Source organism: Malania oleifera, chromosome 13, assembly GCF_029873635.1.
Source record: "Malania oleifera isolate guangnan ecotype guangnan chromosome 13, ASM2987363v1, whole genome shotgun sequence".
Lineage (NCBI taxonomy): Eukaryota > Viridiplantae > Streptophyta > Magnoliopsida > Santalales > Ximeniaceae > Malania > Malania oleifera.
In genome coordinates, this window is record NC_080429.1 from 21,382,002 (window position 1) to 21,526,180 (window position 144,179).

Below are 144,179 nucleotides of genomic sequence, written 5' to 3' on the forward strand. Positions count from 1 at the left end.
AATATTGTAAATTGGAATGATACTCCTGAAAGTATAAATTAAGAAAAATAAAATAAAATAATATTCCTGAAGAAAATATTTAAGTAACCTGGAAGGGTGAAAATAATATTATATTATTGTCGCAGTTTTATTTTAGTTTTTACATTATGTTTTTACAAATTGCCTTATTATTATTAATTTATTCACATGTTGAACAATAGAAAAGTTGAATTTGTTTTCGTTAACATTGAAGACAATTATTATTTATCATGGATTCTTGATATTGAAATCTATCTAAATACAATGAATTTGAAAAATACTATTTTAGATGGAAATATCGTATCCTTGTAGGATCGCGTAAAAGTCATGATCTTCCTCACACATGTATGTATGATGGTGTGTGGAAGGTGCATGGATTGAGTAGCTTATTAAGAAAATATTATATATTATTATATATATAATCATGCATGAGCTCAAATGTATTTGTCTCTTTTATTTTATATTCAGCTCCTCATCTAATTGATAATTCTTCTCTCTCATAAATGTTATTTGTCTCTAATTGTTTTCTCTCTCATATATTTTCATTATCATTGTTATTATCATTGTATTTATAGCGGAAGAATTAAAAATTGAATACCTCACTGTCAAAGACCTACTTATTCTACGAAAAAATTTTAAAGGATACATTTGACCATTAGATTTTACCAAAAGCTCGATATGAATTGGTTGCACCTAAACTTGTAAGATTTTAAAACAATCAGTAAATATAATTCAATTCTACATAAAATTAGCTCGGAGTTAAAATTATATATGTGGTGAAAAGATTACTGATAAAGACATGCTTGAAAAGACTTTACTACTTTTCATCCCACTAATATGCTCCTGTAGCAGCAATATAGGGATAGGAAATTTAGTAAATTTTATGAATTCATCTCATGTCTTTTTTTTTTTGCTTAACATAATAATGAGCTTTTGATAAAATATTACCAAACTCGTCCAACCGATTCGATCATATTCCCTAAAGTGAATATGAACACATTTCGTGGTCGAAGACGAGGTCAAGAGTTTGGTCGTAGGCATGGTTTTGGCCGTGATTGAAATTATAATTGGCATCAAAACATGAGGATAGGATCCCCCAGAAGAGGGATAAGCTCCAAAAGAGGGATGACCCCCAAAAGTGAGATAATCAATGATATCACATTGAAACTACAAATGAAGGTAATAAATAATTTCTTTACATTACTTCTATTATTTATGGGAACAAACAAATTTTAGAAAAAATGACAACTTTATCTTCTGGATTATATTATGCAAAGATTAAAACAGTTGAATCATATAATGTCTTGCACCAGAAGTGCAATGATCCAAAGTTATTTACACTTTAGCCTGAATATATTATGCAAAGATTAAAACAGTTGAATCATATAATGTCTTGCACCAGAAGTGCAATGATCCAAAGTTATTTACACTTTAGCCTGAATATATTAGATGTCTTGGAAATGTAATGATGCGAAAAATTATTGAAAATTCACATGGTCATCCACTAAAGAACCAGAAGATTTTTTTATCAATTGATTTCATGTGTACTGCTTGTTCTCAAAGGAAATTAACTATCATTTTAATAAAACATTATTCCCTACATTAGGGAGAACAAAATCAGTGCCTGAAGTACAACATGAAATCACATGAAATGCCATGAGTTTAACTTATTTAGATTCTCGCACAAATCATATAGTGAACTTGAAGTTCAAAAGATATATTATACATTTGCAAGGGATTACAAATCAATTACCAGATTTTTTTTGCAAATACCAAGGTCATATTAAAATCTATACGTGCTGCAAATATTTCAACACGTATTGATGTCCCTGAAGGACAACAACCGGCTAATGAACCTAAACCGCAACTTAAGCGTGGAAGGCATATTGATGCAAAAGATAAAACTCACAGAATGAGAAAATTGAAATCTATAAACACTGTAAAACAGGTTATAGAGGTGGATAATCCATTCGATATTCACAAACTCGTTTCTCTAGAAAATGAAATTTCTATTATAAAACCTCCTAAAGAGGAATTTCCTATAAAGAAAACTCCTCCTGAAGAGGAATCTCCTGAAGAGAACTCCTCCTGAAGAGGAAACTCTTGAAGAGACATTCCTTGAAAAGGGACAGGTACCTGAAAATAATAATGAGATCTCAATTCATTACACAAGAGAAATGTGGGATAAAAATAAAATTGTTGTCAATAGCACATTTGAATCTACAGTAGCTACTGACATTACTAGAAGTAATGATGACATTACCAGAAGTGATGACATTATCAGAAGTAATGAGGATCTTGAACTCAAATCTGTTAATGAATGTCAATAAAGAAGTGATTGACCAAAATGGAAAGAGACTATCACATCAAAAATTAAACTCTCTATCTAAAAGAGAAGTTTTTTGACCTGTAGTCTAGACACCAGAAAATGTCCAACCCTTTGGATACAAATGGGCATTTGTGTGTAAGCGAAATGAAAATAATGAAATTACTCGATATAAAGCAAGGCTTGTGACACAAGGTTTCTCGCAGAAATCCTGAATTGATTATGAGGAGACACATTCTCCCATAATGGATGGAATCACTTTCAGATTCCTAATTGAGCTAGTAGTCGTTGAACAATTGAGCATGCGTCATATGGACGTAGTAACAACATGGATCATTGGATAGTGAAATTTATATGAAAAATCCTTGAAGGATTTAAATTGATGGAAGCAAAACTCACAAATTTATATTCAATTAAATTCCAACGATCTTTATATGGATTAAAGCAATATGGACGCATGTGGTACAATTGATTGAGTACCTTGTGAAAGAATGATTCATAAAAGACATAATTTGTCCATGTGTTTTTATCAAAATCCAGATTTGTTATAATTGCTGTTTATGTTGATAATTTGAAATTAGTTAAGACTCCTGAAGAACTCACTAAAATTTCCAATTATTTAATAGTGGAATTTGAGACAAAAGATTTGGGAATGACAAAATAGTCTTGGCCTACAGATTGAACATATAAATGACGGAATTCTTGATCTAAATATATCGAAAAGGTATTAAGACAATTTTATATAGATAAAATTTATCCTTTGGGATCTCCATTGATGGTGTGATTATGTTAAGAAAGATCAATTTTGGTCTCATGATGAGGGATAGGAATTACTTGGTCCTGAAGTACCATATTGAATCCTCATGATGAGGAGAAGGAATTACTTGGTCCTAAAGTACCATATTTAAGTGTGCAAGAACCGACATTGCGTTTGCTGTAAGTCTACTAACAAGATATAGCCCTGCTTGTACTTGGCGACACTGAAATGAAATTAAACACATTCAATGTTATTTGAGAATAAAGCAGACAATTACAACAATATCTTCCAGTCATTCTGAAATACTAACTATACATGAAACTAGTAGACAATGCGTGTAACTCAGATTAATGATTTCTCATATCCAATTAAATTGTGGTAGTATTCCAACAGTTTTATGTGAAGATAACGCCGCATGTATAGTTCAACTAAGAGGATGATACATAAAAGGCAGCAGAACAAATCATATCTCTCCAAAATTCTTCTATACACATGAATTTCAGAAGAATGGTGATATAAATTTTCAGCAGATCCGATCAAGTGATAATCTAGCAGATTTGTTCACCAAAACTTTACCTACTACAACATTCAAGAAATTTGTTCATCTTATCGGAATGAGACATCTTAAAGATCTTAACAGAAGCAGTTAATATATGAGTGACATCCAAGGGGGAGTGTAATGAAATAGTGGATGTCCCCCCATGTCCCTATGATTATGCCCTATATATATACACTAATTCATATCCCTATGAACCTGCCCTATATGTCTGCACTAATTCATTTTCCACCCCTTCATCTTTAACTCCTTGCCCTATAAAAAGGCACCATCTCCCTCTCATTTGTTATATACATATAGCATGCTTATATATACATATTGCATGCTGGAATTGAGAAGCATATAGAAAGGATTAGAGAAGATGAGAGATAGAGAGAAGAGAGATATTTTGGATAAGGCCATATCCAAATCATCTTATAATTTCTCTCGAAATAGTGAAGTTTTAATCCAATCCGCCCGTGGAGTGGGTATATCCGAATCACGTAAAATTTCCGTCTCGTCTTCATTTATTTTCCTGCTCATCTCTATTTATTTTCTGCATCTTTATAACATTTTTATTTTTTAATTTTTATAAATCACACTTTTATGCTTAGGTGACTTTTCATTTTTCTTGGGCAAACCATTTGTATGGGCATCAACACAATATGATCAAATTGTTAGGCTCATCACAATCTCTTTATATTCAAAATAGCTTGGCTGCACTTTAAAGTCTCTACTAAAGTGGCTAACAAATGTTATGGTATCAATTGTGCCTTGTGCGGAGGTTATCAAGTGTCTATACGGTCAATTGTTAAAAATCAAATAAATTTAAAATTTAATTGAAAAAATACAATTGGAACAACAAAAATTAATATAATGCAAATTTAAAACACTATGTAAAAATAACTAATTATATTATTTAATTATTAAATATTTAAACTCACATTAGTGTTTCGAGAGCAATTGTATAAGGTTGAAAAATAGTGAAAAAAATTTTTGGATGGAATTTCTTATAGTTATTCTTAAATTTTACTTAATGATAAATATAATCCATTCTACAATAGCGGCCAGTATAAAATTCTGATCAAAATTTTTGAAAATTAACTCAAACAAATTAAAGTTTAAATGCAAATAGAAACCATAGATCAATTGATATTATTTGTCTATATTTGTAAGCTCAAACACTATTCATGACCACTTGGACAATATATGACTATTTTTCAATATTTTTTTTTAAAAAAATTTTAAACTTGTCACCACAGTTATACTATATTTACAAAGCTAACTCGGCCATAAAACATTGGGACTTATAATTGGTTTGAAATCTATCTTTCATTATTTTTAAAATTCACTTAAAAATTTCTATAAAAAAAAGTGATCTTAAGAAAACTTTTTATAATACGTATTTATTATAGTATAGAATAATATTATTTGTTTATATAAATACTTATTTTAAATAATAAGTATTATGAGATCATTCGGAACTATATGTATAAAAAAGAAGTACTTTTGTAAAAAATTTGTCTTAAAAAGTACTTATTGTTATGAAAAATGGGTTATGGAAAATGTGAATGACACCCCATCCTCCACCACTTCGGTTTTTCCACCCCCATAAATGTCAAGTTATCCATATTGCCCTATAAAAAGGCACCTTACACCTCACAATTGAAACACATATCTTTGCATGCTTAATACACATTGCATGCTTGTATACTCACTTAAATGCTTGAAGTAAGTAGGGTATATAAAAAGAAAATGAGAGATAAAGAGAAGTATAAATATCTTGTATAAGACTGGTTCCGATATTTTGTATAAGGCCAGTTCCATATCATATTGTAATTCCTCCCGTGATAATGAAATTTTTTATCCCATCCGCTCGTGGAATAGGCATAGCCGAAACACATAAATTTCTATCTCATCTCTATTTATTTTCATGCATATTTTATAACACGTTATCCGCACGAGACTCTAACCAACTGAGTTATTTCTTTAATTCTTATTTAATTTATTTATTTCTTGTAAGTTTTACTCCATAATAATATAATATTCTTCAGAAAAGAATATGTCTTTTAAAGTTTAAAGAGTACTAATTTTCAGAAGAGATGGTAAGACAGTCCTCATGAAGAGGTTATATATTTAAATCTTTCGAAGAGATAGTCCTCCTGAAGAAGTTATATATTTAAATCTCTCGAAAAGATAGACCTCTTGAAGAGATAATATATTTAAATTTCTCGTTTACATATTTAATTTTTTGAAAAGATAAACCTCTTGAATAAACTATATATATAAAATCTCCAGACGATATGGTATAAATTTACCTCCCAAAGAGGATATATTTTTAACCTCTCGAAAAGATGTTCAAATCAACTTCCTGAAGAGGTGACACGTTTATCTTCCATATGAGGTAATATATTTAAACTCCGGAAGAGGTGATAAATTATTACCTAATTAAATATTGTAAATTGGAATCATACTCCTGAAGAGTACAAATTGAGAAAATAAAATAATGTTCTTGAAGAAACATATTTAAGTACCCCAAAAACGGTGGAATTAATATTATATTATTATTTTAGTTTTATTTCAACTTTTACATTCTGTAATTATACAAATTGTCTTATTATTGCTAATTTATTCACATGTCGAACATAAGCAAAATTGAATTTGTTTCCCTTGACATCGAAGACAATAATTATTTATCATGGATTCTTAATATTGAAATCAATTTAAATATAATGAAATTGGGAAATGCTATTTTAAATGGAAATACCGTATCCCTGCATGATCGCAAAAAAGTCATGATCTTCCTTACACATACACACACACACACACACACATATATATATGATGATCCGTGGAAGGTGCATGGAGTGGGCGGCTTATTAAGAAAATATTATATATTATTACATATATAATCATGCATGAGTTCATACGTATTTTCCTATTCTATTTTATATTCAGTTTCTCATCTAATTAATCATTCCTCTTTCTCTCTCTCTCATAAATGTTATCTCTCTTTAATGGCTTTCTCTCTCATATATTTTTATTATCATTGTATTTATAGAGAGAATTAAAGACTAAATATCTCGCTATCAAAGACCCACTTATCCTATACAAAATTTATTTGACCATAAAAAAACTGTAATTTTACCAAAAGCTCGATATGAATGGTTACACTTGAAGTTGCAAGACTTTAAAACTGTCGATGAATATATAACTCAGCTCTGCATAAGATTAGCTTGAAACTAAAATTATGTGGTGAAAATATTACTAACGAAGATGTGATTGAAAAAAAAAAAAAAAAACTTTTACTAAATTTCCCGAAAGTGAATATTCTGAACTTATATCATGTTTTCTTGTTACTGAGCAAAATAATGAGTTTTTCATAAAATATCACCAATCTCATCCAACTAGTTCAACCTCATTCCTTGAAGTGAATATGAACACATCTCGTGGTCGAAGATGAGGCCACAGGTATGATCGTGGGCATGGTCATGGCCGTGGTCGAAATAACCACTGGCATTGACATGAGGTTTCAATCCCCCATAAGAGGGATGACCCCAAGAAGAGGGATGAGCCTCAAAAGCAGGATAATGATCAAAATCAATGATCTAGGTATCATGAAAATGAATACTACAGATGCAGAGAAAAAGGTCATTGGTCGCGTACCTGTCGTATGCCTAGGCATTTGGTAGATCTATACCAATCCTCTATAAATGAAAAGGAAAATAGTAAAGAAGTTGAAACAAATTTTGGTGATTTTCTTACAAATCAAAATAATTATGCAATATTTTAAGATATAAAATATGCAATATTATATTTAGATTTATTATCGTATTTATTATTGCTATGCTCAATTATAATAATGAGTTTTAAAAATATGTATTGCACCGTGGATTGTTTTAAGTTTTGATCGATTCTAAGATGTCTTTGGAAGAAATTTGTTTAGATGACAGTGTTATAACGCACACAATTCTTCGAGATAGGAAATATTTCCATTACTTATCATCAACAAATGTTAATACATTATCTAATTTTACAAATTTGATTGAAGGCTCCGAAAGAGCTAATATAAAGTTATCCTATGATATTTTATTACAAATTGATGAAACTTTATATTCTAGTAGATATAGAAGAAATCTGTTAAACTTTAAAGATTTAATGAATATCACATTGAAACTACAAATAAAGGCAGTAAAGAATTTCTTCATATTACTTCTATTGTTTCTCGAAGAAACAAATTTTAGAAAAATTGTCAACTTTATTATTTAGTTTGTATTATATAAAGATTAAAGCAGTTAAATCATAAAATGTCTTGCACCAGAAGTGCAATGACCCAAAGTTCTTTACACTTTAGCCTAATCGCTTTGGACATCCTCGAGATGTAACGAAAGAATTATTGAAAATTCACATGATTATCTACTAAAGAACCAGAAGATTCTTTTATCAACTGATTTCATGTGCACTACTTAATTAATTGTCATTTTAATGAAGCAGTATTCCCTACATTAGTGTAGAAAAATTAGTGCCTGAACCACAACATGAAATAACGTGGAATGCCATGTGTTTATCTTATTTAGATTCTCACACAAATCAATGTGAACTTGAAGTTCAAAAGATTATAAATTTGCAAGGGATTGCAAATCAGTTACTAGATTTTTTTATAGATACCAATGCCATATTAAAATCTCATATACCTGTTTCTAGCACGTATTGATGTCCATGAAGGACAACAATTAGCTAATAAACCTAAGCCGCAAGTTAAACGTGGAAGGCCTTTTTGGTGCAAAAGATAAAACTCCCAGAAGGAGAAAATTGAAATATATAAACACTCCAGAAGAGGTTACAGAGGTGGATAATCTGTAAAAACCCAAAAAAAAAAAAGATATAACAGATTAATGGATTGTTTTCCAAAAAAAAAAAAAATTAATTAATTAATTAATTAATTAATCGGATTTAAAAGAAAAAGAAAAAAAATAATTAAAATTTATTTTTATTTTATTAATAAAATATATTATTATTATTATTATATTAATATATATATATAAATATATATATATATATATATATATATATAAATATATTACATCACCTGAAGCTTAAGGAAGCTTCAGTGATTTTGAATTGGCGCAGCACCCCCCTCCCCCCATCTTCTATCTTCTTCTTCTTTTATTTTTTTTTCTTTTCTCAGCTATTCTCCTGCAACTCTCTGAACTCTCTCTCTCTCCTCACGTTCTCTCTCCCTCTCTCCTCGATTTCGTGACGGATTTTCGCCTGATCGAAAATCCGAAGATACCACTGGACTCCATTTGCCGCTGCCGTCATTTCTCCCGAAGTGGATCGGTGGTAGGAGCGGCGTAAGCGTATTCCCTGGGGTAAGCCATTTCCCCCTTTTTCTTTAATTTCTTGCAAAATATAAGCCTAATTGATGAACGGACACCACCACGAGAATCTAGAAATGATTCTTTACAAGTCTAGTGGGACGGAATTCTTATGGGGGTGTCGGGCCAAAACCCCAAATTTGGGGTGCGACGATTATTAAGGGGCTTATTTTTAATTAATTAGCATTAATTTAGAAATGCTAAAATATTAAGTATCTGAGACTGAAGTAAGATTTCTGAAATTTAGGGCTCGGGTGAGCGCCGCGGGTGTAATTTTGGGACCCGCAAGCAAATTTTGGAAAATTAAATAGGGATATTAAAAAATAGTTTAAATATTAATTTGAGGTATATGGAGCCTAAGGAAGGTTAGATGAGTATTATTTTGGAGAAATAGATTAATTAATCTGGGGAAAAATGTAAATTTTAGGAGTTGAATTTCGGGCGCTAAGGGCGTAAGATTTGGGTCCTAAGGAATTTCTCAATAGCCAGGTAAGGGAATAAACTAAAGCAGTAATTTTTCATACAAATTATTATTAATTATGAGTAAATTTATTTTAAGAAAAGCATATGTTATATTGTGTATTACGAATGAAATGTACAATTGGGAAAATACTGCTATGATGATTAAAATGTATATGTATGTATGAGATGTAAGGAATTCACGATTTTAGAATATGAAATATGACTTTTAACAGCATATGTGTGGCATGAATATTATTTTATGTGAAATGTATTATGATGTGAAAGATTTTACGAACCAAGCATGATTTCAGGTATTATGAAAATATGAGTTATGTTGTGATGGTTTTGACAATTATGTGATAAATGATATATTTTCAGTATATATATACCTGAAACAATTTTGGCGCGAGGCCATATATTTATGTTATCGGCACGAGGCCATATTTATGTTTTTGGCGCGAGGCCATATATTTAAGTTATCGGCACAAGGCCATATTTATGTTATTGGCGCGAGGTCATGTATTTATGTTATCGGCACGAAGCCGTATTTATATTATTGGCGCGAGGCCATATTTACTATGATTTTGGCGCGAGGCCATATGTATGATTTCGGCGCGAGGCTGTATCTATGTTTTTGGCACGAGACTGTAATGATGTTACGTATGATCATGTATTATATGTTTTCACAACCAGGATGTTAGTTTAGTTCAGACCAAGAGCTCGGTACCGTAGCTATGGGTTAATTTTGGCACGAGGCCTTATTAGTGCTACTGTCCCATGAGGGGATGGGAGATGGATAGTCGATGTGGCTTTCAGTAGAATGTGGACGTCCACCTGGCAGTCCGGACCAGGGTGTGGCGGGCTCATCTGACTTACAGACATATTTGATTCGGCAGTGGTCGACCAGCCATTGTCGGGTCCCGCCTTCGAACTATACAACCCGTCATGGGGGGTAATACATGACACCAGCTAGCTATTCATCCTGTGTTTGTTTTCAGTACTACAGTTATAACAAATGATTTTATGTATGATATGAATTATTAATAGATGTGAAAATATATGTTTACCCAGTACGATATGATGATGTTTATGGAATTATGAAATGTACTATATACATATAAATGCATTAAATATTCATGTTGCCACACAGCTGTATTGAGTTTATTTTCCCTTACTGAGAAGTGTCTCACCCCCAAACTTAATTAATTTTTCAGGAGCCCCTAAGAGACCGGCGAGTCAGGGCCGCCGTTGAGTTAGTGAGATTACCCTGTGAGAAGGGTAAGATTTTGTAATAGGGTCAGAGTTATTTTGTATTTGACCCTATAGATATTTTGATGTATGTGAGGATGTATAGAATGCTCTGGTATTATGTTTTATGATTGGATGTTTAAGATTTTATATTTACTGCTGCTAGGTTTTTCGCTGTGTTTGACAGGTGTCCCCGCTACCCACGGGTTCGGGTTGATCATTTTATTTATTATGTGATATTTTATTTAAGAAATTGAGGGACATTACATAATCCATTTGACATTCACAAATTTGTTTCTCCTAAAAATGATATCCCTGTTATATAACCTCCTAAAGAGGAACCTCCTGAAGAGGAATCTCCTGAAGATAAAACTCCTAAAGAGACATCTCTTGAAAAGGGACAGGTACCTGAAAATAATAACGAGATCTCAATTCATTACATAGGAGAAATGTGGGATAAAAATAAAGTTGTTGTCAACAACACATTTGCATATGTAGTCACTACTGGCATTACCAGAAATAATGATGACATTACTTGAAGTAATGACATTACTAGAAGCAATGAGGATCCTGAACCTAAATCTGTTATGAATGTTAATATAGAAGTGATTGACCAAAATGGAAAGAGACTATCACATTAGAATTAAACTCTTTATCAAAAAGAGAAGTTTTTGGACATGTAATCCAAATGCCAGAAGATGTCCAACCCATTGGATACAAATGGGTATTTGTGTGCAAGCGAAATGAAAATAATGAAATTACTTGATGAAAGTGTGGTAATGCTCAGATACCACTCGCCAACCCGAGAGTATATAAAGTCAGAGAGGGGGGTCAATGGACTCTTTTCGTGTATTTTGAATTTCTCTACAAAATAAAATTCTTATCAATATTCAAGCAATTATATCACAATATATGAAAATGTAAATCAAGCACAAGACATAAAATAAAGAGTATAAGGAGAGAAAGCTTAACACTAGTATTTTAACATGGTTAGACACCAAGCTTACATCCACACCTTGAGACCAACTCAAGAATTCCACAATCCACTAAGGAAACTCCTTCATCGGAGGAGAAGCCTTATAACTCGGGAAAAAATCCCTATCGCGCTCACCAAGAGCCACAAGGATCACCAAGATACCTTGCAAGTTGGTTCACCAAGAACCTTCACCAAATGGTTCACAAAGAACCTATTACAAAAAGATGATAGATATAAAGAAATGCTCATTGATTGAGCAAATATAAATTACAAAGCAAGTCTCACACTATTCTCTCAAGGAGTGATTCACACAAGATTAGAGAGTAAGAGAGAATGAGCACTTGTGAATGATAAACAAAGATGCAAAGTGCCCAAGTTTTGTATTCAAAGATATTATTCACTATGAACTTCTATAAATCACCAAAACCATTATTAATCAAATCTATGGACTTGCATTTATAGGCAAAGGGGCGAATTAGCCATTATATGGCCGTTGGGGGGTTTTATTAAAAAACTATTTTGAAAACTAGTTGTTTTTCGCCCGTTGGTGTTTTGTCATTGTATCAAATCGTCAATGGTTTTCAGAAACCGTTGACTATTTTTTCCTGACAGTCTTCAACATGAAAGTTGTGGGTTTTTTTCTTACCTTTCTATAGACACCAAGCTCGCCTTTTTGGAGTTTTCTACCAAAAGTTATGCTCCAAATACCGAAGGATGTTCAAGAAATTTGAGAGATGCATAACTGAGGTTTTAAACCCAACTAGGACTAAGTTTGTAAAGAATATAACACTAATATGATTTAAAATTTGTCCTTGTAAAATTTATTTTGAATCTAAAATATCTTATGCATGAAAACGCATTTGAAAACTTATTTTGATATCTTATAAGCTAGTATGTCCTTTAATAAAAAATATATTTGACTTTCTTGAAGCTCTAGGACAAAAAGCTGGTTTTAACAAAACCAGGACTAAGTATGCAAATGTTCATAATGCCACGATGTTAAAAACTTGTCCCTTATGAAAACATATTTGAGTTTAGGATTCTTTTAACAAACTCTTTGATTTAACTTTGAAAACTATGAATGTTGAGTTTGTGACTTTTAGTGAAATCCTATAAACTCATGTGTCCTAATATGCATGTGCAATTTTACTCAACTCTTGCTTAGAACTTATGCAAGAAACAAAACCGCAAGAGTTACAAAATGTTCCTACCTCACACAATCCTTATTACATATAATTCAACAATTAAGCTTCCTTTGGTTGTGCTTGAGTCCTTTCCAAATGAGTGTCCATTTGATCTTTCTTACTTGACGTCTACTTGGTGTGGGGATCCGAACCCAAAAAATAAAATAAAAATATATAAAATAAAAGAGAAATAGATAAAAAGAAAATAAAAGAGAAGAAAAGAAAAGGAAAGAAAAAAGAAGGAAAAGGGGTTTGGAACAGGCAAACCGTTGACGGTTTCAGAAGGCTCAAGAAAAACTGTTGACGGTTACAACTACCGAGAGCATGTAAACAGGACCACATGGCCAAACCATCGATGGTTTCAGGAAAATCATCGACGGTTTCGTGCAGGCCAACTTCCCTATAAATAGAATTGAGTTCATTTTTTTTAGAAAATTTCTCTCTTCTCTCTCTTAAGCTAGGGTTTCGATTTTTCTTTTCTTTCTCTCTCATTCCTCATGTGTCTCTCCCTCCTCTCTCGACTTGCTAACTCACTTCTCGAGGCGAATTTGAAAAGTTAGGGTTATCTTCTTTTGAGTATAATAGGCATATTTTAAGGAACAAGTATGGGGAATAGATTATGTCAACTTTTTAATAAATTTGAATCGATTAAGCTAAAGTATAAGATTTTGGGGTTAAAGTAAGGGATTTTCTAAACAATTTGATCGGTTGAAATTATTAGTTTGAGTTATTAAACATGTTTTGTTAAAGATTAAAGTGAGTAGGGTTGATCATCTCCGTTCTTCTTTAAATATGAATTCTTAGGTTATTATAAACTGTGGACATGATCATATCCTTATTTCCAAGAATAATGTATTCAAGCCTATTATGGTATATTTTCTACAAGCAGTACATTATAGTATGATTAACACTTAAATAGTGTGGCATGAGATTAATTCTTCATAATAAACCGACTGTGATTATTGTAGTGGATAAACTTATATGTTTGGGTGATGTGTGGTTATTTGTGTATTTTGCAATATAACGTTAGCAGGCCTGAGGAGTTTGTTATATTGTCCTTGATATAAATCGCAATATAATGTTGGCTGGATATAAGGAGTTCGTTATATTGTCATTTATATAAATGGGGTAAAACGTTAGCAGGCTTGAGGAGTTCGTTTTACTAATTTACTATGAATAGGTCATTGTGAAAGTGTAATAGTGGATGTCTGTTGTGAAGTATGTGCTGAGAACGATGGGGATGAATGCTCAGTACGTAGAGGGAACGATGGGGAGGGATGTCCTGAGAACCACGGGAAGTGAAGTGTTTGTGCATTATCCTTTGTGGGTGTGAATAAATGTATTGTGATTGTGGATGTGTTATGGTATTACGTATAATACGTGTACGTAGATTTCTGTGTTATGATTGATGATGTATGTGTAAGTACAGTTTATGAGTATCCTTATAGTTGTAGCTGATTAACAAACTGTTATATTTTGTATACACTAAAACTCATGTTAGCCACACACTGGTAATAATCTATTCAGTCTTACTGAGAAGTGTCTTACCCCATTATACAACTCATTTTTCAGGACTTTCTGGTGATCGAGCTTAGCCAGCTCCAAGGCAGTTGTTGGATAGTTCAGAATAGTGTGAGTGGTTATAAGAACTTGAAGTATTTAAGTTTATATTTTAAATTCCTAGTTATGTAATATGATTGAATGGATATACCTTTTTGGATGCATAGTATAATACTTTGGTATTTTATTTGAGGATGTTTAATTATTTTCCACTACTTGGATGATATTTATGGTATCATAGATCTGTGAATGGAACACATAACACCCCAGGCCCCACTCTTGGGTTTAGGGCGTTACACTTAGTTCGATCTTTACCTTTGATCCAGTACGTCATGTATTTTTCACTTGTACTTGAACTTAACATGATCTGGAAAGATAGGAAACACTTAGAACCACAAATAAGTTAATATCATCAAAACACATTAATTATGATTATGTAGCCTCTAAGGCTAACACTTGATATAAAGCAAGGCTTGTGGCACAAGGTTTCTCGCAGAAACCCATAGTTGATTATGAGGAGACATATTCTCCTGTAATGGATGAAATCACTTTCAGATTCTTAATTACGCTAGAAATCGCTGAACGACTGAACATGCGTCGTATGGACGTGGTAACAACATACCTATATTGATGATTGGATAATGAAATTTATATGAAAATCCTTTAAGGATTTAAATTTCCTGAAGTAAAACCAAGAAATTTTTATTCAATTAAACTCCAACATTCTTTATATGGATTAAAGTAATTTGAATGCATGTGGTACAATCGATTAAGTGAGTACCTTGTGAAATAGGGATTTATAAATGATCCAATTTGTCCATACGTTTTTATTAAAGGATTAGAATCTGGATTTGTTATAATTACTGTTTATGTTGATGATTTGAATTTAGTTGGGTTGAAGAGCTCACAAAAGCTACTAATTATTTAATGGTGGAATTTAAGATGAAAGATTTAGGAAAGACAAAATATTGTCTTGGCCTACACGTTGAACATGTAAATGACGAAATTCTTGTTCATCAATCTAAATATACCGAAAAGGTATTAAGATAATTCTATATGGACAAATTTCATCCTCTCTAATGATGGTGTGATCACTTGATGTTAAGAATAACCCATTTCGACCTCATGATGAGGTAGAGGAATTACTTGGTCCTGAAGTACCTTATTTAAGTAGTATCAGCTCTCTAATGTATCTGACCAATTGTACAAGACCCAACATTGCATTTGCTATAAATCTACTAGCAAGATATAGCTCTGCTCCTACTCGGTGACACTGGAATGGAATTAAGCACATTCTACGCTATTTGAGAGATGCTGGATATCTATTTGATCCTAACAATGCTAAATCTCAAACTGGATATGTATTTCTTTACATAAAAATTGCTTTATCTCTGAAATCAGTAAAACATACAATTACAGCAACATCCTCCAATCATTTTGAAATACTAGTTATCCATGAAGTTAGTAGAGAATGCGTGTGGCTCAAATAAATGATTTCTCATATCCAAGCAAATTGTGGTCTTCAATCAATCAAAGATATTCCAATTGTTTTATATGAAGACAATGCTGTATGTATAGCTCAACCGAGAGTAGGATACATAAAGGGTGACAAAACAAAGCATATTTCTCTAAAATTCTTCTATACACATGATTCTAGAAGAATGATGATATAAATGTTCAGTAGATCCAATCAAGTGATAATCTAACAGATTTGTTTACCAAAACTTTACTTACTACAACATTCAAGAAATTTGTTCATCTCATCGGAATGAGACAGCTTAAAGATTTTAGCATGAAGAGTTAATATTTGGGTGACATCCAAGAGGGAATGTTATGAAAAATAAGTTATGGAAAATGTGAATATCACCCCATTTTTCACCACCCCATCTTCCACCACTTCGATTTTTCCACCCGAATAAATATCAGGTTATCCATATTGCCCTATAAAAGGGCAAGCTACCCCTCACATTTGAAACACATACCTTTGCATGCTTATATACACATTGCATGCTTGTATATTCACTTGCATGCTTAAAGTAAGTAGAGTATATAGAAAGAAGAGGAGAGATAAGGAGAAGATAGAGATATTTTGTATAAGGTCAGTTCCATATCATATTGTAATTCCTCCCGTAATAGTGAAGTTTTTTATCCCATCCGCCAGTGGAGTAGGCATTATGGGTGAGCAAACGGTTGGTTCGACCAAATTTAATTAATTAACATAATTAACCGAAAATTTTGGTTAATAAATTCTATTAACTGAACCGACCATAGAAGGAGAGCTACCCGAACTGAACCTAGCCGAATTCCTTTTCGGGTAATTCGGTTAATTGAATCTAACTGAAATAATTAAAATTAATTATTAAAAAATAGAATATATTGTACCTGAGTCACTGAGTGGCCCCATCCAGCTCAGGGGAGACTGGAAGAGGGATTTGGGATTGGGATCGGGACGGGAACTGATAACTGGGAAGAGGGGCTTAGCCACTAGTACTTAGTGCCTGAGCCTCAAGCAAAGCAACGAAGACTGAAGAGACGATTTGCGAAGAGGGAGAAGGCGAAGTGGAAAAGGACTGAAGGAGAAGGAGAACCGAGGTCGGAGACTGAGAGGGGAGCGGCTGCGGCGCAGAGGAGACTCTGAAGGAGAAGGAAAACTGAGGGTCTGAAACCGAGTCATCGAGAGGCTGCGACGCAGAGGAGAGGACCCTAGCCCTAGCTGCAGTTGGCCTCTACCTTTATTCCTAACATATAATATATATCTATTTTATATTTAAATTTTAATTAATTCTTAATTTGGGTAATTCGGTTAACCGAATTAAATTTTTTCATAACCGACCCAATAACCGATTACTCGAAATTTCGTGAACCCATAACCGAACCAACCGACTCTTATTTGTTAACAGAACCGAACTGAATCGACCGAAATTGGTTGGTTAATTCGGGTTTCCCCGAATTATGCTCACCCCTAGTAGACATAGTTGAATCACGTAAATTTATGTCTCATCTCTATTTATTTTCATACATATTTTATAACACTTATGCAAAAGTAGTCTTAAGTTAAGTAGTTATTTGAAAAAGTACTTATCTAAAACTAGTATGAGATTATTTATTATAAATATTTTTTAGATAAATATTTAAAATATATATATTTTAAATTATTTATTTTCTTAAAAAAATAATTTAAAAATACTTTTTAAAATAAGTGCTTATTCAAATGTAAATCAAACATTATTTATTAACACAAAAATTTATAAAAAAAATACTAACTTTCCAAATGAGACTATAAGCACCTTTTTTTTGTGTGGAAGCACCTCCCTTTTGGAGGCTAACAAGCTCGCTCAAAACTCATGGCTAGTTTTGATTCTTTTAAACACAACAGAAAACAGTGAGGAAGCAAAAGCAAATAAAAAAAAATTTAAAACCAAAAGATTAATAAGAATAGCATGTAACTATGAAGTATAAACTCAAGACACTCAAGCTGAAACCATCCAGAGATTCCAGACAACAGGAGCCAATGGCCCCCAGAGCGCTCTCCGTCTTCCTCTCGCCGCTCCTTCTCCCTCACCAACTCTCAAACCCCAACTCCTCTTCTCTGCAAATTCGCCAAATCAAACTAGCAAAACCCACCACCATACTCTGTAAAGCCACACGCCAGCATACCCATTACAATGCGCCCTCAACTCCCAAGACTCAGAGTCCCTCCCACTCCGGCTGCGAACCCGTGCCGGAGGGAACCGGGGCAGCTGCCCCGACGCCAGGCGAAATCTTCCTTGAGAGTCGCCAAGCCAGGGCTGCGTCGGCTATGGTGCTTTCGGCCAATAAGAAGAAAAAGAAGAAGAGGGATAAGTCCAGCGGGTCTCTGAAGGTTTCTACTGCGGTTTCTTGTTGTTATGGTTGTGGAGCTCCGTTGCAGACGAAGGAAGCCGAGGCTCCGGGTTATGTGGATTTAGAGACGTATGAATTGGTCTGTGTGTTTACTTTTTCTGGGTTTTTGTTATTTGCACTTGGGTCGTTGAGGAATTGAGCTTTGGTTACTTGTTTTTAATTGAGTATATGAAAATTTCGTGTTCATTTGAGTGAAACTGCAATGCCCGCCAAGGGTTTGTGACAAGCTGGTGTTTTTTATTTTGTAATTTTTTTTGTGGGGTTGAGGTGGGTGATTGGAAAATGGAGTTTGGTTCTTGGCATGAGCTAGATTCGTGAAAATATTGAGTTTGATCGAACTAGTTAAGATGAGCGACATGGTGATGCTAGTAGGCGACTGAAAATTTTTAGTATGGCTTTTATTTGAATTGGACGTGGATGTCTATTATTGATTTAAATTATAATCTAATATGACTTGATTCACATATACTTTCAAGACTTGCCCTCATTAAATATCTAAAGTTCAGAATATACAAATAATTATTAAAAATTGGATGAGTTTTAACAATCCAATATGACAGTTCTTCTTGAAGAACATTATACACAGAGCCAGAGACACAGACACACATTTGCTGTTGTACACACGTGGTGCATTTGTAATGTATTTTTCATTTATTTTTTACATAATTAATTATTTTGTATTCTTTAATTTTACATATATTTATAATTTAATTAAGTTATATATATATATATATATATATATTTATATTTCATATCTCTAGCATTTTGTTTCTATCTCACAGTAAATATGGTACGCAATTAATTATATATATTTTTGAATTTATAGAAATAGTTTGAAATGCTAAAGAATAGAAACCAAAGAAAGATTGAATTGTGGGTTTGATATGAAATTATCTATATGTTAGTTATACTTAGATATAGATTAGTTATGGAATACCTAGCATATCTTTTCATATTGCATCAATTTAATTATGCAACCAATATTTATATAGGGGCACATTAGGAAAATGATAAGTGGACTCCAAAGTTGGGGAATTCCCTTCATTTCTCTAATCTCTCTCTCTCTCCCCCTCTCACACACACACACACACACACAAAATTTAAAGGGTGAGCCTTGACCAAAAGAGCGTTGCACTCAAACTAGAAGGTAACTGATTCAATTCACGGAAATGGCATCTTCAAATGTGTATGTAAGGCTGAGTACACACACACTCACAGAGGTAGGACCTTTCTGGGACCTGAAAGCTCAACTAATATCCTGCATGTTGATCAAATTGCAAATTTGGATCACATTCAATAACAAATCCTTTTTTTTTTTTTTAATCAGTAAAGAAATTTTAGTAGAAAAAAGCAGGGCATCAAGATGACACCAATCAGGTACTGAGAAAACAAAGAAATTCAAAACACCAATCACTGAAGTACATGAAAATCTAGAACTACAGAGAAGTGCCTCACAAATATTCCACAATGCCAACTAGAGATCATAGAAATCCAATTATCCTTGACAGCCTTCTGAGAGGAGATTGTTCCTTTGAAAGCTCTTCCATTTCTTTCTTTGCAAACTCCCAAAAAATTGCAAGAGGAATAAGGGCAAGTGTCCTCCTTTTGAGCTTGTTGGAGCGAATCCTTTTCCAAACTCAAATCTCACCATTAACTGAAGCTGCAATGACCTAATTCTGATTAACAATGGAAGTGGCCAAGCTTCAGAGATTCTTGTTCCAGGGTCAGTGGAGGATGTGATCCACAAATTCCACTTCCTCAAGGCACAGGCCCTTTATTTGGAGGTTGTCAAGAGTGAGGATCTTTCCTAGAGTTGCCTCCCAAGTGAAAAAAGCAACCTTTGAAGGGGTTGCTGTTTTCCAGATGGGCTTCCAAGGAAAAGAACTGATGCATTTCATAGGGTAGCTTAGGTGGTTGTAATGAGATTTGACAGTGAAAGTTCCTTCCTTGTTCAGGGGCCATATGGGGGAGTCGTGGCTCTGAACATTGTGAAGGCTGCTTAAAAATTAATGAGATTATCAATTTCCCAGTCAAAAACATTCTTGATGAGGGGAAAGTTCCAAAAGGTCCCACTGATTGAGTGTTCCTGGTGATGGCAAATGAGGGCATTTTTATTGCAGGCAAGTCTGTAATGGATGGGAATGAGGCATTATGTTAGGAGCCACCACGCCATATGTCATGCCAAAAAAACACATCTTCCCCATTTCCAACACTAAAATGGACGTGAGAAAAGAAGTTGTCCCACCCTTTAATGATGAATTTCCAACCACTTGTACCATAGCCATCGGTCGTCTCCCTGGAGGCCCAACCATCGTGGTGAAGGCCATATATAGTAGCAATAACTTCCTACTAGAACAAGTTTTTCTCAGTCATGTACCTCCAGAGCCACTTTCCCAAGAGTGCCTTGTTAAAAGTAAGAAGAGATCTAAGGCCAAGCCCTCCTTTTGCATGGGTTGTTTGACAACCTCCCACCTCACAAGATCATATTTGAATTCCTATTCTGTGTTCCCCTAAAGAATTCTTCTTTGGATGCCCTCCAAACAATTGGCCACAGCACTAGGGATTTGAAAGAGAGACATAAAAATAAATTGGGAGATTGGTTAAGGTGCTTTTGATAAGAGTGAGTCTGGCACCCTTGGAAAGATGATTCCTTTTCCAACCAGCTAGCTTCCTTTCAAAATTGCCAATTATAGGATCTCATACACCCTTGTCTTTGAACTTGGCTCCAAGAGGGAGGCCAAGGTAAGAAATAGGAAAGCTTTCGAGGTTGCAGCCTAGGGTGCTTGCAAGGATTGGGCCACCACCACAAGGCCCTGTAGGAATGATAACACCCTTCCCCAAGTTCAATTTCAGACCCGTGACTACATTAAACCCAAGAAAGATGCATATAAGGTTAAGAATTTGCTCAGGATCGTCCTCGCAGAAGATTTTAGTTTCGTCAGCAAAAAGGAGATAGGAGACTACAAAATTATTTCTGCTCCTTCTGCTGTTAGGGCCCTTAAGCAGACCGCCTTTGTTTGCGTTGGATGTCATATGACTGAGAACGCGCATAACCAAGATAAATAAGAGTTTGGGGGGGGGGGGGGGGGGGAGAGGATCACCTTGCCTAAAGCCGCATGAAGATCGTAAAAAACCCGTATGGCAGCCATTAATCAGCATAGAGAATGAAGGGGTATAACAAATCCTTTTCGGTCAAGGTAATCAAAGTTAGCAAAAATGGAGCACTTAGGTTAGTTGTAGGATTTTAGCTTTGGATGATTTGAGTGGACCCTTTTCGTTAGTGGATCCATGGAGTCCAATTTTGATATGTAGGTAAATTTGATTCTATCATTGGATCCAACAGTGGTGATTCTCCTTTTGTAGTCAGCTGTGGACCCTATAAAATTTTGCTTATTGCAATTTGAACCTTCCTTATATGTGTGTATGCGTGTGTCTGTCTAGAAAGATGAATCCTGACTTTATATGATTTTTTTTTCCCTTATGAAAAATGTGAATTGATGTGTGAAACTTTACAATTAGATTGACTCAAAAATTATGTGCAATAATTTGGTGAGGCTTTTTTGGAAATTGAGTTTGATTATATAAAATAAGGATATGTAGAGCTATGTTCAGTGAAATGATGGGGTATCCGCCCAACATTTATTTTGGCATGCAGAAGAAGAAACACCATCAGCTTAGAACCGTGCTTTGTGGGAGGTGTCGTCTTCTATCTCATGGTCACATGATAACTGCCGTTGGTGGAAATGGAGGTTATTCTGGTGGCAAGCAGTTTGCGTCTGCAGAGGAGCTTCGAGAAAAGCTATCTCACTTGCGTCATGAGAAAGCTTTGATTGTCAAATTGGTGGGTGCTTCTATAAATGGAACTTCTAATCTGAAATTAGCTTACAGAACCATCTTCAAACATGTTAATCAAAAACTTGTGAAAAGTGATACTAGATCCCTTATTGATGTGTAAGTAGCCACATTTTCGGGTTTTGGTATCTTTTAACTAGCTTCTGAAAATTTTATAGCTTTAATGCATGGAGTTTACCTTACAATGATTAATTTTGGAATACAAGCTGTGTAGGGATAATTAGACATGTAGGCATGGTCTCATTGTCCTTTAGACTTAAGAGGGATTTTATTGGGCTTGGGACTGAACTTTCCTTTTATTTGTTTGTTGGGTCATGAGCTGCTTATATTGGTTCTGTTAATTTGTACATGAAGCCACACCTGAGTATAGTTTCTCCATGAGACCTTAATTTCTTTAAATTGTTTTGTTTCGTTTCTTTTCTTTCTTTGGGTGTGTGTCTTGGGGTGGGTGGTTCATCCCCGTAAAATCTTTTCAAAAAAACTTGTTGATGTTCTTTGAAGCAATTGAAAGCCCACTTTTCATTTGAGCTAGTCATCCTTTATATGTCTCGCTCTATGAAATTTCTGTAACAAGGGCTAGAAAATGAGGCATTTAACTGTGGGCTGCATGTCCCAGAGAGGTATTGGAATTGGGAGGGAGGGAGGGAGAGAGAGAGAGAAATTAATTCCCTCATTTATCTGAATAGTATATAACTTTTATTTCTTTAGAATTTTTATTTCTTCTCATGAACGAAGATCAATTCAATTATATCAAAGTCACCATTCTTCTGTTCACAATCAATTCTTTTAAATATATGGCCAGTAGGTTGTTTAGCATTCCATTACTCTATGCCCTTTGACAAAGTACTCCTGCATATGAGGAGAATTTGATCAAGAAGATGTTGAAAACAGCTGTCCTAGTCCTCATTTTTCCAGTGGAAAATTATAGATCTGTAAAATGAGCTTTACTAGGTGATGGGTCTGATTCCCATTGTGTTTCAGATATGGTAATTAAGAATTTGTTGGCTTCCTTTGGGCTGGGGGCAGGTCGGGCTTAATTCATCAATTAATGCTTAAATTTATTCATTTTTTGGCATAATTACTCGTAGGTTGATATTGTGGACTTCAATGGCAGTTTTTTGGCCCGTGTGCGTGATCTTGCTGGTGCAAATCCAATAATATTGGTGGTGACCAAGGTAATATTCTGCATTACGTGATTGTCTGCTCTAAAATATATATGTGGTTTTCAGAATCAAACTGTGCACATAATTTGTGCTTTTCATTATCATCAAGGTTGATCTCCTCCCTAGAGAAACTGATTTTAATTGTATTGGCGACTGGGTTGTGGAGGCCACTATGAAAAAGAAGCTTAAGTAAGTTTAGACTCCTTGCACAAGCCTTATATGTCATACTAGTTTATAAGCCTGCTCTACCTCTTCATGATGACCTTTTAATCTAGAATTCCATATGATAATTGTTTTTTATTCATCCTGCTTATTGCGTGTGTAATGAATTGATGACTGTGGTTGGGCACCTCGAAATGATTTTGGATACTGTAAACAAACGTGCTAAATTCTTTGACCAGTGATCTTCCATTTCCAGAATCTTTGATTTCCTTCAAATCCCCACAGTATATGGAGAAGGAACAAAAAAAGATAATTTTTTACTTGTATAATTTTCTCATAGATCACAGCTACAAATTTAACTGCACGAGTTGATCCAAATCACAAGATTTATCATAACCTGATGCCATTTATTTAATTCTGAATTTCTGATATAGTTGGAGAATGATTTTGAATTTGAATCTTGTGAGTTGAGTCATTAATAGACAATTTATGCTAGTTTGAGAGCAATTTGATGTTAGGTGTGCAACTTAAATATTTTCTTGCCTCTCATTGTAGTGCCTCTTTGAGATAGCATTCAATAAGATTAATTCCATAGTGCAAAATTAGTTTTAGGCTAGTCTTCAATAACTTGATTAGAAAGTTACATTTGTCCTCCTAGAATTACCATGGGAGGAATTTGGCCATTGATGCTTCCTCAATAGCTGATTTGAAATCAATGGTAACTTTCTAATGAAATTGTTTTGTATTCATAGCAGTAATTTTTGCTGGGTTGGTTGTTGGTCTCACTCATGTGGCCTTGAGGCCCAACAATTTTTTACACTTTGAAATCACTTTTGCTCCAAAAATGTCTTCAAATGGCCCCTTATTCTTTTGTATTCTGTGTTGCCTATTGCAAATGGATATAAAAAATTAGTCCTTTCATTGGTCACAGACATGTCAATGCCATGTTTATTCATTGCTTGCATTGTTTTTTGATCTCACATGTTTTATAGATATAAAAAGCATTCAATACTAAGACAGTATGCTCCTCTTGGCAGCGTAATGAGTGTTCACCTGACAAGTTCCAAGTCTTTGGTTGGAATTGCTGGCGTTGTGTCAGAAATACAAAGTGAGAAAAAGGTTTGTCACCTCTGCATCGATAATTTACACCTATTAGTAGCAGGTTTTAAATTGGTGCATTACATGCATAATATACCTTTCAGAGATCATGAACAATTTGGTTTTGTAATCAAAAGAATGTCTCCAAACAAGTACTGCTTGTTGACATTGAATTACAAGTAAATTTTTCTTTAAACAATTAAGTAATTCTGATTTCAACAAAGATTCTGACAGTAGGTCTTATGCAGCAGCAACCACTTCACAAAATCTTAAGCTGTTAGGTTGTGGGCCAACAATTTATGTCAAGCTTTAACATTGCCCCGTGCAGTCTGACTGCTGATAATGATAAGTGACACCCATTGCAGGGAACAAGATAATTTTTAACAATGACGCTATGAATATGGGCAACAAGACTAGAACCTAGGACCTCCTGGCTAACATAGGTCTGGTACCATGTTGGGCAACCATTTTACTAAGAGCTTAAGCTGTTAGATTGTGGGCCAACTGTTAAAATCCTGAGTATATTTGTGTATAATGGGTAAATTAGGAAAGTGTGTAAATGTAGGAGATTACATATTATTCTGTAGGAATTATTTCCTTATTAGATTAGGTGATTGTATTATAAGATTGGGATGACTACAATGTTAATGTATGCAGAGTTGAATTGATTATTTGAATTCTGCTAACATGGTATCAGAGCTAGGGTTTCTCAACCTTAGCTAACTATGGCCAGCGTTATCACCAACGGCACCGACAACAGCAGAGGGTCGACCCCTACTGAAAATATCGACGGTGATTCGGAGATCACATCCGTTGGAGGTTTGAATGGGCTAGATAACACAACTTTTTCACTCGCGGTGGAAAAATTAAACGGAAAAAATTTCCGTGAGTGGGCTCAATCCATAAAATTGGTAATCGAAGGGAAAGGGAGATTAGGTTATCTTACTGGTGAACGGAGGAAACCTAACTCCACCGAAGTTGTAGCCTTGCAAAAATGGAGGTCCGAAAACTCCATGGTCACCGCTTGGCTCGTCAACTCGATGCAACCTTCAATTGGGAAAATCTACTTGTTCTTACCCACGGCGAAGGACGTCTGGGACGCAGTTCGTGAGACGTATTCCGACGTCGAAAGTTACTCACAGATTTTTGAGATCAAGACCCGGTTGTGGCAAACGAGGCAAGGCGAGCAAGGCGTGACTAAGTATTTCATGGAGATGACCCATCTCTGGCAGGAGCTCGACCTGAGCATCGAAGAAGAATGGGAATGCTCCGGCGACAGCGCAAGATATAAAAAACGACTCGAAAACGAACGGGTCTTCGAGTTCTTGGCCGGCCTCAATCGAGATTTGGATGATGTGCGGGGACGAATTCTTGGCCGAAGACCTCTGCCATCAACCCGAGAGGTGTTCGCTGAAGTAAGGAGGGAGGAAAGTCAAAGACGCGTGATGCTAAAGCCACAACTGGATCGCGTTGGGTTTGAAATACCAGCCCCAAATTCGGGTGGGTCGGACGTATCGGCTCTAATTTCAAAAGGCCCGGGAGGATACGGACAGAAACCACAAAGAGGCAAATTATGGTGTGAGCACTGTCGAAAGCCAGGTCATTCAAAAGAAACTTGTTGGGAAATTCATGGAAAGCTTGCAGATTGGAAACCGAGACATTATCAAAAAAATCGTGGGTATCAGGCTACCACTAACAGTTCAACTGGAAAATTACAAGGTGAAAAAAATAATAATATCAGTCCAAGTAGTGCATTCAGCCCTGAACAGTTGGATCAACTGTATAAAATGATTACCTCCATTCAAACATCGGGTCAGTCTTCCACTGGTTCTCTAGCTCACCGAGGTAATTATTTATCAGCCTTAAATACTTTATCCTATCACAAATCACCATGGATAATTGACTCGGGTGCATCTGATCATATGACTGGTTCTTATCAATTGTTTTCATCCTATTCGCCATATGGTGGAAACCTGAGAGTCAAAATTGCAGATGGTTCACTCTCACCAGTTGCCGGTAAAGGAAGTATTCGCATATCTGACTCCGTAACCTTAAAATCTGTCCTACATGTTCCCAAGTTATCTTGCAACTTGTTATCCATTAGCCAGTTAACAAAAGACTCCAATTGCTCTGCTAAATTTGTTTCATCTCATTGTGTTTTTCAGGACCTATCATTAGGGAAGACGATTGGCACTGCTAAAGCGTATGAGGGACTCTACTACTTTGAGGAGGCAAACTTGAGTGAACAATGTAATACTGTAATTTGTGATTCTACATCTACTTTTAGAGATAATGAACTTTTGTTATGGCATTCTAGGATGGGTCACCCAAATTTTCAATATCTAAAGCGCTTGTTTCCGTCTATCTGTTCAAATAAAATGTCTCTTGAGTTTCAATGTGAAGTGTGTGAACTTGCAAAACATCGGCGTGCTTCTTTCCCAACAGCCATATACAAACCATCTAGTCCATTTACTATGATTCACAGTGATTTGTGGGGACCCTCAAGATCCCTCAATTGCACCCATACAAAATGGTTTGTTACTTTTATTGATGACCATACTCGTCTTTGTTGGGTTTACTTGTTGAAAAATAAAACCAAAGTCCGTTCCATTTTTGTTAGTTTTCATTCCATGATTCAAACACAATTCCAGACTCATATTCAAATTTTACGTACTGATAATGGTACGGAATATTTTAATGATGTTCTCGGAACTTATCTTCAAGAAAATGGGATTGTTCATCAGAGTTCTTGTGTGGATACCCCTCAACAAAATGGGGTTGCTGAAAGAAAAAATAGACATTTACTTGAAGTAGCTCGAGCATTGATGTTTACTACAAACATGAGAAACTATTTTTGGGGAGATGCCATCTTAACAGCTACACATCTTATTAATCGAATGCCGAGTCGAGTACTTTCCTTTGCCACTCCTCTCCAGAAATTCCAAGAACATTTTCCTACCTCACAACTCCCCTCCAGTATTCCACTGAAAATCTTTGGCTGTACGGTTTTTGTTCACATTCATGCTCACCATCGCGATAAATTGGATCCTCGTGCCGTTAAATGTGTCTTCATTGGTTACTCCCCTACTCAGAAAGGCTACAAATGCTATGACCCTGTATCAAAGAAAATGTTTGTTAGCCTTGATGTCACATTCTTTGAAACCACTCCTTATTTCCCAAAGCCCTCTCATCAGGGGGAGCAATGGAATGAAGATCGGTTCTTTGACTTCTTTACCACAGAATCTATTGAGTCTCCTATTACCACTGACTTTGTGCCATCTACTGAGTCTCCCGTTGCATCATCATTCCCTGACCCATCCACTGAGTCTCCTGTTGCATCACTTCCTGAACTGTCAAACACAAAAGAGCACTTAACCTTAGGGGGAGACGTAGGGAAGCAAAACAACACAGACATACTAGTTTACTCAAGAAAGCCAAACACAAGGAACAGGGAGAATCTCATACCTGAGGCACCAAGCGCGTTGGAACCGGTGATGGCTCCGAACAACCATGAGTCTCATGAGCCTCCTTCTGATAATCTTGTACCTGATGATATCAATTTACCTATTGCAGTCAGAAAACAACCCAGGTCATGTACCCAATATCCTTGGTCTAAATATATGTCTTATAAAAGCTTGTCTACAGGATATCGTGCCTTCGTCTCTAACCTTGACAGGATGAGAATTCCAAAGAATATTCAGGAAGCTCTGGAAATACCTAAATGGAGGGAGGCTGTCATGGAAGAAATGTGAGCTCTGGAGAAAAATGGGACTTGGGATGTAATTAATTTGCCGAAAGGAAAGAAGCCAGTTGGTTGTAAATGGGTTTTCACAGTGAAATATAAATCTGATGGAACAGTTGAATGATATAAAGCTCGACTCGTTGCAAAAGGATTCACACAGACTTATGGCATTGACTATACAGAGACATTTGCACCAATGGCAAACTTGAATACAGTTCGGGTTCTCGTATCCTTGGCAGCCAACTTAGATTGGCCACTACAACAACTTGACATTAAGAATGCATTTTTAAATTGTGAGTTAGAAGAAGAAGTCTACATGACAATACCACCAGGCTTTAGCAAGAAAGGTGAAGAAAACAAAGTGTGCAAACTCAAGAAGTCCTTGTATGGACTCAAGCAATCTCCCAGGGCATGGTTCGACAGATTTGCAAAAGTAATAAAGAACCAAGGATATCTACAAGGGCAATCTGATCACACCCTATTCTTCCAGTAGTCTGAAAGAGGTAAGCGAACCATTCTAATAGTATATGTTGATGACATAATTTTAACTGGGGATGATACAGTAAAGATGGAAAGATTGAAGAAAGTCCTAGCTATTGAATTTGAAGTTAAAGACTTGGGACAAATGCGGTACTTCTTGGGCATAGAAGTTGCTAGAACGAAAAAGGGTATTAGTGTCTCTCAGCGAAAGTATATCACTGATCTCCTGATTGAAACTGGCATGCTAGGATGCAAACCTAGTGAAACCCCGATCAAAGCAGTAAAGAGGGTTGAAGACTGTGGAATTTCTATTGAAAAGGAGAGGTATCAGAGATTGGTTGGTAAACTAATCTACTTGTCACATACCAGACCAGATATTGCATTTGCCGTTAGTGTGGTAAGTCAACACATGCATTCACCAAAAGAAGCTCATTTAGAAGCTGTATACAAGATTCTTCGATATCTCAAAGGCTCCCTGGGAAAAGGACTCTTCTTCAAGAAATGTGAAAGCAAAGAAGTAGAGATCTTTACAGATGCAGATTGGGCAGGATCAGTTGAAGATAGAAGGTCCACCACCGGTTATTGCACATTTGTTTGGGGAAATCTGGTAACCTGGAGAAGCAAAAAACAGAATGTAGTAGCTCGTAGTAGTGCCGAAGCTGAATTCAGAGCAGTTGCTCAAGGATTATGTGAAGGACTATGGTTACGAAAACTCTTAGATGAACTACAGGTCTCGGTGAAATTTCCTCTCAAACTCTATTGTGACAACAAAGCAGCCATTAGTATCTCTCTCAATCTAGTTCAACATGATAGGACTAAACATGTAGAAGTGGACCGACATTTTATCAAAGAGAAAGTTGAAGAAGGAACTATCTGTATGACCTATGTACCTACCAAGGAACAAACTGCGGATATTTTTACGAAAGGGTTGGCACGGCAGAACTTTGATGATCTTATTAGCAAGTTGGAGATGATTAATATCTATGATCCAACTTGAGGGGGAGTGTTAAAATCCTGAGTATATTTGTGTATAATGGGTAAATTAGGAAAGTGTGTAAATGTAGGAGATTACATATTATTCTGTAGGGATTATTTCCTTATTAGATTAGGTGATTGTATTATAAGATTGGGATGTATACAATGTTAATGTGCGCAGAGTTGAATAGAATATTTGAATTCTGCTAACACCAACAATGCATGTCAAGGTTTAAGATATGACATTGAGGGGATGCTGCTCAAGTACACAACCATGGTCTTAAATTTCTATGAAATTTTATTGAAATTTCCTTTGAAATTTCCATTTTCCATCACCCTCGAAATCGAAATGGCAGTTGATTTCCATCTTACATAATTTCCATTGAAATTTCTACAAATCGTCCGAAATTTATCAAAAACTCGAAATCTTAGCGAAACTTGTCGAAACTTTAACTATAGAATGAAATTTTCTCGGAATTCAGATGAGAGATTTAGGTGCGAAGTGAAATTTATCTCTTAATTTAATTTATTTTTGTTATTGAAACAAAAGATTATTACAAGGGATTTTGAAATTATATGAAAAAATAAACTTACAACATTTTATTTAACCATTCATGTCTAAATTATCATTATTTATACAATAAATAATATTTAAATGATTTATGAATTTCATTTGTATTAAATGAATATGTTTAATGCACATTATCTTACAAATATGTTTGATACACATATTATATTACAACTTTTCCACCTCATACACAACATAGATGTATTTAACTTGTAATATATTAGTCCTAAAACTTACATTATTTTGTCTATTGACCATTTCTAAAGTTTCATAAAATTTTTTTTATGCTTTACTATTGATTTCCGTTATTTTTTTCAAATTGAAATTGAAATTGAAATTTCTGTACTTTTGGAACTTCGAAAGTTGAGTTGAAATTGAAATTTAAGACCTTGCAGACAACAGAAAAAATAAAATAAAAAATCACCCACACTGATGGGTGTCAAAAAAGTCAAGCATCACATGAGTTCCATTCAAAACCAAACCACTGTGCCAACTAGTAACAACAGCAATCCATTGATTTTTAACAACATGAAGGGGTAAATCATAAATGTAACCATTATTTTGAAAGCTCTCTTATTCCTTTCCCTCCACAGAACCCAAACGTTGGTAAGGGGAATGAGGGACAAAGCCTTCCTCCTTTACTTGCTTGGGTAGGTTCCTTTCCAAGCCATAACTCACCTTCAATCAGTACCAGATTAGAATATGGCCAGGTTGCAAAATATCTGGTCCAGGAGCAGTGCTAAAATATGTGCTCGACTTATTCAGAATTATTCAGACACAAATAGCACCTGTTGACAAGCAGCAGACCTCCTTTTTGCAGTTTGTCCATGGTATCTTCCCAAGAGTTGCCTCCCACACAACATTAGTGACCTTTGTTGTGGGCTCTTGTTTTCTGGACAAGCTTCCAAGGAAATTGCTGTTGGTAGCTGTAGGAAGAGTGAGAATTTTGTAGTAAGATCTGACTGTAAATCAACCATTTTTATCTAGTATTCTCCTGGGATCATTAAAAGTATCCTGATATTGGATTTTGTCCAAGCTTCCGTAAAATTCTGTGAGTCTCAAGAGTCCATTTCCCAATCGAAGGCATTTCTAACCAAGGATCATTCCAGGAGAACCCATGATCTGTGTTCTGTAAACTAAAGGGGATTGTTGATTAGGGCTTCTTTGTTGTAGGGCAGACTGAAAATGGAAGGGATTTTAGTGCTGAGATCAGACTGGATACACCAAATATCATGCCAGAATAAAACATCACCCTCATTCCCAACTTGGAAACTGATGTAGGAGAAAAATTTATGCCATCCACCCCTAATGCATGTCCAAACTCCTGGACATAAGCACCTCCCACATCTTTCATGGCCCAACCATAATTGCTAAGCCCATATTTAAAGGCATTGATTTCCCTCTTGTACCTCTCCTTCATGAATCCATAGCCATTCCCCAAGGAGACTTGTTGAAAGTAGAAGGGATTTAAGCCCCAAGCCTCCTTTTTGCATAGGATATTTAGTTTCCATTTAATGAGATGATCTTTGATTCCCTCCCCAATGCTACCCCACAAGAATTTCCTTTGAATCCCTTCCAACCTTTTGGCAATGGAGCAAGGGATGGGGAAGAGGGGCATAAAATAGACTGGTAGGTTAGAGAGTGTGCTCTTGATAAGGGTGACTCTCCTGGCTTTTGCGAGGTAGTTCCTTTTCCAACCAGCCAATTTCCTCTCAAATCTTTCTGTATGGGCCCCAAACTCTTTTTTCTTTGAATTTGGAACCAAAGGGGAGACCAAGGTAGGTAACAGGAAATGCGCCCAGTTTGCATCCTAAAAGCCCTGCAGACACACCTGATTCCTTAATTTCCCATAATCTATTGCAAAGTTCCAGCAAATTCTTCCATTGATTTCCCTTCAACCCTTCAAGAATGAGGACGGATGACTCTTTCCCCTTCAAATTCAAACCTATTTCCAAGGTCTTAAATTTCGATTTCAACTTAAATTTCGAAGCTCCAAAACTATGGGAATTTTGACGAAAATTTCGATTTCGATGTCAATTTCGATTTTGATTTGAAAAAATGACGGAAATTAGTAGTAAAGCATGGAATTTTTTGTGAAACTTTAGAAATGGTTGACAAACATAATAATATAAGTTTTAGGACTAATATATTACAAATTAAATACATTTATGTTTTGTATGAGGTGGAAAAGTTGTAAAATAGTATGTGTATCAAACATATTTGTAAGATAATATACATTAAAAATATTCAGTTAATACAAATAAAATTCATAAATCATTTAAATATTATTTATTATACAAATAATAATAATTTAGACATGAATGGTTAAATAAAATGTTACTGTAAGTTTATTTTTTCATATAGTTTCAAAAGCACTTGTAATAATCTTTTGTTTCAATAAAATAAATAAAATAAATTAAGATAGAAATTTCACTTCACTCCTAAATTTCTCATTTGAATTTTAACAAATTTCATTGTATAGTTAAAATTTCGACAAGTTTTGCTAAAATTTCGGGATTTCGATAAATTTCGGATGATTCGTTGAGATTTCAATGAAAATTATGCAAGACGGAAATCGAATGCCATTTCGATTTCGAGGTTAAAGGAAATTGGAAATTTCAATGGAAATTTCGACAATTTTGTGGAAATTTAAGACCATGCCTATTTCCAAGAAATTCCCCACTTTTGTTGATATGTGCACCACCTAGCATGAGTTCCTCTCAAATTTCTCTCAATGAATGAAATGGTTAAGTGGAATAAAGGTGGAGGAAATGCACTGATAAAACCATTAAGCATCCAACGCTAGCATCCTAATCCATCCATTTCGGCATTTCACTTGGGCTTCATCTCAAATAAGAACATGAATCCCTCAATCCCCTCATAGCTTAAAGGATTCACCTCTGATTTACATTGTTTTCCTGATGATGGCCTCTGGCATCAGGTGCACCGTTCATCGCCATAAGAGGCGATGCACGGGAATGTGGGACGCAGGATAGAGAAACCAATCCTTGAAGTTTTGAGTATTTTAATGAACAACCATAAAGATGCAGAAGTGTTTTGATCCCACAGTATGGTTGTGATTTTTTTTTTTTAATTTTTGATCAGGAGTTCAATCTGAACCTAACACAAAGGAAAATGATGTTCAAACATGATTAATTTTGAAAGTTCTCTAATTATTTTTTCTTCAACTGTTCAACAAATGTTGAACCTAGTTTAAGATAAAACTTCATCAGCTTCTGACTGGAATACGTTCAAATAGTTTTAATTGTTTACAACCTTTTTCGTAGTCCTTGTTATTTTTCAAGTCTCTTTAACAATATTAATCACTAAGGTCAGGGTAATATGAACTTCTAACCCTAATTGCTCTGCTGTTCTGTGAAATACACACACACACAAATGTTCTTGAACTCCTTACATTTTCCTAACTCCTTGATGTTGACACTTGTGGTGCAGGGACGGAACGTGTACATTCTGGTTAGTAAATTTTTGAACTTTTAGAAGTTGAAGTTGTTGAGCAGACTACTCTTTCCAATTTTTTCTTTTTAAAAAGATAACATACTACTCTCTCCATTTTAACTTCCTGATTCGTCATGGTAGTTTTGCTTTTATTGTCACTTTTATTGCTCTCTCTAGTAAGATGAGATATTTGACATAGGAAATCATTTTTTATCCATACTTTGTTTTAAAAGCTCTATTTTGTTTCTTCAAAGTCATCTAATTACCTCTTTTTAAGAACCAATTAAATCCAGGGAAGCAAGCTTTGTTGTATTGTGAACAAAGTAGAATTGTCTCTGTAGTCTATAGCAAGCCAGTTAATTCTCGTAACTATCAACTGTTGCAATTTCAATTCTTTATCAAAAACATTCAAAATAAGTATAGAACTTAAAATGATGATGATCTTTATAACATGTTTCGTGAAATTATAGTTGACTTAGTTTCAAAATGGCAATGCCCAGGCTTACGGATGTTAAATTCTACATTTCCTGTGAATTTCATATACTTCAATGTCATTTGTTTCTACGTTCAGAAGAGTTTCATCCAGCTATTACCCCAATGCCACTTAATGGTTGTGTATCAGTGGGGAATTTTTGGCACAACCTGTCATGCCTGCTGCTGTTTAGGTTGGGTTGCGGTTTCAATCCATTTGAAACATAAGAACAAATCTAGAATACGAACTCCATTAGAATTGTAAACAAACTTGCCCCTCGTCAACCTCGATATTGACATGGGCTCTTGGATGAAAATGCTGAATGTTAGGTTTGAAAACTTGCTATTCAGATATGCTTTTTTTCATCTTTCAAAAGAATGATAAACTTTCCCCATGAATGATTACTGATCTAACCTTTTGAATTTCCTCTCCCCCCTCCCCCCCCTCTCTTAAAAACTAATAGTTGCTTGCTAAACAAACAGTGATAAGAATCATTAGCTATCAAATGCAAGTTTGCTGTAGGAGTATTGGCAGTGGCTGATTCTTGCAAATATGCAGGCTACTCCTTCCAAGAGCATGTTTGGCTCGATGTGCATTGAGCAATGGCCTTTTAAATAATTTACGATGGTAAACTTTATTTTTTCGGGATTAAAATAATTTAGGATTGTGAGGATTAAATTTAGAAAAGTCAGTGTGAGGTTGGTAAATGAAGCAGGAATGGGTGTGGGAAAAAAGCGGGGAGATGCAGAAGAGTTAATTTTAGAAGCTTATGTAACTGTAAGGATAATATTCCTAAAGTTTATGTTAAAACATAAAATAAAAACAAACATAAATTAAAAACAAACATATAATATTCTCAAAAATGTTTAAGTAGCTGGTTTAAGGATCTGGCCTTTTGTTTTCTAGATTCTTGTCAGATAAAGCTTGATTACCTTCTTATCTTGCTGGTTTTGGTTTTTTGGGCAATGGACATATTCTGTACTTGTGTTTTTCATTGCCTTATAACGAAATTTTTTCTTTGAACTCACCTTGTAAAAACCAATCAGAGATATAGTGCATCTTAAGGTCTTTTGTTGACTCTGTTGTTTCTTGCAATAACTTTTTTGTTACTTAACAAAAATAAATAAATAAATAATTTTGACCAGTGTTTAAATTTTCATTGTTGAATGAGAGAATTTAGATCAAAGATAGACCTTAAACTCTTGGGTTGCGTTTGGTTTGCAGAATAGTTATTCCTTGGAATAAGATGGAATGCATTGAGAAATTTGGTAGAGGGAATAGCTATTCCTTTTATATTCCTTATTATTTAATTCAACTTGTAATAAGAAAGGAAAAGACACCCATGGTGAAATTTGGGAATAGTTATTCTTGGTCTATTCCTTGTTATAGATTCATAAAAAGTTTCACTTCGTTATTTGCTTTATGGTAATAACATATTTTTTTTGTATAACTAATTGAAACTAACTTATCATAACTAATCTAGTCCTAGGAATAGGCATTCCACAAACCAAATGGAACTTTAGTGTTTAGTGCTTCGCATTTTTGCACCATACAGGAGGTATTGTTGTGATCACTGATATGCTTACTATTGATTCTTACCCCACCTCAACACACCCACAACCAATCCTCAAGAGCAAGAGCAGATATGCCTACTATCTAACAATTTATCATGGTCTTCTTATCTGGTTTTCTCTTTTTGGATACATATATTTAGATTTTTATTGATGAAAGAGAGATATATGAGGACCAAGCAACTGATATATCATGATCATCTTTGATTTTTCTCTTTTTGGGACCAGTTTTTGAACATACCTATGCAGCTCATATTTTGGTGTGTTTCCAGAAAAGACTGAACCTTTGAGAAACAATTTCTAGCTGTGAGGCTTGGAAGGATAATCTCTGGAGAAGGATAATGAAACATTCTACTGCATAATGAGATGGAAAGACATGAGTTATAGGTTTTAGTACACTGGTGCAAGAACCAACAGATTGAGAATAAAACTTGAAGGCTTGGGTCTTGTAATTGTTTAGAATCTGAGATATGATGCTGCATTTGTAAAAATTTTCTTTCATTCATTTTGATTTTAACCATTTCTTTGTGGGGTCAGTGAATATATCTTTGTGAACTCAATCTTCACAGTTGGTCTCCAGACTCCAGTTAATCAGAAAAATTCAAGTGTGTTCAGAAGCAATGGGTAAACAGTAGCAATCCTCTGATCCTCGGAACATCCATGTCCCTTGTTTAGTATTTAATTTTTTTCGAAGTTTTAAGTTTTGATGTTTTTACCTGTGTAACTGAGTTTGTACATATTCCTCATTTTTTAAACTCAGTCACAAACTCTCTTTGATAATTTTCTATTCCCATATCACATCTGAAAGGGCCTTTGACATTTTTTCTCTTCTATTGAGTCATATTGGGTTCCTTTTACATGTGATTAATTTTGGTTAATAGAGATGTCAAGTGCGAAAATTGATAAAATATCAAACAAGCACATGATATATGCAAGGAATTTGTGGATACATCAGGATTTTCGCTTCGATAACTTTGGTTTATTGCTTTTCCCTCTGTTTCCTATTAATGATATACCTCATGACCAGTTATATTAATGGGAAATTGGTGCTTGATTTACTCTTCATTCCATTTATAATTATATTTTCCAATGAGATTAGATATATGTGTATTGTGTATCTTATTTTTGTAAAATTTGAGTCCAGATCATTAGTGCATAAGAGACTGGTGCCCTTACTAATAGTTTCTAAGAATCTTCATCTTCAAATGATTTGTTTATGATGTTGTCTTCCACATGCTTGCTGATCCTTGCACTAATTTCCTGTTCCAGCTCAATTTTCTTTGAATTCTATTTTCATTTTATCAATTTTTTTTTCTCCTTTGACTTAGGAATGTATAAGTGACTTTTTTTTTTTTCATTTTCATTTTTGTGGTCCCCGGATTCATAAAATATTGATTTCAAATTTCTAGATCTACTTGCCTATATTTCTGCTTTTACAATATAAAATTTTAATTGCTTTATGATAATCATTTATTCAAGTCAAATCAATGTTAGTCCGGCCTTTTATATCATTGGATAGACAGGATATGTGATTATTTTGTTTCATACTCTATACAGGGCTCAGCTAATGTTGGAAAATCTGCATTCATCAGTGCTATCTTGAGTGAGTTAACGCCATTTACATTATCCTATGTGTTTGCTTTGTTTGCGGTGGCATGAAATGCTTTAATGGAATTCCTACATCAGGGGTGTAATGGCCATTTGGGTTATGAATGACACATACAATATAAATTCACAGCTATTTTATATTTTCATAGCTTGAGACATGTTACGTTTTACTAGCATTTTCCATGTAGTTAGGAAATAAGATGTCAAGCTTGGTAGATGGGAAAACCCAAAAAATTAAGTTTTATATGATGGAAAATGAATGTAGATGGTCTTATTGTTGTCATATAGAACTTTAAACAAATTCTTTTAACAAAATACTTAGAAGTATTTTACAACGCACAGCACACCTAAAGAATTTCTCCATTTTACCCAACTTGCTTTAATTTTATGCATTACATCTTCCATGTCACCTTCAACTAGCAGAGTATATCCAAGGTGCATAGAATTTCTTGGCCATCGAGTTTAACATTTTCTCCACTGTTCCTCCTAGAATTAGTAAAACTGCATTTCACATATTATGTCTTACATCTACTTATGTTGAAACCTCTAGACTCTAAAGCTTCTCCCCATAATCCAGCATGAGTTTTTCTCCAACTCTAGTTCGATAAGATAATGTCACATGCAAACAACAGACACAAACACCATGGAACCTCATTTTGAATAATGCCAAACAAGTTCATCCATAAGTAAAATAAAAGGATAAGGACTCAAAATTGGCTCATGATGTACATTTATTGTGGTTGAAATTCTCTTGATTCTCCTCTTGTAATCATTACACCAGTCGTATCCCATCGTACATATCCTTATTGCGACAGTGATATTTGACATTTGTATCTACTACCTAGTTTTTTCCAAGAACCCACCACAGAACTTCCCTACCTATGCTATTCATAGGCTTTCTCTAGGTCTACAAGTACCATATGAATATACTACTTGTTTCTATACAAGATTTCATGGTTCATTCAGTTGAGTTGGTCTATTTCAAGTCAACTTTTTGAATTGACCTGGGCTTCCTGGCTGATGAAAAATAATTGAAAATGAGACTTCCCTTAATATAAATCCATTCCCTAACATATCGGTCGAAGCATTGCCCAAGGAATTCCTTGAAGAGGCCTAAAAGATTTACTGATAGTTTAATGGAAAATCAGTAAACTGCAAGAGAGTAATAGGGTAGCTCTAATTTTTCATGCCAAAGTTAGAGTTTCTTTGGGATGAAACTAGACTGATCAGAATTTGTACCCACTTTAATTCAAATGAAATTTCTTAATTAGAAATGAACAATCATTCTAATTAAATTTACTCAACATGACTTTATGATAAATAGATTATTAATAATTGAAGAATACAATTCGCAAGTTGTGAGCTACCTAGTCCATATTTGATTACCCAATCTGTGTAATTGAAGTAAAATAATGTTATTACTTATAATTACTAGTGCCTCAATATTTTTTTAACTTTCTTTTTCAAACTGTTGTTGATCTGTTGCTGTAAGCTTGCTGCCTCATGGAGAATCATTTTTGAGTTTTCTCACCACCTTTTGTCTTATTTCCTCCGCCCTACACAATAATTTTCCGTATACCTTTTTTGTACAATGGTTTCATAATTTTATAGACCCTCGTATTTTTTTGGGTTATACACTCTACATCATGCTCGCATTTCTGATTTTCTTGTCTTGAATGAGGGTGGCTAATCTTGATATTTTCATTTTGTGGGGAACCTTAATGAGAGGGAGACGAACGAGATGAATGATCTTTACCCTTTGATATATGTGCTTCGTTCTTTTCATATTCATTTTGGGACTTGGGAGTTAATGAGAATTCGGAGATTAGACACTTTTGGATATTTTTCTTGCTATTCTATCTTTTATTATTTGATTCAGGTTCCTAATGTCAATCCTCTTTTACCTTATCCTTTTTCAGAAAGCTAGAGGCCATTCATATGCAAAGGTTTTTGCATGAACTGTGATCCTTAAGAGAAGCAATAGCAATGATTTGCTTCAGAAATGAAGACCTAATAAGGCCATTTCGCCGGATGTTTGTGCTCTTTGCTTTAGGAATGGGGAGACTTGCTCTCATTTGTTCTTCTATTGCCTTTTTTGCTTGGGTGCTTTGGAATAATTTGTTCAGTATTCTTTGCAAGAGTCTGCCCATCATCTTTACAAGATTTCTGCTTTTAATTTTTTATGGGTTTTGGGAGGGGGAAGGAGGGGTATCCTTTTTGGAGATGCACTTCCTTGCTATCTTTTGGTGTATTTGGTTGGAGAGGAATGCCAGAATTTGTAATGGTGTTGCCATGCCTCATAACTTGGTCTGGAGCAGAGTGGTGTTTCTTGCATCACTTCCATGCTGACTGAATGGTTTTGGAATGTTTCTTTCAAAGACTTTCAGCGTGATTGGATTGCTTTGCTTCATTAGAGTGTTTTTTTTTTAATACAATCCTTTATTTATCTAAAAATTATAATAATTTCTTGATCTATATTTAATTTACATATTGTTGGTGGTGATGGTATGTCTCAAAATTTGAGCCATTCTTTATGTGAATGAGTCCATCTGTGGTGACTGGTGAGCAGTCAGTTTGAAAACTATTGCTCTTGAAAGCCCTTTGATTGGAAAAATGAGCCTGTTCCTTGGTTGTCAAATGAGTCAATCAAGGTGAAGGACAAATAGGAATCAGAAAGCAGGGGGCAGAATTGGGTTTTCAGTTTTGTGCTACTTATCTTGCATTCCTTTTCTTTAAAATTTTGAAGCAGAAAAATTCCAGTTATGGCTCTTGTTTCATAGTGATGAAAGTGACGGCATTTATGTCATCTTGCTTTCCAATTAAATGCATGAATTAATCCATCTATTTTGGACCGAAAGTCATTCAGAGAGTTTAAACGGGAAAAAAAAAATATTGCCGCCGGATGAGTTTGATTGTGTTGTTTATTTTTTTTGTACTCTCAAATGATGCATGCATATGCTAAACAAGTTCATGCATCTTTTTCATTTTATGCCTCGCTTTTCATCTTGTAGAATATGAGTTATTTTGCATTTTACATATATGGATTTACAGTCCTAAATAGAAGTCGATTGGTAGTGAAGTTGATGCTTGCACATTGTTTGTGGATTTTGTTCTGCAAGGATGTTGATATGTTATTGCTTACTTCATTGCTTTTATTTCTTCTGTAGAATTTTATTTATTACCTTGTCTCTGCATTCTAAGGGTTTTCTGAGGATTCATATAGCTGGTCCCATTCTGAGGGACTTACAGCTTGGTTGTTGTTGTTGTACTTGTCTCCACTTGACTACCATTATTAACCATGTTTTAAGGTTGTAATGTAATTCTGTTTTCTTTGTCCTCCTGTTTTGACTTAAAATGTTGCAACATCAGAACTAATGGCAGAAAGAGATCCAGTGGCTGAAATGGCACGAAAATACAAACCAATACAGTCTGCTGTTCCTGGGACTACACTAGGCCCAATTCAGATTGATGCTTTTTTTGGGGGAGGGGTATGCCATTTTCCTTCATGCTCTCTCTTTTGGTGTCATCTCCTCAAGAAATCTGTTTGAAGGCATCTTCTTTTTTATTAAATATCTGCTTTACATGTTCCTCTGTTCTACTTTGTGGTGCTTATGTTACTTGTGTATGAATAATTGTTTATCAAGCCTGCCTGTTTTTTTTTTTTTCTCATAGTAGATATAGCTTCAACATTAGTTCAAAGATTGTCAATGGTTTAGGTTAATTGACATATCAGCTCTTTTGTTGTATCACGATATTTGATGGTTAACTTTGTGAAATAATTTTTTGAGAGTTAAAAAAAAAGTAATTTCTCTCTCCTTGCAGAAATTATATGACACTCCTGGGGTTCATCTACACCACAGGCAAACTGTGGTGGTTCATTCAGAAGATCTGCCTGCCCTTGCTCTTCAAAGTCGGCTCAGGGGTCGAACCTTCCCTGTATGTTTTCAAAATTTTCTTTCAGATTTCACTTGTCAGCCTATGTTCACCAAGTTTTGAGAAACACCAAAATGTTCAGGTAGCCTCTGATGAGAAGACAAGTAGTGAAAATGGATCCAATGGATTAAATGGTTTTTCAGTATTTTGGGGAGGTCTTGTCAGAATCGATTTCTTGAAGGTTTCATTCTCTCAAATAATTTTTATTCTGTAATCAGACTGGTTATGGATGCTCTGTAAATTTCTTGTTTCAACTAATTGTCATTCTTAATATTTTCAGGTCCTGCCACAGACACGATTAATATTTTATGGACCCAAAAGATTACAGATTCACATGGTACCCACTGTTATAGCAGATGAATTTTACAAGGTAACATTAATGTTGTTTTAGCAGGTGAATTCTATTTTTTCTTTTCTTTTCTTTTTGGCTAGGATTTGGATCTAACAAACAGCCATAACAAAAGTTTCTTGGTGGCATTTTTATCTCTACACATTTAAAAGAACAGGGTGCTTTTAGCTATGAAGTTTTATCATGTCTTGAACAATTGACACTGTTGATCTTTATATAATTTGCTTTATTTTATTTTTTGAATATTCCATGAAAATTTGGGAAAACTATATTCAAGGGGAATGAGTGTGCCTGAATGTTAATATTACTAGGTAGTCAAGAACATATTATTGTGTCTAGTATAATTCTATTCTAGATTTATGTGGTGGCCTAATGGTTGATAAGAAAATTAGAGAGGTTTGTGGCATATACATGCTTTTGCACCATGATGGAACTTTGGGTTGCCTAAGTAGTTAAAAGTTCTGTCCAATATTCGATAATATAAATTCTTAAATCTCTAAAAATTTTCGAACTGAGGAAAGGAACAGTACTGAAAGGAAGAAAGATGATGGATATTTAACAAACATAAAGTAAGTATAAATCCTGGTATCATGACTGAAAGCACAGATCAGCGTGATGTCCAATTCAGTATAAATTTAGCTAACAGAATGGAACGACGCAGACTGAGGCAAATTTAAGCATGAGGCTATGTGACCTTGATTATCAAATGCCAGGAACTAGTCTCAGTGCAAACATTTGAATGGAATGATAGTGTATATTGATGGGTTAATAAAGAAAATGGGTTTTGAGTGGTTTGATTGCCAAGAAGTAGAGCCAAAAGAAGGAAAGAGAAGGCAAAATGAAGGGTGGGCACAGCTGTCTGCTAAGAAGAGTGAAGCCGAAGGAAAGGAAAGAGGAAGTAAGGGAATAGGAAGAAGAAGAGAGGGGACAACAGTCTGCCAAGCCTCTTGATTGACAAATAGTGAAGAACAAGCTAGTGGACCCCAACTTGTGTCACTAAAGTCAGAAGAAAAGCTTATGGGTTAGAGAATAGGAACTGGAAGAGAGAGTTGGGGGAACAAGAATGGTTCAATCCTAATATTCAAATCTATTCCAAAAAGCATCCTCCCAAAAGTTGTAGCATGAGTAACTAACATGTTTCTCATATCTATAAAGAGCAGGACCTGACTTTCTCCAACAAAATGGAAGAATGATTCAAAACAGGTCTGGGAAGCAGCAACCTAAATAAGGTTTGGAAAGCCACCTTCCTGCCTAATCACCCCTGAACACATACGTATCTATACAATTTGCCCCTTAGCTGTCTCTCCTTCCTCCCTCCAGAAGGGGAAAAATGAAGTAAATTGGGCATTTGATAGAGGAATATAATGCAAATCACACCCCCTATAATTGGCAAAACTTGCACACTGAAAGTCATGCTAGAACCTCCCCCCCCCCCCCCCTCTCTAAACAACACTAAGGTTTCCCTTTAAAATATTACCAAAGATTCAAGTGCCTGAGGACCATGAACTGATTAATACACATCCATTAATGATGATAGTTAAATTGATAAGAGTGATGATAAGACCCTAGGGTTTTATTGTGGAGAAATTGGGGAAATTTTAAAAAAGGGAAAATAGCAAGAGAAAATAGGGTTTGATCCCTTGAAGGGGATCAGCCTCCAAATTAGCCAAAAGGCTATGAATTTTGTTATTGCTTGGATGGAAATACCCTGTACGTTACATATATAGGGTAGGGAAACTTACTCCTATTAGGAATGTAAAATAACCCAATCGAAGTCCTTAATGGACTTGATCCAAATTGATTTTGGGAATCCTCTCACATTAAATAAAAATCCTAACATTAAATAGTCCTAACGTTAAATAGAACTCATTGGGAATCATAATAGATTAATTATAAATCCCAATTGATTTGGGAATCCTAACATTCTCGCCTCCTTCAAATCAGCCTTGTCCTCATGGCTGAGCAGCAATAAACTCTGGGAACTTTTTCTCCAAGGATTGATAAGTTTTCCAAGTTGCATCTTCAAATGGTAAGTGGGACTAGTGTACTAAAACTTCTATGATGTCTCGACTTCTATGTTTGACCACTCGATGATCCAAAATTGCTTGTGGCTACACTTGAACCTCACCCGTGGGTGCAACATCGGGCAAGTGGCGTTGTATAGTAATTTGCATCCCTAACTTATTTTTGATGCAAGAGACATGAAAAACTAAATGTACCTTAGAACTTGTTGGTAAGTCAAGATGATAAGCAATAGGGTCTATATGTTTTAGGATTAGGGGTGACAAAATGGGTCGAAACCCGACGGGTGACCCATGCCCCGCCTGTTTAAATTGGGTTTGGATTTAATTCAAGTTGACACGTTTATTAAACGGGTTAGGTGGGTTTGGGTCGAGTCACCCGCCGGGTGCTCCTCCTAGTGATAGGTGGGAGAGGTTTGGGAATTGGGATATCCCTGAGACAGTGGAAGCCAGCTCTGAAAGTGTTGCTCGCCCACTTCTAACAGTCGCAAATTTTTTATTGCGGCTCCGTCAAATCGAAGCATGCAGATTTCAGCGTGCCTGGCGAAGTCCCTTTCTCTTCCTTCATCACCAGCCACCACTACCACCCTTCAACAACTCACTTCAAATCATCACAAGGGTCTCTCTTTCTCTCTTCTTCTGCTATCAGGTCGTTTGTCTTCGCATTCTTCATAGAAATAAAGGATGATATCTCATTTTTTTTTTTCTCTATTATAATAAAATATTCTCTGCAATTTAGAAGTCCTGTTTGTCGTCGAAAACAAAAGGTTTAAAGGAACTCACTTTTGAAAAAGGTGGGGAAGAATTGTTATTGTATTTTTATTGATAAGATTGCTTGTCTTTCCAATCACATGGTTGTCATTTTTTCAATTTTTTCCTTGGCTGCATCTATCAGTTTATAATAAGACATCATGTACTCTGTATGCTGTATATTTAATATGTGTATTAAATGAAGCCATTTTAGGGCCCCAGACACAGGGCTTTATTTATATATATACTCTGCTCTGGACATTCATTTGTGTTGGCAGGTGCCCATTACCCTCAGTATTGAATAGCCATTAAAGTCCTTCACCCACCCTGACCCAGTTGTGCAGAAACTGCAAAAGTAAAAGCAATCTTTTGAGTTGCAACTACACTAGTAGTGATGGGACACAATTAAAGCTAGCTTGCTTGGACACTACTCTACTGCGAGTGCCATTCTTCAACTGGGGCATGCAACTGCACTCTCTTATTTGGTTCATGAGAAACAAATCAATAAGCAACCATACATTATTCTCCAGTACCAGCAGCCCCTTGTTCTTCATCTCTCTCTCTCTCTCTCTCTCTCTTTCTCGTCACTCTCTTTTCCATCCTTCACTCTCGATTTCTCTCTCTCACGCACAGCCATGAGGTCCTAGCCGCCGCCGCCAGCACACCGCCACCTCCAGTCACGGCCATCCTCGCTCGACGTCGCCACCTTGCTGCCCTCCTTCGCTCTCCCTTTCTCACTATATTGTCTCTCTTTTCCATCTCTCACTTTCCATTTCTCTCTCTCACACACGGCTTGGTGGGGAGCTTCTATTTTGTGGAGTCATGCCTGCTTGCTTTTTTATAAATATGTTCTAAAATGTTTAAAAATTTTTAAAATACATAAATTATATTTTTTAAACGAGTGACCCGTTTATGACCCTTTTAATAAATGGGCAGGTTAGGGTTTGAATAGTAGTGACTCGTTAATAAACGGGTCAACCCAAATCTGATTAACCCCAACTTGTTACGACCCCTCTGAATCTGGCCCGTAAACCCATTTTGCTACCCCTATTTAGGATCTTATAAGGCCCATAGGATCAAGGAGACAACTTCATTGAAGAACAAATGGTCACAAATATCTATCTATAGGGCTGTAGCCTGAGAAATACCCAATCTTCAAGTGATAATTCCCTTCCACTATGGTGCTTATCAACTTGCTGTTTCATACAATCTTGAGCTGCAACAAGATTTTCCTTGAAGCACTTTGGCTTGATCTTGTAACTCCTTGTCAACTTGATCAACAATGGATGATCTAGTTGAATAACTAACAAGAATAGGAGGAGCTCGACCATAGGTCCATAAACAATCTCGAATGGAGTCAACTTGTTGGAGGAATGATAAGTGGTATTATACCACCTATCGCGACGTGCTCCTATGCGGGGCAGAAACACCAAGTGTGTGTTGCCTTGGGGTACACGAACTGGAAAAGGTGGTTTTAAAATGATATTTTCGTTGAAAACATTGTGTGATGAAGTCGTCACTAACCTTTTGAAGTGTGGTTAGAACACTTGATTACTACCCAGTTAAGGGTAGAATCGGTCTGCACTACTAGAGTTGGGTCCGAGAGTACGGTTACGCGAAGAGAAGGTATTAGCACCCCCTACACGCCCATTCTTATGAACAGTACCTAATTAATCAAAAATTATCCCAAAATAAATTTAATAAGCTTTTGAAATTACTCCCTTTCAAAAAGTGTGAGGAAATGCACAAAATAAAATATTATATAAATATTCCCTCAGAACCGGGGCATACCGTACTCCGAAGAGTTCATGCCTCCCTTTTAAATCATTGGGAAATGAAAATTGAGAAAATTCTTTACAAAATACACTCCCAAAATTTTGAAATCTTATAGGATTTTTCTAAGTATGCAAATACTATTTTGGGAGGTTTGGGACTTCAAAGAGTGTCAAAAATGATCCTCATCTTCAAAAATATTTTTCCTGATTTTTCTTCCATTTTTCTAAAATTTTTTTTGATAATTTTCTTGAATTTTTGAAATAACAAAAAGACAATTAAAGCAAAATCATGAAAATCGAGACCAAAATTTTTTTAAAGAATTTTTTCTGATTTTTCTGAATTTTTGTGAGTTTTAAGCCATTAAAAATAACAAAGTAAAAAGGAACAAAAATCGAAACCGATCCAAGACCAGTTCTGGAGACCCAAACCAGTTCAAGAAGGAGCCGGTTCAAGGGGGTCAACCATTTTAGGCCCGGTCAAGGCCAATCAGCCGTGAAAGTGTTTGCGGCTTGATGTGTGTGTTCGAGGGTGTGTTGGAATGTGTGTGTCAGTGTGTTTTAGTGTGTAAAAACGTGCGTGCTGGTGTTAGAAGTAAGTTCAATAGTAGGTAAATGAGTGTGTGTAAATGTGTGCGAGTGTAAACAGTGTGTTTTTTAGTGTGTGCATGAGGTGTGTGTTTTTTTTTAATGTGTGCATGAGTGTAAACAGTTTGTTGTGTCATGCACAAACAGTGTGTTGTGTTCTGTGTGCAGTGTGCGGTGTGTGTGCTGCGTGCGTGCATGGTGCTGTGTGTGTAATGTGTGTGTGCAGTGTGTGAACTGTGTGGGTAAAGGGTGCATGGATTCTCTCCTCCCAACTTTAACCTCCATTACTCTCCTTGCACCCGGAGATTAAATCTCTCTGGCCTCTCATAGACACACCTCTTGCAATATCAACATTTCCCAACTTAGAACACCCATCTACATTTCTATCCAGCATTTTATCAAACAGCCTACGCCCATCCTCAACAACCCTAGGAAACTAGAAGGCTTGAATATGTAGTGACCAATTAAAGAAGACCTGAGATGAGACCACTAATCACCCACCTGCTCGTGTAAGATGCTGCCGTGAGAGATGGCCGGTGCTGCTGGTTTGGGATCACAGGTGAACAAGGGGTGTGTGAGGATGAGAGTAGGGGAGGTGTTGGGTGAGCTTGACGCCGGTGATAGTTCTTTGACTGGATTTGCAGGAGGGTGGTCGTGTGACAACGGCGGCGGCGGCTGCAATAGGGAACACCCGAATGGTGGTGTGTGGCAGGATCTGCAGGAGGGTTATGCATGGCCATGGAGATGGTGGTGCGGTGGTGGTCGCCGGAAGAGTGCATGAGGATACTGCTATAGTGATGCGTGGGTGTTGGGAGGAATGGCCTTTGAATGCACCCGATGACGAAAGCGATGATCGCTAGAGACGACGCCGAGGAGAACTGTTGGAAGTCCCAACCCAGAGTATATAGTTTAGAGGGGGGGTGAATAGACTCTTTTCGCGGAATATGCATTTTTCTAACAAAATAAAAACTCTTGACAAGATACAAGAAATTATATCGCAATATAAATATAAATCATGCACAAGATATAAAATAAAGAGTGTAAGGGAGAGAAAAAACAACACCGGTATTTTTACGCGGTTTAGCACCAAGCCTACGTCCACGCCTTAGCACCAAGCCAAGGATTCTACAATCCACTAAAGATATTCCTTCACTGGTGGAGAAGCCTTACAACTCGAGAACATATCCCTACACTTGGGAACAAACACCTACCGCGCTCACCAAGAGCCTTCGCTTCGGTTCACAAAGAACCTTACAAGAGATTGGAAATACAATTTAATGCTCCTTAAATGAGCCAATATGAAACACAACCAAATCCTCACTCTATTCTCTCAAGGAATGAATCTTACAAGATAAGTGAGCAAGAGAGGATTGAGCACTTGTGAAGAATAACTAAAATGCAAAGTGCAAAGTACTTAGGTTTTGGATAAAATGATATGTTTCACAAATATAATCAACAATGCTCAAAACCATGTTAATACAAGTCTAAAAGCTTGTATTTATAGCCCAAGAACCTTAGGAGCCATTAACTAGCCGTTGGGAGGAAGAAAAAATATTTTATTTGGCAAACTAGCCGTTTTGCGCCTGTTGGAGTGCTTCTGCCCGTTGAATTCGTCGACGAAATCTGAATTTTGTCGACGAGGTCCCTGAATCAGAAAAAGTCACCAAAATGAAAGTTGTAGCATTTTGTCTTAGCTTTCCAGGGACACCAAGATCGTCCCATTTGGACTTTTCTAGAAAAAGTTATGCCCAAAATACCGCAAGGTGTTCAGGACTCAGATGATTACTTTGTTTTTCCTTGTCAAAAAGTGTTTTAATGACTCAAAACATTCTTGGACAAAATTATATGAAATATATTAAGTCTAATGAAGATTAAAACTTGTCCAAATGAGTTTACTTTTGAATATAAGATATTTTAATTAATAAAACACGTTTGAAAACCCATTTTGATATATTATATGCTTAGTATGTCCTTTTGTAAATATACTTGACTTTCTTTGAACCTTTAGGACATTAAACTTGTTTTAACCCAATCGGCACTAAGTATAAAAATGTTTTTAAAACTAGGATGTTAAAAACTTGTCTCTTTGAAAACATATTTGAGTTTTAGTATTCATTTGACAAACTCTTATTTTAACTTAGAAAGCCATGAAAGGTGAGTTTGTATTTATGTCTTTAGTGCAATCCTATAAACTCATGTGTCCTAGTATGCTTATGCAATGGCTCAACTCTTACTCAGAAATCATGCAAGATACACACTGTAAGAGTTATAATACGCACTCACTCACACAACCCTTATTACAATTAATTTATACACAATAAAAACTCCGAAATGTGCTTTGGTGCTTCTGAGTCAATGTCCCGATCTTTGCTTCTGATTTGGTACCTCTGTGTATCTGACACATTGTACCTATACTAGATAAGATCTGCAAAGATGGAAAATATTAGAAACAACAAATAGGTTAACATCATCAAAACATATAAACTAAGATAGTGTAGCTAACAGGGCTAACAGGAACAACTGTGGTGATGATGATGGTGGTGTGTGAGTTTTTGGTGCGTGATTTAGGAGGTGGAGAGGTCGCTGGGTGGCGGAGACGAGGTCTATGAAGCAGGGTGACTATGGCAATGGGATGGCTACGATAGTACGGTGGTGGTGATGATGACTGAGAATTCGGGCTTGTTGCCGCTTGAGTTGGGAGCTGCGTGAAGGACAGCTGCGGTATGTGAAGACGAGGGAGTGTAGGGTGAGTAAGGGACTGGGTATAGCCATGAGTGTGGAGAGATCTGGCTGGTAATACAATAATAAACATAATAATACACCTATAGATATCGCAATGTACAAGATAAAAATAAAAATAATATGAACATGGTAGTAAGCATTATGAAACAGAATACTACAACACCACATAAAATAATTAATAAATAAATAAATAAAATCATGTTGGCATAAATGGATATTAACAGTAAACAGATCAGTTCAGCGAGTCGGAACAGATCCAGTCTCTGCGGGGAACCAAAACGGACCTTTGATTCGAGAGTCTTGCTGTAAGGACTGAAAGCCGAAGCCAGGGGTGCTTGCTGGTAGCCTATTCGAACTCTCCGACGAAGCGCCTGTACCCTACGTCGAAGTAGTTGCCTGCTTGTGGCCGTGAAGCAGTGGGACTGTGCTGGGTTGGCCGTGACGGAGACGGATCGAGTGGCCGTGAATGTGCCGGAGATGGTGGCAACAAGCTTGAGTGTATGGACAACGTAAGTGACGGAGACGAAGAGGATGAGCCAAACGAGGAGCTTAGGCAGGGCTCGGCCCTAAGCTCCGGCAACGGTGATGGTTGAGCGGATGGAGATGTTAAGTTGGGGGTTACGCCAGTGAGAGAGGATTGGGTTGTGAGGTGGCCGGAAATAGGATGGGCGGTGCCATGCTTTTTCAAACAGTTGGGTGGTCGTGAAGTTAGGCTGTGAGATTGCCGGAGAGTGGACAAAGATGGATGATGGAGATGGAGCTGGAGCTGCCGGGATGCTCAGGCTTGCAGAGTGTGAGAGTGAGAGAAGAGAGCTGAGTGAGGTTGCTCTGTGATGGCGAGCGTGAACGGTGAATTTGGAGACCTCCCCCCCTTTGCTCTGTGCAGTAACTCCCTATTTATAGGGAGTTCGGGTGATACCTTGGCGCCCATTTTCTCTAGCGAGGCTCCCTCCAACGGATTTCCCTTTAACATACTGTTGGGGAATATTTCCTCCTCAACAACTTTGTTCTATGCTCACGTGATTGTATTTTTGATTTTTTTAATCTGATGCTTTTTGTGCGCAAGTGAACACGAGAGGCCAGTTGGCAAGCAGGGGGTGGAGGGTTTTTGTTTATTGCATTTTTGTGATTTTCTTTTGCTGTATTTTGATGTACCTCCATTTCATTTGTACCGCAACATTCTTTTGTACAATTCTTTCCCTGTACTTTTCAATTTTTTTGTGCCTTTCCCCCTTTTAATTAAAATGTGACATCATGTATTTTTCAAATTTTGACCTTGCCTAAGAATGCCAAGTAATAAAATTTGACTTTTAAGACTTTAATCAAAATCCCCGGTTTTAAGATTAGAAGAATCGATTTGAAAATTTGAAAGACTCAATTTTAAGATCTAAGAAAAATTAAGAAGCTCGAAAGGAGAAATAAAGGACTCAATTTAAGATTTAAGACTCAATTTCAAGAATTAAGAAATTCAATTTCCAAAAAGAAATAAAGGACTCAATTTATGATCTAAGACTTGAATTTAAGATTTAAGAGACTCATTTTCAAGATTTGGGGAATTTTTCAACTTTTAAAATTAACGCCAAAAGGACGCGATTTTTGGAAACACCGGACCTATTTCACTAAATCTAACCTAATTGCAAGGCTCGACTTTTGAAGAAGACTCAAAATAATCAGGACTCCTATCTAAACTAAAACACTAGGGTTTGATCGGACTTAAAATCAGTTTTATTATACCGGGCTTTCTCAGGGTAGCTTGGTTAAAATTGGGGTGTCTACACCACCGTTCTGCCCATGGGAGCAATCGCACCCAATCCTCTGATTTGTCGCTAGCAAAGCAACGAAGATAAGTCTCCAAGCACTTGTTAACAACTTCAGTTTGCCTATTTGATTGTGGATGATATGCAGTGCTCATATTCAATTGTGTTCCTCGTGAACAAAAAAAGCTTCTTCCAAATATTTCTTTGATTTTGTCACGATCACTGACAATAGGCTGAGGAATTCCATGCAACTTGACAATATTCTCAACAAAAGTATGGGCAAAACTTATAGCAGTATTATGGTGAGTTATGACACAAAAATGAGCATATTTCGTGAAATGGTCCATGGTAGTCCCTCAATGAAATCCAAGAAGATATCCGTCCAAGCTTCTTCTGGAATAGGAAGAGGCTGTAAAAAGCTTGGACTCGCCATGGTTTCCCATTTTTGTCGCCACAAACTTTTTGATTTCACCTTTCATTCCCTTCCAGTGAAATTCCTGAAAAATGCACTTGTAGATTCTAAGAAAATCAGAGTGACCTGCAGCTGATGATGCGTGTAATTCTTGCAGTATGGTTTGCTCATGGGTTGAATTAGGCACTAATAAAATCCTCCCTTTATACAGTAAGTTTAAAGAGTCCCAAAGGTGAGGAGAGACTGAAGTTTTTTTTTTTTTTTTGTAGATTTTGGATAATACCTCTAGTCTAGATTTTCCCACCATTCCTTCTTAATTTGTTCAAGAGTAGTATATTTAGGTACAAAAATAGCTTTAAGTTCAACTTGTTTAGGAATTCAGAGAATGCATCTGCCACCACAATTCTCGATCCTTTTCTTGTAAATAATCTCAGTCATATCCCAACAACTTAGTGACCCACTTTTATTGTTCCATGGAAGAGATTCATTGCTCCGAAAAATAATTTTAGGCTCTTATGATCAGTTGGATTCGGAAACGCCGACCAATTAAATAAAGTCTCCACTTTGTAACTACATGCACTATGGCTAGCATCTCTTTGTCATAAACAGACATGCCAATGTGGATGGAGAAAGAGCCTTACTGTTACTGGTAAAAAATCGGGCATCTGTCTTGCATTAAAATTGCACCAATGCCAACTCCTGATGCATCAAACTTAATAATGAACACCTTGTTGAAATCTGGTAGGGCAAGAACTGGTGTGGTTGATATTGCGTGCTTAAGCTTGACAAAGGCTTGTTAAGCTTCCTCACTTCATTTGAATGCATCCTTTTTCAATATAATGGTCAATTAAGCGCTAATCTTTTTGTAATCCATAACAAACTTGCTGTAATAACATGTTAACCTCAAGAATCTTCATAGCATTTTGATTGTTTGTGAAATAGGCCAGTTTGTCATCACTTGTATTTTAGAAGGGTCAACTGACTACCAAGAACTCATACTGGCCATCATGAGTTCTAAACTCAGTCTTCTGAATGTATTTTTTGTGTACCTGAATCTAGTGATAGTCTGATCTCAAATCAAGTTTGGTGAACTACTGGGCACCTCCCAACTCATCTAACAATTCATCCACAATAGGGATAGAATATCCTTCACAATGTTTTTGTTCAGTGCTCGATAATCAACACATATATGCCAAGAGCCATCCTTCTTCACCTGACACTTGGTTGAATTATGCCTGCATCTAGCATTTCTTTCACTATCTTTTCTATTTCTACTTTCTAAAAATAAGGTTAGTGATAAGGACGAGCATTAGTAGGGACACTACCTGGCAGGAGGAATATGGTGATCATGTGTTCGCTGACGTGGCAATCCCTGTGGCTCTACATATAGGTCAAAAAGTTCTGAAATAATAGAGTGTAGCCTTTCATCCTGACCAGATTGATGTTGTAACTTTGGTGCTCAAAGTTGTACCAAGCAACCATGTTGCTCTTTTTTAAGGAGCTTCTCCGTATGATGGCTTGAAACTGTAGTGACATTACCACAATGTTTGCCTTTAAGAGTCACTCTCTAGCCATTCATGGTTAACCTCATAACCAGTTTAGAGAAATTCCAAGCTATATCACCTAAAGTCCTTAATCATTCTATACCCAAAACCACGCCATAGTCTTCTAGTAGCAGCAAAAAGAAATCAACATAAAAGCCATGGTTTTGCATGGTAAGTTTAACATTTGGACACCTGCTCTAACATGTTAAGGTCCTTCCATCTGCAACCTTCACATCAAACTTTTCACATTGCTCCACAAGATGGGCTAGCCGTTTAACAATTTTAATGTCCATGAAATTATTAGTGCTATATGTGTCAATTAAGATAGTAACATGTTGGCATTTTAGGAAGCCACTAATCTTCATGGTTTGAGGATTAGCATGACCTACTAAAGCATGAACTAAAGAAGGGGGATAGATTCATCATTATCATCAGATTCCATACCTTCCTGATCTGAATAAGGTTGGGGGGGGGTGTTGTCATCTTCAACCTCTTCTAGCTTCTCCACTAGTTCAATCATCAACAATTATCCCATTTCGTATTGGTGCCCTTATGCCCCTTTTCATCACAATGTCAGCACAAACCTTTTGTCATTCTCTCTTTAAATTCCTTTTGAGTTAATCGTTTGGCAAGAGGATTGTGAGGAGCAGGCGGTGTGATAGTGTTTCTGACATTTTTTTTGCTAATGGTCTTGTTAGAGTGATGTCACTCTTCTCCCAACTTCTCTTCTTCTAACTGTGTAAAGGAAATTGCAACAGTCATAGTCCGGACTGATGTACTTTGACCTCACACCGAATGTCAGGTAGGAGACCTTCAATAAAAGTACCGACGAGTTTGGTACTCCAAGATAGTGCTAATTCAGCGTATTTTAGCAAGCTCTCCATTGATATTTTTATATCCAGTAGGCCTAAATTGGACAAGTAATCCAAAAATAAATTCTACCCATGAAGGCATTTCATAACGAGCTTCAAACTAGTCATACCATTGAATAGCATAGCCATTCAATAGAAGCAATCTCAACTTTAGATGTTTTTGGAGCAGTGAAAGCGAAAGTATTTTCAGCCCTAGAAACCCAGCCAGCAGGGTCATCACTGTCCCACTGAGGAAATTCCACCTTCATACAAGAAGGACCACAATCACACTCTCCTTGGTAACCTCCTTTGCGCATGTATAGCTGCTCCCTACTGATGTAGAGGCATCATCTTCTCTTCCTTTTTGGGAAGATGTAGTTTAGAGAACGATGTTTGGATCTTTTCAAATTGAGACTTAAACATATTGTTAAGTTCAACCTTTAGCCTAGCTTCTATCTGAGACTATGCTAAATTTTCTATGGCCATTGTGTATGAGTGAAGATCAAGAATTCCATGATCTTGCTTTTGTTGGCGGGTTAACGACATCCACAAGAATGTCGACTCTGATACCAAATGATAATGACCCTAGGGTTTTATTGTGGAGAAATTGGGGGAATTTTAAGAAGGGAAAATAGTAAGAGAAAATGGGGTTTGATCACTTGGAGGTAGGGGTGTATTCGAGTCGAGTTGAGTCGACGCAGTAAAATACTCGAACTCAACTTGACTCAAACTCAATCGATTTCATAATTGTTAAACTCGAATTCGGCTCGACTATAAGTTCATAAAACTCGGGCTCGACTCGATTATAAATTAATATTAAATACATATATAAATATATATAATGTATATATAATATTAAATATATTTATAAAATATATATTATATTGTATATTTAATATAAAAATAATAAAATTTAAAAACTCGATTAGGCTCGAAACTCAACTTAAGTATTATTATTGAGTTCGAACTCGTCTCATTAAAATACTTGAGTAGCTCGAACTCGAGTAGAATCGAGTCGAGTCAAGTAGAGTTAGGGGACGAATCGAGTTCTAGTAGCTCGCGAGTAAGCTTGACTCACTTACATACCTACTTAGAGGGGATCTGCCTCTAAATTAGCCAAAGACTATGAATTATGTTATTGGTTGGATAAAAAAGCCCCATAGGGTTACATATATACTCCTAGTAGGAATGTAAAATATCCCAATCCAAGTCCTTAATGGACTCAATCCCAATTGATTTGAGAATTGTGACACGTAAACAAAAATCCCAACATTAAATATTCCTAACATTAAATATAATTCATTGGGAATCATAATTAGATTAATTAGAAATCCCAATTGATTTTGGAGTCCTATCATTGAATAGAAAATTCCAGTTGATTTGGGAATCCTAAGAAGTGAATGACCCATGAAGAACATCCACTCTAAATATCCCAAATCATAAGAACACCACCTGTAGAATGCGTGGTGTTATATTTTGATACTACAAATTATTTTTACAGGATCATGATGGGCACACATAAGACTTCAAAGGGTGACCGACAGTTTAAGATTCTCCCTTCAATGAAATTGTGTCATATTTCTTCTTTATTGGTCTGCACATCGTTTGAATTATCTCTTATATATTACCATATGAATGACATAGGCTTTTACTCACTTGTTGCAGAAAGAAGTTGGAGTTTCGTTGACACCTCCAACTGGAAAACAAAAGGCAGATGAATGGATGGGACTTGAAACAGAGCGGCAGTTGCAAATCAATTTCGAAGGCAAGGACAGGTATAATTTACATTTTATGTTGTCGTCATGCATCCCCATGCCCTGTAATTAATTGAACATTCTATTTTTCTTTTCTTTTTTTGATTTTTTTTTAATTGCTGTGCTATTTCTGAGCTCATTTTTATGCATGTATTGGTTGACACCATTTTCATTTTCCCAGTGTAGTGTCGTTTGACTTGTCATATACCAATCTTATTCAATATGAAGCACCGAAAATCAAAGATTTATGCATCTTTTAAAAAATATATATATATTTATTCACTTGGGCAGGCCTGCTTGTGATGTGGCTATTTCGGGCTTAGGATGGATTGCAATTGAACCAGTGAACAAATCATTAGCGGTGCCCGACTCGGACTTAGAAGACACCACTAAAGAACTGCATTTGGTTGTTCGTGTGCCCAAACCAGTTGAGATTTTCGTTCGCCCTCCACTGCCAGTGGGGAAGGCTGGTAGAGAATGGTACCAGTATCGGGAGTTGACAGAGAAGGAAATGGAAGCAAGACCCAAATGGTTCTTCTGATGCCGCTGCTTTTTTATTGATTTGTGTATAATCAATCTTGATATTATTCAAATGGGTTGGTGAAAGCTGTTAGGATAAGTGTGAGCTTCTGAAAATTTGAAAACAAAACTTGCTGTATAAAAATCAGCACAGTTTTTCATTTTAAATATCTTCTGTTGATGTTTAATGGCATATGAAAAGAAATAGAAGCAAGGCTGTCATGGAATGAAAAGTGTTGTCTTCTTATTATGGGTTTTTAGTCCATAAAAATAGAATGAAGTTAAATTGACTCGAACATTTTTGGTATGCAAGGGTAAAATTGAGCCAATTGAATGGAAATTTTAGCTTATTTGTACATATTTTTTGTTCAATTATTTATTCTATTTCATCCTGAACTCATTCTATTTCACAACTCTTAATTTTCCCAAATTGATGGTGAGGACAAATCTGGTACCATAATCTTGAGCTGGGAACAGAACAATCACAATGGTTTGGACATGGAGGAATGAAACAAAAGAAGCCATTCTGCTGCCCCCAGGGCGTAGCTCAGGTGGTCGAGCTGATACTAGGTGTGCCTCTCACGAGGTCAGCTATCGCGCCACCCGGGTTCGATTCCTCCCCTGAGCTCCTGGTTTACCTTCCTCGTGGTGATGTGGGGCCGGATTCATGGGGCGTGGGATTAGTTATGACTGGTGCGACGGATCGTAAAACGGACGTCATTGACGGTTGTGAGACCAATCCAAAAAAAAAAAGAAGCCATTCTGCTTCCTTTTTCCATATATGAGATTTCTCAAAGAATGCAATAGATGGCAGAATTCTTTGAATGCACAGGTTTTTGTTTCTGTTCAATATTTGTTTATAATATTTCACAGCCCACTTCCAATTTGTACTTATACATCGGCCAGTGCAAAAAAATTAACCTGTTCCCCGAGATTCGAGAACTGTCAAAGTGACGTCATTTTGCAGGCGTGATAAGACGTCCTATGTTTGCACCCACCGAAACGACGTCATTTCGGAAGAGCGACAAAAGCGATAAGTTTTTTTAATAAGCCGATTTGACGCCGTATCACGCCCCACATGCACCCTATTAAACAAATGGCAGATGATTCCAGTATCTATCATTACTTTTACAACTATTTTTTTCATTTTAATTTTTAATTAATTTTATTGTTTTTTCCCCTTTAAAGACGACCCTTGCCAGATATTCCATGACCACCGGGCCCCACTCCCTACTCCTATATACCGGCACCCACACTCTCACACCACACACCATTCTCTCTCTATCTCTCCTTGTCTCAGCCTCGATCATTTCACTCGCAGCTCGCCGGCGACGGCGCTCGTCTCCGTCTGCCGCCACTTCTCCTCCGTAGCCTGTTCCGAGTAATTGGAGAAGTGAGATTTACTTGCTGGCTCTCTCAGTCGGTCATTCGTATTGTCGGTGATTGTATTTGCATTCGTATTTTCGGAGGTTGATCGCGCTGCGCGATGGCGATGGCGGCGATAGGAGGACTGAGGGCGCCTTGCTCTCCCAACAACTGCGGGGATCTGAACCGGAGTCGATCGCAGTTGGCTGCTTACCGAAGCCTGTCCTTTTCGTCCTCCGATCTCTCTGGCCACCGCTTAATTCCATGCGAAACGGCGGTTGGTGGAAGCAGAAGCACCAGGCAACCCGTGATCGTTTCTCCGAAAGCCGTTTCTGATTCCAAGAACTCGCAAACATGTCTTGACCCCGACGCTAGCCGTGTTAGTCTTCCTTCCTTTTTTTCCCCCATTTTTGGGTTCTAATTCTCTCGAAATCATGATTATTTTCATTCGGATTTAAATTCTCTCGGGATCATTATTGTTTTCTTGATATGTTTTTCATTATATATTCATAGTTTATCTTCTTTTGCATTTTCTATTTGTATTCTTGCGGATTTATAGAATTTGATTGCCACGGAGATTTCCGTATTAAGGCTTAGAAATCATATGTAGGTTCGAGGTTATTCTTATTCTGGGGTTAATAAAATGATTTTCTGCTGCAATTAAATTTCCGCAGAGCGTCTTGGGAATTATACTTGGAGGTGGAGCTGGGACCCGGCTATACCCACTTACAAAGAAGAGGGCCAAGCCTGCTGTTCCCTTAGGAGCGAACTACAGGCTGATTGATATTCCCGTGAGCAATTGCTTGAACAGTAACATATCCAAAATCTATGTTCTTACACAATTTAATTCTGCGTCTCTTAATCGCCACCTTTCACGGGCGTATGCAAGCAACATGGGAGGTTACAAGAATGAAGGATTTGTTGAAGTCCTCGCTGCCCAGCAGAGCCCAGAAAATCCTAATTGGTTTCAGGTAATAATTCAATTCGAATATTGCGCTTCCTTAGCTGTGATCTAGTTTCTGTCCTGTTGTAAGCCGTTCTGGATCTGGGAAATTATTTCTACGCAGTTTGCTTGTAAAACCCATTCGTCAATTATCGTGGTATGGATTTTGTGTGTATAATTTCTGTGTAATTGGCTTTAATACCGTGTGTGAGTTTAAGAAACCTATTTGTCAATTATCATGGCACTGGATTATCTACTCGAATATTGCGCTTCCTTAGCTGTGATCTAGATTCTGTCCTGTTGTACGCCGTTCTGGATCTGGGAAATTATTTCTACCCAGTTTGCATGTAAAACCAATTCGTCAATTATCGTGGTATTGATTTTCTATGTATAATTTCTGTGTAATTGGCTTTAATACTGTGAGTGAGTTTAAGAAACCTATTTGTCAATTATCATGATACTGGATTATCTACGCATTTGACCCTCACGGTTTTTGTATTAGAATTCCTGCATAGGAAGTGTACTTTCATTTGGGCATTGGTTATGTGCGTATCGGACTGGACTAAAAGAAGCATCTCCCTTTTGGGCTATATATCTGCTGCATGTGCAAACAGGAGGCCCAGATTTGTATGAATGGCATAATATACAAGGCCAAAATTGTTAATCATCAACTCAGCTTGATTGACCGGTCTATTTTTGACTTCCGTGAAAGTTCATATGAGGATATCATTCTTTTGATTTGTTGCTGGTTTTGTCATCCATCATAAAATGTCCCCTTCCCCCAAATTGTATTCTAGTCGAACCCCCAACCAAATAAGACTTTTTTCTGGAAAAAAAAGCACAAATTAAAGATTAATGATTTTCCCTCCACAAGTGTACCCTATTCTATGATTATGGGCATGGATGCAAAATATAGTCATAGTTGTTTGTAGATAATTTCTTTTTGCCTGCTTCTAATGTATTTATGATTTTCATTTCTCCCACTTTTGGAAATATCCTGTTTACCTATATCTAGTTTTATACCTCAACCTTGCATCAACTCCTTTTTTAACCTTATTAATGCATTTAGCTTAACCAAATTCTCCAATTTTTATCCACCTTGTTCTTGTCTAACATTGAATAATTTGTCATTTTAATAGATGATTAACATCATCTTGCACCTTATTTTTGGGCTATTTCTCTTTTTTTTTTAACCATTAATGTTGGAATAGTCTTTATTTTTTATACACATTCTGGACTCCTTTCCCATGCTACAAAGTTTTTATCCAACTGTGTAGATAATCATGCCCTTCAATATCTGGTTTCCTGCCTGGATAAAAGATGGTTGCTTTAGTCAAACAACCTTTTTTTAAGCAGGATGAATCCAAGGAAATGTGAACCAAATAAATAAATAAATAAAAATCTTTGTGTGCTTGAACCCACCTAGTGTGACTCGAGTCTTGGTTCGTTGTTGTTGTTCTTATTCATGTTATTAGCGTTCCAAGTTTAATAGTTTAGTAAAACTTCTAGTTGAGTTGTGTTATTCTTTGCCTGCTACACCTCTGCATGTCACTGCAACGTAATTGATCTTTTTGTACATTTTTATTTTTTCATTTACAATTTTCATATTCCTTGAATTCTTCAAGAGAATCTATTGTATTCGAGTTTTACGATATTGTTCTAGGACCTCCTCCTTTTTATCCATCTTACTCCATTATTAGATTGAGAAACATTAATAGTCACTAAGTGGCAATGTCACATGCACACTTCTTGAATAATTTTACTGTTCTTGCATGGATATGCTTTGATCGACCTAATTTTGTAGAAGTATTTAACTGCTGTATACTTCTGCAAGTCATGGATGCACCTCTTTGTCATAGAAATAAATCATTTTTGCAAGATCGATGGATCATGTACCATGAAACATCAGGAACCTTACATCTTGAATTATTTGTATCGCAAAGCCTTCATCCTACAAGCTCCTGGTGCAACCTCTGCTATTATTCCTACTTAATGGTCATTACTGAGAGTGGGTTTATGATAAACAGGGTACAGCTGATGCAGTCAGGCAGTATTTGTGGCTGCTTGAGGAGCACAATGTTTTGGAATTCCTGGTTCTTGCTGGGGATCATTTATACCGTATGGATTACGAGAGATTTATTCAAGCACACAGAGAAACCGATGCAGATATCACTGTAGCTGCACTGCCAATGGATGAAAAGCGTGCCACTGCATTTGGTCTGATGAAGATTGATGAGGAAGGACGAATAATTGAATTCGCAGAGAAACCTAAAGGAGAGCAGCTGAAGGCTATGAAGGTATTTTTGAAATACAGTCTGATATGTTCTTTATTCTTCCTTTTGCACTCTTACAAGTTTTTTCACACTTCTTTAAATAATGAAATATATTAATTAATGCAGATGATATTTCCATTTTGCACTTTCGTTATAGGTTGACACCACTATTTTAGGTCTTGATGATGAGAGAGCTAAAGAGATGCCATACATTGCAAGCATGGGTATATATGTCTTCAGCAAAGATGTGATGTTAAACCTTCTTCGAGATAAGTTCCCCGGAGCCAATGACTTTGGTAGTGAAGTTATTCCAGGTGCAACTTCAATTGGCATGAGGGTATGTATCCTTTGAATGTTGCTCTGCATAAATACTCTCCATTTTTTGCTATAATAATTTATATGATTAGATATTCTATCTGTTCCTAATCAAGCACGTGCATTATGTATGTTGCCCATACCCCAATAATTGCTCATTTGCACCACGTTACTTTGCAGCATGACACAATAAAATGATGGATCATACGTGGCCCTATAATCCTCTGATTTCATACCCGTGCAGAATTATTCTTTAAGAGTCACAACTTGAGTCCTCAGTAAATTTAATTGAGCAAAACTTGAGTAACAAATTGATAGGTCATGGTTCCAACAAGAAAAAATCATATTTCATACTCATTTAGCTTCCCAAGAACACAATTTCTAGGTGTCTGATTCAGTTACTTCTGCTTGAGCAAGTTTGGGAGTTGGTTAATGCTGTTAATGGTAGATAAGGGTAATTCTTAGTTAATTAGGTGGACTGTATATTTGTTTGTTTGTTAGTTAACATGTGAAGGAAGAATATAAAGGACAAAATTGGATTGGAATGATTCAGAAAATGAATGTGAGAGAACAGCAGTTCTTTTTCTCCCTAGGCTCCATCCTGAATCTTTCTCTCTTTCTTGATCCTTATAATGAGTTACATTCTTTCTGGTTGTGATCTAATCCACTAGAGTGGATCATAATAGTGTCTTATTGTCATCTAATCGCTTTAGGTGCAAGCTTACTTGTATGATGGCTATTGGGAAGACATCGGTACAATTGAGGCATTTTATAATGCAAACTTGGGGATCACAAAGAAGCCAGTGCCAGATTTCAGGTATCAAAGTAATTCATTGAAGTGATGTTGCTTTTGTTCCTCACCTGTTAATGCAATGTCTTTTTGGAAGCTCTTTTGGTTTTCTTTTTCTCTTTTAATTTCAAAAAAGACATGATAATCTAACACACTTGCAGTTTCTATGATCGCTCATCTCCAATCTACACCCAACCTCGTTATTTGCCTCCTTCCAAGATGCTTGATGCTGATGTTACAGACAGTGTTATTGGTGAGGGCTGTGTGATTAAGGTTAGTTGTGTGAGAGATGGTTTCACTGAATGATACTTACTCCCTTGTTTCCCTTGTTCATATCTTGTTGCGATTACCATTGAAGTCATGACTTAATTGAATGACATTTCCCACTTTTCTCCATGTGTGCAGAACTGTAAAATTCACCACTCTGTTATTGGGCTTCGGTCTTGCATATCAGAAGGAGCTATACTGGAAGATACATTGGTCATGGGTGCAGATTATTATGAGGTAATTGTATTCTTTTTTTTGTTAGTGGGTAAGTACCCTCTAGAGTTAGTTAAGGATGGACTGCACTAGCTTTGGTGAGGGTTGTGTGATTGAGGTTAGTATTGTGGCTTTGTGCTTAGAATGATGTGTTTGTTAAGGTAGGATGAACTGCACTAGCTTTGAGTAATACTTACTACTATATTTGCAGTTCTAACATTCGTGCTGCTTTTCATCTTGTTTTACAGACCGATGCTGACAGGAAATTTCTGGCTGCAAAGGGCAGCGTTCCAATTGGCATAGGAAAGAGCTCTCACATCAAGAGAGCAATAATTGACAAGAATGCTCGCATTGGTGACAATGTGAAGGTACTGATTGTTTTGTGTATTTACCGTAAACTATTTCTTATTTTCTCCCATTTACTGGAAATATGAAGTAATGATGATTAGCCAGACAACTACCAACATCCTGCTCTCTTGAAGTTGATAGAAGATAAAAATGAGAGGTTTCATTCTTGTCAGCTTGGTTTTGGTAATAATATTAAACAGCGCTAAATAAAATTATTCATGGGCAACACTGCTAGATAAAATTATTCATGGGCGGTGGCACAAAAATAAATAAGAATCAATAGATGAGTACTTCTGTTGAAAAATTTGCAGGATCTTTCCAATGATACGTGGATAAGCTCATTCCAAATGAAGGAAATAACTGATATGTTTTGTCTGTAGTTGCTTTTTATGCATCACATGTTATCTTGTGCCAGATCCAGACATTAGGTTAAGTAGCTGTGTTACTGGAAGCTTGCGTATGCTGTGAAGGTGGGATCATAATATATAATGCGTGAATTGTTGTTGGGTTTCAGATCATCAATGGCGACAACGTGCAAGAGGCGGCAAGGGAAACCGATGGATACTTCATTAAGAGTGGGATTGTGACAGTAATCAAGGATGCTTTGATTCCCAGTGGAACCGTAATCTAGGAAGTAGTTGAGATGATGTTTTCTGTGGACACGCTGAAGAATGATGCACTGAGAAACCCAAAATTCCACTACACGTTGGCCTCATTTCGATGCACAATGCATATTTCCTGGAGCAAAGTCTACGAGATGGAAGAGGGGATATGCACTGTGAAGGAACTTTTTGTCGTCTTAAATAAAAGTGATATATATATATTTTGCCTGCAAGTGTCTCCCTCTTTGTTGGAGAAAATCAAATATGATTTTTATTTTTTATTTAAATTTTGGGTAAGCCATCAATGTGATGGTTGAAAGGAGAATGCTGGTTATTGAGTTGTTTTACAGCTAGCTCTGCTGCTGAAAAATTGGCCATGGGCTAGCTTTTAAAAAAATAAGGGCAGAAGACACCTTTCATGAGATTTGTCAAGAAGATAAAGGTCTTTCTTAAGATTTAAAAAATATTAAAAAAATATTTCTTAAGGTTTCAAAAATGTCAGAAATCTCTTATCAGGTCCATAAAAAAAAAGAGATTTTTCTTAAAAAAGGTTTATCTTCTTATAAAATATAAAGAGAAATATTTCTTAAGGTTTCAAAAATGTCAGAAATCTCTTATCAGGTCCATAAAAAAAAAGAGATTTTTCTTAAAAAAGGTTTATCTTCTTATAAAATATAAAGAGAGATTTGTATCTTTTTAATAAATTTTAGGGGAGATTCATGAATTTTTAAAACAGTTTCTGAAATTTTTGAAAGCTAAAGGACATTAGTTGTTAAATTTTTAATGTTTTTTGTTTAAAAAATAAAAACAATAATAAAATAAAGGAGAATAATCATATGTATGCATGATACGCAAAACACTAAGATAGTATTTAGAAAGTTTTTGGAAATATGAATTTTAGGGTTTGAATATAACTTACAAATTTGAAGTGTGAATTTAAAAAGAAATTTATATGCTATATTTAGGGCTTATTTGGATTAAGAATTTTGCTTGAGAAAAAAAAAATAATAAGAAACTTATTTTTTATTATATTTTTTTCTATTAAACACTATCAGGAAAAAAATTAATTTTATTCATTAATTTGATATATTTTTTTATTTTCTCTTACTTTTCCTAATAATCAAACATAAAAATATAAATTTTTTGATAATTTTTTTTTCTTTCTTTAATACTTTCCAAGTTCCAAATGGAATAATAATAAATTTCAGGTCTCATACTAGTTTTATTCAAATTCACATACAAATTTTAAAGTTGGAAATTCAAGGCAAATAAAAAAAATGATTTGAAGGCAGTGGTGGGGGGTGAAGAACTTATAATTCTTCATAATACTTTTTGCTTTGGATTTTTTCGAAAGGTGGAATGATAGGTGCCCGTGACTTTAAGTTGGGGGTGCCCACTGCGTCAAGCCTCTACTTAATGACGTGACAGACTGTGATATTATTCAACATTAATTGATCCAAAGGCGAGGAGATTAGAGTTTTTTTTTTCCCAAATTAATATTATTTTAATAAAAATTATTTTAAAGCAATTTGGATTGAATTTTATTTTTGAAATTGATGTGTCCTAAAAAACACTCATCTGCCCATCATTTTTCAAATAAAAAATGCTGGCTAAATTAGCATTTTAAAATTTGACGAAAAGCCAAATGGATGACACGTGGCCATTAAAAAACGCTACACCAAGTAGCGTTTTTAGTTAAAAAATATTGGAAGAACTAGCATTTTTTTATTGAACTAAATTTCATCTTCTTCCTTGCTCTTTGTTTGCATTTGCAGAGGAGAGCCAAGAGCCAAGAGAGAGGGCGACGCAAAGTCAACAAAGGCCCGTGGTGGGATTTTGGCAGTGAACTTTTGCCCACAAAGTACAATCGAAGGTTGGGTGAGCATTATATAAGGAACGGAAATAAGATATATTCTCCCACTTTCAGTATTGTTGAAAATCCTAACTTATTGTAATATGAAATTTGAGTTAAAATTTTGAAAAGTTTTGATTAGTTTGAAGTAGAATTTGGTATTTTGTATGGTGATTTGGTTTGTATTGAAGTCAATTTGGTGATTTGAAACATCATTGTGGAACTCCCAAATTGAGGTTAGGATTTTTTTCATGTTTAAATTTTTCATGTATAAATAGTGAATGTATATTAAATTTTAATTTTAATTTTGAAGTAAGACGGTTTGAATGGGAAGTTTTCATGTGAGTGTTTTTATTAAATTTCTTAATTATTTGGATGTTTAATTAGTAATGTGTAAATTGTTGAGGTTAGAGTTATATTTAATCTTATATTTATTTGAATCTACAAATGATCAATGTGAAATTGTTATTATCAATTAGTATGATTGTTAAAATTAGTTTAAATTTTGAAGTCATATGGTTCGTATTGAAAATTTTGTATTGCTAGGGTTTTTATTTAATTTCATAATTATATGAATGCGTAATGAATTAGTGTGCAATTTTTTTTTAGTTTAAAGATTCATTCCCTTAGTTATGTCACAAAACCGACAAGATATCAGTCTCCAACACAGCACTAACTCCACACACGTACTCGATCGCCCAAACATCCCAACCTAAATTTCTAAGCTCCAGTCTCTCAACTCAGAAACGAAACCATCGATGGATTTACCATGATTTTCCTAAAATCATCATTCCAGGAAAAGAACAGAAAACCATCAAGAATCTCCGCCTCCAAGCTTCCAGACCAAAACCTGACCTAACCTACCCATTCCCGTCCTTAACTTATCTCAACATATACTCTGATAATCATCAACTGTCAAAGTTTGTAGAACCTAGCAAACCTAGGCTCTAATACCACCTGTAACGCCCTTACTCGCCATGTGGGGTCCGGAGTGCTACTTTAGTGACGTATGTGTACCTAATATCAACTCATCATATAAAATGTAGCGAAAATAAATCATATATTTTCCACAATCCATTACTAGAGTTTTAAACCACTTTTATATACAAACGTCTCCAAATTATCCTTATTACAACCATAGTACAGTACAAAAACCAACTAATTTCATACAAACCATGTACAAAAACTATCAGACCGACCCAGCCCCTCTCTAGCCCGTTAAGCACGATCCCTAGTGTTTGTATGATGAGGTGAGACACTTCTCAGTAAGGGAAGATTAAGTTAATGTCAATGTATGACCAACATGAACTTTAGTGTATACAGAAAATAACACGTTCTTCATTTAACTGAAAATAGCATTTAATTGTATAATCATTCTACACAGTTAAAAATACCTTTTTTTTTTTCCTTTCCACAGTATAAATCAGCTCAGCAAATAATTAACCATAGTTATAAAAGCATTCTTAACCCATACTCACACACACACACACACACAATTATTTATAAGTAAAAGTTTCCAAAGATAGAGAAAATTACATGCTCATATATGTATCTTCCTTCTGCTCTAGTACAATTATAACTATCAGGGCATTCATCTTACTCAACAAGCCCTCGGGGTTATATTAATAATTAACCTTATTTATATAAATTAATAGATATGCATATAAAACAACTCCCTGTGACTAACACACCATTTACTTCCCCCATGACACGAGTTGTGCGGCTCGAAGGCTAGACTAAGCCTAAGTGATCAATCCAAACAAAGTCTGCCAGCATCCACAACAAAGTTGCATGTCCAACGTCCTTATTTCAACCTCACACAGGCAGTCGACTGGGACCCCCCTACACTTCTATCCAGAACAGTGTTGATGCACATGGTCTAATTAGCAACTGTATCGTGCTCACAATACACTGGTCCCCAAGGTTCCTAAAGCATATCATACAATTTAAGTAATTTAAAAAAAAAAACTGTAGTTTAAAATCTCGTTTCATTTCAACCTTGCCATTTCATAAAACTCGGCTCACAACCGTCGTATCAAAACCTGCATTTTTCATAAGCAGTTGCAGTATATTTCACAAACAGTTCCAGTATGTTTCATAACCATTCTCAATTTCAGTTTTATGATAAACCATAAAATTATTCACCTGCCACACAATTTCAGTATTTAGAAACAATCTAGAAGACAACCAAGATACACAATATTTTTAATTTATAAAATAACTCAGATTTTCCACCATTCATAAAATTCAAAAATATCATACCATATATCATAGGTTTGTAAAATCCCTGTTGAATGGTTGGTTTTCAAAATAATATTTGAACTCATAAATAAATAAATATATAACAATTTAATCAAATCATGTTTAATAAAATCCTGACTTAACTTAATCCCCTTACCTAGTTTCCCGAAACTACGCCAGGAGAGGCCCCAAAAAGATGCCTGCGGCGCTCACCTAAACCCTAATTCAATAACCCTAATTTAATCAAATCAACCCTAAATAAAATATTATTTTAACATTTCCTAAGCTCATAAATTTCCAAATAAACAATTAAACTCCCCAAAATAACCAATTTTCTTAATTCCTTAAATCTCACTCTCGCTTTGGAATGGTGCCTAGTACCCCCAAATTAAAAATTCGCTCCTGCCAAAATGACGACGATCAAGACTAGGACCCCGTGATAGTGTCCAATCATCGATTTAGCCGAAAATTTAAGGAGAAATTAAGGAAAGAGGGGGGTATACCTTTCCCCATGAGTGGTGTCTACGTCGCTCTTATAACAAATCCGCTCTGATAAGAATGTCGGTGGCGGAGATTGAAACCCAACAGTATTTTCAATTTTTCAATCGGTCAAATATTGGCTGAAAAAATGATGAAAGAGAGAGAAGGAGGACAGAGGAGACGTGACTCACGGCCAAAGAGAAGAAAAGGGGGCGTTTTTTGTGATCTCAATCCTAAGATTTAATTTTTAATTTTAATTTTAATTTAATTTTTAATTGTTTTATATTTTTTAATTAATTTTTTTAAAATTTATTATTATTATTATTATTTATTTTATTTTTTATTTTTTTACATTTCCATGCATACAATTTTTGGGGTCATTACACAAAGATTCAGAGGACATGGAAGCACAGGTCCTTCCACCACGTTCCCGACCTATATTATTACATTGATCATCTTCTCATCCACATCATACAGATGATGATGTAGTGCCTCAAGGCAGACATGGTAGAGGTACTAAATCATGAAGGGGTAGGAGAGCTGATGGGGATGACCAGAGAGAAGAGGGAGGATGCAGACTGCATCCTACACGATAGAGGAGACGACCTCGCGTGGCACTGAAGGACCAACATAGTTGTATTTCTTATATGTAGTTATGTGTATATTGTTTTGCACATTAGTTTCATTCGTAAATATTATCTTCCATGCTCATGATTGGGAAATATTGATGATGTAGTATGAATATATAAATGTTGCATATGAATGTCATGAAAAAGCATTTGTGCTTGTATTGGTATAAAAGTTATATTTTTTACAGGTGCGCTCAGAAATGGGCATACTTGATTTTAAAAGCAGACTTTGTCGAATTCTTTACAAAAGTTGAACATACTATGAATGTATAAATTCTATGTATGAATGTTGTGAAAAAACCTTGTTATTGTTTGCCCATAAAAGTTGTTTTTCTTTTTAACAAGTGCGATCAAATATGAGTATACCCAACTTTAAGGGAAGACTTTGCTGAAAGTTTTATAAAAGTTGGACATGCTATGAATGTATAAATTCAGTGTATGAGTGTTGTGAAAAAACTTTGTGATTATTTTCCTATGAAAGTTGTCTTTTTTAGCAGGTGCGATCATAAATGGGTATACTCGATTTTAAAAGGATGCTCTGTCGAAAGTTTTACACAAGTTGAACATACTATGAATGTAAAAATTATATGAACGACATATATCACTCAATTGCTAAAATAGTACAAAAACTTTTTTTAATACTAAATTCACAAAAAGTCAATGCCAACATTTTTTTTTTCCAACTACCTCCATGCCAAATCTAGTCAGTGTCCCTAAAAGTTGGATATTCCCATACAATAAGACCTATTCAAAGTTGAAGTCATGCAAAATTAAATTACAGCATAATCCAAAATTCTTCCAAACACATACTTTATGCATGAGATATTTGAGAACCATATAATTTCATGACTTACATATGAAGATGATCAAAGTTGAAGCCATGAATATGAGAAATACATCATCATCTAAAATTTTTGCAGCTGCATAGTTAATGCATAATATATTTGAGAACCATATAATTTCATCACTCAGTACTCAGGTTGATAGTGGCTTGTTTGAACTTTTTTTTAAGATAAAGGTGCCAAACTCGAGCGTATCTTTGAAGTTCACTAACTAAACAAGCTATTAAAATTTGGAAACACAAATAAATTACAAAACAATGTTAACAAAGCAATCGTTGTCACACCAAAAAGAAACCACTTAGTAAGGGTGAAAATTTCGATATTTCTGACTATTATAGAGATAAAAATGACTGGGATATATATATATATCATTGTATAGGTAATAGCAGCTTAAAAATTTGCATTGAATAGAACATTTTTACAGCATGAATTCAAGAAATGCACTATCATTATGAACTTTTATACAATTTATTGTATATGCAATAGTAGATTCAAGATTTGCATTCAATAGAATATTTTAGAGCATGAAGGAACAAATTGCACTGCCATGGTGGACCTTTATACAATATTTCCAAATCAAAAGAAAAGCGCTAACAATTTGCTGCTCTAACTTAGCCACAAGATTGAGTAAGACTTTAGCTTTTACTCCATTCAATTGGCGAAAAAAGAGTAAGATTTTTCTTCCACATTATGAAAACATTTCTATAATATTATACTCCATTTAGTAGTTAGCAATGATTTACGCTCAAGTTAGAATGGGGCTAAACCTTCAACTTCTACTTCTTGACAACACCCTTCAACACTAACTAGAGCTACTATTCATATCAATAGCTAAAGAAAATAACTACTTCTAAAAAATTGCTTGCGCTAAAAAAAATACTCATTCTTTTTTAGTCTTACCTGAAATCAATTTAATGTGAGGAAAGTATATTCTAAACACTATGCAATCAAACTATGTAGTGTCCTATATCTCTATTTCTTCTGTGGTGCCATTTGTCTCATCTTCATATTCCTTTTGAGTAGTGTAAGCTCTTACGAGACTCAAAAATGTAAGTGAGTTCCTTGATTATTAAAGCCTTGGCACTTGAAACAATGAGCTTTTTTTTTTTCGGATCTCAGGTCGTGTACTAAAATCATGTTCAATAGACAATGATTACCTTTATCCAAATTTTGGTTTTAACATTTGGTATAAGGTTAATAGTAGTGGTGTTAGTTGTACTACATTCCTCATCACACTTAGAGTCAACTAAATTCTTGTAGCAAACATGAGATGACAACTTTTGCAAAACACTCACGATCTCTCTATTATTGAACTTCTACCTTCACGTAAGCTTACTAAAACCTCTCCATGTAAGTGATGAATATAGAGATGCAAGTGGAGGAAATTAGAAAGGAAGAAGTCCATAATAAAGAAGCTTCAAATTAGTACTATTCAAGAAGTCAATTTCTTGTGAAATGTGTTCTTACTACACCCAGCTTGATTACATTCGTACTGATGAGGGCCTTAGGGACCCACCGCTACCGTTAAATGTCCCACGTAACACAACCTTGTGATCATCACGTGTTTGGTAGGAACACTAAGCTAATTCATCTCTTTCAGTTGGATACTCACTAAGATTTTGCCATATCTTCACTAATAGGAAGAGCAAAATCGATCCAAGAACTATTTCACCAGCATTACTTGCTCAATGAAGTATTTATATTTGGTAGATTTATAGAAAATAACTAGCATGGAAAAATGTCAAACACAATTTTATTTCCATTTTCATCCTCTAAAATTAATTATGTAAGAACAAATTACTTAAGATATCATAAGAGCATGAATAGGAATTCTAGCAATTAATGACAAACTACATGAATTGATTTATGAGATTTTTTAAGTTTGTTTGTGTGTTTTTAAATTCTAAAAATAAAAAATGAATATTTTTTTCAACTACTAAACATCTTTAAAAAGTTCTATAGATATTATGGTAGCATACAATATTTATGGGGTACTGAAAACTATAACATGTAGCTAAGAGAATAGGGACCAAACCCATCAACATACCTCTGTGAAGACCGACCACCAGTCTAACAGGATCCACAAATCTAACTCCCTTCTTGGCTAAGCTATAGTTATCCATAACAACATGCAAAATGTTCATCATTGGATCATATGTGTAACCATGAGAAGCAAATTAAAATACTGTGCATTATTACCCTAAATTGATATTCATTTTTACTCTTTTCAAATATGTGCAAGGGCATGCAAAAAGAGCCGGATGATCCAGCATTTTTTGGCTAAAACTAGTACTTAGTGTAATGTTTTTTAATGGCCATGTGTCACATGTTCTACTTTGGCCAAGATTAAAAAACATTGGATAGTCTAATATTTTTTATCTAAAAAATATTGGATGGACCAACATTTTTTGGACGCATCAATTTGGAAAATAAAGTTCAATCTAAATTATTTTTAAATATTTTTTATTAAAATTAAATTAAATTTGAAAAAAAAATTGCAAGGAAATATGGCCAACTGACTTGATTACTAGATGGCCAAATAGAGTAAAACCATATTTTCTTTGTCTTCATTGGCCTGGTGAATGGCCATCATTTTCCAAGCAATACTAATGTAAATGGTTTTTGGTTAGGAAGAGAGAAGTACCAAACTCTACTTCCCAACTTTTAGTCGGCGAGAAATACTTATGAGGCACAAAACTTTTGGTACCGTTTGAAACTTGAAAAATGAAAGAAAAAGGAAACGAAAATATAGAGGAATTAACTTTTTTCTATTTTTTTATCAAGTAAAAAAATAAAAAATATAATAGAATAGAAAATAAGTTTTCTTCATATTTTCCTTTTCTTTTCTCTCGATCAAAATCTTTGATCGAAACGAACCATTAGGTAAAATTTGAAATTTATAACTCACCAGATAACTACATTAATGTTTAGATCGATTTGTTAAAATGACGGAACTTTCAACATCATCTCTGATTTAAATAGACAGAAGTATTGAAAGTAACATTAAATGTGACATCTTGCTATGTGTTACAAATCATGTCTCAATTTATATTCATAAATTCATTAAAAAAAATTCGTTAACTCAAATAATACAAAATGTAAAAATTGTATCAAAATGTATAAAAATGTAACCTAATATCAGAAAAAACTCTCTAATGTCCTTTTAGGTCAATTAGTTTGTTGAATATTTGTTTATTCCTTCAGGCATAAACTCTAATAGAGACTATTCTCCATTTTTCAATTACTTCTAGCTTAATTTTTTGAATTTTAAGAATATAACTAGTAAATTAGTCCATGCTTCGCAATGGGACTAGTTTCAGTATAAAATTAATAGGGAACTAAAATGTAAATAAAACTAAAATGTAAATATATATATATATAACGTACTAATCAAAAATTTAATCCTACACATTCCATTCAAATATTTTAACAAAAATAATATTTGAGTAACATATTAGGATAAAAGAAGTATATGTAATCAAAGACAACTCGTATTAGTTAGATCATTTTTTAACAATAAACTAAATTTTCATGCTAGTAAAGACGACTAATTGCTTAGTTATTTGTATTTGAACATTGTCAATACATAATATCTTATTAACAATCTCAATCTAGACAATTTAACAAAGACAATTCATATTTGTTAGATCATTTTTTTAACAAAAAAACTAATTTTTCATGTTAGTAAAGGCTACTTTTATTTGCTTGATGTTTTTTGTTGGTGTTTCTCCGACTTGAAAACGCGCAATGAAAGCACACAATCAATCACGAATCACTCAACACTCACTAATGCAAACACTCAATGATGAAATATACTAAAGAAGCAATCAAACAATAATAAAAACAAGCGAAATACAACTAGAATGCACAAGATATATGTGGCTCTGCAATAACCTACATCCACGAGAGCAACGACACTTCGGTTTTCACTATGAACAATGTCAAAGCTTACATCTTTGGGTTATAATAGTGTTTAAATATGAACCCAATTTCTATAGAAGATTTCTTGTAAAACTAAACTACATCTACAGTGATCCTCCGGAGAAAAATCTTCCAGATAACCCAAATCTACAAGCCCTCGAATTCAAAATTCGTAATCTACATATGAGAAAATACCCCTGCATACTGCCTGAAACCGTCGATGATTTGGCCCAATCATTCGACGGGCCAAATCATCGACGGTTTGCCCCAGTACTGCATATTCCTCTCATGCAATTGTCCCTCGCTTCACGTAGCCTTCTCCGGTACACGTGATCTGCTCAGAATATGAGTCACATCTCCCACAATCTCCACCTTGGCGAATATTCACCACTTTGGAAATCTGAAAGCACAATTGCTGCTCCTCCCCGGCCTATAGATTGGGTTCGTCTCCCCTCTAGCACTTGGAGACGTTAATTAAGTTCAAGCCATCCTTGATTTTATCCGTCGTGACTAGTTTCGTCAGCATATCAGCCGCATTGTCAGATGTATGGACTTTCTCAAGAAAAAGTTCCCCCGAAACAATTAGTTCCCTGACCCTGTGATACCTCACGACAATGTGTTTTGTTTTTGCATGGTACAGCTGATTCTTCGTCAAGTAAATGACACTCTAACTATCACGTTGCAGCCGAACTCCACCTTGTTGAACACTCAGCTCTCTAAATAACCCTATAAGTCACAATGTTTCCTTGGAAGTCTCAGCCACTGCCATGTAGTCCAACTCAGTAGTAGACAACGCCACGAGCGACTATACCATAAACCTTCAAAAATGGGTCCCCCCATAAGGGTAAATATGTACCCTGTGGTAGACCTCTTGTCATCCAGGTCTCTTGCGTAGTCAATATCCACGTACCCCACCACTGTTGAATCACTATATTGTGCTCTGAACTCTATGTCATACTCGGTCGTACCCCTCAAGTACCTGAGAATCCACTACACAGCATCTCAATGTTGTCAACCAGGATTCGAGAAGAACTTGCTCTCCATGCTAACAGAATGTGTCAAGTCCAGCCTTGTACACATCATGACATACATCAGACACCCCATTGCGCTAGCATAAGGGACCCTCCTCCGTACCTCATCATCCGTACTTGGGCATTGGGCAGTAGAAAGCCTGAAATGACTCGCCAAAGGCATGCTCACTAGTTTAGAATTGGTTATGCTAAACCTCTCCAACACTTTCTCCACATAGCCGCCCTGAGATAATCGTAGTCTCCCTGCAACTCTGTTCCTGCGAATCTCGATGCCAAGTATTCTCTTGGCTACACCCAAGTCTTTCATGTCGAACACTTTTCCCAACAAAGTCTTCAATCAATTTACCTCGGTCATGTCTTTAGCAACCATTAGCATATCATCTGTGTGTAGTAGTATAAAAATAAGAGAGTCGTCCACAAGTTCCCTCACATAGATGTAGCAATCGTACTCACACCTCTTGTAGCCAATCTAGGTTATATAGGCATCGAACCTCTTGTATCATTGCCTTGGAGACTGTTTTAGCCCGTACAGTGACTTGTTCAGTTTGCAGACTAAATGCTCCTATCTAGGTTGGCTGAACCCTTCTGATTGTGTCATATAAATCAGCTCCTCTAGGTCACCATAAAGGAACTTTGTCTTGACGTCTATCTACTCTAGATGCAGATCATGTTGCGCCATTAGCCCCAGCACTACCCTGATGGAAGTGTGCTTGACCATAGGGGAGAAGATTTCAACGTAATCTACTCCCTTTCTCTATGAGTAACCCTTCACTACTAAGCAAGCCTTGTACTTCTTAATTTCCCTTTCTAAAACTGCTTCCTTTTTCCTGTATACCCACTTGATTTGGCTTTCTTTACTTATTTAGTTTTCATTTAATCACTAAACATGTTGGCATTCAAAATGGGTCACCTAAGTCTAGTGTGGATCGTTACCTATCAAAAAAAGTTCATTTGGGAGAAAAAATTCCATACATGATGCCAGCAAATGATGTGAAGTATAGAAGTATGATTATCTAGGTCCTATGAGATAGCGCAATAGCTTAGAACCATTTTACTTTGTATTCAAATATAAACTTAATAGTAGTAGATTGCAAAAAATAATTTGTCTATTTTTTTGATAAACTTGGAATAAAAAGGAATTATGTCATGTTTAGTTTGTGAAATGGAATTGGAATCAAATGAAAATTTGAATGAAGAGAATGAAGAAATCAAGTGATAATTTTATTTTTAATCCGCTTAAATTTATTTCATTTCTATGTACCAAACATGCAATTAATTAATTTGTAATCCTTTGGTAGGTTATTTGTCAATTTGTTATAGGGGAAATTTGGGAATTTGAGAGGGTAGGAATTAGGATATTGTTGGTCAAACTCTAGTGGATCACCAAAAGCTTGTTGGTCCAACTTCTAGATTATGTTTGGGAGTATAGATTTCAAATTCTAAACTTCAAATTTTGATGAGTGTTGATTTGGTGAAAATTCTAATATAATTTTGTATTATATTTTATTTAAGTTCCTAGAAATCCAAATTTATATTTCAAACTCTAATCTCTGAGTTAATATACCACAAACAAGAGTGGAAGGTTGGGAGGGTCTTTCTCACTGTCTCGTAAACATAAATTTTGTGTTAAAGCAAATTTTGATAGAGCAATTTTATTACATGCGATTAATAATTTCATCAATCATAAGTTAAAAGTATTTAATTATCTTATACAAAAAAAAATATGTCACGATAAAATTAAAAGTGTCCAAAAATAATCTGCATTCTTTGAGATTATATTCTGAAAAAATAATTTCATCAATCATAAGTTAAAAGGATTTAATACTCTAAAAAAAAATGTAAGGGTAAACAATGTCACAATTGAAATTGATGCATTAGTAAAATATGGTAACATTCAACTAAATAAACCACATTTTAGGAAATTCTAAATTAATTTTAAACATAAAATCATGTGTTGAGACTTCTTTCAAAGTAATAATTTAAAACAATGGGGTTTTCCAACTAAAATAGTATCTATTAACATTTCTTTTACTCTATCAAATCATCTTTTCCAACTAAAATAGTATCTATTAACATTTCTTTTACTCTATCAAATCATCTTTTCCGTCTATCTAGTTCCAAATAATTATTTAAGGAGAATCATTGTATCACCAATTATTTTCTCTTTTATGAGATGGCTTGTGTTATCAATTGTTCAATTCCGTCTAGTGCTTTGGGAGGACTCAATAAAAGGGAAAGTGTTAGTACCAGAGGAGTCCATAAATGAGCTTGATACACTTAAGTGAACATCAACTTGACCCAAAAGCTTAAGTCTATTGGGTCTTGAGTCCAATCACGTATATAAACACTCATCATCCACTCAATTTTTTCAATGTGGGACAAATTCACTTGTGGAATTTTCTACAATTTCCTCCTCACTTGTGATTTCCAACTGTTTGTCCTTGAACAGAAACTGTCTCATTTATGGGAGTAAGCTTAATTCTCCAACAGTTGTTCAAGTGGGCCTTATCACCGCGTCTTACATGCCTTGGATTGCATTCCACGTGCCTCCGAACCAATCCTACCTCCCACGTGTTGACCCAAAGAATCCTTACATGTTTATATTTATAAGATTCCTTCTTTTTTTCAAAATATAGATAGTAAGGGGAAAAAATAAAGTATAATAATAATAATAATAATAATAATAATAATAATAATAATTGTTGCTACGAAAATATATCCAATTAAATTAGGATCAATCACGACTTTGATCGCCTGTGATCAAGAATAAGAAAAGAACTTGGAGGACCCAAGATGTACTAAGGGGATCACCCAATGCCTAAGTAAGGGAATTTGGAAGGATTATATAATCTCAACAATAAAAGAGTGAGTGAAAATGAAATGCCTTATCTTTCTTATGGGATTTTTTTATAGGCATTCACTATACCCCCTTACTGATTTCCTATTAGTGGATATTTATTTAGACCACAAGGGTTACATTTTGGTTGTAGATATATTACTAGGAAGTAAATATTTGTGTGTTATCTCTTTACTTTAATTAGTAAACTTTATCTCTTTTGTAACATCTCTTGATGTCTTTTCATTTTTTGGTCTTTAGTAAGTTAATACTGAGTTTAATGCTAAGGTCTCTTCTTTTAAGTTATATCAGTTGGCTCCCTACTCTCAAGTCTTAAAGTTACCTTTTTGGCTCAAGAGTATTCTAAGGCTCGAGAGTATATATTGCATTAACTATAAATTCTTTCATTAACATGTGCCAATTAATGGAGTATGAGTGAATTTCTTTGTAAATGGCTTAATCGAGCTATTTGTGTGGGCTTGGAGTTGTTCAAAGTGAGTTCTAAATATTTTTTTGCTTGAAATGTCTCCATCCATGTCAATTTCATCACTGAACGATTTTATTTCAAACACAATATTGATCTTTTACAGTGCAAATTTACATACAAAAAGTGTTCCCCTATTTTTCTGCAATTTTTCTATACATAATTGGCTTTCTAAAATGTCGCCCCAATTTTTCTGCAAGCACTCATACTTGAACTCTTGCCGATTGTACAACATGGACAAAGAACCAACAAAAATATTGCTGCTGTTCACTACTGAGGCCCTGAAGTCGGCTTTGTGAGCCAATTCCACACAGTCACTTGACCCGTTCCATCCCCCGTGAAAAAAAGACCACCGGAGCCTATTCCGATCGCTCGAACCGCTTGTTTTGCAAACAACTTGCCTCTTCCAGCAAATCTAAACCAACAAAAAACAAAATTAAGGCCACATTACAGCCGACAAAGAAAATAAGATGATGGGTTAGGCAGAAAATGAAGCAAGCAGCAGTAGTGTACTCACAGTGGCAGCTCATACAACTGCACAGAATTGTCATCACAAGATGACATCAAAATTGGTTTACCATCAGCATCGTGCATTCCAGACAGTGTAAGCACACCCTGCAAACAATTTTTTTTTTTTTTTTTACAGAATAAGTTGAATGAGAAAATTGACCCTTAAATCATTAAAGGAAACTGGAGTTCTACATAAAATTAACCTAAACATTTAAGGCCATTCCTCTCTCTTCCCTTAACAAGCCCCACTTTGAACAAAAATATGACATAATATATGACAAAAATATACAATAAGGATGCCGGGAACAAATAACTAACATGTTCTTCGCAGTGTGTATAGGTTACTTCCAAGTCGCCTCCTTCGGTGGCAACCCACACCTGCATGGAAAGATGACGCACAGTTTGCACACTTAGATTCAATGCACAGGAAAAGTCATTAATCAAGAAAGATATTTTAACAAATTAAGAAGAGGATCAAACCTTTATTGTCTGGTCCATGGAACACGATAGTAAATAATGATCCCAACAAAGAAGAGACGTCACAACTGAAGTATGTCCGGTCAGAGTTTTAATGCACTGTAAATCTTCAAGATCCCACACCTAAAAGTTGGCAAATAATACATGATTATGAGCACACATCAACAAAATATAAGAAACAGCAACAATAGAACAATTGAGCAACCTAGCTTGGTCGAAATGAATTAATCACCTACCATAAGACTTCTTATATAAAAGCATACAATTCTTATTTGTATTCTTAAATAAATCTTTTTCTATGTTAGCCATTCAATTGAATAATTCAACAGTTATGCCCACAGTTTATAAAGCAACAAAACTATCATTCCGAACATCGCCCAAGTATCATGTAGAAAAATAAACCAGGAAACCTTCAATACAAGATATCAAGTTCATTTCGTTCCAAACCATTCCTCCCAAAAGAAAAGCAAGTAATATCATTAAGATAACTGAAACACCTACTCTTATTGTATGGTCTATCGAACCCGAGTAGAGCCTTTTGTCTCCAACAACTAGAGAAACCACAGCACGACTGTGGCCTTTCAATGATGCAGCAAGGTCAAAGGAATTGGCTTCCAAACCAGATTTCCATGCCAATATGGTACCATCCTCTGCCCCTGCAAGAAGCATTTCATTACCCACAACCATGGCATTCACTTGCCCAACTGATGCATGGAGGGAATGGTCAGCGTTGGTGATGATGTTCCACGCCTGCAGCACACCAACATTACAATAAGATATAACCATACAATGAGCTAAGAACTTAAATTCACAAAAATAGAGTTCAAAGACATTATAATTATAGGTATAAAAAGTAACAAAACAGCCCTCAGAATCTCATAGTACAGTTTACCTTGACAGCATTTGGCAATCCTATGAACAACCATGGCCCTTCACTAATTAGAGATCCAATTTCACCACCAAGATCAATGATGCTGGCACACTGAGGAGAAAACAGAAACACTTTACATGTAACACTTAAAAAAAAAAAAGGAATAGTATCATGATCTAGACTATTAATGAATATGAATGTCAATTTATATCAATTAATTTGTAGAATAGATCAAAAGAATGGAAAATATGGAATGAGAAAATAGTTCCAATACATGTAGGAAGAAGACAATTGCAAAAATTGTCATTGGTGAAAGCAAAACCAACCTGACCAGTATGGCAGTCCCACACCCTCACAGTCCCATCTTTGCTGCCCGAATAAAGCTCATCTGAGCCCGAAGGGAGCGCAATCCCAGTAACAGCCTATAAACGAAAGATTCAAGGCAGAGTAAGGAAATGACGAAACTTCCCCAAACTATAAGAATGTGAAGGGAAAATGGATCTTATATATCAGAGGAAGTAGCATTATTGTGGCAACAAGTACCTTCTTGTGCCCTTCGAGCTTGGCCAGCATCGTAAACCCCTCGCCAGCAAACCAAGAATGTAGGTTCTTGCATTTGTCTCCATGCACACAATTTCCTAATACCCAACACTGACAAATCGCTTGCTGGGTTTTTTGTGGGGCTTTTTCTTCTTCCATCACAATACTTCTGTTGGACAAAACTGAAGAATTCTCAGGAGAATTCTCAGGGGTGATATTAGACTTCTTCTGCAGTGATTGAGAACCAGAGCCATGGGACTCCTTATCAGGTAACGCATGGGACTGCTCAGAAGGCTTCACCGCCCTTCGCCAGACGTTAGCCGGGGTTTGTGGGGGTGCTCCTGGGTGAAGGAACCTACATGGGTTTCTGTAGCATCTCCCTGCTAGCCAGAAGGAACAGACGGTATTGCTTGCATGTCCTCCGAAGCGATTAAACACTCTTCTGTCAATTGCTTTTCTTGGCACCTTGACATCCATTTCTATATAACTGAGATATAGAAACAGAAGATAAATCAAACAAATTGAATCCATAATCACGTATCAATGAAAGCACCCTTATCCTCCCAACAGAACTCTTCCATTTATCAATCAGAACAAATATAATCCTAGAACCTATCCAATCCCCCAATGCAACTCTTTAAGAAACAATACCCAAAAAAGAGGGTCAAACTTTTCGAGAGAACACAAAAGTCGAACCCTAAAAATCCACGGTTTTGCTTAAGAATAAGTATCATATCCGGTCCAAAACATCATCCCCGTCGCCAAAGCTCCCTTAAGGTCCATTAATGGCGTATGATAATGATGGCCTTAAAAGAAAAAGCACAGGGAGATTGAAAATCAAACCTGTGATTGAAACGAGTGATATTGAACGCTTCGAAGAACTGAAGATGGAGATTGCGTATCTATGGGCTCCGAAGATGGGCTAGAGAAGAGAGAGATGAGAGGGTTTTGCAGAGGAAAATGGACAGTTGGGAGAGTCAAGAGCTGGGGAGTTCGCAGTCATGGGGTTTGCTTCGCGGGATTTAGGGGTATATATAGGCGCCTCGGTGCCGGATTCAAATTGCGACGAAGATAAGGAACGTTATGTTTGTAAATTCGAATTCCAATAAATCGGGAGATTGCTTTAATTTCTAACAACTTTTTCTAAAAGCAGCATTCTATTTTTAAAATTTAAAATATTTTTCATTAATATAATTTAGATATATACCATGACACCCTAAATTATCTCATTTTCAGAAGAGATAAATATTATCTATCTTTAGTTTGGAACTTAAAATTTAAACCTTAAATTTTAATTTGTATAAATTTATATAAATTTTAATTTAAAATTATATGGATATTTTTTCAAATCCACACAAATTCAAATTTAAATTCTAAAATTCATGCTTTCAAATACATTATCTTAGAAGAACATTTTTGACTTACTAAAATAATTTATTTTAATTGCAAATTGAATTACTTATAATTAGTAATTATCTTATAATTATAGTATTTACAAATCATGGACATATAAGTAATTTAATAACTTATGTTTATTCTTAATTTAAACAAACTTTTTAACTTCTCATTATCTTTTAAGGCCTTCATTATCTCATAAAAAAATGATAAACTTTAAAAAGAGGACACACACATTTAGATCACTAATAAATATCTTTAATTTTCAATTATCTTTTAACTTCTCAATACCCTTAAAAATTAATAAATTAATATATTTTTCATTAATATAATTTAGATATATCATGTAACAGCCTAAATCATCTCATTTTTGAGAAGATGAATATTCTCTTGAGTTTCAAACTTAAAATTTGGACCTTAAATTTTAATTTTAATTTACGCAAAATTTAATTTAAAATTACATCAACCTTTTTTTAAATCCACGCAAATTCAAATTCAAACTCTAAAAAATTCATACTTTCAAGTGCATTACCTTAGAAGAATATAACACTTTATTTCAACTGCTAATTAAATTACATATGCATTTATATTTATAAGATTCTTTTTATTTTTTTGAAAATTTAGATAGTAAGGGAAAAAATAAATTATAATTGAACGATAAAAAATATTATTTAATAATAATAACAATAATTGTTGCTGCGAAAAATTGTCCAGTTGAATTAGGATCAACCACGGCTTCGATCACCTATCAAGAATGAGAGAATAACAACTTAGGGGACCCGAGGGGATCACTCGACGCCTAAGCAAGGGAATTTGAAAGGATTATATGATCTCAATAGTAAAAGAGTGAGTGAAAATGACATGTCTTATCTTTCTTATGGGTTTTGTTTTTTATATAAGTATTTAGAATACCCTCTTATTGATTTCCTATTAATGGATATTTATTTGGATCACGAGGGTTACATTTTGGTTATGGATATGTTACTAGGGAGTAAATATTTGCTATCTCTTTGCATTAATTAGTGGACATTATCTCTTTTGTAACATCTCTTGATGTCTTTTCCAGTATTTTGTAAGTTGGTGTTGAGTTTAATGCTAGGATCTCTTTTCTTAGGTTATATCAATTAGCACCCTAATCTTAAGTCTTAAAGCTACCTTTTCGGTTAGAGCGTACTCTAAGACTCGATAGTATATTGCATTTACAACATGTTCTTTCATTATCATGAGATTTATATCAAGTCGTATTATTTAACTGATTTGGCTTTCCATGTGTCAATTAATGGAATTTAAGTGAATTTCCTTTGTAAATGGCTCAACCGAGGAGTTTGTGTGGGTTGGGAGTTGGTCAAAGTGAGTTTTAAAATACCTTTTTCTAGGAATGGCTCCATCATGTTGATTTCATCATTGAACGGTTTTGTTTGAGCTGTCTACTCTAAACCCTAGCCCCTTCATGAACTAAATGATTTCGGGGGAGCTAATTTTAAAAAGTTTGAGTTGTCTTCTCAATTACACGACTCCATCTGAGTTATCCCTCATGACATGAGCAATTACTCAAAGTTTCTCATCCAATCGTCTTCTCCCAAATCGATCTTCAAATATCCAAGTCAGTTTCTAGTCCAATTCGCTTCTTCTGAGTCAATCTCAAAATATCTAATCTAGTTTCTCGTCTAATTAGCTTCTTTTGTAATAATCCCAAAAAGGATTATACAAGATTAGTGGAGTGATTCTAAAAAAAAAAAATTTAATTAATTAATTAAAGGAAAAAGAAAAAATAATAATAATTAAAGAAGCTTTTAGGTGAAATCCTGCGCCACCCCCCTCTCTGAACTTCACACTCTCTCTCCTCTCGTTCTCTCTCTCTCTCTCTCCTCAGTTACGTGACGGATTCTTATCCAATCGGAAATCAGAACATACCACTGGACTTCATTCTCCAATGTCATTATTTCTACCAGAGCGGATTCATGGTAGAAGCGGCGAAGACGTATCTCCTAAGGTAAGCTAATTTCTCCTTTTTCTTTAATTTCTTGCAAATTATAAGTCTGATTGACAATCAGATACCACCACAGGAATCTAGGGATGATTCTCTACAAGTCTAGAGAAACGAATTTCTCGTGGGGTAATTATGAGCATAACCCCAAATTTGGGATAAGGGGGTGATTAAAGGGCTTATTTTTAATTAATTTCATCTGAAGTTGAAGTAGAATTTTTGAAATTTAGGGCCCGGGTGAGCGCCGCGGGTGTAATTTCGAGACCCACAAGTATAATTCAGAAAATTAAGTAAGAATGTTAAATAATAGTTTAAATATTAATTTGGGGTATATGGAGCTTAGGGAAGGTTAGATGGGTATTATTTTGGGGAAATGAGTTAATTAATCTGGGAAAAATGTAAATTGCAGGATTTGAGTTTTGAGAGCCAAGGACGTAAGATTTGGGTGTTAACGAGACTCTCAGTAAATCAGGTAAGAGAAATAAATTATAGCAGCATTTTTAGAATTACTATTTAAATTAATATGTGAAAATGAGCATATGGTATTTTGCCTGAAAGTTATTATGATATCAATATTAGATAAATTGTGTGGCATTTGAGTAATATTAAATTGTGATGCTTTGGAATGTGAAATTAATATATTATGAATATTATATGAAAATTGTGTGACACATAACATGTGTTGAAAAATGTGAAATATAACAATGGGTATTTTCTGATAAAATATTGAAATGAGAATGATTGATGTGATTAGAGGAAAATAATGAAATGTGGTATTTATATGTGAATAGAAATTATTTGCATGAAAAATAAGATTTTACAAATTACTAATATGAGTATTTTGGGAAATGTGGAAATACGTGAAATATGATATGTATGTACTATTATGAGATAATGGAATGTGCATAGAAAATGATGAGAACATTTATATTGAAATGAATTGAGATATACTGATATGTGATTAATGATGTATATTGATATGGACATACTGAAATGTGGAAATGGGAAATATGAATACTACAATATGGAATTGAAATATGATTGATGAAATGTCAATACCGCATAATGATTGCAGGTATGTGGTAGTGAACCCTAATGGATGGTTGTGATATTGAGCACAATATCTTTGCTAGTGGTATAGTGCAACCACACGAACTCTTGGAGCGTGTGGCGTGACAGTCGACTGAGTTATTTTGTAGGGTTGTTAGGCCCTCTGAGTTCGGATTAGGGCTATAGGCCGACTAGACGTACTATAGACGCGATATGTGATATGATATTTTGATCTAACCGGGTCGGCCAACCACGGTTAGATCCAGCCTTTGGGCCGCACAACCTTGACCATAAGGGGAAGCATCGCATGGAAAGAAAGATCCTTAGGGTGGCCATGAGTTACAGACGCGATGTTGATATTTGATACCAAGGATACTCATGAGCCGGAAAGTAAAATGGAAATAGAAAGTAAAAGAATGACAAAATGGGCTAAAATGAGAAATGAAAGAAATAATGGAAATTGAGAAATAGAGAATGGTAAAATTGAGAAATTGAATCATATGAGTTAATAATATAAATAATTGAGGCGAAGTGCAACTCTCCACTTGAAGGATTACTGAGTAAGGTGAGTGTCCTGATAGGTATCAGATGTGGTCATACCTGGTTGCATAACATGTTAGGGCAGAGGGAAGCTACTTGTATGGGCGGGTAAATTTTTCTTATTCTCAGGAACTTCGCGAGTAAATATGGGTTGGGAATAAATAAAATTGAGAAATGGTTTTTAAGCTTATAAAAGCTTGTGTTGTATATCTATATGATTATGAGAATGTGTATATCAGCATATTTTCTCAAATGAAATGAAGATTTGAAAAGTAAAATGTATTATAACTGAACTCTTATGGCCATACACTGTAAATAATTTATTCTTTCTTACTGAAATGTGTCTCACCCAAATTATCTAAATTTCTCGGGGAACAGGAATAGGTCAGGTGATAGAGCTCTGTGATCATAGGGAGTTGGGACCCTAACACGCAGGGTGAGTTTCTAGATTAGGGGAGGTGTAATTCCCCTAGAGTTGAGTTGTTTTTGAGTCTGTTATAGTGATGTATATAGATGTATGTTGATATTCTGGGTAATGTATTTTGACTTATATGTATATATTGTCTTCCGCTATTAGATTGTATGATAAAATAACTTTTAACCCGGTACCCAATGCAGGTCGGGTCATATGAATGGTAATAGGGTGGTTGACGTAGCCGATTATGGATGTTATTGATGACGAGTGAATATTTATTTATTTATTTAAAAAAACTTGTTCAAAAATTAGGGCGTCACATCTTTTGAGTCTATCTCCAAGTATCCAACTTTTCCCCTTAAAAATGGCTATGTCCAAGATAATCTTCAAAATTTGAGCCAATTTCTCATCCAATTGGCTTCTTCTAAGCCAATCCCCAAATAAACGAGCCAATTTCTCGTTCAATCGGCTTCTTTAAGCCAACCTCCAAATATTCGAGCTAGTTTGTTGTCCAATTAGCTTCTTTTGAGCCAATCTTGAAATATCCAATTCATTAAGCTATATATTTATATCACTTATTCTTTGCATGAAGGTTTCACTAGCTAAAACTAAGCTAATCATTGGTCGTGCAGCTTAATAGTCAAGCAACTGTGAGCCTTGGCTGAGTAGATGAACCTTTTAAGTGGGACTCATCAAGTGGGCATTCTGAGGACCTCACAAGCAATGCTCATCAAATGGATATTATTTTGGCAAGCAATGCTCGTATCTCGTTGCCTTATTAGCGGTTCTCGTCAAATGGCAATTTCAAAGCATTATGAGTAGTACTTATTATATAGGCCAATAGTTTACCAAGCAAGCTTGTTCTTTATTTCCTTATAAGTGGTGCTCATCATATAAAATTTTGGGGTCTCATAAGTGGTGCTTATTAGATAGGCCAATAATTTTGAGCAGAACTTGTTTCTTGTTGCCTCAAGAGCGGGGCTCATCAAATAGGCCAATAGTTTGCTGAACAAAGCTTGTTTTTTCTTGTCTCATAGGCGATTATCATTACATAGGTCATGTCTTGGCGAGAAGAATTCACTTCTCGATATCTCATGAGCAGCGTTCGTCAGATAGGCATTTTTAGGGCCTCATCAGGCTCTCATCAGATGGGTCTTTTCTTGGCGAGAAGAGCTCACTTCTTGATGCCTCATAAGCAGTGCTAATTAGATAGGCGCTTCAAAGTCTAACTAGTGATGCTTATTATATAGGTAATATCTTGGCAAGCGGAGCTCGCTTCTCGATGCTTGATCATAAACAGTGCTCATCAAGTAGGCACTTTAGGGCCTTATCAGAGATGCTAATCAGATAGGTTATATCTTAGCGAGTGAAGTCTTTTTTGTGTAGATTTCTCAAGCATGATTTGCATCTTATGAAGCCTCGTGGTTCGTACCACCTTTTATCACCTATAATAATCCCTCTCAACTTCTCTTATTCGTCCCACCTAGAAGGGAAGTCTTTAGTAAAGGTATATTCCTTTACTCCTCCTTTGATTATTTCATTAACGTCTTTGGTGTGCTTTCTCTTCAAATATGATCTGCTTCTATTTGTAGTGATAACTTCCTCTAGGTTGATATATTTCTAGGCTCATGCCACTAGCTCTCCTATATCGACTGAGGACTTCTTACCTATGGAATTTAGGAAGTCACATTGTAGCAAAGCTATTATCAAGGTGACCATTGTTACTTTGTGGTCCAGGTTTTTTTCTTCGAAAACTCAAATGACTCAAATGAATCTTTACCTAACTCCTTGTTCAAAGGAACCCTAACTTCTCCTTCGAATGAACACCTATCTAGGGTTTGAACAAACCCTAGATGCGGAAAACCCTTTTATGGTACCTTTTTTGACATCTATCTCCTTTTTTCTTGCAATTTTCATATGTAGAAACAAGCATGTGATAAAGTTATTGTTTCCTCTATTTCTCTCTCTTATGTGCTCTTTCCTTGGGCATTTTTTGCTAGGACCATGGGACTCCATATATCCAGCAAAACCCAACTGAAGTTATAATTAAATTTTGCATAGATAGCAACACCCGTTTCTCTTGTCATCAAAACCCCACTTTGAAATATTTTTGTGCCTTTATTACTTTCCAATTTTTATGATTGTGCAAATGGCTGATGATTAATTAGATGATAACGAGTTTTGGCTCCCCACCCCAGAGTTCCTCACCAACGATGACTTGCTCATGGGGAAGAAGACAAGTGTCATGAACTTTTGTAAGAACCGGATTGAGGGTTTCGGGGCGTTTTAACCATAATAGTTCGACTTGTTTAGGGCTTCTTTGGTTTTGATTTCTCCAATTGAGTATGTGGTGGGTTAGAGAAGTGTAGGGGCTTCACTTGAACCTAAAATGCATGGGAGAGAGAGCATATTTCTTACCACTGCACTAATTTGTTGGCTACATTAAATGTTGGAGCATCCATTTTTGGGACTTTGTTAGACCAATTCTCATTTGGGAATTTGTAATAGGTGTGACAGGGAGTCAACCTCAATTCAAATCGATTCTAGCCAATTAAGACCGATTTGAATGGTCAATCCCTGTTCAACAAATTTCCAGTTCTGGCGAGTTGATCAGACTGGCCTGGTGACCGGTTTTAGTTGAATAAGGTCGAGTCGACCGATCTTATCCAGGTTTTCAAACCATGCCAACAAACACACACAACAATAACAAAAACACTAACCAAATACAATAAACAAAAACAATTTATTTACATTATCTTAAAAAAATTAAAAGGTACCCATTGCACCTTTTCCGTGAGTTTAGTTTTATTTATTACCCACGCAGTTCAATTTCCTTAAAAAAAAAAAAAAACTTATTAATAGAGAAGAAGAAAATACAAAGAGGATGAGAAATCCGCGCATTATAAAATACAAGAAAAAACAAAAACTACTACAAACCATCAAGAAGTAAACACCTATAGTGATGCCAACCCCCAAAAAAAAAAAAAAACACTGTCCTTTTCCCATCTTGGTTTGTATTTTTCACACAATTTTAATTTTGCTCATATCTGTCACCTGACATGCTTCATCATAGCGTTCGGGCTCTCCTCCATCTGTAGGAAGTAAGTAATCAATATACCTTCTGTTTGGTATATGAGACCGAATAGATCTCCTAAGCTCCGGAGATGGAGTAGGAGATGGTGATGTGACAATTTGCTGCATTGGTTCCTCCACCTAAGGATTCTCGGTATTCTGCTGTTGTGTCCCGATACATTCTGAGTGCACAAGTTCTAGTCCCTTCTTCTTTGGGGCACGGATGTTTATTTGGAAACTAATCCTTTTTTGTTTCCCGACTATACAATCCTCACACATGTCAATCTGTGAAAAGTTAAATTACAAAACTAAATCGTTTGTATTAACATCTGTTCATTTTGGATTGAGCATTGCAAAATTTGCACAAATTTATTTTAAATTATATTAATTTTTTAAAAAAAATTTACATGTTTACGATCTTTAAAATGTCTAAAATATAGAATTAAAACTAATGAAATTTAGATAAGTACCCATACTAAATCTCATATTTTAAAAAAAGTAATTTATTTATAAAAATAATTATTTTATTTTGAAAGTAATCCTTATGAAATCATTCTATGCATATCATAGAGTCTCTGTTATAAACTACATACAAAATTATTTTCTACTTTTTAGTTGTAATTTATTTTTCACTTGCTATTTATACAATATATATTTCTTTAAAAAATAGCCTTATAAACATAAATATATAAGTAATTTAATAATGGAAATAAGTTTTTAAAATTTTTAAAAAGTTGCTCTAAGGTAGTGTATTTACGAGCATGGATATTCGAATTTAAATTTGGATTTGTGTGAATTTCAAAAGTCAATATAATTTTACACTGAACTTTGTACATTCTACATAAATCAAAATTTAAAGTCAAAATTTCAAACTCCCAACTACAAAATAAATATTTATCTTTTAAAAAAGTGGAAATATTTTCGGTTATGTGAATATATTGTGGATATGCTTGTGTTGTAGTGTGACATATTTAAAGTATATTAATTAAAAATGTTTTTTTCAATTGTAATGAGCACCCATTGCAATGCATCAATTTCAATTTGCTAAATTTTGAATAATTTTCTATCTTTAAGTTTTAATTTATTTTTCCCTTTCTATATATATTATATATATTTTTGAAAAAAAAAACATTATAAACATAAACGCATAAGTAATTTAATTAACAATGGAAATAAGTTTTTGAAATTTTTTAAAATGTTCCTCTAAGACAGTGTACTTAATAGTATAAATTTTAAAATTTAAATTTGAACTTGTGCCAATTTAAAATAAAATTTAATATAATTTTCTATAAGTATACATAAATTAAAAATTAAAATCAAAATTTCAAGCTCCCAAATGTAGGATAGTTATTTTTTTTTTTGCAAATTAGATATTTTGGGTGTTATGTGAGGTTATTAGGGGCATGTTTGTGTATATACTTAAAGTATATTAATTTTTAATATGTAAGCATATATTTTTGAAGTTGTCTATATGTATATCTATATTCTATATTCTATATCTAAATGAATGATCTATTAAAGATATAAAAGTGAAAAATCAAATAACTGACTTTCAACAATCCCACTAAAAGCGGGTATCATCTTTCTAAATTCTCATATTAACCTTTTATAAATATTTATTTTATTTACTAAATAAGTTATCAACTGAGGACATAAAAGTAAAAAAAATCAAATAACTGACCTCCAACAATCCCACTAAAAGTGGAGTTAATTTGTCCCCACGGGCATGACACGGTGGAAAGACATCAGCACGTAAGAAGAAGTATCGGGGGTTCAATTCTAGGTAGATACACTCACGGAACTAGCGGTACCTGTGAATGGTGAGATTTTACTCTGTGAGCCAGCGGGGACCGTGGATGGTGAGAGTTCGCTCTGTGAGTCAGTGGGGACAGTGGATGGTGAGAGTTTTCTGTGAGTTAACGAGGATTGTGGATGACAATGGAGATGTGTCCCGGGGCTCGAGTTGACCGAAGTTCAACTGATGCATGAAAACCATGTTCGCATTTCGGACTTTACCTGATCAGTGATACCTAGGGGGAGGACGTTGATCCGTAGGTTTGATGCCCCATCAGGGGGTTCGAAGGACTTGTTGGTGGTTGGAGTTCCTATGTAATAAAAAAAAAAAAAAAAGTGGAGTTAAATTTCTTTTTTCAGTTTACATTCTTCTTCTTTGCATCCAAATCCTCTTCATCCCCTACTTTTTTTTTTTTTTTATATTCTACATTTTATAGCATCTTGACAGATCAACGATATGTTTTCTTCCATTTTTGTTCCAATTTTTCATTAAAAAATCATCAGTATTCATATCATTTGCCGCAGTTAGCCACAACTCCCTCTTTGCACTGAGCTAAATTTGAAGAAGATTTATCTAAATTTGAGAATTTAGGGTTCTCATGCAATTTATTAATGGACTATTAAATTTAGTGGTAGATTTGTGATTGGTAATCAAACTTAGTCAATCCTCTCTCTCTCTCTCTCTCTCTCTCTCTCTCTCTTCTAGCTTCTCTTTGTTTCTTTTTCTCATATGGATTGAGGTCTTGAGGAACTTAAAATAGGCATGCAGGCTAACTTCTTTGACTTGTTTGTTAAATTTAGTCTCAATGCTCTAAATTAATTAGAAATGAATATTTAGGTCTAGTGGATTGTTTGTTTTAATATTTAAATAAGGTCGCAACCATTTTTTGGATTTTCGTTACTTCTAGCTTTTCTTCTGTTATGCACATATTTTTTCTTTCTTTTTTGGTTTCCAATTTCATTTTTTCACCCTCTTTGTTTTTCTTGCATATGAGTGTTTGCGCTAATTTTTGGTACTTAATTCTCTTCTTTTTCTTCTTTAGACGATGAAGATAATTATTGGAACAATTAGTTTTGTGCAGGACGTGTTGAGCAGAATCATGCATGTGTCACAATCTTTGAAAAATAAATTAGTGCTTTGAAAAAATTTCAAATTGTATGTTTTTTTTTTTTTTACAATTTTTTTCATCAATCCGTGCTTTTCACTCGACTGTTCGCATAGATGAGATTTAAAAATGAAGAAGCGTGTGAAGTTCCACACAACGTGCCTTGGTTTTTGAGAGCCCTTTCGACTTTAAGTTTCTATATGATGGGGAAGATGCACTCGACCACAACTCCTCCACTGTTGTTCGGCTCTGTCAACCTCCCTTGCCCAATTCATGTGTTATCGAACTAAATAAGTAATATGATATATTATTAAAAAAAAATAAGTGGTAAAAAATGAACCAAATTCATATAAGAAATTTTAATAAAGTTATCGAAATCTAAAAGAATAAAAATCGAATTTTAAAATATTGGACTAAACATTCACAAGAAAATTCAGTGTACATTCTTAAGAATCTTACAATGCAAAACAAACAAAAATATTTTTCATTAGACAAACATTTTATTCCCAAGAATGAGATATCCAAGAATATCATTTTATGAAAATATTTTTAATACCATAAACCTAATGATCCCTTAATGTATTAGTATACATAAATACATTTCAAATATAATTATTACCAACTAAACTTCGTAATTATTTCTTAAATACTTTTTTGCATCTTTTATGCGCCAAAGCAAATGACAGTTCTAAAAAAAGAATATTTTATTATGAAAATAATATATATATATATATATATATATATTATATCCTTCTAGTTATTAAAGAAAACCACAAAATATTATGATTTCAAAGACAGGCTGAATGTAAAAGCATTTTCCCGCCTCTTTAAGTTTCGAGTTTCAGTACAGTCGAAGTCACCCATTCCGTTGCTGGAGAAGGAGCCCGCTGGATCGAGACCCCAATATCTCTTCCTACGGTCGCCGGAGAAGGTGAGTAACAGTCGAGGGCGGAGGGAGTCATCGCCGGATCTGCCATTGAAGGAGAACAGAAGAGAGGAGGAGAGAGATTTGAAAGAAGACAGAGAAAGGAAGGCGTTGTTGCAGAGAGGGGGACAGTCATCTCGCATGCCTTCTGAGCAACTAAGAGTCAATTATAGGTAATTTATATTCATTACCGAGCAACACCGGTTTCGATCGGCACCCACCCATCGATTCCGTTCCAATCTCTAGGGTTTTGAACTCTAGAGCCCTTCACACGCGCAGACAGTCACGGTTCAGCAGTCACTGCCTCCATACCAAAATTGCCCTCTCAAGTCGTACTATTAAGGCATGTCTTCTCACATTAATGCTTATTTATCTGTTTTTGTAGGAAACCTAATGGAACTGGTATGCCTTCTATCTTTGTTATTCTTCTCGTATTCTCCGTCTATCTGCTTCTTTTCACGGGCACTGGAGCATAATTATTCACAGTATAACACCATTTACACGTGTCACACTGATGTGTTGTGTATGGATTGAGGTAAATGTGTTTTAGTTGATACATGGGCTTGAATACTTGCTGGAAAATGTGTTTGAATTTCTCTATTTTTCCAGCAATCTGTTTTGTTTTTTGTTTTGTTGCAAACAATGTGAGATTTAATTTTTTGCTTCTATGCTATTGTTATTTTTTTCAATTGTAATTTTTAATGAATTCTAATTTTATGATTTAGCTGCAATTTGGCATGTTTGTGAAACATATTTATCTTTCAGCTTTGATGTTTACCTATAGGTACTTCTATGTGTAGATTTGTTCTGAAAAAAAAAAAAGGAAAAAGAAGTAGCGTCTATGCAACATTATAGGCTGGTGAAAAAGGCGGGTGAAAAGACAATGTATGTGCTGATTCTTTTTGAAAGTACTAGATTTATCACTGCATTGTTTGACTGAATTTAATAGAGTAGCCGGATACTTAAAATAATCTTTTTGCTGTGTGTATGTGTGTGAGTGTGTGCTGTGTCTCCTTAGGAGGCTGAAGTAGGGAGACATGTATGAGTTTAAAAAAAAAGGCAGCCCGGTGCACAAAACTCCCGCATATGAGTTTATGCAACATATATATGCTGATTCTTTTTAAAAGTACTAGGTTTATTACTGCATTGTTTGACTGAATTCAATAGATCAGCCGGATACTTATAATAATCTTTTTCTCTGTGTGTGTGTGCGTGCGCTGTGTCTCCATAGGAGGCTGAAGTAGGGGGACATGTATGAGTATTTGTTTCACATTATATCATGTATACTTCATGTGGAACCTTATGACAATACTTGATCAAAGCATTTTATTGTTGCAGCGTAATTATTGCCATGTTGCTTCTTGTAAGTTGTAACTGGTAATTTTTTTTGCAATTGTGTTATTTTGAGCATTAGCAAAACCATACCTTTTTCTTTGAAAAAAATACAAAATAGATGACAACCAAACATGTGTCTTGTTTCCAGAAGTTCTGAAACAAAATGAAGCATTTGAGAAGAAAAGAAAAAATGAGAACACAAAATTGGAAAAAATTACCTCTTGAGCCCAAAGCTTTTAACTTTTTTTTTTTTTGTTTTGGTTTTAGGGCTTCTGTCTTGAAAGTAGAGCAGTCCAAGTCTTTTAAAACTGGCTTTGCTGTGTTGCATTCTAGTTGATGACTAATTCCAGGATTTAGATTTTTTATTTTAAATTTTTTGAATTTTGTTTCTGTTTTTCAAAATTTTTTTTTTTTTTCATATTGTGGTTGTCTAGCATAAAATATCCAGTGTGAGTATTAATCGTGATTCAATATTATATATTGATGTTTTCTCAATAGCATGCTTTTAAAAAATTTTTAAGCTTTTTTTACCAACTGCAGGGCTTCAAATCTGAAACAAAAGCAATTTGATTGTTTTGAACTTTGAAGTGAAGGAACCATGTATATCAAGGAGATATGCCTAGAGGGGTTCAAATCGTATGCGACAAGGACTGTGGTCCCAGGATTTGATCCCTACTTTAATGCAATCACAGGGCTAAATGGGTCAGGCAAGTCGAACATTCTTGATTCGATTTGTTTTGTGTTGGGTATCACAAATTTGCAGCAGGTTCGGGCTTCAAACCTGCAGGAGCTTGTGTATAAGCAGGGACAAGCTGGGATAACAAAGGCAACAGTGTCAGTTGTGTTTGATAATTCAGATAGGAGTCGGAGTCCACTTGGGTATGAGGATTGTCTGGAGATTACAGTAACACGGCAGGTATGCAAATCATGTAGTTGTTTTTTATAAAAATTTGAAAATTTCCTGATACACAACGGAGATTGTTAGATTTTGAAATGGTTAGATTATTATTTTTGTTGTTTTTTTGTTGTCGTTGTTGTTTGTATTATTGATAAGAGAAAATTATTAAAGAGAGGATATATTCTAAGAGTTAGAATTGCAAAAATTAGGAAATATATATAGCTTCTTGTTTACCACAATTTTGTTGGACTCATGCAACATATTGATAAAGCTTTGAAGGCCCACTGGATTAAGGATTTTTTGATAAAAATTTCATGGCTTAAAATCAAAGAAAATGATGTGATCATTTTTCAAAGTATTTCTGCAATACATATGCTTTTTGAATATAGGGTAGCTATCATTTCTTTCTTGAATTCTCTTAGTTTCATTCTCGCTGATCCATCAGTCATTAGATTATTATTATTGTTTTTTCTTGTTGTCATTGTCGTTGTGATTGTTGTTCTTATTGATGAGAAGAGATAATTATTAAGGAAAGGAGATGTATTCGGAGTTTGGATTGAAAAAGTTAAAAGAAATGTTCTTTCACTTGTTTTTACTGTGATTTTTTTTGGACTTCTGCAGCACGTTGATTGGGTTTTAAAGCTGCACTGTTAAGAATTTTTTTATTAAAATTTCATGGTATAGAAATTCAAAGAAAATGGTGTGATCGTTTTTAAAAATATGTCTGCAATACAAATGCTTTTTTAATATGGGGTAGCTATTCTTCTCTCTTGAATTGCCTTTGTTACATTCCTGCTGATGCAGCAGCGAGGTTTTTTAGGGAAATGACTACTTTTTTTACTTTTTTTTTTTCTTTCGTGATTGGAAAAACCGTTGTTCTATTAATTGTGATGATCATCAGGGACAATTTAGCTGACTCATATTAGTTGAGTTGCATAGAAGTATGCCTTTTAATAATATTTTGATGATTCACTGATGTCTCTGTTTTATGAAATATGAAAAAGGATTGCAGTATTTCAAAATTTCAATGGCAATTTTGTTAAATTTTTATGGTGATTCCATATTATAAGCATGGTTTTAATACCCAGTAAGTGACTACCCTGATGGAGCAATTGGATTGGTTCGGTCGAATAGTGGATCAATCCAATAGTCAAATTGGTGACAAGTACACACATGCACAATAAGTTTTGGACAATATTTTTTTCTTTAGGACATATAAACATTTCGAGTTATATTATGTTAGTATAAGCCTTCTGTTGACTGATTATTTATGATCCTACTTTATTTTTATCATGTCTTTCCCTCTCTTATTTTTGAAAATTTCAAGGAAATTCACTTGTTTCAACTAGTTTATATGTGTGTACGCATTTGCGTTTGGGGTAAGTGTTTGTTTAAGTGTGACAAAATTATTGTTTGGCCTTCACGCTAAGTGGTAAGACAATTGTTAGATTACATTCATAAATCTTTTATTTAGGTTTCTAGCAATAAACGATTGGTAGTTCAATTAATTGGTTGCAATTTATGTTTAAGCCTTCTTTCATGATTTGAATCCTTACCATCGCATTCCACATAATAGTTTTGATCAATGTTTTGAAAGGCGATGGAAGCTGATTCATAAACTGTAAGGCATTGAGGCATATGCCTTTGGCAATTTTATTATATGGACAAAAATATGTAAATTAACAATACTAAAATTTAAGAAAATTAGAAATAAAACTAAAAAAATCAAATATAATTTGTGAACTACTTGTTGGCACTAAAAAAATAAATATACATATTTTTGATAGTACTAAAAATAAAATATAATTTCTAAACTTCTTGTTAGCAATTCAATATTAACTTCAATTCATTAAGTAAATCATTCCAAAAGATCGTATTACAAAATTGAAATTGTTTTCATTATCTAAGATGCAATTCTCAATTGTTTTGGAAAGGTTGAGGTTCAAGAGTTTTAGGGATCAACACGCACGAGGATGTGCCTTTCATATAAATGCATGGTTAAAATTTTCTAACCAAATCTGATTTGAGATTTTCAAAATCAAAATGCACAAGACTTAACTAAAACGGCACAAAAGATATGCCATTGGTGCAAATCCATAAGCCTCAGCTTACATGCATGTCTTTTTGGGTTTTCATCCCTCAAGACGTTTTGGCCATGCCTTGTCTTGAGGCGATTAAGCCATTCAAAACATTGGTTTTGACATTGATGGTCTGGGTCAACTTGGCACCTCTAAGTTCACGCCAATTTCACTGTATTGATCTTCCAGTTTGGTCAAAAACTGAGTTTGTCCTTGAGCTGGATTAGCCAAGGGACTGGTTTGGTTGAGCCCAGTCCAACTGGCTGTCTAGTCTGGGTTTAAAAACCATGATTATAAGCAAGCTAGTTCCTTGATATACCATGGAAATAAGAAAAATGTAATTTAGTTGTAATTCATCCAATGAACCTAATGTTCGTTTCCATGTGGTTATAATATGTACTTGCGATGCTGCCATTCGTGTTTTCTTTATAAATATGTAATCCCCTTGCTTTGTTGCAAGTTTAATTATAGATGTTTTTGAGAAGTATGGTCTAATATGCAGATAGTTGTTGGTGGAAGGAATAAATACCTGATTAATGGACACCTTGCCCAGCCTAGTCGAGTCCAGAATCTTTTCCACTCAGTACAGCTTAATGTAAACAATCCACATTTTCTAATAATGCAAGGGCGCATCACCAAAGTGTTAAATATGAAACCCCCTGAGATCTTGTCTATGCTTGAAGAGGCTGCTGGAACAAGAATGTATGAAACAAAGAAAGAGGCTGCATTGAAAACACTTGAGAAGAAGCAAAGCAAGGTTGATGAAATTGATAAGCTTCTTGATCATGAAATACTTCCTGCTTTGGAGAAGTTGAGGAAGGAACGAATGCAGTACATGCAGTGGGCCAATGGCAATGCAGAATTAGATCGGCTTAAGAGATTTTGCATTGCTTTTGAATTTGTTCAGGCAGAGAAGGTCAGAGATAGTGCAGTTCTTGGGGTGGAACAAATAAAGACCAGGATTGTTGAGATTGATGATAATACAGAGAAGATGCAGGTGGAAATACAGAAAATGGAGACCAAGGTATCAAGTTTAACTGCTGAAAAAGAAGCAAGTATGGGTGGAGAGTTAAAATTATTGTCAGAAAAATTGGATGCTCTTTCTCATGATCTTGTGAAGGAAACATCTGTGCTGAAAAACAAAGAAGATAGTCTTGAGGGTGAGAAAGAGACTGCTGAAAAGGTACAGGGTATTGGTGTTGACAGCATTGTTGATTTGTTCAAGAAATTTCCACCAATTTTTATCTTCTTACTTTGTTTCTAAAATTTTTTATGTTACCAGATTGTGGGGAGTATTGAAGATCTAAAGCATTCTGTAGAGGAAAGGGCCTCTGCTGTCAAAAAGGCCGAAGATGGGGCCGCTGATCTGAAGCAGAGAGTTGAGGAGCTTTCAAAGAAGTTGGAAGAACATGAAAAAGATTACCAGGTGAAGTGCTTGGTTTGTTTCAGCTATGTGCATTTAAATCTGCCGAAGTTGTTATTATATTCTATGTTTTCTGAGTTTTATTTTTTAAGAGATTGCTTTTACCATGGGTAGGGTGTTCTAGCTGGTAAAAGCAGCGGCAACGAGGAAAAGTGTCTTGAGGATCAACTCAGTGATGCTAAAGTTGCAGTTGGGAGTGCAGAAACAGAACTGAAACAGCTGAAAACAAGAATAAGCCATTGCGAGAAGGAGTTGAAGGAGAAAAAGAATCAGTTGATGTCAAAGCATGAAGAAGCTGTTGCTGTTGAAAACGAGCTAAATGTCAGGAGAAAAGATTTGGAAAAGGTTGAAGCAACCTTGGCATCTCTTTCATATAAAGACGGCCAGATGGAGGCTTTGCAAAAGGTCTATGCTTTTCCTTGATGGTTTTCCAGTACTACCTGAACGTTACATCTCTATTAGATGCATAAATTATAGATGTTGCTTTCAGGATCGCGTGATTGAGTTACAGCACATGCAGAAGCTCAAAGATGACATACGGATTTTGTCAGCACAATTAACAAATGTTGAATTCACATATCGCAATCCTGTGAAGAATTTTGACAGGTCAAGAGTGAAAGGTGTGGTTGCAAAACTTATTAAAGTGAAAGATAGTTCCACAGTGACTGCATTAGAGGTCAGCAATGAGTGATATCTTATAGCTGGTCTCGTAATTGAGGAATTTGTGTTTTGGGCTTTTGTCCTAGAATTTTGAGAACTAAACAGCATGTGCACTTTTTCAATTGTAACCTTATGCAGGTAGCTGCTGGTGGTAAGTTGTTTAATGTTGTTGTAGACACAGAAAATACTGGTAAACAACTGCTTCAAAATGGTGAACTACGAAGAAGAGTAACTATTATACCTTTAAATAAAATTCAATCCCATACTGTTCCTCCTCGAGTTCAACAAGCTGCCTTTAGATTGGTTAGTCTTTGAATTCATCTTTTTCCATAGTTTACCATCTTTTGCCAGTCAGCCCATTGTTCAAGGAGTTATTTTTTATCTTCAGGTTGGAAAGGAGAATGCAGAACTTGCACTTTCTTTGGTTGGATATGATGGGGAACTGAAGGTATGCTTCTGGAGGCCCGTTAACTGTACCATACTTGAATATGTCTCATATATTAAATTGTTTTATTTGGCCTTATTACCAGGTATTTTGGGATAAGTTCTATGTTGTATTTGCTTTGCAATTAGGCAATTGTGAATATTAGAAGTAGCATGCTATTTTAAATTTCTTTTATTCCTGTAAAAAGCATCTTTGGTGCCTAAATTGTGAATAAATTTTGCATGATCTTTTTTTCGGATAAATTTTAGACTGTAAATTTGGGTGGGCTAATGAAAATACTAAATTTATGATTGTCGATATGTACTGCAGAGGGCAATGGAGTATGTGTTTGGTTCAACATTTGTTTGCAAGACTATTGATGCTGCGAAGGAGGTGAGCTTGCTATCTGTTTGATTCGTGTCATAGTCCTTTTTCTTCTAAATTTTAATATCATTCCTCTCTTTATGGTTAGCTTCCCATTTCTTTTTTCTTTGGGATTGTAGTTATTAGTGATTTTTTTCCTTAATAAACAATTTTGAAGAAGGTGTGAGTACTCCCAAATTTTAAATAGAGTAAGATATTTCTGGAAGAACAGCTCACTAAAAACTGTACGTGTATTTACAAATTTTAAGTAATTTATATGTCATCATGTTTCTGATCTGATCCTTAGTAAATGGGTTGCAGGAATCTCTATATTAGGATTCCATTTTAAATTTTAATTGTTTTCATGTTTCTCTTTGGACCTGTAATCTACCCTAGGAATTGGAGTGGGTGATTCTTACTCCTGACATTTATATTGAGGAAATTAAGTGAAAAAGGATCATGATCTATATTCTGCCCAAAACATTCCAGAAAGTTAAACAAGTTCTTGGTAATTTTGTATGTTTGACATGAAAATGAAACAAATCTAAAGCTGCCATTAGATGTCCACTTTCTTAAACTCTCTCCTCTCTTTTGAGCAACTATCTTCCCACCTTTTTAATGGAAACTATGCACTCTTTTTCGTTTGTGTTTGTGCAACACTTCTACTGTTATGGAAATTATCTTGGGTCAAAATTGATACACACTCGTATACCCTCACATAAGCATACACTTATAATCTTGGTCAAGTTCTCACCACCATATTACATGCTAGATCATTTTAACAAGCTGGGATGGACTGAAAAATTGTTGCTAATAAGCTCAAATGTTAAATGCATAGTTATTAAGAATATCTTTCTGTGTGACTGAAGCAGACTGGGCTTTGGATTTAAATTTTGAGATAAAAATATTTCCATCTAGCTGAAAATTCGTAACATACTCCAAATCCTTTACAAGAAAATTTTAAGATGAAAATTTCAGCCTATGCCAAATCTTGTGTCAAAATTAAACCAAAATCCAACTTAGCATCCCTGTCTGACTCTGCTATTAAGAGAAGATTGAAAAAAAGGGTCAGTGGCAGAAAACTTTTCCCAGTGCCCAATAGTTTATGCATTATTACAACATTTCTGAATGCTACTTACCTTCCATACTTTGTTGGTTACCTTCAGAGTATCTTTTAACTTACACTTTACTATTTTCTACTTGACACTCTTCATTGAAACATGAAGCAAATGATGTTTGTGAAGCCATTTATATGAGTGATATAATCAGAAAGCTTATTGGGAGAATCTGTTCACTATACTCTAATAATTTATGAGTAGTTTCTGATTTACTAGATTCTTGTAATTTATGATTTTGATTTGTTTACCCCATGTACACTCCTCGTGTAAGTGGTGCTCATTTTTGTTATCAATAAACTAATTACTTATAAAAAAAAAAAAAATTTATGAGTAGTCTGAGTAGAATATATATTCATCTAGTTTGGTAGCTGGAGTTGCCTCTCTACAGAATGAGCGAACAAACCTGATAAGAATGGGTGGTTTGTGGGTCAAGCTGATGCTATTCAAGCTATAAAACACACACACACACACACACAGAGTTGATGCTCTTTATTTGTTGCTTTTTTGTTCCTTTTGTTAATCTTTTTTAAGAACTAGAAAGACAGGTATTGATACAGGAGTGAGAATATGTTTTTATCTTGAAAGAAATAAAACAAGAATAAGCAAAAGAATGCAGAATAATTTTTCATAGGGAAAGAAGAAAATGAAAGGTAATGTGATTAAATCATTTGAGTCCAGACTCATGGTGCCATAGATTGTAAAATACATAATTTACTCTGATTGCTTAATGTGATTTTCTCTCCTATGATTTGTTCCTAGGTTGCTTTTCGCAAAGAAATCCATACCCCCAGTGTCACTCTTGAAGGTGATATATTTCAACCAAGTGGCCTTTTGACTGGTGGTAGTCGCAAGTAAGACACTATTCTCTTTGTTTTCTAGGCATGTTTTAGAGGGATTTGTTTAACTCATGTTTCAAATACTTACTTTTTCTCAAGAAGAAATAAAAAAGAAGAAGGAACATATCTAAATGTACCAAGGAGTTTTCTTGGTTTGATAATTTTTTAAAAAACAATTTTCCTGCATAAATTTGTGCTCGCCAACCTGGGCATGGTTGCAGGCAAGCAGCTATTATTTTTATGCCTGTATAAATATTCGACTATTTGCTTTCAAAATTTAATCCTCACTTGTAGCCAAGGTTATATATTTACAATTTATTGTCACAGAGGTGGTGGCGATTTGTTGAGGCATCTTCATGCTTTGGCAGAGGCTGAATCAGAATTGTCAATCTATGAGAGTCAATTATCTGAAATTGAAACAAAGGTTTGGCTAGAATAAATTCTCTCTCTCGCTCTCTCTCTCTCTCTCTTGTGGTTTAAGTAAATCAATTCATCAGAATTAAAGAGGCTGTGAGAAAATGAATTCATTGAACCTCCTCTTCTCTTGTTCTCAAAGTACATGGGAGGAGACTAAAAAATGGATGAAAGTGTCTTATCCAAAAAAAAAAAATTGGGGTTGCGAGGATGAGTGTGTCATCTCTTATTAAGAACAAATTGTTTTAGTGTCACCATATTCATATGATGTTCATGTGTTTGTATTTCTGTGTCCTAGTTAAAAGGAAGAATTTATGAGTCACCTGATTTTTATTTGAGATAAGAGTGTTGCTTCTTGTGTATGTGCATGCACATTAATGTGCATATCTGTGCACACAACATTGATGGATTCAGTTGTGACTCGTGACATCTAATCAGTCTTCTTTTGACATGTCCATATTTCTTTAGTGGCATGGAACAAGGAAATTGTAGTTAAATGATAATATTTTGTATAGAAAAAAAAACCTATTTGTATACTTATATTTGATGTGAGAATAGGGAAAGTGTGTCTCATTTCCCCAGAGTTGTCCTCAAACCGTGATGTTTATGAAAGGTATAATCGGAGGGACAATGTGCTTCTTTATTGTGATAGTGTGGTGGAGTTTAGTTTCTTAATTTGATCTATATTTGGGGCTGTTGTTACCTCCATTGTGTTACCGCGAAATTATGACCTTGTTCAAAGTTATGTATGTTGGAAGTGTTTTAAATAAGATGGATTTAGTTGTTGTGGTTGCTTAACTATCACTGACATTGATATCTGATTTAATTATTTACGTGTAAAAGCCTTCTGCACTCCTTTAAATTTAATTTTCTTTTAAATAGTTTTTTTTTCACCTTTTATTTTATGTCTTTGTATTCCCATATTTTAATGCTATAAATTCACTTTTTAAAAAATCATTCATAGATCATATTTATGGCCCTTGTGGGCAAAAAAGTAATCTTTTAAGAAATTGTCAATAACATTTGTGTTTGGATTTTGTCTTTTTGGAAGTTTCAAATGGTTTTTTTGGCCTGTGTAGCCACATAAATTCTGCTATTTATGCTGATTTTCCTCTGTTGTCTGGTTTGCAGATTGCTGAGCTTTTACCCCTTCAAAAAAAGTTTGCAGACCTTAAAGCACAGTTGGAACTTAAGTCATATGACCTTTCATTATTTCAGAGCAGGGCTGAACAGAATGAGCATCATAAGGTCTTGTCTCTTTTGTCTGACCCTATTAAGATGTTTGAGTGCAAGTTTTAGGGCTATGTCAACTAACCTGCCTAGATTAATTGCAATGGTGATGCTTTCTGTGTCTGTCTTGCAATCACATAGTTCTAATTGTATATTGTTTTATTTTTTTGGATGCAATGTAGCTTGGTGAACTGGTAAAAAAGCTCGAGGAAGAGCTTGGAGAAGCAAAATCTACCGTCAAAGAAAAACAACTTCTCTATGAAAATTGTCAAACTACAGTATCAGTCCTCGAGAAATCAATCAAAGAGCATGCTAGCAATCGTGATGGCAGGCTCAAAGACTTAGAGAAAAAAATTAAAGCAATTAAAACTCAGATGCAGTCAGCTTCCAAGGAGCTCAAGGTATGTTCTGAACTTGCTGTGTTTATTATAGCTGAGATGAAACTATTATTGATTTTCATCCTCTGGTTGTTAGCATTGTTGATGGCATTGCTTGAATGTTTGTGCCACCCAGTATTACATCCTCTTAACTTTTTATGCAATAGGAACTTGACCCACCAAAAAGGAGAGATGTATAATAGATATTTCCTTTTTTTTTTTGTAATTTTTTTCTTAAAAAATAGAGGCATATAAAATTCCTTATTTTATAAAAAAGTGGCTATTTTGCTCTTGTTTGTATAGGTGCTTTCTTTGTTATGAGACAAAGGAATCGAGGAATATTTTTTCGTTTGAGAATTTTTATACTTGTAAAAAGGCCGTTAGTGAAGCTAAAACAGACCTGGTTTAGGCATAATAGTCAGGCGCAGGCTTCATTGCATATCTTGAATGACTGGTTCTTGGGCTTGTTGCCTTGTCCTATTAGAATCATGACTTTGTGATTGCTAAGAAATTGCTATTCCTACTTGTCAAGGCTTGATATACATTGTTGGTCCACAACCTAACAGCTAAACCTTTTAGGTAAAGTGGTAATCTAACATGGTATTATAGCCATGATTTCCAGGAGGCTTAAGTTCTAGTCTTGTTGCCCGCATTTACATTTCATTCCCTGTAATGGTTGTCATTTATCATTTTTTTTTTTTTTTAAATCTTTCCGCGTGCAATCAGGCTGCATGTGCAGGGGAGTGCCAATGCTTGATATACATTGTTGGCCCACAACTTAACAGCTTAAGCTTTTGAGGAAAATGGTAATCAAACAGTACTACATGATAAGATGTGGCAATTGGCATTATATTTATCATGTTGTATCTATTCTTTTAAAAAACTATCACTTGGAAATAAGTAGTTATGCATGAATAAAATAATTTTCACTCGATGTAAATATTTTAAAACTATATTCCAAGTGGAATATGTTAATTGCTTTAAAAGATACAGCTTAACAAATATGTAAATTTATGATAGCTAATTAGTTTATTCATGTCTTTTGGAAATTTTATCTTTTTTGAACTTTTGATTTACAATGACTAGTGATCTGATCTTTTATTTTTCAGAAAATGCTAAATGAATAGTTTTAAGATCTTCAAACTAATTCCCTTGATTTATGTCAAACATTGTGAATTATTTTCAAGTTTCTTTCTTCCTAATGCTTTAATTTGATTTACAGAGATACACCTACTCTGAAGTTGAATGTGCTTCATTTGACATTTGTTGTGCGTGTTTTCTTTGACAACCAATCATTTCTCTATCTTTGATTCAATCCATTGTCAAAAAATCCTTATCTTTTAAATATGTGTCTAAAATTCGATACACATTGACTTTGATAGTAGGCTAAGTGCAAGAAGCTTTCATAGTTCTTAGTTTCTTGTCGTTTGGTTTTTCTCACCACCAGGGTCATGAGAATGAACGAGAGAGGCTTATCATGGAGATGGAAGCAGTCCTGCAGGAACGCACATCCTTGGAGAGTCAATTAACTTCTTTGCAAACTCAAATAAATGGCCTTACTTCAGAAGTAGATGCACATCGAACCAAGGTAAACAGAAATATTTGTTTTGGAAAATTTTCTAGTTCAATGATCAATGCTTGAACTCTCTCTCTCTCTCTCTCTCTCTCTCTCTCTCTCTCTTTTGCAGGTTGCTTTTGTAAGGAAAAATCATGACCAGGTTCAGTCTGAGCTCAATTTGATCCGTTCAAAGATGAAGGAATGTGATTCAGAAATTAATTGCATTCTCAAGGAGCAGCAGAAGCTTCAGCATAAAGTTAGTGAGACCAATCTCGAGAGGAAGAAAATGGAAAACGAGGTAACATGCTAATTACCAAACATCATAGTTGTCAAATCGAGATCCGAATTGTGAATCAAAATTCCAATTTTGGGAATCGAGAATTGAGAATTGAATCGAATTGTATGATTCAATACAATTTTCAAAATCAATTCTAAATGATATGCATAAATTGATATACAAACAACAAGAAAAATGGTAAAGTACATTTACATTTTGAAAATAAATAAAAATAACCATGTGTCATGTGTATGCTTTCCCTAAGAAAATAAAAACAAAGAAAGAGTCATGAAATATTAATTAAAAAATAATAAAAACAAAAGCAAGAAAAAAAGAAAGAAATGTTTTTTTGGGGGTTTTAAACTAGTTGGATTTGTTAAGATATGGTTTGTCTAGAATCGTATGAATCGATAGATTTGGATCAATTCGTTAGATTCATGAGGTGAATCAATAGATTCAGCAATGATTCAGTAGTTTTTAGATTCACTAGTGTCAATTTGGTATGGAGTTGATACCAATTATATGAATCAAATCGAGACTCATAAGATTCTAACAACTATGCCCAACATATATATATATATTCATGTTTTATGGGTTAATGTGCTCAATGTCTCACTTTATGATTTCTGGTTTAGGTAAAGCGGGTGGAGATGGAGCAGAAAGATTGTTCAATGAAGGTTGACAAATTGGTTGAGAAGCATGCCTGGATAGCATCTGAGAAGCAGCTCTTTGGAAGAAGTGGGACTGATTATGATTTTATGTCCCGTGATCCTTGTAAAGCAAGGGAAGAACTTGAAAAGCTGCAGGCTGAACAATCAGGGTATGTTTCTTGGAATGTATGTGTTAGTCTAAGCACTCTTAAGCAGTTTCATGATAGCATTTTCTTCTGTAGAGCCAAGTGGCCACATCCAACTTTTACTAATCAGTTGCTTTTTTCTTTTTCCTGTATCAAGTCTTGAGAAAAGGGTGAACAAAAAAGTTATGGCGATGTTTGAGAAGGCAGAAGATGAATACAATGATCTAATATCCAAGAAAAACATCATTGAGGTCAGTTACTGTCAGTCAGTTAAAACATTGATATACCATCATACTTTTCTTAAGAAATGTTTGTTATGCACAGAATGATAAGTCAAAAATCAAGATGGTAATTGAAGAACTTGATGAGAAGAAGAAGGAAACCCTGAAAGTTACCTGGGTTAAAGTCAACAAGTGAGTTTTAGTTTCATGCATGATTTTCTTAACAGTACTTTACAATCAAGGCTTCTTCTGCCTTTTACATTTAAAAATTCTGATCCTCATCTTCAAAAATTCTAAATTTTTCTTCAGTGACTTTGGGTCCATCTTTTCTACCCTTTTACCTGGTACAATGGCAAAGCTAGAGCCTCCTGAAGGATGCAGCTTCTTAGATGGTCTTGAGGTCCGTGTTGCATTTGGCGGCGTTTGGAAGCAGTCGTTGTCAGAATTGAGTGGAGGACAAAGATCTCTGCTTGCACTCTCTTTAATCTTGGCATTGCTTCTCTTTAAACCAGCTCCGCTCTATATACTGGATGAGGCACTATTTCTGACTTTTGTTGATGATTTGTTCACTCCTTGATTTATCAGCTTTTATTTTTTCCTAAGCAATTAAATCTGATCACCTCCTAAGATTGAGTAAAATGGGTGTCGTTTTATAAAAGTGTCTTTAATATTGCTCTTAGTTGCTTTAGGCATCAATGCTCAAGTACAGTCTATACTTCATTTTGTACAGTTAGATTCTATGGTTCTAGTGCATTGATCCAATAAAGTACATTGTTTTAACAATGCCCAGTTTATAATCAAATGACAACTGTCTCAATGAAGAGATCAGGGATCCTGTTGGTAATTTCGTTGTCTGCAGTGCTAATGTTTAGTTTTTGTCAAGACCTTCATGAAGTAATATGATGGCCCAACTAAGGTTAATGTAATTTTCACAAACTTGCAATGCAACAATCCATATTAGGTCCTAAAACATTTTTTTGGCTGTGCCTTGAGTTAGTAAATCTTCAGGCTGGTGGGGAAATATTAAGTTTTCCCACGTTATAATCTTTTGCTTGTTAATGATCTGGGTCACTAACTGAATTATGGATTGCCATTGCCATAGTCAGTGGGAGATCTCAGAGGTGACAGCTTGCTAAAATTGAAGATTGAGCTGCAGTTGGACATTTGGAAGCAAGCAGTGACAATGTCCATTGCAGAACCTTCAACAACCTGGATCTGAAGCTTCATTCAAGAATATTGGTTTGAAGCTTAGTTCTCTTCTAGTGGTTCATCTACCTTCCCTTTTAGTTCAGTCACTAACAAAATCTGATCCTCCAACATCTTAGATTGGGAGAATTGATGGGCACTAAAACTTTCTAGGGGGAACAGAGGGATTGAGTCAGTTGGGGAATGATATCTCCCCTGACAGACAGGGATAGCCTTTGGGGCTTAGGGCATACCTGTTTGCTCCATCAAACTTGACACATAACTAAACAATTTGAGAACCCCTGACTGGGACTCATAAAATTTTGTTTAGCATTCAGAATTCAATCAAATTAGTCTTGCATAGGGAGTCCTGTGTATTGGAAACAGGTTTGGATGTTCTTTCCTTCTCTCTCTTTTGCCAACACAGAACTGTCTTATTAACCAATCTTAACACAATAAATGCCTCCACTACTGTACTATGGCGCAATGTGGGTATAGAAAGAGAAGACAATTACAAAACAGAAATGTTTACTAAAAAGACATTTTATGCCTGAATTTGAACAGATTGTTTCTAGTTTTAAAATTTGGAGTTTATTTAGTACATAGGAGTTGGTCCAGAAAAAGTAAGCAAAATCATCTGGTAATTGGGGAATTAAAAATCATGGTTTTCCCCTACGTGGGCTTTATTTATTTGTATGTTGGATTCTTCTGTGTTTGTCTCATTTTTTGAAACTTTATGTTCCACTCTATAGTTTCTCATTTCTTATGATAGTTTTTTAACAACCTGGTTCAACCAGTAACATATTTCTGGTGCTATTTGACAGGTTGATGCAGCTCTTGATTTAAGCCACACACAGAACATTGGAAGAATGATTAAAACTCACTTTCCGCATTCCCAGGTTCAATATTTTATGATTCTCTTTGTACATCTCCTTTCTCCTTAAATCCATATTGTTCATAGAAGTTCATTTAGAAAACTGAAGCTTTTTTGGGGTTGTTCTAGCCAACAAATGCAGTTTCTTGTGTTTCAGTTATATTCCTGTTAAATTGTTAGTATCTGTATATATAATTTTCGTTGAAGAAATATTTGATTTTTCACCTGAGATTTTTCTAGAAGAAAAATGAGTAGCATTTCCTCTCTTTTGGAGTGGCTGGGTGTTGTGGGTAGATCTGCATGAGTTCCTTTCTCTTACTTTTTTTAAACATAATGATGTTGGAAGTTGTCCTTCAAATGCTGTGGATGAAACTACATTGGAAGCTGTGGTTTAATAATATTAGTAAATAGCTTGTTGCTTTTGGCAGAGGCAGAGCTCTGGAATTTCAATTTTTTTTTTTTTTTTGGGGTCCATGTGTTCCAGTGATGTTTTATACTGGATTTTGCACTGCATATTTCAGAAACCATGACTATCTGATAATAGCATAAGTGTTTTATTCTTAGTGTGCCTTAAATTTAAGGTTGATTTGAGACATAGCCTGATAGCCAATGTTGATAATACTATCTGCAGTTGTTCTAGGCCCAAGAGATCAACTGAAGAGAACAACGGAGTTGTAGAGTTCAGCCGCAAACACCACTGAATACTTTATTATGAAACTGTGCATACAATTATTATTATTATTTTTAAAAAAAAATGGAAAGCACTTGGTCAAGAGGCTAATAATAAAGCTTCTTAGAAGTTTGTGACGTGGTCATTGGGTCATGGTTGTGATGTGTTACTTATGCCTGTGATGGTGGTCAAAATACATTTGAGGATGCAAAGCCAATAATTATATTAATAAATAAGGAATAATAATACATCATTGTTATTGTTATTGTTATTGTTATATGTTGCTGCTGTTCTATTGTGTTATGAATAGTTTTCTTTGTTCAACCTAGCTTGGCAAGAATGTGGTGATGGATGTTCTTATTTGAACTCAAGGAAGTTTTACTATCTGGGGCTCTGGGGAAGTCTCACAAGCTGAATTCTACTGGAAGGCAGTCAGCTAACAGTGGCAGTGGCTTGCATTAGTAGTTAAACCACCTTTACAGTAAAGAGAGACAAAACACATGAATCCATGTGTGCACTTTGCCATAGACCTATATGGGAAGCCTTATTCACATTTATTCTTACATTGTCCTTTTTGAGTGTGTGGATTGTCTATTGGTGTTTTTGGTAAGAGTTGTGTTTGTCCTTTGGATAACCTTTGTTGTCTTCATTTCAAGATTCTTGCAAAAAAGCCTAGCAGTAGAAAGCTCTTTGGAGGTGTACATTTTTTGTGATTATTTGGTACATGTGGTGGAGATGCTAGAATCTTCTGGGGTTTGTAACTTGTTAGTTCTACATTGGTTTGGAGTAAGTTGGTTTTTCATGAATCATATTGGTGCTCCACAAATGACTTTTGAGGTGCATCTCTGTAATGGATACATAGCTAGGCTGCTTTTTCTACATTAGTTATGTATTTGGATATTTTTCCTTCTGTTTTTTTGCTCTCTTGTTGATTTGGAGGATGCCTTGTCTTCCATGTTGTACTGCTTTTCTCCTAATAAGATTCTTTGTTTGTAAAGCACAAGAATTTTGTTTTTTCTAAAATGCAAAATGTTCTGCTTTATGGAATTGAAATGGGACTGTGGTACAACACATGCTCTAAAAAGGTACATTAGGGTTTTATATATATATATATATATATATATATATATATATAAATATATATACACAAATGAATGAATTTGTTATGGCACTTGTGTATTTAAGAGAGGATGGTAGGGTGATAACTGAATTATTTGGTTAATTAGTTTATTTAACACAAGTATAAGAACCGAGAAAATGCAAGATGAATGGAGGAAATACACTTTCCTATGAACAAAAATGAATGATATATCCAGAAGTGCAATAACTATCATGGAACTAAACTTATGTGTCACACAATGGAACTCTGGGAAAGGGTAATTGAGCAAAGGCTAAGGTGAGAGAATAGGGTTTAGAGAATCAGCTTTGGTTTTATAGCCGACAGATCAAGTACAAAAGCTATATATTTATTAAGAAGATTAATGGAAAAGAATAGGGAAAATAAGGGTTTGCACATGGTTTTTGTAGGCCTAAAAGCCTCTGATAGAGTAGTTAGGGAAGTCCTATGATGGGTCTAGAAAAAAAGGAGTATGTTGTAGGTATATAGATGTTGCTATGTATGATAAGAGTAACAACTAATTCTGACTATGGGTGGAGATTTTAGGGAATTCTCGAGCAGTCAACTTTAAGTTCTGCTTTCAGTCCTCATCTTTTTACATTAGTGATGGATAAACTTACTAGAAATATACAAAATGTGGATGCAAATGATATTGTTTTGATTTAGGAGAGATGGAGTAAACGTAAGGATTATGGAGAGAGAAATTTTAGAATTTAGAGGTTTTAAGATACGTAGAAAGAAGATAGAATGTATTAAATGTAATTTTAGTCATGTTAGAAGGAATATTGGGGAAAATACTGAACTTGATGGTCAAGAAATTAACAGCACCAATAGATTTAGATAACTTCGATCAAGCTGATGGCGATATTGAAAATGTAATGCTTAGAGTTAAAGTAAGTTGAGTAAAATAGAGTCGTAGTTTAGGCATGTTGTGTAATGGTAGAATAGCCTTAAAATTAAAAGGGAAGTTACACAGGACAGCTTTATGTTCATATGGAGAAGAATTCTGGGCCGCTAAAGAATCAGTATATTCAAAAATTTAAAGTTTCTGAAATGAGAATGCAAGGTAGATGAGCGGTATAACTTAAGTTAAATTGAGGAATGAACATATTCATGATATGTTGCATAGCACCTGAGAATAAGATAAGGGAATGGGTGGTTTGAGCATGTGCAACACAGGCCATATTGATAGCCCCCCATATGTTAAGAGCATATTGGGATTGTGCAAAATGGCAAATAGGACACGTGGCTGACCCCACTTGGTGGGACTCGAGGCTTGTTTGTTGTTGTATGTTAGTGTGTTTCTAAATTCAAAAGAGATTCTCTAGTAAAGTAGATTAATGACCGAAAAGAAATTATAATATGATAATACTCCACTTCCACTGATTGTGTGTCATATGGAATGTTGGATTAAAACTTCAAATTGCTAGCTGCTATAATTTTAACTAAGGATTCTTGTTTTTCTTTTTCTTTTTAAAGCTAGTACAGTGGTGATTGATCTCCCAGACTCCCTCCAGAGAGCCCATCCTTACTTTTGGTCTCATTTTCTAATTTTTGGATTTTTTTTCCATGCAGTTCATTGTGGTTTCCTTGAAGGAAGGCATGTTTAATAATGCAAATGTTCTCTTTCGGACAAAATTTGTGGATGGTGTTTCCACTGTTCAGAGAACTGTTGCAGCTAAGCAGAACAAGTGATTGCTGCTATCTTGCAAGATTTTATTCATACAGGTATTCTTGTCTGGTGGCATATAATCTTGGGAAAGTATATCATTTCTGAAGGAAATATAAGTGGATCTGAGTTGCACTTTCATATAAATTTATCAAACAATCTTACAAGTTGTGAAGTTCAGCCCTAGACTTTAAACTTTTGCCAACTAATTCCCTGTTATGGTGCACTATTGTAACACTTAAAAGATGATTGGACTGCTGAATATTTGTTAACGCTGAGGATGAAAATTTTAAACTAGGAGTCTTCATGAAAATCATTTTTTTCAATAAAAAATTGTCTAGTTAACATTTTATTGTGATTCTAACCAAACATGGCTTGATGCATCAGTATTTGTAGTGTTACCTGTTAGCCTGTTAAATATTATACATTAAGCTTTTAGCAGTTTATTTGAATGACTAATATTGTGCCCATTCTGATTCTTCCAGCCTTGTGCCTGTTTCAGATGTTCATCTGGTTTATCGAGAGCTTTGCAACGACCCTTGGATTTCTCACCTGTATTAAGTTAACTTATGTATTTTCTGTATGTTTGTACATATTTCTTGTTACCTGTATTGCTAATTATGTAAGCTATTTCCATGTTCCATGTATCTTAAAATTCATTTTAATATAGTTTGACCTCATGCTTGTAGTGTTGTCATCCTGTCCCATGCTTGGTTTCCTTTGATGAACTTGAGGTTTATTTAAGCTGGTCTGGGTCATGTCGAAGCCCTGATTAATTGAATGCCCAGTTTGAACGACATGATTTTAATGCTGTCTGAATCCTAAACTTTAGGGTCAACTTGACACCATGGCTGAAGGGCCAGGGGTACAGGGCAAGATCAAGATGTGATCATTCTTGCCAATAGATGGAAAATGAAAGCAAGTGGCATGCAGTGCAGGGGAAATGGAAGAAACAGGATAGGCTCCAAAAATATAGGCTCAGCTTCCAACCACGGCACTGTAGAGAGTCTTCCTACAAAGCTAAATTTACTCATCCACTGGATGGATAATCTTCTAAATCCAAAACTTCTGTTCAATTGAACTGATGAAGCCGAAAAGCTCTTGAATTTAATTTTGTATGGATTCGAAAAAATGTAAGGTGAAATTATATTGAATTTTATCCAAATCCATCCAAAATCAAAATGCTGCCTAAAGAAATTCAAGACTACATTATCGAGGTCATTGGGAAAAAAGACTAGCACTTTTAGTAGCAGAAGGCAGGATGTTTGAGTAGTCATGTTTATTAAACTTGGGAACCAACCATAAGAAAAGTAACTAACTACAAATTTACTTTATTTTTTTTGCCATGCCACTAAAGTTGCTCTTTAAAAAAAAAACTCATTCATATTTTAATGAAAATTGATTTCTATTTTATTTTTTTCATTTTTTTTCTTGAAAATCTTTAATCCAAAGAGTTTAAAATTTATACTTTACTTTAAGTTCAGGAAATTTCTATTTTTAAGAACAGATCATTTGTAGAAGTTAGTTACAATTAGTTATTCAAAAAAAGTTTGTTGATACCATAAAATAAATAATAATATGAAACTCTTTTTAAGATCATAATAAGAAATATATGAGTATGACTATTTCCAAATTTCACCAAGAAATGTCTAATTTTACTTTATCATATGTTGAATAAAACAATAAAGAAAATACATTGAATAGCTATTACATACATTTTCAAAATTTTAGTAGATCCATCTTATTTGAAAGAATAATTATTTTACGAACAAACAAGCCTAGAAATTGAATGTGATGTATCAAATCAAATATTTTGATCATTGATTATTATATGTTTTATTTTATTCTATTTTTATCTCTTTCATTGATAGTGAAAGATGAAAAGGTCCCAACATTAGAATAGATTATAACTCATTATTAGGTTAGTATGATTTTCTTTCTTGATTAGTGAAGAGAAACTTTTATTAGCTAGGCATCAGAGAAGAGTTTTTTTTTTTTTTTCCGATTTATCTTTTTTTTTAAATATATTTAATAATACCTTTTTTGGGAAAATAATTTCCTGAATGACTTTGACGTAATCTCGCTACTTGAAGTAGCGAGATTTGCCACGTGTCATTCAGGAAATTATTTTCCTAAAAAAGATATTAGTTAATATATTTTTTAAAAAAATGATAATCCGGTTAATTATTTTTATTCGATTTAATATATTGACTTTCTTCAAATAACCAAATTTCAAAAAAAAAAATTTAAAAATTTTAATTTGTATTTTTTAAAAAATAGTTTTTAAGGTTTCAAATTGTTTTAGAAGAATTTAAAAAGTGGGCGAAAATTTGAGTAGTGAAAAATGTTTTGCCCTAAAAAAAATAGTTTTGCTCTATTTTTAATTTTAATTTTTTAACTCACACAACTAATAATAGTAAATAACAACCTTTTCAAAATTTTTAAAAATAAACTAAATGAAATAACCATGGATGGAGAATCTCAAAATGCCTATGTACATAAATAAAGTTACAGCTAATTTATGATCTGTTTGTCTACAAATATAGAGTGAGGAGGAGGATTCATGCTTTTGTGGAATTGTGGGTATTTCTACTCAAATTTACCTTTTCCTTTTTCACTATCCTCTTCCTCCACGATCTCATAGTTTTTTAACTTCAAAAGAAAAAAAAAACGGATAAATCCAATAATATTACATATTTTTATGGTGGTGGAAAATTAATTTTCAATAAGGTGGATAAAGGATTGCAAAATAAGGCGTGTGTCAAATTTGTGGCGCATTAAGTAGACCCAGATACAACGGGTATAGTCATCAACAATGGTGAGAAAATAGTGTGCACCACTAGCGGAAGTGACACGATGGCTCCCCCAAATGTCAACATGCAATAAGTCAAAAGGTTTAAGAGAATAAATGGAACTAGATCGAAAAGGTGCACAAGTTTGTTTACCAATGGACAAATTAAACATGGATCTGAATTAGAACTACAAATTTCTGAAAATTTATTGGAAAGAAAATACAAATTTTTATTTGACAGATGACCCAAACGACAATGCCAAAGTTGGGAAGTGGATGTGGATGAAGCCACTTGACAACTAGCATTCCTAGTGAATCGGTATAAGCCATCCTGCTTAGTTCCCATCCCAATCATCTTCATCAAGCGTAGGTCCTAAATGAAACAAAAATCAGAAGAAAAAATAATGAGACAATGATGAATTTTGCACAATTTACGGGTAGAAATTAAGTTGAAATGAAAAATTGGGACACAAAGGACAATGTTTAAAACAAGATTAGAAGATAAGTGAACTGATCCAATATGAGTAACAGTGGCATGAGATCCATCTGGTAATTGAACAGTATGGCCATGTACGGGGATAAACTGTGTGAAAGCAGCAGGTGAGTAGACCATATGATTAGTTGCGCCACTGTCAAGAATCCATAGTAAATCATTATGAGATTTACTTGACAATGGTGATTCAACATTACTCACTTGGTATGTCATGGGTTGAGAGGGAGCAGAGTTGTTAAGAATGGCGAGAAGTTACTAACACTGTTCAGGAGAAAAAGGAAGACTGCTAGTAGATGGATGTGAAAAAGCCTGATGAGCACTATGCCTGGGACCCTGATTAGGTTTTGAACTGTGATGCCCTGAAGGGAAGCCATGGATGTGGTAGCATCGATCTATGGTATGACCTTCTTTGCCACAGTGTGTACATTTGAAAGGCTTCCTGGGTGGACCAGGCCGTCCTTCCTTTTGTGGCTGATGGTTGGTGGTAGCCAAAGCAATACCATCAATGGATGGTGGAGACAAGATGCTGCGATGACTTTCTTCTTGAAGCACAAGGGCACGGTTGAGAGTGGGAAGTGGATCAATTAGAAGTATCTGCCCATGGATTGCAGTGTAGGAATCGTTGAGCCCAATCAAAAATTTCAAGACACGGTCTAGTTTATGTTGTTTGAGGGTCTCTTTGCCTGCGCTACAAGTGCAGGTAGATGTTCCTTGAATTGCGCATAATTCATCTCACAAACTCTTCAATTTGGAAAAATATGCACCAACTAAGGATCCTTGAACAAGATTAACAATATTTTGTTTAAGTTTGTATAAGCGGGGGCCATTGACTTGGAAGTAGCGATCTTTTAGATCGTCCCATATGGCATGTGCAGTTTCATAATAGATCACACTGTTAGAGATTTCTTTTGAAATAGAATTGAGAAGTCAAGAGATTACCATAATGTTGCATCGTCTCCATTGCGAGTATTCTGAGGAATCAAAAGGTGGTGGGGATAGTGTGCCATCAATGAAGTAGTTTTTATTCTTCACTTGAAGTGCAAGAATCATTGCACGACTCCATGTAGAATAATTATCCTCCGTAAGCGGTGAAAAAACTAAAATCAATCCAGAATGATCTGATTGTTGGAGATATAAGTGATGATTTGGATCATCATATTTTTCCATCTTGGTTGCCTCTCGAGCCATAAAAGGTAAACCTCTCTTCTTCTTCTTTCTGTTTCTTTTTTGGCAAGTACTTACCTTATAATAAAATAATCACCTCAAATATCTGAATATTGTTCACCTTATCCAGAAAATGCTATAATAATCAAAACCCATATAATAGCCTTATAATAATAATTCCCATATCAAAAGCATTCTCCCTCACCAAATGTTTGTAGTGAGCAGCAGATCTGTTGTGGTAGAGACGCCGGAGAAGAATGCGGTGAAGGAGTCGGAACAACAAATACCAAAGAGATCAGCGGCGAAGCGTGGTTGCGACAGCGACGGTGGCGATCTGGTCACCAGTGATCGTCTCTGCGTTGCTGCCGTTGTAGTGATCGGGAGACGTTGTGATCCTAAACTGATTCCAGACCACCTTTGCCGATGAGGTAATGAACAGGAATATATATATAAAATCAACTAATTGGAACAGAGGTTCTGCAACCTTTCTCTGATACCATGATAAAATTGGAGTAGAAATGCAAGAAAAATCAAACAAGGAAGGATTGAATTTTCTGTGTATTATTTTAATTTGTACAAGCCCTATCCATACAAAAACATTCAAACAATCCGAACATCAAGATTAACTTTTCTCCTTACGTGATTTTAGCCGTGATTTAATTTCTTAATTCATGCCGCAAATTGTGACATTTCTTAACGCTCCATTTATGCCGTGAAGTGCGGCATTCCTCAACAATTTATAAGAATGGTTTGGACTTTAATTATGTCATTTTTTATAGGACCAAATATTGGAATTAGTGGTTTATAGGAGGCCACCTTTCGATCCATCAAAAGATTTGAAAAAAAGGGGAAAAGAAAACAAGGGAAATAAATTAAGCCTTAGGAAAAATTGCTAAATGTATAAATATAAAAATTTTTCTTTTAAATGGGTGAAAATTTTAAAGGGGTATTATTATTATTATTATTATTATTATTATTATTATTATTATTATTATGTCTATTTTAATTTTTTATGTTACAAACCTTATCATTGACTCAACACCATCGTCCACATATCTTGGTATCCTCACCCTTCGCACCTCAATCTCTTGAACTTGCTCTTGCTTTTTATTTTTTATTATATTTTTCCATGCCCGTCAAGTCAGAATGAGCAACAATTTGGTTAGTAACTCTCTCCTTAACTTGCATATGAAATATAAATATAAAGTTTTGGATTTAAATTTTTATTTGTATAAATTTAGATAAAAATTTTAATATATATATATATATAACAACTTGGTACACAGAGCTTCTGCGTTTCGGGAAAAGTGCGGACGATGAATTTTTAGTATGAAGACTTGCATCATATTTTTTTGTAAGTCGTTATTTTTACGCTTTTAACTTTAATAACTGTACTTAAACTTTTCTATTAATGTTATTTTATATAATATTCTATTTAGATTTACACAATTAAATTTAAATTTTGAAATCCAATTTAATCTCTTACCCTTTATATTAAATTTTAATAAAAAATAATATTAAAATTTATCTAAATCATCAGAATGATTCATTCACATTTCTTTACAGATATTTTAAATTTCTCTGGTAATAATCTTTCATTACATCACCACCACTCTATTGGTATCAATAGATTTTTTAAATTTCTCTGGTTATAATCTTTCATCACATCACCACCACGCCCAACACTTTGTGGGCGTCACTATAACGTACGTATTTTACAGTTAATAATTAAAAAAATAATGACGTGCGTGCTTCTACTTCCAATCATCATTCTAAAATCCACCAAACAAATGCATTCTTATGATTTTACTACCCTAAAATTTCCTCATTCCGCGTCCTTTGTTTTTCCAAATTGTGCCTTTTTAACTTCATCCTGCTATGATTTTTAATGTTCAAAATTCAACGGGTTGTGGGATTCATCATATTCCTTTTTGGTTTGGCATTAGGAGAAATTCAAGGGGTATATTCAAATTATAATTTAAAGGATATTATAATTTTTTTTCGGTCAAAAGAAGCCTACACTTGGCATGAACTGTAATGAGAGATACCAATCTCCAAGATGGTGCCAACCATATAAACAATCCAGTAGGCTGTAGCATGCATGCTACTTTTTCAAACACATGTTTCCTTGAACCTCACTCATAATAATTCTCTCATACTTTCATGAATTTGATAGTCAAACTCTACTTAATTTCTTAGCTTATGTGTATATATATATATATATTATGTAAAGCATATGCTTCTAAGTGCTGCAAATTCATTTCTATGTTTTCTCCACCATTAATGGAAACCTCAAACCCGAACTTCTTCTTCTCTCTAACACAAATTCTTCTCTTCTCTCTCATCAGCTCCTCCTCCCTTGCAGCTTTCACTCCTCAAGACAATTTCCTCATCAACTGTGGATCCAACGCAGACACTTCCATAGATGACAGGCTCTTTCTCGCCGATTCAACAAAACCGGGATCCAATTTTCTATCTCCTTCACCTGAAAAATCTCTCTCTCTCAAAAACCAAAACCCACCTCTGGGTAGTGGTGCTACTTCCCTTCTCTACCTTACAGCTAGAGTTTTCACTTCTGTTTCCAGCTTTACTTTTCCTGTCCATAGAGTTGGGTCACTCTACATTCTACGTCTCCACTTCTCCCCCTTTGTTTCTTCAAATTTCAACCTCAGTTCTGCTCATTTTGAGGTCTTCGTAAATGGCTTCAAGCTCTTGAACAATTTCAGCACTAAGGCTTTTGTTTTGAAGGAATACATAGTAAAAATAGACAAGAATTTTGTCCAAATCTTGTTCTCACCAGCCAGCGACGAACCGAGGCCAAGTTTCGCATTTGTGAATGCTGTGGAAATGTTCTCTGCTCCCGACAATCTTTTCACTGATGAGGGGCTGAGGTTGGTTGGCCCTGCAGACGGAGCACCACTAGAGAATAACAGTAAGGTGGATATTAATGCAAGCACATTAATCATTTTCCCCAAGTGATGTGGTGTTTCGGGATCGGGTTAATAGACCTTTTATCCTTGGCTTTCAATAAAATTAAGCTTAAAATTTTTTTATCTCTAGTGAATTAGATATGCTAATTTGAAGCAGAAAGTTAGACATTCTTCTTATTATTTTTTAATAATGGAGGGGTTTGATCTTAAAATGATTAGTTGGCTTTGGGATACCTAGCTCCACAATCCCACCTTATGTCTCCACTTCAAATATATGTTTGATCATGCACACAAGAAATTGAACCCAAGATATTCAAGTGGATAGGTCATCCCACCTTTAATTACTAGCGATAAGAGTTACATGTAATGACTTTAAAGGATCTACGTATGTTTGATTTCCTTGTCTTTCAAAACACATTGCTATTTGTATTATTCATTCATTGTAGGTTTTCGAGACTATTCATAGGGTGAATGTTGGTGGATCAAAAATAACCCCTCGCAATGACACTCTTTGGAGGACTTGGGTCCCTGATGAGAATTTTCTTGTCTTGAAATCATCAGCAAAAAATGCCACCATCTCTCATTCACCCAACTATTGGGAAGGAGGACCCAGTAAAGAGATCGCCCCTGACTACGTATACATGACTGCGCAACAAATGAACAAGCCTATTTTGATGGATCCATGGTTCAACATTTCATGGGAATTTCCCGTGGGTTCCGACAACAACGCCAACTGTCGTCGCCTTGTCCGGCTGCATTTTTGCGACATAGTAAGCCCGACACTCGGTGTGCTTGTGTTTGATGTTTTCATCAATGGATTTTTGGCATACAAAGATCTAGACTTGTACTTGCTTACAGGGACAATAATGCTTGCTTCACCATACTACGTGGACTTTGTTGTGGGTTCTAGCTGTAAGTAAGGGGTTATGAGGGTTAGCGTTGGCCCTTCTCTCTCGACTCTGGGCAAGCCTAATCGGAGGAATGCTATTTTGAATGGGGTGGAGATCATGAATATGGTGGCGATTGAGAATTCAAAAGGTAGTGTTGTGATTGCCCAAAAAAATTGGGTTGTGGTGGTTATATCGACAATTTTGTTGATGATGCACTTACATGATCTTTTTGTTTTTTTTGACTTTATTTACTCAATGAATTGCTAAAAGAGGTGATCTACTTGGTTGTTTAGCCGGTGTTCGGCCGAGAGAGAGAGAGAGAGAAAGACCAATTACAAAACACTTTATAAGTAATCAAATAGGCAATAGCATGCATACCAATTACAAAATACTTTATTTCGTAGAATCGTACTCATAATAATTATCTCCCCAACCTCTAATTTCTCTAATTGTATTTTTATGAATCGTACATCTCTTCACCATTAATTAATAAAAATCTAAAATCTAAAAAAAAAAAAAAAAGGGTCATTTAGGAGGATCAACCTAGAAAATATATTAAATAGTAAGTGTGAAACATGTTGATCCTATTGAAGGAAGAAGATGTTAGGTATACCGGATGTATATATCAAATCTAATATAATTTTGTCATATACATATCTTATTAAATTAAATAATTTTTTTTTATATACATGACAAAATCATGTTAGATCGATTATATACACAGAATATATATATATATATATATATATATATATATATATTATAATAATTTATCCTATTGAAAGACCTAATTTGCCCTCAAACCCACACTTCTTCTCTTTAACACCAATTCTCCTCTCCTCCTCCCCTGCAGCTTCCACTCACAAGACAACCACCCCATCGATTATGGATCCAACACACACGCTTCCATAGATGACATGCTCTTAATTTCTAGCCTATTCAACAAAACCCGGATCCAAATTTTATCCCCTCCACCTCAAAAATCCATCTCTCTCCTCAAAAACCAAAACCCACCTTTGGGTAGCAATGCCGATTCTTCTTCACTTCTCTACCTTACAACTAGGGTTTTCAGTTTCTACTTCTGTCTACAGCTTTACTTTCCTGTACGTCCATGGAGTTGGGACACTTATATATTGTTCGTCTCCCCTTCCCTCCCTTTCTTTCTTCGGATTTTAACCTTATAAGCTTTGCTCATTTTGACGTCGTCTCTTTTAATGGGTTCAAGCTCGATCTTGAACAAATTCAGGACCAGAGTTCTTGTTTTGAAAGAATATGTACTAAAAATAGAAGAGAATTTTGTCAGAGTAGTGCTCTCGGAGGCCGCCGCCGAACCGGGACCAAGGGAGTGTCCTTCGCTGCCGGCACACATCATTAAAGTACACTATCATTTTTTTAAAACTATAAGCTATTGTAGCTCTTTTTTTTTTTTTTTTTTTTTTTATGATATAGGACCTCCAACCACCAATGAATTCTTCGAACCCTTGGTGCAGTACCAAACGTACGAATCAGCGTCCTTCACTCTCACGTCTCGTTGATCAGGGTAAAGTCCGAATGCGGACATGGCTTCCGTGCATTAATTGGACATTCGATCAACCCGACCTCCGGGACACATCTCCATTATCATCCATGGTGTCCGCTGGCTTATAGTAACTATTTTTTTGTACAATGAATTGAGGGTTGAATCATAAAATAATTAGTTGGCTTTGGTAACGCCTAATTAACTTAGCAATTACGGTACCACAAAGTAACTTTTTTAGAAGATTTATATTTTATATTTGTACCTTTCAAAAGATGTGCTCTACGGAGGCCTTGAGTTGTTGACATGAATTTTCTTGTCATGAAATCGGTAGCAAAAAGTGCTACCATGTCTCATTCATCCATAGAGGACCTAGCATTGAGATCACCTTAACTATGTTTAGACGATTGCAAACAACTGAATAACAGTACTTTAATCCATGGTTCAACATGTCTTGATTTTTTTATGAGTTTCAGCAATGGTGCCAACTGCCACCTCCTTGTCCGATTGCATTTCTACGACATAATAAGCCATTCACTTGGTCTATGGCCTTCAACGTATTCATCAATGGGTTTTTGGCATATAAAGATCTAGATTTGACCTTATTTATAGGGACATGTATGCTTGCTTCATCATAACACATTGGCTTTGTTGTGGGTTCAAGTTATGATTTATGGATTGTGAGGGTTAATATTGGCCCTTCTAACATGACTCTGAGCTAACCTCATTAGAGGAATGCTATTTTGAATGGGGCGAGGTTATGAATAAATTGAAGTTTGAGAATTCAAAAGGTAGTCTAATGATTGAGCAAAAACATTGGGTTTTGATGGCTACATTGATGATTTTGTTGATGATGGACAGACATGATCTTTTGTTATGAGAAATTATTAGATACATCAGGTGTACACCCTAGATCTAATATGATTTTATCATTTGTATGTATTTTAACTAAATTATGTAAAAAAATTTACACATAGCGAAATCATACATATTAAATTTGATGTATAAACTTAGTGTATATAACAATTTCTCCTTCTACTAAAACTTTAATTTGATTAATGAATTGGTGAAAGAGATGATCTAGCTACGTGCTCAAAAATATTTAGGTGCACTGTGTTTACACCACCAATCTTCTGTTGCCGTGTGGAGGGGACTCACCTGATTTGGTATGCAACTTCCTAGCAACAGGCTCATCGTTGACACAAGCTTCCATTTTTTATTGACTCACACCAATTAAAATATAATTGTTTAGCTAAGTAGCTAGTTTATGCATTGTGATTACTAATTGCTGTATAGGCTAACAATTGCTAATTGAAATATGTCAAGGCTGGTTAGCACATATGTTGGAAATTTAGAACAAATTCCTAAAACCTGTGAGAAACAAAATAGAGAAAGAATATACGTAAAAAAAAAATCAATCACACACACAAGACAATATTTACGTAGTTCGGCAATTTTACCTACGTTCACGGAGTTGCAGAAATTTCAATATTATCAGGAAGAAAACACAGAGAGTGCGGCGATACAATGCTCTCCCTCTCGCTCTCTCGCAAGTACAATCGCTTAACCCTAATTACATGAAAATAATGATTTTATATGCTGCAGACAGGGTTCCGAACGGGCTACAAAACGGGCCCAAGCCTTCACTCCATGGACTAAACCTTAGGATAGAAATCTCTCATTAAAGAAAGGTCGGTTCATCATCCAAATTTAATGTAACTAGGCTCCACAAAAGCCCAACAACACACACACACATATATATAGTTTGTCCAAATTAATATTCTTTCCTTACAAGTCTATTAATGCATGAGTTCTAAATATTCTTATGTATAAATATAGTATTTAAATTGCAAACACAATGGAAAAATAAAATTGATTCACAATATATGTAACAATTCCTAAACCAAGACCTTCTATAGCTTGTATACAAATTATAATCCTATAAGAAAGTTTAAGGTTACAAAAATTGTTGTATTTGTATTTGTTGAAAATTCCATTTGTGAGTTTGTCCCACATTGAAAAATTAGAGTGGATGATGGATGTTTGTATACATGGTTGGGTCAAAAATCCAATAGGCTTAAACTTTTGGGTCAAATTGGTGTTCACTCATGTATATCAAGTCCACCCATGGGCTCCTCCGGTCCTAACAAGTGGTATCAGAGTTGAAGGTTCGTAACTCTAGGCGAGCGACATCATAAAAGTAGAAACATGAAGTTATTCCTAACGTGCTAATAGTTGGATGACCAAGTGTGTCATCGAGGCTAATAAGGATCATCTAGGTTGGGGATGGATCCGAATATGGTCAAGACATGAGAGGTAGGATTGGTTTGGAGGCATGTGGAACTCAATTCGACGCATATAAGACGCCAGTGGTAAGACCCACTTGAGCAACTGTTGGAGAATTAGACTTACTCCTAGAAGGGAGACAATTTTCATTCAAGGGGGAGCAGTTGAAACTCACAAGTGAGGGGAAGATTATTGAGAATTCCACTTGTGAGTTTGTCTCACATTAAAAAATTAAAGTGGATGATGGGTGTTTATATACATGGTTGGACCCAAGATCCAATAGGCTTAAGCTTTTGGGTCAAGTTGGTATCCATCCATGTATATCAAGCGCACCCATGGGCTCCTCCGGTCCTAACAATATGACATTTATAGACTCTCACATAATCAATCATGAACCACATGCCTTCCCCTTCTTTGACTTCTATAGGATATATGAGACAATACAGGCATAGATAGGAGTTGAGTACTCCATCAACCTTCATCCTTCTGATAAAGTGGCTATAAAAGGGCATGCATTCCATCATAAGAGGGGAGCTCTCTTGAATCTTTGTAAATAATTTGTGAGAGGGAATGAAGAAGTGAAAATTTTTTTAGTCACATTTTCTATTTAGATCGTGTTTGGAAACACAAATTTTATGTCTAAAGTCTAGATTATTGTACATCTAGACAAAACTGGATATGATTTTTACAAACCATTTTAATTCAAATAGACACAATTAAATTCAAAATTAGAAATCTAAGCTCACCATGCTCAATCTTTATTTGTTTGGTACACATGAATTGAATGTCACTGGTCTTTTATAATTTCATATATTTGTCGTACAATTTCTCATTCAGTTACTGATTATATCGTCTTTTTGCACCTCCTCAAAATGTCACACTCTCATTTCATTTCATTCCAACAGAGCAAGCATTAGTTTAATTTCTAAGGGTGTTCATAGAATGAACCATCCAAATCAACATGATCCAACCTAATTCAAATTGCTTATAAGAGAAGGTTCTCTATTGATTCAAACGTTGTACCTACGGGATAGAGGAAGAGGAAAAAATGGAAGATTTCACATAGTACTTTTGAACGAAAATGTTTTTAAAAGTGTTTTGGATTGAGTTGTCTATTATAATTCCAACGCAAATCAAGAAATACGTGGATTGAATGATGGGTTGAGGGTGCAAACTGCTCAACCCAAACAGACCTAAACATAAGGTAAAAAAGTAAAAAAATAAAAATAAGGAAAGAAAATGTAAAAGGTTACATATTGTGGCTAATACACTAAATAAAAATTAAGGTTCCTTATAGAAACTCTCTTTGGTTCAATGTCTAAACCTCAAATTTTGAGCCATTAGAGGCTTAAATACTTGCATATATTGTGCAAAATTTTAATTTCATTAATACTGTAAGCATTAAAAAATATCGAAGCATAAAAAAATTTAATCAGTCAATAATAAAATATATACTTGACTAATTATTTTAATGAGTCCAATTAATAAAAAATTCTATTGGGCCTCATTGAAAAAGATGAATTTTGGCTCAATATCAAAGTATGAGCTTAACTAATAAATCGGCTCATTAGTCTATGCTCTACACAAAGACATGTGTATTAGAAGTCCTAGGGTTTCACTTAACCCCAGTCTCTCTTGTAAATAGTTTTATTGGCTTCTCAAAAAAGGAGCTCGATCTAAATGATGAATCACACATCAGCTTATGGAGAAAGCCTCCACTCTTTGGAAACTCAAACTAAGAGTCGGCAACACTACAAAGATCAACAAATTATTGAAGAACAAGTCTACAATCATTCTTCCATGATTCACTCTCTATTCAAACACTTGTTCCACTTGTTCTTCATGATCAAGCTCATTCCGACGAGGATCAAATACAAATCCATCTTTTCATAGATTATTGAATTCATCCACTAATGCCTTTTTTGGGAATATATTCCTTTAGTCCTTGAGTCGGTGAATCTTATCAAATACATTAAAGATCAACCAAATTCATCTTCTGAAGATCATCAAATTGATCCTCCATAAATCTAACACTACCTCGTTTGGAAAAATGCTGCTCGATCGCTCAAGTCAACAAATCTTGTTAAATTGATCAACGATCAAACAAATTCATTTTTCATAATTCGTCAAATTGACCCTCTAGGAAATCCATTATAGTTTCATTTTAGAATATATCATTTGAACCTTCAAATCAATAGATACTCCCAAGTAGATTGAATCAGAAGAATTTTCATTAATTCTTCGCTGTAAAAAATACATTATACCCATTCTTTATTCAATATAAGAATTTAATATTTTATAACAATTTTCCTTTCTTAAATTCAAGGCCTGAATTTTGCTTTACAAAAATATTTTTTTTCATATTATTTATTTATTTTTTAAATAAAACTAAACTACCAACCAGTCAATTTCCCGAGTATCCAATTAATCCAAGCTAATTCAAACTATATCCAATGTGTTGATTTGAATTTTTTTTTTCAAACCGAGTTAATTAATCTATTTCATTAAAGATTTAACCTCAAACCAATTCAATCCAACCCGCGAACTGAAATTAATTTATCCACATTACTTTTCTCTAGCTATAAAGTGACATATACTTTCTTGGGCGTAGGAGTTAAAATCCAGACATAATTTCTCCTCTCAAGTCTATAATCCTATTCCAAACCTAGGGCATTATTCATCATTCATCATTCATCATTTCACCACCACACCCACTACTGCGTCGGCATAATAATAATAATAATAATAATAATAATAATAATAATATACTTTCTTTTACAATTAGTAAACTAATGATGTGCGTAATTCCGGGGATAAGCCCCAATCACCTTTCCAAAATCCACCAACAAATGCATTCCCAAGATCATGCTCCTTTAAATTCCCTCACTCCCATCCTTCTTTAATTTGCTTTCTAGAATTGCATCCACATACTCAAGACTGTAAAAGGGGTTGAAAAGAATCGAACTTTCCCTTAATCAAGCTTGTTCATTAAACTTTTAATTAAATTTGAACTTGAACTGAGTTCAAACTGAGCTTTGATGAATTGGTTCAAGATTATTTACTATGCAAACAAACAAACTCATGAGTTCTTTCTGAATCAAGTTACACAAATGTTTACTAGCAGTTTGATTTTTTTTTAAGAAGAGATTTCATTGGGTAAAAGGGTAAAAAGGGACTCCCACTAATATTGTCTTAGAGTTTTTTTTTTTGGTCTCAACAAGTTAGTCGATTGGCTATGAACATTAACCTTATTACTAGATTAAAGTTATGAAATTTGAGTTAAATAATTTTATACACAAATAATCCCTACCTTTAAGCTCATTATAGTCTATCAAGTCTAATATATCCCAAATAAATCACCCTTAAGAAAGCCAATTGTCAAATCAACACCTACCATAAATTAGGAGAAGACTAAAGCACTGCATTGATAAGGACAGTTACGAAACCACCCAAGTCAATTAATCAACTAGAGCGATTCACACCAGTATTGTAATGACCATAAAGATTAGAGTGATTCACGTCAAGCGTCATAATACGCTCATAAATGGCATATCACTTAAGGTCAAATCTTGCCAATATAAAAGGGGACGCCATGAGGTAAGGCATCTCATTCCAACTTATTATTTCACTTAGAAGGAAGACATTGATTATAAAGAGAATTTATATCCGGTTTCATCAAACGACTCCTTTAGGATTATAAAGGCATTGATGGCTCATTTGGACTTAGAGTTTCATCAGATGGATGTAAAGACAACATTTCTCAATGGTGACATTGATGAAACGATTTATATTATGTAGCCTGAAAATTTTTTTTCTAGAAATCCTAGAAAATATAGTTTACAAATTAAAGAAATCCATATATGGGCTCAAGTAGGCTTCCCGTCAATGGTATCACAAGTTTCATCAAGTAATCGTCTCATATGATTTTAAGGTAAATTTGATTTATGATTGTGTATACCATAAGATCAATGGGAGTAAGGTTATATTCTTAGTTTTGTATGTCGATGACATATTGCTGGCAAGTAGTGATATAGATTTATTGCACGAAACCAAGAGATTTCTGACCAAAAATATTGAGATAAAAGATCTTGGGGACACTTCTTTTATATTAGGAATTTAGATACATCGAGATCGCTCTCGAGGTATACTTGGGTTATCACAAAAGAGCTATATCGAAAGGGTACTTGCTAGATTTGGCATGAAAGATTGTCACCCAGGAGATACACCCACAACTAAGAGAGAGAGGTTCAGTCTCAGTCAATGCCCCAAGGCTAAGGTTGAAAAGAAGGAAATGCAAAAGATTCCTTATGCGTCAGCTATAGGGAGTCTTATATATGCTTAGGTATGCATGCATCTGAATTTGGCGTACATAGTTGGAATTTTAGGCAGATATTTGATTAATCCAAGATTGGATCATTGGAAGGCAGCCAAAAGGGTTATAAGGTACCTTCGGAGAACAAAAGACTATATGTTCACCTACAGAAAATTTGAACAACTTGAGATCATTAAGGTATTCTGATTCTGATTTCGCTGGATGCCAAGACAGCAAGAAATCCACTTTGGACTATATCGATCTGCTGGCTGGAGGTGCTATTTCCTAGAAAAGTGGTAAGCAAACTCTCATAACTCCTTCGACCATGGCAGCATAATTTATAGCATGTTACGAGGCATCTAATTAAGGAATTTGGTTGCAGAATTTTGTCACTGGGCTGCATATCTTGAATAAGGTTGAAAAACTGCTCTAGATCTATTGTGACAATAAGTCTGCGATGTTGTATTCAAACAACAACAAAAGCTTTACCAAGTCAAAACATATTGACATCAAGTTTTTGGTGGTTAAGGAAAGGGTTTAGAATCGTTAAGTGTCGATAGAATGTATTGGGACAAACTCCATGGTTGTAAATCCACCTCACCAAGGGTTTACCGCCCAAGGTGTTCCATGAGCACACTACTCGTGTGGGTGTCATCTTGTTTGACAATGTTGTGGTTCAGTGGGAGCTGATATTTGTTTTGTTTTCTTTGTTTGTTTTTTTGTTTTTTTTATGTTCTTTCTTGTAGACACTTGTTTTGGATTATTTTCTGCAAAAAGAAAGTAATAAAGGAATGCATTTTTTTTTTATGTATTTGTGACTCTGAATGTTATCTTTCTTTTGGAAGAATTAAGGACTAAGGAACTAAGGTTGTTCTCATAAGGAATAAGGTAGGACTAGTTGAGATATGCATGTTAAGGTTAAGGAGCATGCATATTACCATGCTACACATCCATACTCAATTTATGCCATTTAGTGTATTAGTGTGGTGATCATTGATGGGTTTAGTTACGAATATGAGTGTAACGAATGCTGCTTTGATCCTATGCTAGTATATGAGATGAACAAGATTGAATTAAGGAGATATTATAAGGATAATAGCCATATTGTGTACACTTAAAGTTTGAGTAATATAATTATTTCCGATATTTATGTGTTGCCCAAGTGGGAGATTGTTAGGAAATTTTAATTTCCTATTATGGGCTCACATATTTAAAAGCAATTATATTACCGAGCTATTTTAACATCTATTGGTTATGAGTTTTACAATGTGTAGAAACTCAATACTAAGTTAATTTAAGATTGATGAGTTTCTAAAATAACCTAGTATATAAGGAAAATCTAATAGGGTTATGGTCCCTAAGTCAGATTAGAAACAATTTTCACGTTCTTTCTTTTCCCCATCTAAAGAGAAGAACACAAGTGAAACACTTAAGGATTGGACTATGAAAGATCAAAACTCTCTGCTAATGGCTATTGGACAATCAAATTAGACACATCTATGGATCCAAGTATTTATTCCGCATTTAGTATGGACCTAGGTATTTATTCCGCGTTTAGTTTTCTTAATTAAATAACATGATGATCTTGGGTTATTAGATTTTATGAATTAAAGATATTCCCAACAATTTATTTACTAGAATATAAATTTGATTGTATACAATAAACAATCTTAACTACGTATAAATACTTGCATGTGTTTTTTAAGAGATACTCACTTTTTTTTTTTTGCAAAGTTGTTCATCAATGTCTAAAATCAATAAAATAAACAACTGATTATATTTTAAAAAATATATAAGACTATGTATAATATACACAAAATGTGCACACACATATATATTAAAGGAAGATAAAAATAAAATAGATTTATCAGAGGACAAATTACACAAAAATATTAAATAAAATTACTATATATCAAAATCTAGCTCTATCAGTGTCAAGGCTATAAAACAATATTTGAGGAGTTAGACAATAGATAATTTTTTATTAAAAATATATTTTTATTAAGTGTTGATTTTTTGTTTGCATTATTACAATTTATTTGCCATATTGTTGCGTTTTATGAGAATTTATTGAAGTATGAAAACTTAACAAAATAAGAAGTTAAAGAAAATTGTATTGTTGAGGTGTTGTGAAGGATTATTATACTAATATATATATATATATATATATATATATATAAAACATAATTGATTATAAATTATATAATTTTACAAGATTATAATAATATCTTAATTGATGGATCCATATCCTAATTAAGGCAGAAATTATGGGAGCAGACATTTAGGTGTTATCCTTCTCCTGCGAATTTCTCTCTGCTAAATCAGGAGAGATTTTTTGGCATGATTTAGTGTGTGTGTGTGTGTGTGTATATACATATATATATATATATATATATATATTTGTGTGTGTGTGTGTGTGAAAAATATATCAGCGAAGAACGAGTTGAGGGAAGTGAGTCTAGTGTAGGCAGAGAGAACTATGAGAGTTGAGAGAGTTTTGGGTGAGAATTTTGTTTCCTACTCCTTCTCCTCCTCCTCTGTATTTTTAAAATACATACAGTAACTATCTCTCCTGTGGATGTAGACTGGAATTGGCTGAACCGTTTATATCTTGGTGTTGTTCTTTGTCTAATTTTATCTTTGGTTTTTGATCTGGTTATCCCAACATTAATATGCACATCGCACAATTTTTTATTTTATTTTATAAACCGGGAATTTCAGCCACCATCGCGCCACATTAGACACAATGATGCATCAAACCTAAAGGGTGAAATGTTACCGCCTGCCCATTGACGCATCCTTGATGATTTACCGCGTAATGCCTCAAGGGGGAATTGAACCCATGATCTTAAGGTCACTATAGTCACAAATTCGCCCTTATAACAAATATTTTTATGCATATAATTTAGATAGTATAAATATTTCTTTTTGCCAACTAAAACTCCACATTTGGCTAGAGCTAGACAACAAGTATCAAATCTCCCGTCCAATATGCTTTCCCATTGCTTTGACTTTTGAAGCAGAGATTTTCATTATCAAAATTTAATTACTACTTTTTTGGCCACTAAAATATCCTCTAAAGAGAAAATTTATAAATTATAAAAGTTATCTTAACCGCGTGAACAAGAGCACATTTTGAACAAAAATTTGGACCATGAGCAACTCTTTCTATAAGTAATTCAACGCTGAGTCAACCACATATAAACAATCCAATAGGCGCATGCCGACTCCTAGCTTGTCAACCACTTGGCAATTTCCTAGAACCTTACTCATAATAATTCTCTCCCTAGCTAATAATACTAAAGCACGCATGCATGTTTATTAAGCGCTGCAAATTCCTAGTTTGATATATAGTCAACCTACTTAATTAATTTCTTTGCACCTTCCTGAACTTTATACGTATATATATAGCATACATGCATGTTAAGCGCTGCAAATTCATTTCCACCATTAATGGAAACCTCAGACCCACACTTCTTCTTCTTCTTCCTCCTCTCTCTGAGTACAATTCTCCTCTCTCTCATCAACTCCACCTCTGCAAGTTTTACTCCAGTAGACAACTACCTCATCAACTGCGGATCCAACACAAACACTTCCACAGATACTAGGCTCTTTCTCGCAGATTCAACAAAACCCGGATCCAACTTTTTGTCCCCTCCGCCTCAAAAATCCATATCTCTGCTTAAAAACCAAAACCCACCTGATCTAGGTAGTGATTCTTCTTCCCTTCTCTACCTTACAGCTAGGGTTTTCACTTCTGTTTCGAGCTTCACTTTTCCTATCCATGGAGTTGGAGCACTTTACATTGTGCGTCTGCACTTCTCGCCCTTCTGTTCTTCATATTTCAACCTCAGTTCTGCTCATTTTGACGTCTCCATTAATGGGTTCAAGCTCCTAAAGAATTTTAGCTGTGGAGCTCTTGTTTTGAAGGAATACATAGTAAAAATGGACAAGAATTTTGTCAAAATGGAGTTCTCGCCGGCCACTGCCGGCGGATCGCGACCAAGTTTTGCGTTTGTGAATGCAGTGGAAGTGTTCTCTGCTCCCGGCAATCTTTTCACCGGTGACGGGGCGACGTTGGTTGGTCCTGCAGACGGAGTAACGCCAGAGAAATACAGGAAGGTTAACATCAATATTGTGATTAAGCACATTGTTTTATAAATTTTAAAAAATATCCCACATTGTTTATAGGAGTGTAATTAATTCGTTCAATTTTTGGTAAAATTGTTGGTGGTCTAGGGTCTTCTCAAAGTCAAAAGCTAACTCATAAAATGATACTTTTCCTCATACTTAATAACTGATCACTGGCCTCTTTCACAATCGATGTGAGATAATCCAACAATCTTCCCCTCATACATCGGAATATCCCTGGCTCGACACACTAGGGAGAATATTGGTAAATCAGGTTCTGATACCAATGTTAGGTAGTTTAGGATCTTCTCAACCTAAAAAACTAACTTATGGGGTAAAACTTTCTCTCACACTTAATAATTGACTACTAGCCCCATCCACAACCGATGTAGGATAACTTAACAAAAATCCCCACTAAACTGAATTATTTGATTCCTAAAATTTATGAACTGAGCATAATCTAATGATGATCTAAAATCGAATCTGAACTGAAGTAAGAATATTCAATTCGGTTTGTGCTGGTTGGATTGCGAGGAGTGGGAGAAGGCATGGGCAGTTGGGTAGGTGCTTTGAGTGGGCACTTTACCTTTTGGGTTTAGGACATAGGGAAATAATCTTTTGTTTTGCACAATTGCACTTTAATTATATGAGCTATATAAACACTTCTCAGTTCAGTTCGTTTCTTCTAATTTCACAAAGCATAAATTGAAACCAACCAAGAAAACTCAGTTTGCTAATTTTTTGAATCAGATTGAACCAACTAACAAGAAAAAATTGAATAGTTCATGTTTGGTTTGGTCAATTTTAACGATTTTAATAGATTTGTCACACTCATAATAGTTTTTTTTTTTTTTTTTTTAACTTTACCAAAAAAAAAATAATTCCTGATAGGCTAATAAAATTGTAGGAGTATAATTTTTAGAATTTTTTTTTATGCTTTTTTGGGTATCATTGTCCTTGTAATTACCTTGATTATTTTATATCTGCTTAATTAGATATGCTAATTTGAAAAGGAAGGTTTTTTTTTCTATTGTCATTATTATGGATCAAGGGGTTTGATTTTGGGAACCTAAGTGAGCAACCCACCATAAGTCTACACTTGAATACAAGTTTGATTTTATGAGAAATCAAACTAAAGATATTCAAATTGACACTTCTTCTCACTCTTATTAAAGTTGAAGAGTCACGTATAGTGACTTTATAAAATTTATGGTTTAATTCTTTACCTTTTGAAACAAATGACATCAGTGTTGTATATTGTATTATTCATTTCATTGTAGGTTTTGGAGACTATTCACAGGGTGAATGTTGGTGGACCAAAAATAACCCCTTACAATGACACTCTTTGGAGGACTTGGGTCCCTGACGAGAATTTTCTTGTCTTGAAATCAGCAGCAAAGAGTGTCACTCTCACTCATTTTCCCCACTATTGGAAAGGAGGACCCACTCGGGAGATCGCCCCTGATTATGTATATATGACGGCACAACAAATGAACAAGGGTAGCTTAATGAATTCATGGTTCAACATATCATGGGATTTTCCAATGGGTTCTAGCAACAATTATAATTGTCATCACCTAATTCGATTGCATTTTTGTGACATAGTGAGCCGTTCACTTGATCTATTGGTGTTCAACGTTTTCATCAATGGGTATTTGGCATATGAAGATCTAGATTTGACCTTACTTACAGGGACACATATTATTGCTTCACCATACTACATGGACTTTGTTGTGGGATCTAGTTGTAGGTTAGGAGTTTTGAGGGTTAGTATTGGCCCTTCTAACTTGACTTTGAGCAAGCCTTACCTGCGGAATGCTATTTTGAATGGCGTGGAAATCATGAATATAATGGAGTTGGAGAATTCGAAAAGTATTGTTGCGAGTGAACAAAAAAATTGGGTCATGGTTGCCCTATCGACCATTTTGTTGATGATGCACATGCACATGCACATTGATCTTCGATTTGTGTGCTAGCTTCAATTAAATTGATAAATAAATTAGTGAAAGAGGTGATCTAGTTGCTTGCTTAGCTGGTTAGTTTATGCATGATGATTGGATAATTTATCCATATAGACTCATCTACATATATATATATATATATATATATATATATATATATACTAATAATTGCTAATTGAAACATATGGTTAGAATGAAAAAACTATGTTTGTTTGTTCATTTTTTTTTTTATGATCAACGAATCATAAATGATATTTCTATTCCAATTTTTGTTTATTTTTTTCCCTCTAAATCAAACTTTTCTTTGCCATAATTGTTTAGTTCCTTTTAGTTAGTATCAATGATATTGGATCTAGATGCAAAAATTTAATAGAAAGAAACAAAAAGTGCTAACCAAATTTGCCCGAAGTAAAGGTTATTGAGGTTCGGGAATAATTGAGGGAGATTTCTCCAAAAAAAATTATAATAGCAAAATAAGATAAAAATTAGATAGTTTTAAAAGATTCAATTGTTTAGTTATTAAGGAGCGCAAAAGAAAGGATAAAAAGATAGATCAATTGACAAGACAAAAGAGAGATAATTTACGAGATAAGATCTAGATCTATATATATCTAACGTATCAATTCAAAATATTGGGCCTAAACTAAAAAGATAAATTTTTTATTTCAAAATATTTTGACATATGAAATGGATCTATTATTTCAATTTGTTACTTATTATATTACTCAATTCAGTTGGGTGGATTTCTATATGTATAAAAGGTCATTTTTGTGGACAAAAACAATTTCTTATTTTTATATTATGTTTGTTCCATATAGCTTTGGCTCGAATAAGCACTCTGAAAAAACTTTAGTTAAGTTAATGCTATAAAAAGATTCTTGAGTTTTATCATTCACATTCTTCAATTCATTTTACTTCCGTTGGTACACGTAAAAAAGGGGAAGAAAAAAAAAAAATAGGTCCTCCCAAGGTGGTCTTTCCATCGACCCTCTCCTTCAATAAAAATACACCAAACAATGGAAACACGTGTGCCCTACCACGTACTACTTACTATTTGATGTGTTTTTATTGGATGAGATGGTCTAGTAAGAGGATCAACTTGGTCCCCCCACCCTCCCCCCGCGCGGGCGGGAGGACCTAATGTTTCAAATGAATGGGATAGGGTATTAGTATACTTGACATATAATTTATATGGGATAATTTGTCTTGTAAAAGAGGAAATATTGAATGTATTAATCGTAAACCATGCGACAATTCCTAAACCAAAATCCTTTCACTATGCCATTGTTCCCCAAATGACTATGAAAACATTTCATTAACCATTATCGTATGGCATAATCCATTTCATTCCATTAAGTACTGTCCTGAAAAACCTAAACCAAAAGGAATAGGTTACAGATAGGGCTATGAATATCAGCAATTCAATAGGATATGTTTAGAAGGGCTACAATGTAGAACTCAGAAGTTTATTCGCAAGCATCATAAATGGAAGAGCACCTCAGGTTACTCGTGCAGTCATTTCAATATGAACCCTAATATAATTTCATTATACATTAGGGGTGTGAACTGCAGTGCTAAGAGAAGCAGAATCAAACACATATTGGAGCTATGGAAATCGGACATTCTATGTCTTCAAGAATCGAAAAGAAGAACACTGAAATCTGTGTGGAATGTTAATCACGTGGAGTTGGCTTCATTACGTTCGAGTGGACTCTCTGTTGGCATTTTAGTAGGCATGGAACTCAAATTATTTCTGGCAAAAAGGAAATTATAAGGGGCAAATCCTCCATCTCTATTGTCTTCCAGAACAACCTCACAGGACGAGAATGGCTTCTTACGGCAGTATATGGGCCTTTCTGTGATCAGGACAAGCAAAATTTTTGGGTGGGATTGACATCTTGTAAGGAGAAGTTCAGCTTACCATGATGTGTGTGTGGAGATTTCAACGTTCCCAAGGAAAGGGTTAGATGCACTAAAATTACTAAGTCAGCGAGTCTATTCTCTGAATTCATATCCAAATAGGACTTTAATTGACTTACCTCTCAGTGGGGTTGATTTCACATGGTCTAATAATCATAAGCCCCCGATCATGTCCAAATTAAATAGATTCCTAATTTCATTCGATTGGTTGGCAAGATTCCCTCATGCGTACCAAAAAGCGTTGTAGACACCTCAATTTTAACCTGACCCTCCTGAGAAGATCCAATCCGATCAAGCACTCATTGTTTTATTTCAAATCGGACTCCTTGTTATTTTCAATTAAGTCTTTTTTCAAAATTAGAGTCCCATTTTGAAGTTCCAGTTATTTCAAATAAAGTTTTCCTATTTCGAGTTTGAGTCCTATTAGTTTAGGAAAAATGTTGAGTCCTTTTAATTTTTATTTTAAAATGAGTTTTTCTAACCTTAGTTGATATGCCGTAATTTCAAAGTTAATCTCTTTTAGGCCAAGTTTTGTGAAGTAAGTCCTTAGTTTTCAAAAAAAATCGAGTCCTTTTAATTTTAATTTTAAAACTGAGTTCTTCTAATTTGAATTCCCCCGAATTTCAAAATTGAGTTCCTTATCTCTTTTCATTAGGAAATTGAATTTGTTTTAATTTTTAATTTGAGTCCTAGTTTGTTTTTTTTTTTTTTTTTTAAAAACCAAGTTTTTATAATTTTCGATTTTTTTTGTTGATTTGAAGTTGAGTCTTTAAAATTGAGTTTTTAGTTTTAAATTGGATCTTCTAATTTTTTTTAAAATGGAGTATTTTATTGAGTCTTTGTTTTAAGTACGGATCCTTTGTTATTTTCCGGGAGCTTAAGGTCACACTATTATTACTAGTTGTCTCTAAGGAAAGTTTGGTCAACTTTGATGCAGAATTTAAGTCCAAATTAAATAAAACAGGCATGAGGTCACATTTTTTTATTAGAAGGGGCGTGCATGTGCCCGAAATTGAAGTATAAACAAAGAAAAGGCAACAATGGAGAGAATACAAAGAAAAAAAAAAGACCAATACAAACAAATGTTGCAGGAGAATGAACACGGGGTACATCCAAATACAGAAAAGATACAAAAAAAAATAACAAAAATAAAAAGAAAATCACAAAGCCCTCTTGTTGCGACATTCCCGGACGCGAACTTGGGACAAGAAATGGTGTGATTTTAAAATGATATTTTCGTGGAAAATATGGTGTAATGGAGTCGTCATTAACCTTTTGGAGTGTGGTTAGAACACTTGATTACTACCCAATTAAGAGTAGAATCGGTTTGTGTTACCAAGTAAGGTTTGGGAATTTGGTTACGTGATGGGAAGGTATTAGCACCCCCTACGCACCTGTTCTTACAAACGGTACCAAATTAATCGAAAATTATCCCATAAATTAAATTTAATAAGCCTTCGAAATTACTCCCTTTCAAAAAGTATAAATAAATGCAAAAAATAAATACTATATAAGTATTCCCTCAGAACCAGGGCATACCATACTCCGAAGAGCTCATGCCTCCCTTTTAAATCATCAGGATGAAAAATCGAGAAAATACAGTATAAAAATACACTCTCGAAATTTTTAGAATTTTCTAAGTAGGAAAATAATAGTCCGGGAGGTTTGTGGAGTTCATTTTAGGGATGAAAGATGAATTTCCAACCTTAAAAATATTAATTTTTTTCCATAATTTTCTAAATTTTTTATAACAAATTTTACATTTTTACCAAATTTTGAAATAAAAAAAAAAGATAATTAAGATGAAAACGAATGAAAACATATTTTTAAAATTTTCTCCTAATTTTTCTAACTGCAAAGACAATTTTTGGTCTCAAAAATATTTTTTTGAATTTTTGAATATTTTTCTTGATTTTTGTGACTTTCCAATATTCCTCTCGAATTAAGTACATAATATGAAACTAAGTAGGAAAATAAAGAGAAACAATCCAAAAAAACATTTTTTTTTATTTTTTGATGATTTTTCTGAATTTTTGTGAGTTTTCTAGAATTTTATGATTTTTTATGGATTTTTGTGAATTATGGTGAATTATTAAACATTTAAATAATGATATATCAAATAAACAACTTAAACCAGTTCCATACCGGTTCAAGAAACCCAGACCGGTTTTGGGGAACCGATTTTAAAGCAGGGGGGTTAACCATTTTAAAGCCCGGTCAAGGCCACCACGTGTCATGCTGCAAGAGGAGCTCGGGGAGACGTCAGAATTGACCACGTGGCCTCATCGTGGTTTATGATGTGAAGCGGATCCAACAACTATAAGGTAAGCGCGCATGCCCCTATGTGCATGGGAAGTTGGAGTCCACGTGTCGCTGATCTGATGGTGGGGTGGCACTTTGAGGACTCCTTTGTCCCGAGGTAATCTTGGCTGTCGAAGGGGGCAATGATCTGACGGTCTTCAGGGAGCCACGTAGGGTTGTGCGGAAGTGGAGGGTAAGAGCACCAAGTGTCACCTAGCAATTGGATGAGCATACAGCTTCTAATGCGGGGCAATCTCGGTTGTTAGTGGACATCAGAGATCTAATGACTACGGAGGGATCTCGTATGCTGCTCGATTCAAACGGACAACGAAGCGTCACATGGAGAAATCCTACGGTCCCGAGGCAAAGTATACTTAAACAAAAAAAAATTTCTTTTCCATTTCCATCTCTTCTCTCTCGAGACTCTTCCTCTCTCCCCCTCCTCTGTCTCAACGAACTCAAACTCTAGGGTTTCTGTTCCTCATCCCTTATTCTTCTTCTTCTGCTTTGGTTCCTTTGCAACCTTTGTCTACAACTCTATGTAATCCTAAAAACAACTAGTCTTCTTTTATCACACTCAACATCCCTTTCTCTCTTTATTGAGTCCCTTTCAGTTTTCCCTCTTCTCTGCAAAACCACATCATAAACCCTAAGGTTTCTTTCCTTTCCTCGATCTCAATCTGTCCTTTGTTTCAAAACCCTAAGTTTTCCTTATAATCCCTTTTTCCCTCTTCAAATCCTTGACCTGCAATCCTCTCTCAGACCCCTACCCCCTTTCGTGCTTTTTTAGCTCTGTTTCCCTGCTCAGGGCTAAGCACATTCAAAGGCCTTCACTGCCTCTCTCTCTGATCTTGAAAGATCTAATTCTATTCGGGTCCCTACGAAACCAACATGAAGCCTTGCTCCTTTTGATCCCTCAAAGGTCAAAGATAAGGACTCACAGAACTCTCAATGAGGACCTAGATAAGTATTTCTCCTGGGTTTTTTTCTCGTTGTTATTTTTTTGTTATCTTTATTTGTGAATAGTGAATACTATTAGCTTGTGGATTGTCGTTTCAATGATCATTAGGGTTTTAGATCTAAGATTTTCCAAGTTAGGGTTTGTATCAGTGGTGAAGACAAGTCAACTCGTCTTCACCCAGTGAGTGAGTGAGTAAGTGAAGGAGCGTTGACTCACGTGAGTCAACCTAGTGTGTTGTTGACTCGGGTAAACTTGAGTGAGTCATATGACCTTTGTCACGTGCGAGTTAGGGATATTGGGCTTTTGGGTAAGTTTTAAAATGGGCCCAGGGGTTAAATTTTAAATTGGGCTTAGGGCCTTCAAGTGGGCTTGACTCAAATTTTAAAAACGGGTGGGCTAGTTTTAATTTTAAAATGGGAATTGGGTTGGGATCTTTTAAAATGGGAGCTGGATTAAAAGTTGGAATGTGCTTGAAGGTTAGTTTCAGGGTTTGGGCTTGAAGGTTTAAAAACTGGTTTTGGGCTTGAGGATTTTTTAAAACAGGGCTTGGGCTTGAGGGTTTAAAAATAGGCCTGAGTTAAATATTTTGAAAACTGGTTGGGCTTTGGGTATTTTATAAGTTGGGCTTTAGTTTAATATTTGTAGTGGGCTTTGTGAGTTTGAATTCGAAATGGGCTTCGGGATTTTGAGAGGAGACAAGAATCGGGTTAGATGACCTTGAACCTGAACTTAAGTTCGAGTCGAGTGGTTTGGTGGTCTGGTTCATCAGGAATCGAATTTGAGTTAGGGCTAGGATCTGGTTTCAGGGGTTCAGCTCTTGGGTTTCAAATGATTCGAACCCGAGTTCGGGTTCAGGTTAAGGGCCTGATATGGATCAAGGGTGCTCTAAGTTCAGGTTTGAATATGAACCTGAATTCCAAAAGGAAATACCTACATTCAGAGTCAACTGATACTACGCATGAAGTATAGAAATGAAGGGGGAAAGGACTAATAAATATTACCTTAAGTCTTTTCTCCTCCGGTCTTCCCCTTCTTGTTCTGAAACCTCCCTGCACTCTAGATCGCTCTCCAATTCTGCAGGGTTTCCTTGCGGTAGCTCCCTGATTTTTCACAATTTCTGGAGAGTTTCCTTACTATAACTCTCTAAATGTCTCCTTTTGGTTTTGCCAGAAATTTCTTAAGGCTTTGATCGTGTGTTCTGCTATAGTGCAAGCCTATAAATAAATTGGGCAGTCTTTTTTTGGCGCCTATTTTTCCTTTCTAACAGAATTCCTTGCGCTGGCAAGGAATATTTTGATTAACAAACTTATTCTGCACCCATGTGATTGTATTTTTCTTTTTCTTTATGAATTTCATTTGCTCACTGACGTGTTTTTTTTTTTGTGTAGGTGAACATGGGAGGTCCTAGCTAGTAGCAAGGCATTGGAGGGCTTTGAGAGATGCACCTAGATGGCACTCAAGGATTGGACTTCCTAACTTTTTCGTATTTATTTTTTGCAATTTTCATGTATTTTCTGTTTGTGCCCCCGAGTTGCTTTTCTGCAATATCTCTTTGTACCCTACTGTATATTTCCATGTATGTATGTAATCTTTACACTCGGCCATGTGTTCCTTTTAAAATGTGACCTCATGCACTTTTATATTCTAACTGCAATTCTCCATGTCAAAAAGTTTTACCCCTAAGAAAAACCTGGTAATTAAAATGACCTTAAAGGCTCCAACTAAAGCACCTGGTTCTAAAATTAAAGGACCCACTCAATTAAAAATCTAATTAAAAGTTTGAAAGAACCAATTTCACAAATTAAATATTTAAAACTCAAATTTTAAACAAAACACGACTTAATTTTGAAATTCATCATAAAAATTAAGGTTTGAAAACACCACCCAATGAGGGGATTATTTTGACATTGTGGTACCTCTCCTAAAATTTAAAAGAGATTAATTTTGCAACTAAAATGATTTCTAAAATTAAGAAACTCAAAAATGAAAGAAATAAAAGGACTTGATTTTTGAAACTCAACTGAACACTTAAAACTAAACCCTATCTGTGGAATTGATTTTGAAATCAGAAGGGCTTAATTTAACACACAACTTATTTTACAACCCTTAAGAAAAAAAGATGAAGTTTTGTGACTAGAGAAATTTTTATAAAAACAATTATAGTAAAGGGACTCTAAATTTTTCCTAAAATAACGGGACTCAACCTGAAATAACAAGACTATTTTGAAATTACTAGGACTTTAAATGGAATTCAAATTTTGGGAAGGACTCGATTGAAAACAAACTAGGGCTCCGTGCTTGGACTTAAAGTCAAATTCATTATGTCGGGTTTTCTCAACAAGGCCTGGCAAAAATTAGGGTGTCTACAATTGCCCCTCTTTATTGGCACTGTTGCTTAAGAATAGCAGTGGAGGTTGCTCCTCTATTATTTTAGAGTAACATGACTATAAAGATGAAAGACACCAATTTTTACCAGGTCAGAGCACATTAATTCATTGGGGTAAAACAATTATTCTAGAATAGGGCCATTTTGCTGGGAATGATCAATCGGGCGTGGGATCCCGAATTCCATGTTGTATCAGACTTGTACTGGATTTAAAAATCTAAATACTATAGTAAATGGGGATAACTCATACTAGGTATGGTGACCCGATTACCATTGTAAGTGAGGATAACTCGTACCGGGCATGGTGACTTGAGTACCATAGTAAATGAGGAGAACCCATACCAGACATGGTGACCCGAGTACCATAATAAGTGAGGATAACTCGTACTGGGCATGGTGACCCGAGTACCATGGTAAATGAGGAGAACTCGTACTGACCATGGAGACTCGAATACCATAGTAAATTTGGAAACTTATACCAGGTGTGGGGACCCAAATACCATAGTAAATTAGGAAACTCGTACCGAGCGTGAAGACCCGAATACCATAGTAAATTAGGAAACTCATACCAGACGTGGGGACCCAAGTACCATAGCAAATGAGGACAACTCGTACAAGGCAGGGGGACCCGAATACCATAGTAAATTGGGAAACTCATACCAGGCATGGGGACCCGAGTACCATAGTAAATTGGAAGACTCGTACCGAGCGTGGGGACCCGAATACCATAGTAAATTGGGAGACTTGTATCGGGCGTGGGGACCCGAATACCATAGTAAATTGAGGATAACTCGTACCGGGCATGGTGACCCAAGTACCATAGTAAATGAGGAGAACTCATACCGAGCATAATGACCCGCGTACCATAGTAAGTGAGGATAACTCGTACCGGGCATGGTGACCCGATTACCATTGTAAATGAGGAGAACTCATACCGGGCATGTGGAATCGAATACCATAGTAAATTGGGAAACTCATACCGGTCGTGGATACCTGAATACCATAGTAATTTGGGAAGCTCGTACCAGGCGTGGGGACCCAAATACCATAATAAATTGGGAAACTCGTACCGGGCATGGGGATTCAAGTACCATAGCAAATTGGAAAACTCATATCAGGCATGGGGGCCCGAATACCATAGTAAATTGGGAGACTTGTACCAAATGTGGGGAACCGAATACTATAGTAAATTGGAAAACTTGTACCGGGCGTGGGGACCCGAGTACCATAGCAAATGATGACAACTCGTACCGGGCATGGGGACCCGAATACCATAGTAAATTGGGAAACTCATACTAGGCATGGAGACCCGAATACCATAGTAAATTGGGAGACTTGTACCAAGCGTGGAAACCCGAGTACCATAGTAAATGAGGAAAACTCGTATCTGGCATGGTAACCCTAGTACCATAGTAAATGAGGAAAAATCGTACCGGGCATGGTGACCCGAGTACCATAGTAAATGGGAAAACTCATACCGGGCATGGTGACCCGAATACTATAGCAAATAGGGTGACTCGTACCGGGCATGGTGACCCGAGTACCATAGAAAATAGGGAGACTCGTACCAAGCATAAGGACCCGAGTACCATAGTACATAGGAAAACTCATACCGGGCATGGGGACCCGAGTACCATAGCAAACGAGGAGAAATCGTACCGGGCATGGTGAACCGAATACCATAGCAAATGAAGATAGCTTTAGAAAAGATCATTTGAAGGTTGGGGACATATTTTTGGATTTAAAGACCTGTTCCCCAGTCTCTAGGGTTGACGAAACAATTTTGGGAAAGAATTAATTGATTCTGAAGACCATTGCTCCGGGTTCAAAGTGGTCATTTTGTGCTTGGGGTCAGCTGCCCCAGTTTCAGACATTAGCAAGATAAGGATGTCTCAGGCAAGGATGGAAAAGGATTACTTCAAAGCCTATTCAATAAGACAAGTATGAATGAATGATACTCTATTGCTATATGTATGCATGTTGCTACTAGAATGCAGGGATATATGCATGTTGTAAAGACCCAAAAAATTAAATT

The 144,179-nt window shown here is 35.1% G+C and overlaps 6 protein-coding genes and 1 long non-coding RNA gene across 14 annotated transcripts; 5 read left to right on the forward strand and 2 right to left on the reverse strand.

The window, feature by feature from the left end:
* The first annotated feature begins 17,856 nt into the window (after positions 1-17,856).
* Positions 17,857-56,770, forward strand: LOC131146064 (putative nitric oxide synthase). 3 transcript variants are annotated; one of them, XM_058095346.1, is made up of 13 exons: positions 17,857-18,405; positions 21,982-22,167; positions 23,267-23,353; positions 23,451-23,530; positions 24,541-24,622; positions 33,820-33,840; positions 37,423-37,468; positions 40,843-40,961; positions 41,296-41,409; positions 41,489-41,587; positions 41,687-41,776; positions 55,858-55,967; positions 56,238-56,770. In XM_058095346.1, the coding sequence occupies exons 1-13, from the start codon at positions 17,893-17,895 to the stop codon at positions 56,485-56,487; spliced, it is 1,797 nt and encodes a 598-aa protein (XP_057951329.1). In that variant the 5' UTR covers positions 17,857-17,892; the 3' UTR covers positions 56,488-56,770. The 3 variants fall into 3 exon arrangements, with proteins under 3 accessions (XP_057951329.1, XP_057951328.1, XP_057951330.1); XM_058095345.1 differs by lacking the exon at positions 33,820-33,840 and having other exon boundaries at positions 24,541-24,658; XM_058095347.1 differs by lacking the exon at positions 33,820-33,840.
* LOC131146065 (uncharacterized) lies at positions 47,986-50,890 on the reverse strand. The gene is made up of 2 exons (XR_009134214.1): positions 49,913-50,890; positions 47,986-49,311 (listed from the first exon to the last, which is right to left on the reverse strand). It is a non-coding gene; the product is annotated as an uncharacterized LOC131146065 (long non-coding RNA).
* An 819-nt stretch (positions 56,771-57,589) lies between the features above and the next one.
* LOC131146541 (glucose-1-phosphate adenylyltransferase small subunit, chloroplastic/amyloplastic) lies at positions 57,590-63,868 on the forward strand. The gene is made up of 9 exons (XM_058096188.1): positions 57,590-58,209; positions 58,505-58,801; positions 60,801-61,070; positions 61,204-61,383; positions 62,075-62,178; positions 62,313-62,424; positions 62,557-62,655; positions 62,880-62,999; positions 63,494-63,868. The coding sequence occupies exons 1-9, from the start codon at positions 57,952-57,954 to the stop codon at positions 63,608-63,610; spliced, it is 1,557 nt and encodes a 518-aa protein (XP_057952171.1). The 5' UTR covers positions 57,590-57,951; the 3' UTR covers positions 63,611-63,868.
* Positions 63,869-77,948: 14,080 nt separating this feature from the next.
* LOC131146376 (zinc finger CCCH domain-containing protein 63-like) lies at positions 77,949-81,392 on the reverse strand. The gene is made up of 9 exons (XM_058095962.1): positions 81,139-81,392; positions 80,299-80,782; positions 80,082-80,177; positions 79,777-79,866; positions 79,386-79,634; positions 78,888-79,007; positions 78,726-78,785; positions 78,415-78,512; positions 77,949-78,312 (listed from the first exon to the last, which is right to left on the reverse strand). Exons 2-9 carry the CDS (start codon positions 80,770-80,772, stop codon positions 78,168-78,170), a joined length of 1,332 nt encoding a protein of 443 aa, XP_057951945.1. The 5' UTR covers positions 80,773-80,782; positions 81,139-81,392; the 3' UTR covers positions 77,949-78,167.
* Positions 81,393-92,512: 11,120 nt separating this feature from the next.
* LOC131146824 (structural maintenance of chromosomes protein 2-1-like) lies at positions 92,513-112,779 on the forward strand. Of its 3 annotated transcripts, XM_058096621.1 has the most exons (23): positions 92,791-92,922; positions 93,364-93,464; positions 94,455-94,830; positions 97,393-98,073; positions 98,173-98,316; positions 98,428-98,718; positions 98,804-98,989; positions 99,112-99,276; positions 99,362-99,421; positions 99,728-99,790; positions 101,638-101,729; positions 102,042-102,138; positions 103,260-103,376; positions 103,541-103,759; positions 105,183-105,323; positions 105,424-105,591; positions 106,206-106,390; positions 106,524-106,617; positions 106,691-106,779; positions 106,897-107,122; positions 108,597-108,671; positions 112,009-112,161; positions 112,605-112,779. In XM_058096621.1, exons 3-22 carry the CDS (start codon positions 94,513-94,515, stop codon positions 112,126-112,128), a joined length of 3,531 nt encoding a protein of 1,176 aa, XP_057952604.1. In that variant the 5' UTR covers positions 92,791-92,922; positions 93,364-93,464; positions 94,455-94,512; the 3' UTR covers positions 112,129-112,161; positions 112,605-112,779. The 3 variants fall into 3 exon arrangements, with proteins under 3 accessions (XP_057952605.1, XP_057952603.1, XP_057952604.1); XM_058096622.1 differs by lacking the exon at positions 93,364-93,464 and having other exon boundaries at positions 92,513-92,922; positions 112,588-112,779; XM_058096620.1 differs by lacking the exon at positions 93,364-93,464 and having other exon boundaries at positions 92,513-92,922.
* Positions 112,780-116,604: 3,825 nt separating this feature from the next.
* On the forward strand, positions 116,605-120,650 carry LOC131146283 (probable receptor-like protein kinase At5g24010). Of its 4 annotated transcripts, none has more exons than XR_009134291.1 (3): positions 116,694-116,978; positions 117,837-117,904; positions 120,042-120,650. XR_009134291.1 is itself a non-coding variant. In XM_058095762.1 (2 exons), exons 1-2 carry the CDS (start codon positions 118,816-118,818, stop codon positions 120,398-120,400), a joined length of 1,146 nt encoding a protein of 381 aa, XP_057951745.1. In that variant the 5' UTR covers positions 118,810-118,815; the 3' UTR covers positions 120,401-120,650. The 4 variants fall into 4 exon arrangements, 1 of the variants encoding a protein (XP_057951745.1); XR_009134293.1 differs by lacking the exon at positions 120,042-120,650 and adding an exon at positions 119,927-119,983; XR_009134292.1 differs by lacking the exon at positions 117,837-117,904 and having other exon boundaries at positions 116,605-116,978.
* An 11,274-nt stretch (positions 120,651-131,924) lies between these two features.
* LOC131146404 (probable receptor-like protein kinase At5g24010) lies at positions 131,925-134,634 on the forward strand. The gene is made up of 2 exons (XM_058096000.1): positions 131,925-132,606; positions 133,896-134,634. Exons 1-2 carry the CDS (start codon positions 131,938-131,940, stop codon positions 134,589-134,591), a joined length of 1,365 nt encoding a protein of 454 aa, XP_057951983.1. The 5' UTR covers positions 131,925-131,937; the 3' UTR covers positions 134,592-134,634.
* Positions 134,635-144,179: the final 9,545 nt, after the last annotated feature.

What these genes read in the sequence shown, in the direction of transcription:
- LOC131146404 (XM_058096000.1), top strand. Translation starts at nt 131,938, where the DNA reads ATGGAAACCTCAGACCCACACTTCTTCTTCTTCTTCCTCCTCTCTCTG. An exon ending in CGCCAGAGAAATACAGGAAG is followed by an intron (nt 132,607 to 133,895) that starts GTTAACATCAAT and finishes ATTTCATTGTAG; the next exon opens with GTTTTGGAGACTATTCACAG.
- LOC131146824 (XM_058096622.1), top strand. Translation starts at nt 94,513, where the DNA reads ATGTATATCAAGGAGATATGCCTAGAGGGGTTCAAATCGTATGCGACA. An exon ending in CTGCAGGCTGAACAATCAGG is followed by an intron (nt 106,391 to 106,523) that starts GTATGTTTCTTG and finishes TCCTGTATCAAG; the next exon opens with TCTTGAGAAAAGGGTGAACA. An exon ending in CTCACTTTCCGCATTCCCAG is followed by an intron (nt 108,672 to 112,008) that starts GTTCAATATTTT and finishes TTTTCCATGCAG; the next exon opens with TTCATTGTGGTTTCCTTGAA.
- LOC131146541 (XM_058096188.1), top strand. Translation starts at nt 57,952, where the DNA reads ATGGCGATGGCGGCGATAGGAGGACTGAGGGCGCCTTGCTCTCCCAAC. An exon ending in CAACTTCAATTGGCATGAGG is followed by an intron (nt 61,384 to 62,074) that starts GTATGTATCCTT and finishes TAATCGCTTTAG; the next exon opens with GTGCAAGCTTACTTGTATGA. An exon ending in GCATTGGTGACAATGTGAAG is followed by an intron (nt 63,000 to 63,493) that starts GTACTGATTGTT and finishes GTTGGGTTTCAG; the next exon opens with ATCATCAATGGCGACAACGT.
- LOC131146283 (XM_058095762.1), top strand. Translation starts at nt 118,816, where the DNA reads ATGTTTTCTCCACCATTAATGGAAACCTCAAACCCGAACTTCTTCTTC. An exon ending in CACTAGAGAATAACAGTAAG is followed by an intron (nt 119,488 to 119,926) that starts GTGGATATTAAT and finishes CATTCATTGTAG; the next exon opens with GTTTTCGAGACTATTCATAG.
- LOC131146376 (XM_058095962.1), bottom strand. Translation starts at nt 80,772, where the DNA reads ATGGATGTCAAGGTGCCAAGAAAAGCAATTGACAGAAGAGTGTTTAAT. An exon ending in AGCTCGAAGGGCACAAGAAG is followed by an intron (nt 80,178 to 80,298) that starts GTACTTGTTGCC and finishes TTTCGTTTATAG; the next exon opens with GCTGTTACTGGGATTGCGCT. An exon ending in CCATGGACCAGACAATAAAG is followed by an intron (nt 78,786 to 78,887) that starts GTTTGATCCTCT and finishes CTTTCCATGCAG; the next exon opens with GTGTGGGTTGCCACCGAAGG.
- LOC131146064 (XM_058095345.1), top strand. Translation starts at nt 17,893, where the DNA reads ATGAAGTATAAACTCAAGACACTCAAGCTGAAACCATCCAGAGATTCC. An exon ending in TCAGGGGTCGAACCTTCCCT is followed by an intron (nt 41,410 to 41,488) that starts GTATGTTTTCAA and finishes CAAAATGTTCAG; the next exon opens with GTAGCCTCTGATGAGAAGAC. An exon ending in TCAGAATCGATTTCTTGAAG is followed by an intron (nt 41,588 to 41,686) that starts GTTTCATTCTCT and finishes TAATATTTTCAG; the next exon opens with GTCCTGCCACAGACACGATT.